General features: G+C 47.3%; 4 protein-coding genes, 1 long non-coding RNA gene, 2 other non-coding genes and 2 pseudogenes across 21 annotated transcripts in view; 5 read left to right on the top strand and 4 right to left on the bottom strand.

The window, feature by feature from the left end:
• The window catches only part of GARIN1B (golgi associated RAB2 interactor 1B), a 16,761-nt gene extending 11,693 nt beyond the window's left edge, over window positions 1–5,068 (bottom strand). For all 3 annotated transcript variants that reach the window (XR_013415511.1, XM_015134864.3, XM_001090914.5), the window contains exons 1-3: window positions 4,772–5,068; window positions 3,470–3,654; window positions 1,356–1,608 (exon numbers count right to left, since the gene is read on the bottom strand). Coding sequence is in view for 2 of the 3 variants with exons in the window: in XM_015134864.3 (XP_014990350.1) it covers window positions 1,356–1,608; window positions 3,470–3,654; window positions 4,772–5,017 (684 nt within the window). In the remaining variant the exon portion in view is untranslated. The remainder of the gene's footprint in view (window positions 1–1,355; window positions 1,609–3,469; window positions 3,655–4,771) is intronic.
• Window positions 5,069–10,355: 5,287 nt separating this feature from the next.
• Window positions 10,356–10,415, top strand: LOC114677218 (U7 small nuclear RNA). The gene has a single exon (XR_013415960.1). It is a non-coding gene; the product is annotated as a U7 small nuclear RNA (small nuclear RNA).
• Window positions 10,416–10,862: 447 nt separating this feature from the next.
• Window positions 10,863–10,906, top strand: LOC114677217 (U7 small nuclear RNA; annotated as a pseudogene).
• Window positions 10,907–27,890: 16,984 nt separating this feature from the next.
• Window positions 27,891–43,371, bottom strand: GARIN1A (golgi associated RAB2 interactor 1A). Of its 2 annotated transcripts, XM_028846259.2 has the most exons (6): window positions 43,113–43,371; window positions 42,236–42,294; window positions 39,510–39,694; window positions 37,852–38,101; window positions 35,642–35,760; window positions 27,891–32,843 (listed from the first exon to the last, which is right to left on the bottom strand). In XM_028846259.2, the coding sequence occupies exons 3-6, from the start codon at window positions 39,587–39,589 to the stop codon at window positions 32,648–32,650; spliced, it is 645 nt and encodes a 214-aa protein (XP_028702092.2). In that variant the 5' UTR covers window positions 39,590–39,694; window positions 42,236–42,294; window positions 43,113–43,371; the 3' UTR covers window positions 27,891–32,647. The 2 variants fall into 2 exon arrangements, with proteins under 2 accessions (XP_028702092.2, XP_014990348.2); XM_015134862.3 differs by lacking the exon at window positions 42,236–42,294.
• A 13,702-nt stretch (window positions 43,372–57,073) lies between these two features.
• On the bottom strand, window positions 57,074–59,948 carry HILPDA (hypoxia inducible lipid droplet associated). Of its 2 annotated transcripts, none has more exons than XM_077994790.1 (2): window positions 59,874–59,948; window positions 57,074–58,309 (listed from the first exon to the last, which is right to left on the bottom strand). In XM_077994790.1, the coding sequence occupies exon 2, from the start codon at window positions 58,239–58,241 to the stop codon at window positions 58,050–58,052; it is 192 nt and encodes a 63-aa protein (XP_077850916.1). In that variant the 5' UTR covers window positions 58,242–58,309; window positions 59,874–59,948; the 3' UTR covers window positions 57,074–58,049.
• A 90-nt stretch (window positions 59,949–60,038) lies between these two features.
• Window positions 60,039–126,317, top strand: IMPDH1 (inosine monophosphate dehydrogenase 1). Of its 10 annotated transcripts, none has more exons than XM_077997265.1 (18): window positions 60,039–60,143; window positions 65,568–65,711; window positions 107,831–108,542; window positions 108,819–109,010; window positions 112,391–112,489; window positions 114,483–114,531; window positions 117,438–117,539; window positions 117,661–117,735; window positions 118,014–118,220; window positions 118,371–118,458; window positions 119,988–120,187; window positions 121,566–121,656; window positions 121,892–121,987; window positions 123,308–123,451; window positions 123,547–123,691; window positions 123,983–124,126; window positions 124,220–124,303; window positions 125,571–126,317. In XM_077997265.1, the coding sequence occupies exons 3-18, from the start codon at window positions 108,397–108,399 to the stop codon at window positions 125,590–125,592; spliced, it is 1,884 nt and encodes a 627-aa protein (XP_077853391.1). In that variant the 5' UTR covers window positions 60,039–60,143; window positions 65,568–65,711; window positions 107,831–108,396; the 3' UTR covers window positions 125,593–126,317. The 10 variants fall into 10 exon arrangements, with proteins under 10 accessions (XP_077853391.1, XP_077853390.1, XP_077853393.1 ...); XM_077997264.1 differs by lacking the exon at window positions 60,039–60,143 and adding an exon at window positions 113,921–114,085 and having other exon boundaries at window positions 65,571–65,711; XM_077997267.1 differs by lacking the exons at window positions 60,039–60,143; window positions 65,568–65,711 and having other exon boundaries at window positions 107,924–108,542; window positions 108,819–108,862; window positions 108,947–109,010.
• On the top strand, window positions 73,128–73,189 carry LOC114677211 (U7 small nuclear RNA). Its single transcript, XR_003728507.1, has one exon. It is a non-coding gene; the product is annotated as a U7 small nuclear RNA (small nuclear RNA).
• On the top strand, window positions 82,988–83,372 carry LOC114677025 (large ribosomal subunit protein eL37-like; annotated as a pseudogene).
• Window positions 125,858–131,871, bottom strand: LOC114677024 (uncharacterized). 2 transcript variants are annotated; one of them, XR_013415516.1, is made up of 3 exons: window positions 131,746–131,871; window positions 131,025–131,406; window positions 125,858–126,711 (listed from the first exon to the last, which is right to left on the bottom strand). It is a non-coding gene; the product is annotated as an uncharacterized LOC114677024 (long non-coding RNA). The 2 variants fall into 2 exon arrangements; XR_013415517.1 differs by lacking the exon at window positions 131,025–131,406.
• Window positions 131,872–141,091: the final 9,220 nt, after the last annotated feature.

Below are 141,091 nucleotides of genomic sequence, written 5' to 3'. Positions count from 1 at the left end.
GGATCACTTGAGGTCAGGAGTTTGAGACCAGCCTGGCCAACATGGTGAAACCCTGTCTCTACCAAAAAATACAAAAATTAGTTGAGTGTGGTAGCGCATGCCTGTAATCCCAGCTACTTGGGAGGCTGAGGTGGGAGAATCACTTGAACCCAGGAGGTGGAGGTTGCAATGAGTCGAGATTGTGCCATTTCACTCCAGCCTGGGCAACAGAGCGAGACTGTCTCAAAAAAAGAAGAAAAAAGTTGACAATTGCACTTTATCAAAATTAAAAACTTTTGCTCCTCAAAAACATCATTAAGAAAATGAAAGGCAATTCATAGACTGAGAGAAAATATTTTCATATATCTGATGAACAACTTGTATCCAGAATATAAAAAGAATTCTTACAATGCAACAAGAAGAAAAAACCCAATTGAAAAATGGTCAACGCTGGGCACAGTGCCTCATGCCTGTAATCCCAGCACTTCGGTGGGCCAAGGTGGGTGGATCACCTGAGGTCAGGAGTTCCAGACCAGCCTGGCTAACATGGCAAAACCCCGTCTCTACTAAAAATACAAAAATTGGCTGGGCACGGTGGTGCGCGCCTGTAATGCCAGCTAGTTGGGAGGCTGAGGCAGGAGAATCACTTGAGCCTGGGAGGCAGAGGTTGCAGTGAGCCAAGATCGCGCCACTGCACTTCAGCCAGGGCGACAGAGTGAGACTCCATCTCAAAAAAAAAAAAGAAAAGAAAAAGAAAAAGCAGAATAAAACAAAAAGAAACTACAAATACTCTGTGACTCTGCCCTGGAGTTGGCCCCATGCTACAATATGGATGAACCTGAAAAATGTTATGCTAAGTGAAAGAAGCCAGACACAAAAGACTATATGTTGTAAGACTCCATTTATATGAAATGCCAAAGATGAATGTGTAGAGACTAAAAACAGATAATGGTTGCCTAGAGCTGGGAGTAGGAAGAGGGAATGACTGCAAATGGGCGAGGGGGAATTTTTTAGGGTAATGGAAATGTTCTGGAACTGGATTGTGGTGATGGTTACATGACTCTATACATCTACTGAAAGTGTTGAAACTGTGGTTTCAACATAATCCACAATAAAATCCGCAATGGTAGATTTTAGAAAACAATAAACAATTTACATAAAATTGTTTATATAAAATATATATAAAAACAAAAAACAATTATAAAATAAGAAAATCCCCCATAGTGGATTTTATGGTTCTAAATGCTATTCAATAAAGCTGTTTAGAAAAGGCCTCGAGCTGAGATCACCTTCATAGGGTGCTCACATACCAGCTGGATTAAGCTCTACCTCCCTGCTCTGGCCTTGGCTGGAGGTTGGCAATGGTGATTACTTACCTTTGAATCTCCTGAGGGGCTGCAGCAGTTCTTGGGTACCAGGCAGTGAGTGACAAGAATCCTAGGATCTTTGGTGGTGATGGACAGCCCCTTTTGCAGAATTTGAACCAGTCGGATCCAGAAGTGGAAGACAGTCTCAGGATGGTCAGGGTGGAGCTTTAGGTAATAAATCTTCTCGGTGACTGTTCTCAACTGCAGGATGCGTTGATGGTGGTCACATACCTGGAGCTCCACAAACTTCAATGGGAGAATCCTGAAGCCACCAGGGAAGACACACATTGACAACCCTATTGCATCCAATCTGACCCTGTCTTCATTAAAATGAGGAAGGTCTTCTTTAGAACTAAGGCTTTTGGAGGTAGGAAAGAGGGTGCTTTAGCACAGTGCTGTTCAAATGTTGGGGAGACCAAATACACCGGCTGAGTTTGTTTAAAATGCAGACACCTGAAGACACCACTAAAGATTCAGATTCAGTAGGAATTGGGTGTGGCCCTGGAACTTGCATTGTAACTTCCACCCACCCTGCCATGATTCTTGTGTGCCCTAGACCCTATTTGAGAGAGACAGCCTAGGAGGTAAGGTGGCTGGAGTCATAAGATTTTGCAATTTCTTTCTTTCTTTTTTCTTTTTTTTTTTTCAGACAGAGTTTTGCTCTTATTGCCCAGGCTGGAGTGCAATGGCACGATCTTGACTCACTGCAACCTCCGCCTCCCGGGTTCAAGTGATTCTCCTGTCTCAGCCTTCTGAGTAGCTGGGATTACAGTCATGTGCCACCAGGCCCGTCTGATTTTTTATTTTTAGTAGAGATGGAGTTTCATCATGTTGGTCAGGCTGGTCTTGAACTCCTGACCTTAGGTGATCCACCCGTCTCTGCCTCCCAAAGTGCTGGGATTACAGGCGTGAGCCACCGCACCCAGCTGAAATTTCTTTCTTGAAAGCACCAAAGGAGCTTGCCCCACTGTCTGGCTTGTTCATTTATTGAGTTTAATGCCACAGTTAGTCTTCCCAAGGGAGTTAAAGTTCAAGGATCTGGCTTTGGATCTAATATTAGTCAGCTGGGACTGGGCAGTACTTGCTACAGGTACACCAAGAACATCATGAAGAGGTGTATCACCGAGGTAACATGGAGAAATGAAGGGCTTTCCTGGACTTTTGGGAATTTCTAGAGATTCTTGAGATATCCTACAGATTATCTAAAGAGGCCCAAAGATTTAAAAAGACTACTTCATCCTGGACAAGCATGATGTCACTATATGCTACAGCTCTAAGTGAGACTTAGTCCCCTTTATTTTACTGATTAAAAAAAAAAAAAAAACTGGCAGGGCATGGTGGCTCACACCTGTAATCCCAGCACTTTGGGACGCTGAGGCAGGTGGGTCATCTGAGGTCAGGAGTTCAAGACCAGCCTGGCCAACATGGTGAAACCCTGTCTGTATTAAAAATACAAAAATTATCCCGACGTGGTGGTAGGCGCCTATAATCCCAGCTATTTGGTAGGCTGAGGCAGGAGAACCACTTGAACCTCGGAGGCAGAGGTTGCGGTGAGCCAAGGTCCCACCATTGCACTCCAGCCTGGGTGACAGTCTTTTTTGAGATTCACTTTCAAAAGAAAGAAAGAAAGAGAGAGAGAGAGAGAGGGAGGGAGGGAGGGAGGGAGGGAGGGAGGGAGGAAGGAAGGAAGGAAGGGAGGAAAAAGAAAACTGAGGAGCAGCAAATAACTTGTGATTTTAAAAATTGAGTCCAGTTAGTTGCATACCAAGAACTAAAAATAATCTCCTTTCCCCAACCAGTGCTCCATCTGCCCTACCTCACTGCCTCCTTGCCTTGGGCCCAATGCTGAGAGATTTCCTATGAATTCAGTGGCGTCCGTGCAGTGAGAAAGAAAGTGGGCAGGTAGACTGGCCCCTCACTCCTGTCCACATGACATCTCCCTTTGTCCCACTTGGCCTCTGTCCTTCCAGTGTACCACCTGTCTTAGGATACTGTTGTCTAAAAAAATCAGTGTTACTGCTGATGACATCTCTATCTTCTCCTTGAGTTTAGTAGTCAAGCAACCTCCACTTTGCATCCACCCCTCACCCCTCTTGTCCTCCATTCTCATCTGCGTTGCTCACCTCTTCAGGAAGATGTTGGGGGCTGTGGATGGTCTGTTCCATGTCTGGCTCTGCCCCTGGTGCCATTTGACACTGGCCATGAGTAGGATGTTGGGGAGGGGCAGGCAGGGCACTGAGGAGGTCACCCCCAGGGCCATAGTGTAGGAGGCTTTGTAGATGTCTCTCCAATTCCTGCCCCTTTTGACCTGCAACACAGCCCCCAGGCACAACCTGAGCATTTGGCAAAAGCCGCCATCTGTTTCAGCCCAGGGTTTCTCAACCTCGACACTATTAATGTTTTGGGTTGGATATTCTTTGTTGAGGGCAGGATACTGCCCTGCACACTAGAGAATACTTAGTAGCATCCTTGACCTCTACCTACTAGTTCTAGTAGCACTACCAGCCAAATGGGGACAACAAAAAATGTCTCCAGACATTGTCAAGTGTTCCGTGGCAGTTGGGGCCAAATATCAATTCTTATTGATAACCACTGTATTGATTAAACAACTACTAGTATTTAAACAATATTTCTATCACCCTTTGTTAACAATTACCCACAAGAATTACAGCTCAGGAGTTCCCTGCCATCTGTCATTTCTGCCAATCCTCCCTGGACTGTTTCCTGGCCTTCTCTGAAAAATTTATCCTCTTGGTCCTTCCTGAGGGGCCCTGTTATCTCCTGCACCTTAACTGAACAGGAAGGTCCTCTCTAACTCCAAAGTGATGTTTATTCTTGCTTCCATCCAACCAGAGGAGAGCCCAGGCAAGGAGACAAACATGCACCGAGTGCCTGTTAGACCAGGTGCTTTGCTTGCTGTATTAGCATTTCATCCTCAGGTCAGTTCAAACCTTTTACAATAAAGGGGCCAGATTCAGGCTGCACAGGTTACTTGCACAGTCACCTCCCAAGGAGAAGGCAGAAGACTGGAATCTGAGCCCAGCTGTCTCTGGGTCCCCAGGTGCTGTTCTTTCTCCAATCCGCATTTTTGTTCTCAAGAAGTGTCTCTTTTCACTGCCTCTTTTTTCATCTACTTCAGGTGACAGCCTGGGGGCTGAAGTAAACTGGGAGATTAGAATACCGAATTCTCCTCTCAGAGCAGAGGACCCCTGACCTTTCTCCCCGGGTGACAGCTATCTGTAGGAGAAGCCCTGTCTGAGGCTCAGCAAAGCCCAGGTCAGTGGGGATGGCCTTGTATTCCAGGTCACTAGCTTCTTGCCTCAATTCTCACTCCGCCCCAGTTCCAGGGATGGACTCTCTCAGTCATATCTTGGTAACAGGTTTAGAAGAATCAAAAAGTGCTATTCTGTGCCACCCAAGAGTACCTGGACGAAGTTGCTTTCAAACACCACGGAGTTAGGAAACAGGTTGAATTCTGGAGAATGAACCACCTGGCAGAGCAGTCCCTCCTCCACACCTAGGCCCACTCCAGGGTTCGGCTCTTGATCCACAGGAAAGAGGCCCCTGAATTCTTCCCAGGCATTCAGGGAAGGGAAGGTTGGATAGGATCTTGTGACTTTTACTGTCTTCTTTGATTTCCTCCAAGTCTTTCCATGTGGAACTGATGACATTTCTACACATGCTCAGGGGCCTGCTGCACATTTGTCCTGGGATCTCTCTCTCCCCTCCTGGCCTTGGGCAGCTGGCCAAGCCCTGGGACCGCCAGTCAGCTCACAATGATGAATGGATGACATCACGAAAAATCAGCACGGACCTGCAGGAAGGGGAAGTGCAGAGGAGCCTCCCTTTTCCTCCAGAGAGCCTGTGTGCCTTATCGGTGCCTTGATAACCCCCAGCCCTTTTCAGGACCCCAGGACATAGTCCTCCCAGAACTTGCAGAGAAAGCGGTGAGCCAGGCAGAAAGCAAGCAAGGAGGGCTGTCAGGAAGCTCCTTCCACTGCTAAGAGGAAAATGCCCTTCCTGCCTTTCAACCCTTCCTTACTCTGAATGCAACCTATCTCACACAACTTTAAAAGTTGCGTGTCCATTGAAAACCCCGTCTTCCTAAGCTTTGCATCATGTGGGTCCCCGACACCCTGGTGGATCTGCAGGTTATGGAAGCAGTTGCAGGGCAGTTGGTGCCTGCTCTGCATTCTGCCGCGCCAGGCTGCTTACTTCTGCAGGACTTATTTCCCTTAAGAGGTCAAACTGAAGAAGCAGGGGAAGGAATTAGTTTCTTATCCAGAGGCTGGCTTTGTTAGGGCACTGACTGGGAGGAATAGAACCTCTGCTAGGTCCACAAGCTGTTCCCCCTCTCGGAGAGTGACAGCGTCCCTCAACCCTGAACCAGAGGAGGAAAGAGCCCAAATCATGGGCTGCTAGGTCAGGGGGAGAGAACCAAGCAGGCTGACCACTATGCAAGGCCATTCCTGGGAGAAACTGTTTTCTAATTTGGAGCAAATTCTAAATTTTTATTTTTATTTTTGAGATGGAGTCTCGCTCTTATTGCTCAGGCTGGAGTGCAATGGCGTGGTCTCGGCTCACCACAACCTCCGCCTCCTGGGTTCAAGCGATTCTCCTGCCCCAGCCTCCCAAGTAGCTGGGATTATAGGCATATGCCATCACGCCCAGCTAATTTTTTCTATTTTTAGTAGAGACAGGGTTTCTCCATGTTGGTCAGGCTGGTCTCAAACTTCCGATCTCAGGTGATCCGCCCACCTTGGCCTCCCAAAGTGCTGGGATTAGCCACTGTGTCTGGCCCAAATTCTGAATTTATTACATAATGAACTAACCATCAAGGTCAAATGTGACACATACAGAAAAAGAGTTTGACAATCATTACACACAAAGGACAAGCATGGAGGCTGACTTTTGCATTTCATTATAAAGTCAGAGAGAAGCCTAAAGGGCCTGGAGGCTCTCCCCATCCAATTTCATCAGTCCTTCCCTCTGGTCCTTCAGATCACACCCCTGCTCCAGCACCTGTTATAGCTCCTGACTCAGTAAAGCAACTTCCGACCTCACTTTTCTCATTATCTTTTGTTTACCAGGTAGGAAAAGTGATTTCATGGTCACATTCTCTAAGGATTGGATTAGAGACCACATCCTTTGGTTTGCATTTCCCTAGAAATAACCTAGAAAGGGAACACACAGCACAAAAGCGTAGTAATTAATAAAATGATATGTTGCTGTTCACAGTTAAAGCTTAACCACAATAAAGCTCATTGGTTTAGACATACGGTTTGAGTATACTTGGCCATTGAGACACCCAAGAGTCAGTTGGGGAGATGACTTCTCTTTTCCGTACAAGTCTGTTAAGCCCACTTCTATGGTGTTCAACCCTCAGAGGAAGAAGGCTTGGGTGCCCAGTCTAGAAAGCTGATTGTGAGCAAATGATTTTTTAGCTCTAAACAAGATGCTAAACAGTTGTGTAAATGGTGCTTTAAGGTGGCTCACACCTGTAATTCTAGTGCTTTGGAAAGCCTAGGTTCCTGGGAGGATCACTCTAGGACAGGAGTTCAAGGCTACAGTGAGCTGTGATCTTGCCACTGCACTCCAGCCTGCACAACAGAATGAGACCCTGTCTGTATTTAAACAAAAACAAAAACAAACAAACAAACACAAAGATACGCACCCCTTCCTACTTCCCCCACCAAACCTCAAAAACAAGCATATTGAATCTTTATAGAAACCATGTGACAGATACTTAGTTGTCTGTTAGTTGTCTGTCCCAACACCCATTCTGTTTCTTTCTTTCTTTCTTTCTTTTTTTTTTTTGAGACAAGGTCTCACTCTGTGGCCCAGGCTGCTGGAGTGCAGTGGCACAATCTTGACTCACTGCAATATCCACCTCCCAAGTTCAAGCAATTCTTCTGACTCAGCCTCCTGAGTAGCTGGGACTACAAACGTGCACCACTATGCCTGGCTAACTTCTGTATTTTTAGTAGAGATGGGGTTTCTGCCTCAGCCTCCTGAGTAGCTGGGACTACAAATGTGCACCACTATGCCTGGCTAACTTTTGTATTTTTAGTAGAGATGGGGTTTTGCCATCTCTGCTAAAGGCTGGTCTCAAACTTCTGGCCTTAAGTAATCCGCCTGCCTTGGCCTCCCAAAATGCTGGGATTACAGGCCTCAGCCACCATGCCCGGCCCATTCTGATTTTTTAGTAATAGAATACTTGATCATTAGTTGGGCACAGGTCTCCTGTAAGAAAGATTACATTTCCTGGCTTCTCTTGCAGCTAGGTAAGGCCACGTGACTACCTTCTGGAAAAGGAGATGTAAAATTATTTACCAATAACTTTAAACAATGAAGAAAATAGGGTTAATTTACAGGAAATTAGGACTGTAGAAACTACAAACTTGTAGCTTCTGGGGAAAGTTATATAGATGTGGGTTCCAATAACTTGAGAAAACATTGCTTTTTCCTCCTTGTGTATTCAGTAATAATGATGCTGCCACAATTACTGCTGTTTGCACATTTAGTGATGAAAACTTTGGTGACAGCCTCAACTATGCTGACTGTCCTTTGATTTGAGGCCAAAGCCACTTTGGCAGTGCAAGGTATCATTTCATAGCTTGCACAGGAATTACTAGGACATTCAATTGTCAGCTGGGGCTTGACCCAGGTTTTGTGAAGCTAAGAGTTTATACAATTTTGGAAACTCTTAAAAATAAAAAGACTGGATGGAGGAAGTCATAGGGAGTTATTGTTTAATGGGTGCAGAGTTTCAGTTACAGAAGATGAAAAAGTTCTGGAGATGGATGGCAGTGATGGTTGCAAAACAGTGAGAATGTACTTCATACCACTGAACTGCATACCTAAAATGGTTAAAATGGTACATTTTATGTTGTATATATTTCACCACAGTGAAAAGATGCTAGAACTTAACAAATAAAATTAAAACACCCACGAAAGTATGATACAAAATTGCTAGAGGTCCTCCTAGGGCCTCATAAGGCCCATATGAATTAGAGGCCCCGAAGCTTTAAGTTTTATTATCTTTGTGGTAAGTCTGTCCCATTTAAATCTATGTCACTATTTAAAACACTTTATTATTACATAAGCAGTGCAAAGCTTTGTAGAATATTGGAAAATACAGCAAGGTTTCTGTTGTTGTTGTTTTGAGATGGAGTCTTGCTCCGTCATCCAGGCTGGAGTGCAATGGAGCGATCTTGGCTCATTGCAACCTCCGCCTCCCAGGTTCAAGTGATTCTCCTGCTTCAACCTCCAGAGTAGCTGGGCTTGCAGGCACCCACCAACATGCCTGGCTAATTTTTGTATTTTTAGTAGAGACGGGGTTTCACCATGTTGGTCAGGCTGGTCTTGAACTCCTGACCTCAAGAAATCCATGCACGTTGTCCTTCCAAAGTGCTGGGATTACAGGCGTGAGCCACCATGGCCAGCAATACAGCAAGTTTTTAATAAAACTCAGCATAGTCCTGCCTCCTGGAGAACATCACTATAACTGTGTGTGTGTGTGTGTGTGTGTGTGTGTGTGTGTGTGTGTATAAAACCAAAATGAGATCATACTTTAAATATTGTTTTATAACTTTTTAATAACCTGGTTCATTTAGTTGACACTCTCTTTAACAACCTGATTCATTTAGTTGACACTCTCTGCCTTTGTTTTTCCCTATATTTTCATCTTACCTAATTTTCAGGCCACATTATACTTTTTCCAATTAACCAAAATTATTACTACAGTTGGCTTATCCAAATCAGTACCCAATCCAGGACCAAGCATGTTCCCTTAGCTTATTTAATTTAGTATATTCCCCTTTTTAGGACACTTATTAGTGAGAGCAGTTGGGTGAGTTGTCCCACACCATGTCCTACCTTCTAGGTTTGTCTGGTTGCTTCCATGGGGTGATGTTTAGTTTGATTCTCTAGCTACTTATTTCCTGTGAAATAGAAGCTCTATCTAAAGGGTTAGTGGATTCAAGGTAAACACTTTTTAAAAAAATTAAAATAGTCACTATTTCTTAGTAAAGCTCTATCACAGGATCTCTGTAAGATGCTACCCTCCTCTCCCAAAGCATGCCAGGAGGAAAGTACACATGACAACTGCATATCAAAAGAATAATGATCCCAGGAAGTAGAAGAAAATATTTGACAAGACTCTTCTCTGTACTCTCAAGGAAATTAAATATAATATGGACCCTCTGAACAAAAATGTAGAGATACCAAAATAAGATGAAATTAAGACCAAAAGAGGTAAGTGAAGAAACAAGAAAAACCAGGCCGGGTGCTGTGGCTCATGCCTGTAATCCCGGCACTTTGGGAGGCCGAGGTGGGTGGATCACCTGAGGTTGGGAGTTCAAGACCAGCCTGACCAACATGGAGAAACCCCGTCTCTACTAAAAATACAAAATTAGCTGGGAGTGGTGGCACATAGGTGTAATCCCAGCTACTCGGGAGGCTGAGGCAGGAGAATCACTTGAACCCAGGAGGCGGAGGTTGCGGTGAGCCAAGATCACGCCATTGCGCTCCAGCCTGGGCAACAAGACCAAAACTCCATCTCAAAAAATATAAATAAATAAATAAAACTAAAAAAAAAAAAGAAAAGAAAAGAAAAAAGAAACAAGAAAAACTCACTAAAGATCTGGAAGTCATATTAGAAGCCATAAGAAGTAGAGCTGGCATGACAGAAAACTGAGTCAGCGACATGGATGACAGGTTTGAGAATATGACACAGTAAAGCTGGGGAGAGAGATGAACTGACTAGGGAGAAATGAGAGACATAGAAAATAGTTATGTTGATCCAACATGCAGATTGAGTCCTAGGGAATAAATGAAATTCAAAAAAGTAAGAAAAAACATAAAAAGAAACAGTCATTTCTGAAATAAACAAACAAAAGTCCTGATTTAGCAAAAGAACTGAATTTACTATATTGCAGGTAAAGTGAGCAAAGAAGCCACTGGCTCTTATGAAGTTCCTAAATCTTAGGGATAAAGAATGCATTAACTAAGTGTTACCGCTCTTTTAGAATTTGTCTAGCAGGGCTGGTTATGGTGGCTTACACCTGTAATCTGAGCACCTTGGGAGACTGAGGCGGGCAGATCACTTGAGACCAGTTTGAGAGCAGCCTGGCCGGCCAACATGACAAAACCCTATCTCTACAAACAATACAAAAATTAGCCAGGTGTGGTGGCAGTCACCTGCAGTCCCAGCTACTCAGGAGATTGAGGCAGGAGAATTGCTTGAACCCGGGAAATGGAGGCGGGAGGATCATGAGGTTAGAAGTTCGAGACCAGCCTGGCCAACATGGTGAAACCCCGTCTCTACTAAATATACTGAAAATTAGCTGGGCGTGGTGGCGCACGCCTGTAATCCCAGCTACTCGGGAGGCTGAGGCAAGAGAATCACTTGAACGTGGGAGGTGGAGGTTGCAGTGAGCCGAGATCACGCCATTGCACTCCAGCTTGGGTGACAGGGCAAGACTCTGTCTCAAAAAAAAAAAAAAAAAAAAAAAGAGAATTTCTCTAGCAGGTTTTCTGGTTTCCACCGGAAAACCCCATATTAAAAACAAACAAACAAACAAACAAAAAAATTATGCTTCAAACATCCAGAAAGAAGACGCAGACAGTCTACCCAGGGGATAAAAGGAGACTGGCCTCAGACCTCTTTCCAGCAATTTTAGATGGCATAGGACAATGAAACAATGGAGAAAGAATGTTGAGAAGAAAAGTATGTGACCCCATGATTCTATAAATGGCTTAAAATTCATTCAAATATAGCAAAAATAATCTCAAAACAGTAAGCACACCAAAATAAATCCATAAGCTGGTTCTTTGAAAAAAATTAGTTGGACTACTAAACATTTTACTTTGTAAAAACATGGACATAAAACATGAACTAAGAAAACATTAGGGGAGATATACCTAATGTAAATGATGAGTTAATGGGTACAGCACACCAACATGGCTCATGTATACATATGTAACAAACCTGCACGTTGTGCACATGTACCCTAGAACTTAAAGTATAATTAAAAAAAAAAAGAAAACATAAGTACGTGCAAATGAAGGGGAGGTACAGGCTTCTGGGTGAAGGTAGTGGCATGAAGCTATACTACTTAAGATGTAGTCCAGGTAATCAAATACCCCAAACTATTGTGACTTAAAATAGAATTTTGATTTTCTCTTACATAATAGTTCAAAGGTCAGCAATCCAGAGTGGATACAGTATCTCTGCCCTTCTCAACATGTGGCTTTCAGCTCTGGGTCCTAAGGTGGCTGCTCCAGCTCCTGCCATTATGTCTGCATCCTGGCCAGTGAGAAGTGGGAAAAGAAAGGGGAGTTTACACTCATTCCTTTTAAGGCTATGACCTGAAAATGGCATAATCACTTTTGCTCACATCCCATTGGTCGGAATTCAGACACAGGGCCACACCCAGATACAAGGGAAGCTGGGAAATGTAGCTTTTCACTGGGTGGCCGTGAGCCCACCTAGAACTGGAGAATTATTTATTATTTAAGGATGCGGGATATTGATGGACAATTAGCAACCCATGCGAAGAAGCTATGTCACAGAATGACTACCCTGGCCATAGACATTAAGTATATAGTTTATTTAAAAAACAAAAGATTAACTATTGATAACCTAACAAAGAAAGAGATTAAGTCGGGTGGCCAAAGAGTAGAAAAGATGTAAAATCTGGAGCTAGCCTGATAGTAGAGTAAGAATGCTAGTTAATAAAATTGTCCGTGTTCTCACAAATTACTCCCTCCTCCTCCCCAAATTGGAGAAGAGCGGTCTGAGGGAGTCAGTAATCAGCTCAGGAAAACAATTCAAGAAAACCCTTCAAGAGTAGAAGAAAACAATTCAAGAAAAACCTTCAGAAATCCCCTATCAGTCACAGCACTGTCTCATTAGAGACAGAAGAGCCCAGCTGGGTTCACCATTGTTCAGTTCTTCAGGCCGATTTGATGGAAGGATTACCTCATGAGAATAGGATACACCTCCAAATAGAAAAGAGGGCTTTTTAAAATTTTTCAGGAGACAATTCAGCCTTAAAAAAGAAAGAAATGGGCCCGGTGCAATGGCTCACACCTGTAATCCCAATACCTTCAGAGGCCGAGGTGGGAGAACTGTTTGAGCCCAGGAGTTTGAGATCAGCAACGTAGTGAGACCTCGTCTCTACTAAAAATTAAATAAATAAATAAATAAATAAATAAATAAATAGATAAAATTGGCCAGGTGCAGTGGCATGCGCCTATAGCCCCAGCTAACTGACAGGCTGAGGCAAAAGGATCGCTTGAGCTGGGAGAGCAAGGCTGCAGTGAGCCATGACATGATCATACCATCGCACTCCCGCCTAGGCCACAGAGATCCTGGAAAGAGAGAAAGAAAAGAAAAGAGAAAAGAAAAGGAGAGAAAGGAAGGAAGGAGAAAGAGAAAGAGAGAGAAAGCAAGGAGGAAGGAAGGAGGGAAGGAAGGAAGGAAGAAGGGAAGGGAAGGGAAGGAAGGAAAGGAAGGAAGGAAGAAAAAGGAAGAAAAAGCAAGAGAGGAAGGAAGGAAGAAAAAGAAAGGAAGAAAGGAAATCCTGCCATAGGCAACAGCATGCACGGACCTGGTGAAATAAACCAGACACAAAAAGACAAATACCGTATGATGTCACTTATACATGAAATCAAAAATATTTGGCTGGGCAGGGTGGCTCACATCGGTAATCCCAGTACTTTGGGAGGCCAAGGCGGGAGGATCATTTGAACCCAGGAGTTCAAGACTAGCCTGGGCAACATAGTGAGACCCCCATCTCTAAAAATAAAATATAGTAATAATAAAAATTAGCAGGGCTTGTGTTCCCAGGCTGAGGTGGGAAGATTGCTTGAAGCCAGGAGATTGAGGCTGCAGTGAGCCATGATCGTGCCACACTGTATTCCAGCCTGGGCGACAGAGAGAGACCCTGTCTCAAAGAAAAGAAATTAGTCAAACTTATAGAAGCAGAGTGTAGAACAGTGATTGCCACGGGCTGGGTGGAGAGGTGAAGATGAGGAGATGATGGTCAAAGAATACAAAGTTTCAGTTGTAGGATAGATGAATCTAGAGATTTACTATGAGGCATCATGCCTACCACTAACAATGCTGTACGATATAGTTAAAATTTCCTAAGAAGGTAGATCTTATATTTGATGTTCTACACACATACACACACACACACACACACACACACACACACACACACACATACACAATAATAATAATAATAATAATAATAATAATAATAATAGGGCAGGAGGAAAATTCAGGAGGTGATGGGTATGTCTATGGCCTTGATGGTAGTAGGGTTGGCTTCACAGGCGTATATTTATCCCCACATTCATCAAGTTGTATACATTAAATATATACAGCTTTTTACATCTCAATCATACCTCAATACAATGGTTAAAAAAGAAAACTTTTAGGGGAGAGGATACCCCATGTCCTCTGACAAAGGCTATAGACAGGCCCCTGAGTCCTCATCACCCCAGGACCTTCAGCCTATGGAAGAGTGAAGGTCAATAATACAACCTGCAGCCTTCCAACTCCGTTGTAGCCCTTTGTATTTCCCAGAGTTCCACGAGGAGCTGCCTTACTGCCTGCTGTGCGGCAGCAAGCAGCGAAGGAGACAGAGGTGAGCCCACCAGGCTCTGGGATCGCAGTATGCCCAGGGATGAAGGATGAGGCAGATCAGAGAGCTTCTCAAAGACAGAGGGCTTGCTCAGTAGGGACGGTGGCGGATGAGGGAGTCAGCCAGTATGGTTAGGAGACTGGTTACCTGAGCAAATAAGCAAACACATTGAGGATAATGGTAGCCAGGTTTCTCACTGTGGGAGAAGGTCCTTGTAAGCATGGCAAGCTTGGGAAGGCTAGAAAGAACCCTGAGGTGGTAGACTGAAATTGGAGATACCAGAATGAACTCAGCTTAAAATACATAAATAGAGAGAGAGAGAGAGAGAGAGAGAGAGAGAGAGAGAGAGAGGAAGAGATGGAGATATATAGTTACAGGTGCATGAGTATATAAAAATGTCTGTGCATATATGGCTGTGTGTGTGTGTTTTTCTAAATCTGTCCATTGAGAGGGCCTAGAAGCAGTGACACAACAGTAAGAAGAAGCACACTAAGTGTGTAGATTGGTTTCCAAATACCATCTTCCACTCTAAAGAACCAGGATTTCTTGGAGAAATGGCTGATTCCAAGATTGAGGCGGGAAAAGTACAAGATAAGAGTGGAGCCTCTTGTTTGCCAGAAAGGAAGGAATTGCTCAAAGAATGATGGTGGACAAGTCAAAAGAATGCAGAAGACAGCCTGGAGGTGCTCCCACAAGCCAAATTTGGGACTGTTTGAATGTCAAAGCAGATAATGACCGTAATAAGTTACAAACTCTTGAATAAAATTGAAACCTATGAGTCATACTGATGAGAGAGAGAGAAAGAGAGAGAAAGAGAGAGAGGAACCTCTTCAAAGAACCAATGTGTCAGTATGTTTAGCTCCCCGTTCTTTGTTCTCCATTTTAAAGTTTAACTTCCTCATTCTTTATGTCTCCTTGCCCTAGTTTCAGTAAACAACCCCCTCCTAGCCTCTATCACCTGCTCTGTTCTTAGTCACCTGCTCTGTTCCTAGTCACCTGCTTTGTCCTTAATCATAATTAGTCACCTACTCTGCAACCATCCCTCCTGCCAAAACTACTAACCTTGCCACTCCAGCTTATACCCTTGCTCTCTTTAAAATAGCCAATCAGAATTAGCTTAGACTGTGCCATCCAACCCCAGTCAATAGGGAAAAGACAATAGGGAAAAGCAGTAGTGACTAGCTGTGTTAAGAATAAGACCCCCTACCCCTCCCTCATCCAGTGTGCTCTCACCATTGCTCCATCCGTGAGATGTACCCTTCTATAGAAGTAAATTGCCTTGCTGAGAAAACTTTTGCCTCAGTGCTATTTTTACTTGGTGGCAGCGAGCATTTACTTCCAACATTTGTTTCTCTGTATGGAATACAGTTGGCCCTTGAACAACATGGGTCTGAACTTTGAGGGTCCACTTACACCCGGATTTTAAAAATATGCACAGTTTACCCTCTGTATGGGTGGGCTCCACATCCAGAACCAAACACATTGTGTGAAACATGGTATTGGCTGGATGTGAAGCATGGTATTGGCTGGATGTGAAGCCCACCTAGATGGAGGGCTCACATTTCCTATCAGTTGGTTCCACTGGGACTTAGGAATGTGTGGATTTGGTATCTGGGGGGGAACCAAGCCCCATGTGAATACCGAGGGACAACTGTGTTTCTTTCTTCTCTTGCTCCTTCAAGATGTCCTCTTTTTGCTTTGTTTTCAGCAGTATGAACTTAAAATGTGTAGGTAGTGTATCGTGTGTGTGTGTGTGCACTCATGTTAGTATATCCTGCTTTCTGCTCTCTGAGCCTCTTGGATCTGAGATTTGATGGCTGTCATTAATTCTGAGAAATTCTTGGCCATTATTTCCTCAAATATTTCTTCTATCCCATTTCTTCCCTTCTCCTGGGATTCCAGCTATGTATGTATGTTTCAAGCTCATGTTTTAATATTGATTTAACATCTAAATAAAATGGTAGCAAATGGAATCTATCTTGTAGTAAAAGAATAATAAAACTTTACTAAGGCCGGGCATGGTGGCTCACTCCTGTAATCCCAGCACTTGGGGAGGCTGAGGTGAACAGATCACCTGAGGTCAGGTGTTTGAGACCAGCCTGGCCAACATGGTGAAACCCCGTCTCTACTAAAAATACAAAATTGCCGAGTGTGGTGGTGCATGCCTGTAATCCCAGCTACTTGGGAGGCTGAGGCAGGAGAATGGTTTGAACCCTGGTGGCAGAGGTTGCAGTGAGCTGAGATCATGCCACTGCACTGCAGCCTGGGTGACAGAGAAAAACTCCATCTCAAAAAAGAAAAAAAAAAATCAAAAAAAAAAATACAAAATAAAACAAACAAAAAAAGCCTTACTAAATGTGAGTATTAAAGAAAGCAAGAATAATTGAAGATTGCAAACTATATAACTACAATTCACATGGTAATTAGTCAAGAGGAAAATATCCTATGATGTACCACTGTACTCCAGCCTGGGCAACAGAGAGAGACCCCATCTCAAAAAGAAAAAGGAAAACAAAAGTATAAAGAAAGCTTGAAAGTAAAAGAATGAAAGAGAAGTATACTATATAAGTACTAACAAAAGAAAGCTGGTGACCTATATTAATGTTAGTCAAATGGACTTTAAACCAAAAACCACTGCTAAAAAGAAAAAGAACCACTGTGGAATGATAAAAAGTTCAATTCACCAGGAACATTAAAAAAAAAAAACAACCTCAAACGTATGATAGTCTCAATCTATATAAAGCAAAATTGACAGAACTGCATATGAACAAAGTAATAATCACAGAAGGTGATTTTAATGCCTTTCTGTAATTGATACAGTATGCAGACCAGATCAGTAAGGATATAGAATATTTAAACATGATTAACAAACTTGATTTAATAGACCACAGGCAGAGAACACTACACCCAACAATTGCAGAATATGCTTTAATTTTAAGTACATAGGGAAATTTACAAGTAAAAAATGGCCAGATTATGAGCAATAAAGCAAGTTTCAGCAAATTTCCATCACTGAATTGCATGTAGCAATATTCAAATCTAGATCGCAATGCACTTAAGCTATAAATCAAACAAAAAATCACTAGGCTGTGGGATTCAGTGAGATTCAGACATCAAAGTGATTGTAAATCAGGAGGGTGCAAGCATTCCTGAAAATCTTCAGGAATGACAAGAGTAGCCTAGGGGCTTGAGTCACTTTATTTAGATAATAAAAGAAACAGTGACCTTAGAAGGTTACTGAACTTGACACCCTCAGATTACACAAGAACAAATGAATCGTTAAATAAAAAGCAGTTGAAGTGCTTGTTTCAATGAGGTGGGTTGTTTTTGGTGGGGGCAGTGGCAGGGATGGACAGACAGGCCCCAAAATTACTTAGTTCTGTGTTATTGGAAGCTTTATGAACAGTATTTTTGTAATACCTATTTAAAAATTTTTATTAAAATTCATTTAAATGTTCATTGAGTTTAATTCAGTTGGTGCCTTGTTAAATGTAAGAGACAAAGAGTTAGAGATGACTATGAGGACTTGAACCAATATTCCAGGCTGCCCTGGAATATTGTGGTGATAAGGACAGAAACCAGGACTTCAGGAGCCCTCAGGAGCCCTCAGGAGAAGACAATAAGTTAGCTGATACAGGATGTTCCCCTGTTCTCTGACATGACCATGGTAGGGAACCCCCAGGGCTCAGCCGGCTGGAGGAGGGGCTGTATAATGAGGGGCATTGGCCAGGCATGGTGGCTCACACCTGTAATCCCAACACTTTGGGAGGCTGAGGCGGGTGGATCACTTGAGGTCAGGAGTTCGAGACCAGCCTACCCAACACAGCAAAACCCCATCTCTACCAAAACCACAAAAATTAGCCAAGCGTGGTGGCGCACTCCTGTGGTCGCGCACTCCTGTGGTCCCAGCTACTTGGGAGGCTGAGGCAGAAGAATTGCTTGACCTCAGGAGGAAGAAGTTGCAGTGAGCCAAGATCGGGCCACTGCACTCCAGCCTGGGCAACAGAGTGAGACTCTGTCTCTAAATAAATAAAATAAAACAAATAAAAATGAGGGAGCTTTGGAACCTGATTCTATGGACAGAACAGGAATCTAGGCAGGAACCCTCCCCCTGACAGACAGCCCAGAAGAGATTGAAGATTATAGGACCTAGTTAGAGTCAGGGTGGCATGGGCTAAGGAGGGGCAGGAGAGACTCTGAGGCGTGGGTGATGGCATGGCTGGGATTGAACCAGGGAGCAGGAGAGGCTGCCCAGGACTCTCTGCCCTGAGAACTGAGAAGAAGATGTGGGAGGAGCAGAGCAGAGGAGCCTAGAGAAGCAGCCCCAGTGTGGGGTAGGGGTAAGAGGAGGCAGAGATGATGCAGGAGCTGTCTAAGTGCCACCAAAGGCAACAGAGAAGTACTGGGGTGGTCAACACTCCTCCAGCGTTGTGGTTCTCAACCCTTTCAGACCCAAGTCCTCTTTTTATGAGAAGTATTTTGTCACACTCTTTCACCAGCCTGAAATAAAATTCATAATGATTGTAACCTATCTATACAAATAAATTTTTAAAATTTATATCCTGTCCCAACTGTAATATACAAGGAAAATATAAAACAATGCATGTCAATATGTAAATGCTTCCGCACGACTTCATTCGAAGCCATGAAATAGAATCAGAAACTTGTACCCAGAATGCATTAGTTACAAAAATAGACCCATAAAGGTGTGTTGAATGTACTACTCCAAAACAGTAAAGATCCACTACAGATTGGTAAGTGGGGCTCAAAATAGTCCAGGTGGGGCGGCGTTATTGTGAATCAATGAAATGATGGGGTTAGTCCGCTCCTCCAGGGGCCTGGGAGAGGCAGAGCCAAACAGGTGGGGCGGTAACTGTGGCCACATCTTAGCTTCTGAGATCAGACCAGGTCGGGCGTGTTCAGGGTGGTATGGCTGTAGACACCGGCAGTGGCGCCTGGTGCTACAGGGGCAGACCCCCACCCTCCTGGGCTGTAGCAGGGGCGCAGGCGGGCGGAAAAGAGTGAGCAGAATCAGGGGGCTGTTGGAAAGCACGGCGACAAAAGGGGGACAGAGGGAGGAGCGGGAAGCCAAAAGCCTACAGGACCCGGTATTCCCAGGCGGTCTCCTATCCACGTGTTAACCAGGCCGGACCCTTCTTAGCTTTTGATATCAGACCAGATCGGGCACGTTCAGGGTGGTATGGCAGTGGCGCCTGGTGCTGCAGTGACGGACCCCCACCAGGAGGTCCCGGGCTGCGGCGAGAGAAAAGGGGGAGCAGAGTCAGGGGGCGGTTGAAAAGCGCGGTGACAAAAGGGGGAAAGAGGGAGGGAATGGGAAGCCTAAGGCCTGCAGCACCCGGTGTTCCCAGGTCATCTCCCATCCAAGTACTAACCAGGCCCGAACCTGCTTAGCTTCCGAGATCAGATCAGATCAGGCGCGTTCAGGGTGCCTAGATACTGGCGATGGCGCCCGGCTGCCCCAAGAACCCGGCCCAGCCACGCCCGCCGGGTTGTCCCCTCTGCTTACATGGCCAGGTGAAGAAATTGAGGTCTTGAGGCTGGCTGGGATTGACGGGACCAGGGGCAATGATTCCAGAAGTCTCCGGTTACTTAGCACCCATTTCCTTGGCTTGATCTGGGGAGACCTGAAGGGAGAATTCTGGGCCCAGGGCAGCGGCCCTGCAGGAGTGGCCTGTGTTTTCCTGCTGGCTTTGCCCTTCCCTCCAAGCCCCACTCAGAGTGAATCCCAACTAAAACCAGGGTTGTGTAGGGGATCTGAACCCCACTTATTAAATTGGTTTTACTGTCCTAGGAGCAACTTTGTAATGATTTTCCAAACTGTGAACAACTTTTGGTTAAACACCAAACAAACAAACAAAACACACACACACACAAACCCCAAAGTACCATCTTCCCTTGATTTACATGATGGTTACATTCCTGGACAATTCCGTGTATATTAAAATTGGGCGAGTGGGTTGGGGAGTTAGGGTCTAGACTCAAGTAGTTGTAAACAGGTTCTTCACCTGCCAGAAGGGTCAGAGTGGCATAAGAAAATCATTATTTATTCTCTGCAGGGCTTGCCCTCAACTGCTAGAATGCTGTTAACGCCCTCCAGCCATGGTGACTCCCCAAACACCCCATCATTTAAGAAATTCCAAACACCTCCTATAGTGAGGTTCTGCCCACTGAGACTCATTGGCCTAGAATCCTTTTTCTTTTTTTGAGACAGGGTCTTGTTCTATTGCCCAGGAGGCTGGTTTTAAACTCCTGACCTCGAGTGATCTCCTGCCTCAGCCTCTCAGAGTGCTAGGATTATAGGCGTGAGCCACTGCACCCGGCCTGACTTAGAATATTAGACCTGACAAAAGTTAATAATCTTGTTACACATCTCAGTCCAGACAAAAAAACTGTGTTGACAGAGATACTAGATAACTAGAGAAAGTTGATACAAAAACATCCAAAAGGACATAGAGATTATGTGACAGATTAGAAAAATGAGACACGGAAGGGTGGTGGGCAGTTTCAAAACACAATGGACAAAAAGGTGTATAGAAGTTCCACAGAAGCAGCTGGGCACAGTGGCTCATGCTTGTAATTCCAGCGTCTTGGGAGGCTGAGGCAGGAGGATCACCTTGAGCCCAGGAGTTCGAGACCAGCTTGTGCAACATAGGGAGACCTCACCTCTACAAATAATAATATTTGAAAACGTTATCCAGGCATGGCGGCGCACCTGCAGTCCCAGCTACACAGGAGGGTGAGGTGGGAGAAAAGTTTCAACCCAGGCGTTCACGGCTGTGGTGAGCCATGATTGTGCCACTGTACTCCACCCTGGGTGATAGAGTGAGACTTCGTCAAAAAAAAAAAGAAAAAGAAAAGAAAAGAAAAGAAAAAGAAAAGGAAGGAAAGGAGGGAGGGAGGTAGGGAGGGAAATTCCACACAAGCATTTGCACTTCCTTGGGAATATATCTTAAAACCTGAAAAATATTATTTTGCACAATGTGTAGTATAGGTATGGAATTTATTCTACTGGAGGAAAAGGAAATAAACAAAATAAGACATGGCTGGGCACGGTGGCTCACACCTGTAATGTCAACACTTTGGGAGGCCGAGGCGGACAGATCACTTGAGGCCAGGTGTTCAAGACCAGCTTGGCCAACATGATGAAACCCTGTCTCTGCAAAAAAAAATTCAAAAATTAGCCAGGCATGGTGGCCCACACCTGTAATCGCAGCACTGGGATGGCTGAGGCATAAGAATCACTTGAACCTGGGAGGGGGAGGCTGCAGTGAGGCGAGATCACATCACTGCACTCCAGCCTGGGCAACAGAGCAAGACTCTGTCTCAAAGAAAAAAAATTAAAATTAAAATTAAAAATGTTCAGGTGGACTTAGGCAGTGGTGTAATCTATACTTCTCTTTGTGGTGACCATGAAGATGCTATATTCAGACCTCCGGCTGCAGGGAGGCCCCATTCTGAGGAGATGCAGATTCCTCTAATGTGCACTGGATTTAAGGGTTCCCTGCCAGTCTGCTGAAACTTTCTTGGAACTGTGCTGCAGCCTGAGACTCTCCTACCCAGTCCTCCTTGATTTCCCATTGGTCAAATCCAACCAAAGCTGGACAGCATGGCCCTCCCTTGACACAGTCTATAGAGGTTCCCAGCCTCTGGGGCAGAGAGCAGGATGGTGGAGGGTGGAGAGTGGCTTGACCTGGCCTGGAGTGGGATGGGGGCAGGAGCTTAGAGAGGACACCCAGCATATTACCAAAGACTTGGTTTGGCCTGCAAGGACAGTAACATCTTTTTCTTTAAAGGTTAGACATAGTGAATAGAGTTACTTAAGCCCTTGTTGATTGGGTTCTCATTGTTTGCAGCTAAACATGAGACTGGTATAGACCTTAAAGCAAGAAGCCAACTTGCTATGAAGATAATGTGAGTACACAAAGATCAAGGGACCTAGGAAGAAAGGAGTCCAGAAAAGATCTGAGCAAAGCAAATTTCAGTCTTTAGTGAAGAAGGCTGGAAGTTCAGCCTTCAGAACTCCATGCGTGATATTCACAATTGAGTGACTATATTTATGCCTAAATTAACTGCCTTGCAAAATATATTTAGTCTTTATTTCAGTTTGTGAGTTTAGTCACTCTCCACAAACCCTTTTCCTGTGCTTATAACCTCCCAAATATTGTTATATATAGATGCATGGACTGGGTGGACTGAATTCTTATGCTCAGAGAGGAAAAATACTTGTGATCAGTACCCCTTATAGAATTGTCCTATCAAAGTTTACTTACATTATCTTGGGTTATATGTTACACGTGGACTAAAGTCCATGTGCCGGGTTTTTTCTTTCTTTCTTTCTTTCTTTCCTTCTTTTTCTTTCTTTCTTTCTTTCCTTTCCTTCCTTCCTTCCTTCCTTCCTTCCTTCCTTCCTTCCTTCCTTTCTTTCTTTCTTTCTTTCTTTCTTTCTTTCTTTCTTCCTTTCTTCCTTTCTTCCTTTCTTCCTTTCTTCCTTTCTTCCTTTCTTCCTTTCTTTCTTTTTTTTGAGACAGAGTCTCACTCTCTCTCCCAGGCTGGAGTCTAGTGGCACAATCTCAACTCACTGCAACCTCCGCCTCCCGGGTTCAAGCAATTGTCCCTGCCTCAGCCTCCCAAATAGCTGGGATTACAGGCGCCCACCATCATGCCCGGATAATTTTTGTATTTTTTAGTAGAGATGGGGTTTCACCATGTTGGCTAGGCTAGTCTTGAACTCCTGACCTCAAGTGATCTGCCCGCCTCGGCCTCCCAAAGTGCTGGGATTACAGGCGTGAGCCACCGTGCCCGGCCGGAGTTCTTGCTTTTACACTACAAAGTTTCCAACACCAGAAGCTGAAAATTCTGCAGTGCGGCAACCAAACCACTTTTCACTGTCTCCCAAGGCACAGTCATTTAATAATCAGTAGTCCAAGTACTAAGAATACTAAGAAAATTTCCTGGAAAACAGGGACCATGCCCTCTCCCCTCCTTGGCTCTGTGCATGGCCTGCCATTGAGGAACCTAAGAACCTACAACCAGCTGACAGTCTTCGGGGGAGCGCCCTCATAGAATCTCCAGCATTGGTTTTCCCATCTGTAAAAGACAGGCAGCTGTGGGGACTGGGAGACCAGCTAGGCTTCCAGATCGAAGTCATTGCACTCCCTGTTGTATGACAGCATGTGTTGCTGGATCTTGGATGAGCAGACGCAGGTGACAAAGTCCTCCATGCGGCACGTGACAAAGATAGGTGGAGTCGGTAACCACATCCGGGGCCCACGAGCACATGGCCTTGCTCCATGAAGGCCCTGCAGCCTGAGGAGAATGGTGGGGTGGAGGCAGCGGCAACAAGGACAAGGACAAGGCCTGGACAAAGCCCTGACGATGTCGCAGAGTTCGAGCAAGCCGTGTGTGGGCACCAGGCCCAGAGCATACAGCTTGTGCAGCAGCGCTTGGGCAGCTCTGGCATCCCAGGCTCCGCTGGCTGCAGCACGGGTCAGCTTCCCTCTGCAGCCAGGGAGGCAGCCCATGCAGGTTGTGGTCCGTGACCTCCCAGTTCAGGAAGTCCACCTGCTCCAGCAGCTTCTGCTCATGGAACTTAAGCTTCAGCTCCACGATGACTGCAGACAGAGTGGCAGGACTCCAAAACACCACATTCCTCCTGCATCCAGATATGGCCCTAGAACGGAGTGAGAGGAGGGATGGATGTCACAGACATTCCTTTCCTTCCTTGTTCAAGGCAGTGTGCTTAATTTGGAGAGTTTAGAAAGGTATAAAAGCAACTTAGAATACACCAACTGTGACTATTTCTTTGCATGTCATGGATACATGGTGTGTTTCTGGTTGCTGTTGCAATTATTAATACCACGAAACTGTTTTGTTTGGACATAATTTTAAAATTCAGTTTACTAAAAGAAAATTATCTGTATCTGCAATGGGGAAATAAATTGATTTGTTCTAAATCAGGCAGGAATCACAGACAGCAAAATCCAGAACTGCCTTCTCTTAGACTATCTGTAGATTGTGGTAATTCTGGTGGTTTCAAGTTATAGCTTCTGCAAAGGGCTTCAGCCTTAATAATTCTAAATGTTCATTTTAAATTATGAAGCTTTGCCACTCTCAGTGATTGGAACCACTTTTGAAGCCATGGTCTTGGATTTCTCGAGTTGAGCCACTTGTGTTTTATTTTTTCTAAATTGATAACCTGTATTTCTGGGAGGTCACTAATGAATCCCCCAGAGCCACGTGTTTCTTTTTCTTTTTTTTTTTTTTTTTTTTGAGATGGAGTCTCGCTCTGTCGCCCAGGCTGGAGTGCAGTGGCTGGATCTCAGCTCACTGCAAGCTCCGCCTCCCGGGTTCACGCCATTCTCCTGCCTCAGCCTCCCGAGTAGCTGGGACTACAGGCGCCCGCCACCACGCCCGGCTAGTTTTTTGTAGTTTTTAGTAGAGACGGGGTTTCACCGTGTTAGCCAGGATGGTCTCGATCTCCTGACCTTGTGATCCACCCGTATCGGCCTCCCAAAGTGCTGGGATTACAGGCTTGAGCCACCGCGCCCGGCAGAGCCACGTGTTTCTATACCATCATGCTTCCAGCTTCTCTGCTTCCCTGCCTACTGCCTCACCAACACCAGTACAGCCCTAATTAACCTGCTGCTTATTATTTTTCTCAAGACTTACAAAGGCATTTGTGAAGCTTTCCTATCATTTCCACCACATCTTTTAAGAGGGTCCATTTGGGTGTTATTCTTTGAGGACATTTTCTCTTTTCTCTGAATTCCATGTCAGAAACTTTAAGATGCAGTTTTACATTGTCTTGGGGATTGTTTTTGCAGATGTCTTGTCCTGGTAGAGTATAATTAACTCTGGATAACAATGTTTTGTTTCTTTTCTCTTTTAAATGGTATGTGTATTGGCCGTTAGAAGTTTTACCAATCCCATGTGTGGTGTTGTTTTCATCTAAGAAATAGATTCTGAGAAATCAACTTCAAGGATGAGCCCAGTCAGCATGGGCTGTTGTTTCTTCCCTCGTTTTGAGGGAGAAACAGTGTGGAGCAGCCAGAGCTGGCTATGGCAGAAACGGATTTACTTAACAAGAAATAGACACTTTAACTGGGTCAGTCTAGTAGGACCCAGGCACTGGCAGATACACAATGAATAGACACATATGGCTGGCACGTTTCCCTACGCAGCATCCACGTTTCTGGGCACAGAACCACACCAATTAGACTTCATGGTTGTACACATAGAAAACATGCAGCCAACCCAAGCAGAAGGGAATTTGTTGGAAGACTATTGGGGAGCTCTTCACACCAACTGAAGGTTAAAAGAACCAGGCATGAAGAATAGGCCAGAACCAAAAAGCAGTAAGCTGGAGGGAAGCCCAGCGACTGTCTCATGGCGGGCACTGCCTTGCCAGGATGGTGTCCCCACTAGGACGCCTGCATGGAGATGAGTGACGTTCCTGCTCACGTTACACAATTCAGGAAGGGGGCATCCAGCTAGCTAAGTCCATACCAGGGATCTGAAGGGTAAAGGGAAGGAGTGGTTACTGGACCCGGGAGAGTCTAGCAGAGGAAGCCACCACGAGAGGAGCAGTTTTGTTACAGGAAAGGGGTCCTGATCCAGACCCCAAGAGAGGGTTCTTGAACCCAAGAAGAATTCAGGGTGAGTCCATAAAGTGAAAGCAAGTTTATTAGAGAATAGTAGTCCTTTTGCATGCTAATGCATTATAATTAGCATATAATTAGCAGCGGGACGACCGGAGGTCACTTTTGTCACCATCTTAGTGTTGGGGGTTCTTAGCTGGCTTCTTTACTGTGACCCGTTTTATCAAGTGGTGTCTTTGTGACCTGTATCTTGTGCCGACCTCTTATCTCATCCTTTGACTAAGAATGCCTGACCTCCTCCATTAGAATGGAGCCCAGTAGGTCTCAGCCTTATTTTACCCAGCCCCCATTCAAGATGGAGTTGCTCTGGTTCAAATGCTTCTGACAGTTTCCCTCTGTTAACAGCCTACCTTATGTCACCACAAGGGAGGAAATAGTTGTCCTTACCCCATTCTCCTCATCCTCTCTGATCTCCTGCCCGGGCTTCCCACTGGCCAAACCCACCTGGAAACCAGAGGTGATGAGCTGCTAGATGTAGATCAGCTTGGAGAACATGCAGGAACCAAGGGAATTCTGGGGCACAGAACTTCCAGCCATAGAAGAGGAGAGTTTAATCTTCACCTTTTTCCCTTCCCCTTTCCCCCATACCACGAATTGCCTTTCAGTCATCCTTTTGATTCAATCTATAGTCAATGTGTACAATATTATGAATAGTCAAAGATACAGTACATGCTTGAGTTACATTTCTCTTTTTTTGTACAACTTCTTCCTCTTGGAGTTAATATATTTTTGTTTGCTTGGTTTAATAGTCCTATTCCTAACACAACCCTAAACTTTGCCATAAGTGTAAATCTCTCAGTGCATTCAAACACATCAGGTATTCCATCAATTTGATCTCTGTGGAGATGCATTTTGCAGAGTCCTCTCCCCTGCTCCAGTAAGAGCTGACTGCTTTCTGGCGCTGCTGTTCTTCTGTCATTCTGGACTCTCTCTTCATCTCTCTTCACCTGATACTGCCTTCACTTTTTTCCTACATTGAACCCACCCCTTTCCTGGAGCCGTGTTTTTCTGAGTTGGCTTCATTTTAATGGAGTATATCCTCTAGGAGTTTCTTAAGAAAGAGTTGTATGAAAAACTGCATAGAACACATAGGAAAAGATTTTTTAAAAAGAAAAAATAATTTTTAATTGTGTATATGAAGTTTGGAGATTTTAATACCTAAGGGTGAAAGTGATTTCACCAGGGGCACAAAAATCATTCCACTAACTGAAAACTGAGCTGTGGCTGCCGTTTTTGGCTCCTCCTGCCATTAGGAGAGCATGGTGTTATGTGTAGAAGGGAGTTTTGGAGTTGTTGAAGCAGATTGACCGTTATCATGAAAAGCAAAAAGACGGCTCTACAGAATGGGGGCAGAGGGAAGTAGGAGTGGTACTCAGAGGAAACTGAGATGCCTCTTTACAGCTCCTGCTGAGTCAAAAGAAGATCACACAGCTCTACATGTGTAAAACCATCAAGGGCTTGGGCTTTTCAGGAGTGAAAGTTTGTGGACTCCCTACGAGGGAACAAACCCGGTCAAAACAAGAGGTACCTGGAATGGTAGTATATGAGGGAAGTCATAAATAACAACTACTACTGACTTGTAACCAAGAAGCAGAAAGAACTAAAACTTTCACCTGTATTTCTTTCTCTGCAGTGATGTATGTTATTTAAATTAATCCTTCTCTCATTTTTGTGCATAGGGTATGCTTGTGACATTTGTATTTACTGTTTGGTCTAGAAGTTTTAGAATACAAAGGTAAGAAAGAAACCAAGGGGGGCGGGTGTGGTGGCTCATGCCTGTAATCCCAGCACTTTGGGAGGCCAAGGTGGGCAGATCATGAGGTAGGGAGATTGAGACCATCCTGGCCAACACAGTGAAACCCTATCTCTACTAAAAATACAAAAATTAGCTGGATGTGGTGGCACGTGCCTGTAAACCCAGCTACTCAGGAGGCTGAGGCGGGAGAATTGCTTGAACCTGGGAGGCGGAGGTTGCAGTGAACCGAGATTGCACTGCTGCACTCCAGCCTGGGTGACAGAGCAAGACTTAATCTCCAAAAAAAAAGAAAAAAGAAAAAAAAAAAAGAGATTGTACGTGGGTTTGGACAGTGTCAGAGAAGAATCTAGGTTTCATAGAGGATGTCAAGGAGTAACAATATTCTAAAAAAATGACTAAGCAAGCATGCAGGTTGACTTACCATGATCACTTAGGTGCGCAAAGTAGGCAGAGATTCAATGAACAAAAACAGTATAGTTTATTGCCAACAGCAAACAGCAGAAGCACCAGCATGGCTGAACCAGTTGCCCTATCCCCCAGCAACACAAGGGGTTTTGCATACAGCTGAGGCATCCATGGCGAAAGGCTCAGTAATTTTTACAACAAACAGTAACCAAACCTGTCCCCTCCCCCAGAGACAGAGGACAATTAGGACTTGAAATTTGACACGCTTAGCAAGAATGTGTAGAGATGCTCAAGGACCATGGTGGAGTACCTCTTCCAACAGAGAACAGAGACTGCCGTGGAAATTTGTTATTATCAGCCACCAGATACCTGTTCCCCTATTGGTCTTCTTGTAACACACCTCAATTTCCTTTAGGGAAACCACCCAGCCTGCTGCAGCATTTGATGAAATGGTCAATTCACTACCCTTATCTGAATTCGCAGAGCTGTTCTGGTGTCAGAGCGTTCCAAGACCGGCTCCGCAGTTGTCCTCTTGATTCTGTGAGCCAACCTACAACCATCCAATGAATCCCTTTTGGTTTAGATTAGAGTCAGCTTCTCTTACTGGCAACCAAAGAAGTCTGACATAAAATGGCATCTGTTATCAAAGAGTTCATAGCTCCACCAGGGAGACAGACATGTAAACAAATAGCCACAATTGGGTGAGAAATGCTATAAAAATGCTATAATACAAGGCACATGTAAGGCACAATAGTAGCATTGAAGAAATCCATCAATAAAGATAAGTGTCATGAGGGCAACAGGTGGAGAAAGTAAGCAAAGGTATCTCAGGTAGAACAAAAGTGTATACAATGTCCTCGAAGTATCTTAAAACATGGTGCATTTAGGGAACCACAAGAAATTTGGCATGGTGGGAGCATAAGATTCTACAGCAGCAGTGGCCAGTGGAGAGGCTGGAGAGAGAGGCAGGAGCCTGGACATTTCATGTCAGAGGGTTTGGTTTTATTAAGGGCAAGCTCGGTCAGATTTTTTTTTTTTTTGAGACAGAGTCTCACTCTGTTGTCCAGGCTAGAGCGCAGCGGAGTGATCTCGGCTCACTTCAACCTCTGCCTCCCCAGTTCAAGAGATTCTCCTGCCTCAGCCTCTGAGTAGCTGGGACTACAGACACGCACCACCATGCCCAGCTAATTTTGACATATTTAGTGGAGACGGTTTCACCACGTTGGCCAGGCTGGTCTCAAACTTCTGACTTCAAGTGATCTGCCCACCTCAGCCTTCCAAAGTGCTGGGATTACAGGTATGAGCCACCATGCCTGGTCCTTCCTGTCAGATTTATGTGTCAAAAAGGTTGCTCTGTTAGAGGTATGAAAAGGGAATGAGTTGGGAAGACATTGGAGAGCCATCAAGAGTAATTTGGACTTTGAAGTTAGACAGACTGGCTTCAAGTCCTGGCTCTGCTACTTCCTACCTGTGTGACCTTAAGCAAGTTCTTGAACCTCTCTGTGGCTCCGGTTTATCATTTATAAAATGTAATAATAAGATCTGCTTCTCAATGGCTTGTGCTGTGGTTTAGTGATCTTTGTAAAGTCAGTATAGTGCTTGGAAGATAGCAAATTTCTAAAGATGTTAGCTACTATTATGATAAAGTCTGGGAGACCAATTGGGGTTACTATTTTATTTTATTTTATTGTTTTTTGAGATGGAGTCTGGCTTTGTCGCCCAGGCTGGAGTGCGGTGGCACCATCTCTGCTCACTGTAACCTCCGCCTCCCGGGTTCAAGTGATTCTTCTGCCTCAGCCTCCCGAGTAGCTGGGACTACAGGTGTGTGCCACCACACCCAGCTAATTTTTGTATTTTTAGTAGAGATGGGGTTTCACCATATTGGACAGGCTGGTCTTGAACTCCTGACCTTGTGATCCACCCACCTCGGCCTCCCAAAGTGCTGGGATTACAGGTGTGAGCTACCGTGCCTAGTCTGGGGTTGCTATTAACATAATAGTCTAGGTGAGGGCTAATGAAGGCTTAAACCAAGACAAAGAAGTGGGGATGACAAGCCTTTTAAACATTTGTAAGCATGCCATATAGATAGGGTGGCCACATGATTTGTGATTCACTGAGGGACACTTCTCAGGGTGAAATGGGTATGTATTAATAATGATACCAGGACAACAGGCATGCACTGGGAAGTACAATCATGCCGCACAGTAGTCTCTTCTAAGTTCAGCTTCTAGATGTCCCACACCAGCACCAACAATGCTCAGCTTATTCGATTGTAACATGCTGAAAGGAAACTTGTTTTTAATTTTACTGGAGGCAAGACAAAACCAACAAGCATCAGGCATCCTCTTAGCTCAGATGTCTTTTCTGACTCAATTCAGCCAGATTTGACTACTCAGCACAACCGAGCACGCACAAGAGAGAGGGCAACCATGTTCTTTCTCTCTGCACCACACAGGATGTGAACCACATATGCTGGAAAGCAGGGCCTCCAGCCTTCATTTGCAGGCTGGGTGGCTCAGACATCAGGTCAACATTAATGGCTTCCCTATGTCTCCAACATAGGGCTTGGCATCTCTCCCAGACCCTCCCTAAAGGCAGGTAACTTGTCCATCTGTCTTGTTCTCTCCAGTATACTTAGCATCAAACGCAGTGTCTAGCCCCTCGCAGGAGCTTGACGAATACTTATTAAATATTGGAATGGGCATGGTGGGGCTGGGCGTGGTGGCTCATGCCTGTAATCCCAGCACTTTGGGAGGCCGAGGAGGGTGGATAACCTGAGGTCAGGAGTTCGAGACCAGCCTGGCCAACGTGGAGAAACCCTGTCTCTACTAAAAATACAAAAATTAGCCCGGCTGGTGGTGCATATCTGTAACCCCAGCTACTTGGGAGGCTGAGGCACAAGAATCACTCGAACCTGAGAGGCGGAGGTTGCAGTGAGCCAAGATCACACCACTGCACTCCAGCCTGGGCAACAGAACAAGACTCTATCTCAAAAAAAAAAAGGAGTGGTGGTATTTTCCTTGTAGATACTCCCTACGTGTACAAAGGTTGGCCAAAGCTCCTGCCCCATTCCCAATACTCAAAGATGCCATGTCTTCCAGTTCACTTTCATTAGGTTCTGGGTAGAAATAGTCAAATCAATCAGGATTTCTGGTGATGGACAGTCAATATCTTCCTTACCATGTTTTCATTAGCAACAAAATGTTGTATGGGTCGGGGGAGCCTTCATAGCTTTATACTAACACAGGGAGTGGGGCGAGGAAGACCTAATTTATTTTATTTTATTTTTTTTTGAGATGGAGTCTGGCTCTGTCACCCAGGCTGGAGCACAGTGGCATGATCCTGGCTCACTGCAAGCTCTGCCTCCTGGTTCAAGTAATTCTCCTGCCTCAGCCTCCTGAGTAGCTGGGACTACAGGCGTGTACCACCACGTCAAGTTAATTTTTGTATTTTGGGTAGAGACAGGGTTTTGCCATGTTGGTCAGGCTGGTCTCGAACTCCTGACCTCAAGTGATCCACCCACCTCAGCCTTCCAAAGTGCTAGGATTACAGGCATGAGCCACTGTGCCCAGCCAAAGACTCAATTTCTTGCTTGAGATAATGGAGCAACACAAAAGAATCTTCCAGCTGGTTGCCATCCTTCTCAGGATTTATTTTATTTTGGGCTTGTAGTAGCTCGGGCCTCTATTTCCCCCTGCCCCTTTGAAAATTGATTTCTCCTCAGTGGCCCTTTCCTCTCCTCAGAGGCCCTTTCCAAGCCAGTCTTGGACTGGCTTTCTTGGCTTTACTTGGCTATTGTGTGGTTTCAATTGAGCAGACTACTATATGATTTGGATCTGTCTCCCTGCCCAAATTTCATGTGGAATTTAATCCCCAGTGTTGGAGGAGGTGGCCGGTGGGAGATGATTGGATCATGGGGGTGGATTTCCTCCTTGCTATTCTCATGATAATGAGTTCTCATGAGATCTGGTTGTTTAGAAGTGTGTAGCACCTCCTCCTTGTTTCTTTCTCCTGCTCCAGCCATGTAGGACAGGTCTGCTTCTCTTTTGTCTTCTGCCTTCATTGTAAGTTTCCTGAGGCCTCCCCAGCCATGCTTCCTGTACAGCCTAGGGAACCATGAGCCAATTAGCCTCTTTTCTTTATAAATTACCCAGTCTTGAGGCTGGGCCTGGTGGCTCACGCCTGTAATCCTAGCCCTTTGAGAGGCCAAGGTGAGTGGATGGCCTGAGCTCAGGAGTTGGAGACCAGCCTGGGCAACATGGTGAAACCCCATCTCTACTAAAACACAAAAAATTAGCCAGGTATATTGGGTGCCTGTAGTCCCAGCTACTTGGGAGGCTGACGCACAAGAATTGCTTGAACCCAGGAGGTGGAGGTTGCAGTGAGCCATGATCACGCCACTGTATTCCAGCCTGGTGACAGAGTAAGACTCTATCTCCAAAATAAATAAATAAATAAATAAATAAATAAATAAATAAATAAATAAAATTACCCAGTCTTAAGTAGTTCTTTATAACAATACAAGAATGGAATAATACACAGATAGTAACTTTTCCCACCTATTTTTCCAAAAACTGCTCCTGTTCTCAGTCAGTCCTTTCCCAAACTGGAGCCTCCCTATAGCACAACCTGTAACAATTAGGGACTCACTTGGAAGTTTATTGGTGGAAGCACAGAAGCACCTTGTTGGAAACACCATCTTACCTCTCCCATGGTCACTCGGCTCACAGTGGGAAAGGAGCATTATAAGAGGTGGTAGCAAGTACAAGTACACGCATGCCAGGAAGAGCATGTTTTGCCTAGGTGTCAGGGTCCCAAGAAGTGCTCTCCTAGGGAACTGGCTACAGGAACTTGTAGAAGGTGCTCATCCGGATCCTCTTGTTCCCAGAGGCTGTGGCTCAAGACAGCTCTCATGGGTATATTCAAATTGATTGGAGATGCCACTGGTGAGGGTATCTTGTAGCAGCTGCGGTTGTCTATTTCAATGGCAGTGTCATTGTTCCTGTTGGAGCCCAGGGAATTTTGGGGTTATTGAAAGCAATAGAAGAAAACGAAAACATTGTTAAAATTTAACTTAAAAACCACCTTTGGGTGGGTGCAGTGGCTCACGCCTATAATCCTAGCACTTTTGGAGGCCGAGGTGGGCGGATCACTTGAGGTCAGGAGTTCAAGACCAGCCTGGCCAATATGGTGAAACCCCGTCTGTACTAAAAATACAAAAATTAGCTGGGCATGGTGGCACATGCCTGTAATCCCAGCTACTCAGGAGGCTGAGGCATGGGAATCGCTTGAACCCAGGAGGTGGAGCTTGCAGTGAGCCGAGATGGCACCACTGCACTCCAGTCTGCATGACAGAGTGAGACTCCTTCTCAAACAAAACAAAACAAAAAAACTCTCTTTCTAGTTATGGCTTTTTCCAGCGCCAGTGCTTTAAGCACATGTATGGAAATGCGGGGCACAATATGCATATATGGAATAATGTTAAAGGCAACCCAAGGAGAGAAAGCCACACGGGAGGAGGAGGAGGGAGCCTGGAGCTAAGGCCTGCTCTGCTGGAGGAACAAACAACTTTTCAGACCTTAAGTACTACTTTGATGTGTTGAGAATATAACGTATTATGACTCAAAGACAAAATCCCAGGGACCAAAAATTTAAGATCAGAGAAGTGAGAGTGAGCTGGGGGGCCTGAGGGATTACCAGTCTTGGTAACCAAGGGCTTGGGTTGTCACATGGGGAGAGAGTCCTTTGTAAAGAACTGCTGCCTCCTTCTCCTCAAGCTGAAAGAGAGAGCCTTCCTGGGTCAACCCAGGGAGCTTGAGCTGTGGCTCCTGGGCTCTGGGAGAAGAGTTGCTTCTGTGCCTAGGAAGCAAGGTCCTCCTCTCCAGTGGCTGGTCAAAATATGAGAGGATGTTTCCTGAAGGTCAGATGTGGGCTGTGAGAGAGAGAGAGAGAGAGAGAGAGAGAGAGAGAGAGCACGAGCACGTGCACACCAGCCTGGAGCCACTGTAAGCCCTACCCAAGAGGACTCCTTAAAGGGGTGAGGGGATAGCTAGTGCCTGGGGGGCATGGCCCCTGCAGAGCCATGGCTGGGAGGGTGGGGGTGAGGGTGGGGGGGCACAGTGTGGCCAGATGAAAGGGAGGTGTTGCAGTTGAGGGGCCAGAAAGGAGATTTCAAAGAACCCAAGAAAGCTCCTTGCCAGTTGTAATGGCTCATGACTATAATCCCAGCACTTTAGGAGGCCAAGGTGGGAGGATCACTTCGGTTCAGGAGTTTGAGACCAGCCTGGGCAACATAGCAAGACCTTGTCTCTACTAAAAATTTAAAAAATTAACCAGGCATGGTGGTGCATGCCTGTAGTCCCAGTTACTTGGGAGGCTGAGGTGGGAGGACTGCTTGACCCCAGGAGATTGAGGCTGTAGTGAGCCAAGATCATGGCACTGTACTCCAGCTTGGGCAACAGAGTGAGACACTGTTGGAATGCAAAGGAGAGGAGAGGAGAGGGGAGGGGAGGGGAGGGGGAAAGGAAAGAGAAAGAAAAGAAAGAAAGGAGGAAAAAGAAAAAAGAAAGAAAGCTCCTAAGAGAAAAAAGTTAGCTTTAAATATTAGGAAACAGAAAGAGAAGAAGAGTGACAACCCAGTTCCCCGCTAGGAAAGGTCACCTTGATAGGGAGCCAGACTGAGGGTAAGGAGAAGATGTGATAAGTTCAGGGTTTTATTAATTTTCAGACATTAGATATTTTAATTTCAGAATTGAGGCTGCTTTTGCAATTTAAATGGACCAAAGGAGCTTTTATATTCTCAGAGAGAGCCCATATGCTATGTAGCCTGCCCAGAAATCCAGCTTTTATCCAGGGGCAAGAGGAAAACTTCTGCCACTGAAAAAGTTATGAAGGGCAGACAAAATAAATTTGCATTCTGATGATACCCTACAAGTTGCATTTGTGCAGCATATTGGTTGCACTATCTTACTTTGAGTTTCTATCACTTTTTACAGAAAGAATCTAATACAATTATTAGTAAATTAATGAGACTTTGGAGCTACCAGTAGTTTCCCTTATTCTGTCCGTTTTGCAGAAGAGGCTGGTGAGGGCCAGGCACAGTGACTCACGCCTGTAATTCCAGCACTTTGGGAGGCCAAGGTGGGTGGATCACCTGAGGTCAGGAGTTCGAGACCAGCCTGGCCAACATGGTGAAACCCTGTCTCTACTAAAAATACAAAAAATTAGCTGAGTGTGGTGGCAGGTGCCTGTAATCCCAGCTACTTGGGAGGCTGAGTCGAGAGAATCGCTTGAACCCAGAAGGTGGAGGTTGCAGTGAGCCGACATCACACCATTGCACTCCAGCCTGGGCAGCAAGAGTGAAACTCTGTCTTCCAAAAAAAAAAAAGAAAAGAAGCAAAAAGAAAACAATAAAAGAAGAGGCAGATGAGGCAAAGAGAACTAGGGTTTTACCCCAGGGATCCTTGTGAGCTTGGATTGGAAATAGTCAATAGCTAACTCCACCATGAGCCTGCTTTGTTAGCTTCACTTCTTTGAATTGATTTTCTCATCCCTCATTCCTTTTATTGAACACCTGTCGTTAGAAAACACTGGATTTTGCCTAAGGAGTGAATATTCAGATCAAAGAGCCAAAGACCTTATTTTCAAAGGCAGGCTTACAATAAAATTGACAGAAAAAGCCATGTGCATGACTATCTAAAATACAAAGAAGGAACTGAGATAGATTGGTAGAGGGTGTCATTGATCCCATGACTTCACGCTGGAGGAAGGGATCTGGAGCTGACCCCACAGAGGACCCACCTGTCTGCTGTGAGCTGGAGCTTTCCTGAGAGCTGTGAGAAACTGCCACTGGTCTGCTCAGCCGCCAGCAGCACGAGGGACTCGCTAGGCTGGGGGGATGACAGGAGGCTGTTTTCAGGCTGGATGGAGAAATTTAGCGTCAGATGGATAGGTCTGCTCAGAGAGTTCTTGGCCTCCTTGGGGTAGAACTTTGAAGGGGTTTGTGATATTACAGTTGAGTTTCACACCCTAGCCCTGGGAACCTGTTCCTTCAGCATTAAGCCCCGAGAATCATCCAACAAAAAATGGGACCCCTGGCAGGGTCACACCCACTCCCTGGTCAACTATGGTGGCTACTCTGTCCAGAGTACAGATCTGAATGTTCAGAAGCAGAGCTGTCAGGCTATAAAACTGCTGACCTTCAAAGTCAATAACATACCTGAAGCACAGAACTTAAGTGGGAGGAGGAAAGCATTCAGATTCTGAAATCTGAAGGTTTTGGACAGTCCAATCTATTGACCTTCCTTCCTGTGCTTCTATACCAAGCAGGACCTGGAAAGGTCTTATGTGTATCAAAGACGTACCCTAAATAAACCAAAGAGGAAGGGCAAATATTTGAGGAAATATTTGCAAAAACTTGTAAGGGTCAAAAATCCTGATGTATAAAAAGTTTTACTATAGGCCGGGCACAGTGGCTCACGCCTGTAATCCCAGCACTTTGGGAGGCCGAGGCGGTTGGATCACGAGGTCAAGAGATCGAGACCATACTGGCCAACATGATGAAACACCATCTCTACTAAAAATACAAAAGTTAGCTGGGTGTGGTGGTGCACGCCTGTAGTCCCAGCTACTCGGAAGGCTGAGGCAGGAGAATCACTTGAACCCGGGAGGCAGAGGTTGCAGTGAGCCAAGATTGCACCACTGCACTCTAGCCTGGCAACAGAGTGAGATTCCATCTCAAAAAAAAAAAAAAAGTTTTCTTTTACAAATCAATTTAGAGAAACACAAGATTGCCAATAGAAAAATGGCCAAAGAACACAATAGACAGTGCCATATATATGGCATTAATATATATATAAAATATATTAAAATAATATTGTATTATATATATGACTATAAATACATAACAATGTAACAATGCTGAAACTCATTGAAAATCAGAGAATGCCACTTTTTTACCTATTATACTAGGAAATTTATTAAAACGTTTACTGCTCAATTGTAATAGGATATGCAGTAAAATACTATTTTTTTTTTTTTTTTTTTTTGAGATGGAGTTTCACTCTTTCACCCAGGCTGGAGTAACGTGGCACGATTTCCGCTCACTGCAACCTTCACTTCCCGGGTTTAAGTGACTCCTGCCTCAGCTTCCCAAGTAGCATTATAGGGGCCTGCCACTATGCCGGGCTAAGTTTTGTATTTTTAGTAAAGACAGGGTTTCGCCATGTTGGGCAGGCTGATCTTGAAGTCCTGACCTCAGGTGATCCACCTGTCTTGGCCTCCCAAAGTGTTAGGATTACAGGCGTGAGCCACCACACCCGGCCCACAGACACTCATATTATTGGTGAGAGTATAATTTGGTATGATATTTATGGAAATAATCTAGCAATGTGTGTTAAGAGCCTTGAAAACGTTCATGCTCTTTGAATTCTACTTCTAAAAACCTATCTGAGAACATAATCAGAAATGTAGATCATACATATAAATGCTTGTTTTAGCATTATTTACAATAATAAATACAGGCCAGGCACAGAGGTTCACACCTGTAATCCCAGCACTTTGGGAGGCCAAGGCAGGTGGATCACTTGAGGACAGGAGTTCAGGACCAGCTTGGCCAACATGGTGAAACCCCATCTCTACTAAAAATACAAAAATGAGCCAGGCGTAGTGGCATACACCTGTAATCCCAGCTACTCTGGAGGCTGAGGCATGAGAATCGCTTGAACTCGGGAGGTGGAAGTTGCAGTGAGCCGAGATGGCGCAATTGCACTCCAGCCGGGTGACAGGGCATGGCTCTGTCTCAAAAAAACAGAAACATTTCTAAATGTCTCAATATTAGGGACAGGTCAAATAAATTTTAATTCATTCATACTACTGAATAGAAATTATCAAAATGATACTTACAAAGAGCTTTTAAAAGACATGGAAACGTCTATATATATACACACACACTTACATATATACATATATATACTTATCTCTCAACAGGTCCTGGAGGGAGGTCCACTTACTGTTGTTTCTATGGAGCTGGTGGGCATCTTGGGCACCAGGCAGTGAGTGAATTCGATTCTCGGGTCTTTGGTGGTGATGGACAGGCCTTTCTGCAGAATTTTCACCAAGCGGACCCAGAATTGAAACACAATCTCTGGGTGTTTTTCGTGGAGCTTCAGATAGTAGATCTTTTCGGTCACTGTCCTAACCCTCAGGATGCGCTGGAGCCGGTCGTAGATTCGCAGCTCCACGTACTTCAGGGGGAGAAGCCTGGGCATAATCAGGACATTCCCATGAGAGAGCCTGTGGTTTCAATCAACCATGTGGGTGCCCACTTAGAGGTGGCTCAGCGTCATTGGCCTCCTACCTCTCTGCCTGGGGGATGCTGAAGGGAGAAAGCTCATGTAATGAAAGTGGAGGTGATTACTAAGACTGACTCCTCTCCAATTTCCAGGACTTTAGTAGGAATACAGGTGTGTGCCAGTACACCCACCTAATTATTTTGGTATTTTTTTGGTAGAAACAGGATCTCCCTATGTTGCCCAGACTGGTCTTGAACTCCTGGCTTCAAGCGATCCTCCCACCTCAGACTCCCAAAGAGCTAGGATTACAGATGTGAGCCACTATGCCCTGCCAAGATAAGTATGATTAATTCCACTTTACAGATTTTGAGGCTGACGCTTAGAGAGGCTAAGTGATTTGCCTAAGTTTAGATCTTATTAAGTGTGACGTGGAACTAAGATATCCTGACTCAGTTTCTAGGACTCTTTCTCCCTATATCCTGACTTACTGTGTTGAAAGGGCAAGGAAAAGGATAGATGTCTCCTGAATATCTAGTATTTTTTTTTTCAATCTCAGGATTTCATAGTCGTGTTTGACTTTCGTATCCCCACTTTTTCCTTGGAAACCCCCTCTATCTATATTGACAAAAAGAAACATTTCTAAATGTCTAATATTAGGGACTTGTCAAGTAAATTTTAATTCATTCATATTACTAAATAGAAATTATTGAAATTATATTTACAAAAAGATTTTAAAAGACATGGAAATGTGTCTGCATGTACACACATGTACACACACACACACACGTATACACACACACACACACATTTACAGAAAAGGAAGCTAAGATTCTCAAAAACCAGGTTCGAGACAAGGACTGTGTACTGCCCTATCCCAGCACGAAGAACAGTGCTTGGTAAATATAGATGCTAAACAAATACAGCTGGGCGTGGTGGCTCACACCTGTAATCCCAGCACTTTGGGAGGCCAAGGCAAGCAGATCACGAGGTCAGGAGATTGAGACCATCCTAGCTAACACAGTGAAACCCTGTCTCTACTAAAAAACACAAAAAATTAGCCAGGTGTGGTGGCGGGCACCTATAGTCCCAGCTACTCGGGAGGCTGAGGCAGGAGAATGGTGTGAACCCAGGAGGTGGAGCTTGCAGTGAGCCGAGATCACGCCACTGCACTCCAGCCTGGGCAACAGAGCGAGACTCTATCTCAAAAAAAAAAAAAAAAAGATATTAAATACTTGCTAAACAAATGAATGAATGAGTTCTACAGGGTTTATGCACTAAAGAACACTGTCTTTTCTTTTGATCTAAAATCCAGCTACAAAGCAATGCATATCCCAGTCAATCATTCCATCCCTTCCGGCCCTCCCTCAAGCCTTTACCTGCTGAGGGTGATGACTGGGGCATCACCAGGTGTGCTCCAGGTGGAAAACGGACCCCGGGGCCAGGTAACATTGGCCATCAGGAGGACATTGGGGAGCGGCAGGGAGGGCACCGAGGAGGTCACCCCAAGGATCACGGTGGCAGACCCTTCACAGACATCTCTCCAGTTCCCGGGCTTAGTGACCTGGAAATCAGCCTCAGGTGCGTGGGTCAGAAAGGAGCAGAAAACAAGGGGTGGAAGGATACAGATGCTGGAAAGCAGCACTTCATCTTAGGGGCAGGTGTGCAGCACACTGAGCTGGGCCCTGACCTGCTATTGACCATTTTTGTTGGTCTCCCCAAATATACTTTAAGGTCCTTGGCTGCAGGAACCCTATATTATCTTTCTCTGGGTCCTCTGGGTTTTTTTTTGTTTTTTTTTTGTTTTTTTTTTTTTGAGACGGAGTCTTGCTCTGTCACCCAGGCTGGAGTGCAGTGGCCGGATCTCAGCTCACTGCAAGCTCCGCCTCCCAGGTTTACACCATTCTCCTGCCTCAGCCTCCCGAGTAGCTGGGACTACAGGCGCCCGCCACCTCGCCCGGCTATTTTTTTGTATTTTTTAGTAGAGACGGGGTTTCACCGTGTTAGCCGGGATCATCTCTCGATCTCCTGACCTCGTGATCCGCCCGTCTCGGCCTCCCAAAGTGCTGGGATTACAGGCTTGAGCCACCGCGCCCGGCCCCTCTGTTTTATCTAACTGTAAAAAGATGCACTAGCAAGAAAAAGCTGAGTGGCATTGAAGTTTTCATTCCCCCATCTTTGGGTAGGAGAAGCCAGCACTGGTTTCTAATGGCCCAAAAGGGAGATTGTGTGAAGAAAGTCCCAGAAGGGGAGGAAAGTGAGGAAAAAGCTGTTGAATAGGGAAGACCCAGACAGCTTGAGTTGAGGGAGGTTTGGAGCACTTCTCCCAGGATGATGGAGGGGCTATCTTGTTGCTGGGTCTTGAATGGAATGAGGATCTATTCTCTTGAAGCAGAAGGGGGCCATCACAGGACAGAGATACTGGATGCCCACCACTGGGCACAATGTCTCAGCTAAGACACCCCCACTTCACTATGCACGGCTGGCAGAAAAGCACAAGAACTGGGGCCACTAAGGAGCCACGGGGACCCAGGTAAGGAACATATGAGGAGGGACCCCTGTGTTCCCAAGGCCAGAGGGCCTTCTCCCAATGCTCTACACCTTTTTTAGAAAATAGAGATGGGGTCTCACTATGTTGCCCAGACTGGTGTCAAACTCCTGGGCTCAAGTGATCTTCCCCTCTCAGCCTCCCAAAGTGCTGAGATTACAGGCATGAGCCACTAAGTCCAGTCAATGTTCTAGACTTTGTAAAACCATCAACACCACTGCCCAGTCCTTGGTGGAACTGGGGACAAGGGAAAGCCCCAGGAATGACTGAAATGTAATTTCCCACCAGCCTGACCAGATGGTGTTCCCAGAAAAGTGAATTTTGATTTTGAAAAAAAAAAGTGACACTTCCTGGAGCCCATGTTGAGGAATACAATTCATGTCCTCTGCAAAACACAGAGGGTTGTACGTATTGAGAGTAAGTGCTCAATAAATATTTGTGGGTGATGCTGCTTTGAGAGGATAGTGATGGCGATGTGCAGGAAAGGGGAGAGAGGAAGCAGTGTAACTCCACTACAACAACTAAAACTATAACTAATACGTGGATTGCATCACTTCAAGTAAACTTTGGACTGTGTGCGGTCATTCACGCCTATAATCCCAGCACTTTGGAAGTCCAAAGCGGGAGTATCACTTGAAGCCAGGAGTTCAAGACGAGCCTGGGCTACATGGTGAGACCCTGTCTCTATCAAAAAAAATTTTTTTAAATCAAACTTTGAACTTTTCTCTGGGGGTCAGTCTCTCCCTAGCACATTCTGAGTTTGTTGCTACCTGGGTCACTTAGTGTCCATTCAGAGAATCTAAACAGTTTTAATATTAGGCCAAAAAAATAGCACTTTGGGAGGCCACATCGGGCGGATCATGAGGTCAAGAGATTGAGACCATCTTGGCCAACATGGTGAAACCCTGTCTCTACTAAAACACAAAAAAAATAGCTGGGCAAGGTGGTGTACGCCTGTAGTCCTAGCTACTCGGGAGGCTGAGATAGGAGAATTGCTTGAACCCGGGAGGCAGAGGTTGCAGTGAGCCTAGATCGCACCAGGGCAACGGAGTGAGACTCCATCTCAAAAAAAAAAAAAAAAAAAAAAAAAAAAAAAAATTAAGAGAACAAATTTGCAGCCGAATCATGAATCATTACACCCAAATAGAAATGACTAGAAATTGGACCCTGAGACTGGACTTCCCATGCTACTGCTCTGTCTCCACCAAGAGTATGTTAGGAATGAGCTCGCCCCAGGTTTGCCAGTTGATCACCCAACTACACATCTCCCGGGGGGCAGCAAAGGGACCGTGGAGCGGCAGGAGCCATGAACACAGCTCTCCAGAATCTGGGGACTCCATTAGGGAGTAGCTCACTGCTCTGTGAAGAGTCTCCAAATTAAGCCCAAGACCCACCTCAAACTGTTTCCGCCTTCTCTCCTATAACCCCTGGCTGCTTTCCCACTCCATTTGAATGGGTCTGTGTCTTGCAGACCTTGCATTCCAGCCTCCCTGCCTTTCCTTAGGTACTTTGAAGCCCCTCTGTCTGAGATATCCTCCCCGCTGTTCTTCCACTTACCAGAATCTCAGCAGTCTCTCAAAGAATGGCTTAAGACCCTTCTGGAAAGCCTTCTTCAACTGCCAAAGTCCAGAGAGAATGCCCTGAATGCCCCCAGCACATGCCTGGGGCATCAGCTGGACCAAACTCTCTGACATAGAGCTTGCTTAGACAGTTACCAAATAACGGGTAAACCAAACTCATAGACTTCCTGGCCAGGGACACTGATCTTTCTCTGCACCTCCTGCCCTGCACTCAGTGATGTTTAGTGTGTGCTTACTGGCTGACCAACTGGTTATGCTCTCCCACGCAGGAGCACGGGTTCAGGCTAGACCGCTAGAGGGAGGCAGGCAGCACCCGCCTAAGACTTGATACTTATGAAAACGATCACCTTCCACTCCCAGTGGTCCCATCCCAGGCTCACTTCCATTGGTCACCACCATCCTTTTAGGGAATGGTAGGATCTGGGCAAGACCTTTTTACCCAGTGTCTTCGCTTTCAAACAAGGCTGTTTCTAAACCATCCCAGAGTGAGGAGGTTGGATTTCAGAGCAGGGTTTCTAGCAGCAACCTTCATTCCCTGTAACTACCCAGTTTGGACAAGTGGCCCAGAAAGGGCCTATGAACCCTGCCTGGAGACTGAGCTCTGATCTCTCCTTTTGTAAGGCATAAATCAATTTCCTTAAAGCAGACGACCTGCAGGTAGCTCTATCATATGGTAGGCACAAATGGAGGTGAACTTGGGACCCAGACCTTCTGGTTTTCTCTAGCTTTGGTGGCTTCTTTGTCCCTCCTCCCCCACCTCCAGGGCTTTAAAAAGCCACAGCATCTCCTAACCAACCCCTAGGAACAGGTTTTGGAAACAGAAAGACAGCTGGCCCTGAGCTGCATGAGGGTACCTGGATAAAGTTGCTTTCAAACACCACCGAGTTGGAGAACAAGTTGAATTCTGGAGAATGAATCAGTTGACAAAGAAGGCCATTTTCCACCCCAAGTTCCACTCCAGGGCCTGGTTCCCTGACCTCAGGTGGGAGGCCCCTGATTTTACTCATTGGTTCTTGGGAAGAATGGGCTGGGGAACATTTCTGAGGCTCCACGCAGACCCAGCCCAACGCCGAGATGTTGATGTGATCTGCCCCCACCTTCCCAGCTCTTCCTCCCCATTTACTTATGGTCTGTCCACCAGGGCTGGGAGGGCCTGTCAGCTCACAATGGCAGGAATGACATCAAGGAATGTGATGGTGACAACAGAAAAGGGAAAAAAAAGAAGAGGAGAGGAAGGACGAGGATGTGCCGGGCTCTTTTCTCCCTCTTTCCACCAACTACAAACCAGCAGTAATTCAGCCTATCCCATTTTGTAAACATTCACCCTTACCCCAAACGGGGTAATTGACCCTCCCAAAGTTATGCCAAGGAAGCAGTTAGTTGGCCAGATGCAAGGAAGGCTCTTGGGAACACACAGGCTTTAATCCTCTTGCCTCCCAGTGAAGCCTCTCACCAAACTTCCATGTGACTTGTTCACCCACCCCAGGGAAGTCTAAGGATAGGAGAAAGGGAGTTCATCTTCCCTACCCCATCTCATGGGAGAAAAGGAGATTTTTTAAAAAAAGAAATGGACACCTGTTAACTAAACAAAGAAGCTTATTTGGAAACAGCAGGCAAAGGAGAAGGCAGTGGCACAGTTGTATGCTGGAGCCAGACCACAACAGGTCACGAGAGCTAGTTGTTGCATTTTCAGGCATGTTACAAGCCAGTTGTTAAACACAGCAATTATTAAAACTTGGCTTTTTGTTTTTTGTTTTTTGTTTCTTTTTTGTTTTTTGAGACGGAGTTTCGCTCTTGTTGCCCAGGCTGGAGTGCAGTAGTGTAACCTCGGCTCACCACAACCTCCGCCTCCCGAGTTCAAGCGATTCCCTACCTCAGCCTCCTGAGTAGATGGGATTACAGGCATGTGCCACCACACCCGGCTAATTTTATATTTTTAGTAGAGACAGGGTTTCTCCATGTTGGTCAGGCTGGTCTGGAACTCCTGACCTCAGGTGATCTGCCTACCTCGGCCTCCCAAAGTGCTGGGATTACAGGCGAAATATGGTGAAACCTGTCTCTACTAAAAAATACAAAAATCAGCCAGGTGCGGTGGTGCATGCCTGTAGCCCCAGCCACTTGGGAGCCTGAAGCAGGAGAATCGCTTGAACTCAGGAGGCAGAGGTTGCAGTGAGCTGAGATCATGCCACTGCACTGCAGCCTGGGTGACAGAGTGAGACTCCATCTCCAAAAAATGAAAATAAAATAAAAAAAATTAAAATAAATAAAGATGAAGTAAGCTGGGTGCCATGGTGAATCCCTATAGTTCCAGCTATTTGGGAAGTTGAGGTGGAAGGATGGCTTGAGTCCAAGAGTTCAAGTCCCACCTGGCCTGGGCACCACATTGAGATTCCTATCTCTAAAAAAAAAAAAAAATTTTTGAGGTGAACTAAAGAATTTTTCAGCCAGGTATGGTGGCTCACGCCTGTAATCCTAGCACTTTGGGAGGCCAAGGTAGGTGGATCACAAGGTCAGGGGTTCGAGACCAGCCTGACCAACATGGTGAAACCCCATCTCTACTAAAAATACAAAAATTAGCTGGCTGTGGTGGCATGTGCCTGTAATTCCAGCTACTCAGGAGGCTGAGGCAGGAGAATCGCTTGAACCCGGGAGGCAGAGGTTGTGGTGAGCTGAACTTGTGCCACAGCACTCCAGCCTGGGCGACAGAATGAGACTCCATCTCAAAAAAAAAAAAAAAAAAAAAAGAATTTTTCAGACAAACAAAAGCTGAGAAAAATTGTTTCCAGTAGACCTGAACTACGAGAAACAGTAAGAGTTCTTCAGGAGGAAGAAAAACACCACCAGATGGCAGCTTAGATCTACACTGACATAACGACTAATGGCACTATTTTTTTTTTCACCTTGCTCTTTTCTTTTTAACATATTTTTTGATACTTTTTTAAGGATAGTCTTTCTATGGCACTAGTGAGACATTTTTAAAAGCCCTTTGTAATTTTAAGCCATTGATGTTTTGAGATTATTACCTCAACTTAACCTAGCTAATCCTGACTGGTAACAAGAAAAAATTCTTGGAAGTAGAATTGCTATATGAAAGGATGTATATGAGTTGGGTGTCATGGCTTACGCCTGTAGTCCCAGCACTTTGGGAGGCTGAGGCGAGATAATGATTGAGTCCAGAAGTTTGAGACCAGCCTGGGCAACACAGTGAAACTCCATCTCTACAAAAAATACAAAAAATTAGTCAGGCATGGTGGCACACGCCTTTGGTCCCAGCTTCTCAAGAGGTTGAGGTGGGAGGATCACTTGAGCCTGGGAGGCAGAGGTTGCAGTGAGCCAAGATCATGTCACTCCACTCCAACCTCGGCAACAGAGTGAGACCCTGTCTCAAAACAAATAAATAATTTTTTCCAAAAAAGAGTGTATATGCTGATGGGTACTACTGTGATGCACTTCATAACAAGTATACAAATTTAAATTTCCACCAACAATGGTTGAGAGTTTGTGCTTCTCATAAATCCACCATCTCAGTATGTCATCAAGCTTTTGAACTTATCAGGCTGAAAGTTTTTTAAATGGTATCTCAACGTAATTTTAATTGGGTATCTTTTCATTTCTTTCATTGGTTTTTATTCCATGAATTTTTAATTCATAACATTTGTCCATTTTTCTATTAGGCTATTGGTCTTTTTCTTATCTATCTTATAGGCAATCTTTTTATGTTGGAAAGACCGAGTTGTGATTTTTTTCCTAGTTTTTTACTTGTCTTTGAATATGTTTACTGTGTTTTTGCCTTGTGGAATTTCTTTCGGTAGTTAAATTTATCAATATTTTCATTTATGGCTTTTGGATTTTTATATGATATTTTGACAAAGTTTCCCCATTCCAAAAGGTATACAATCATTTCCCCATGGTTTCCTGAACTACTTTTACGGTTGTTATCTTTCTGTTTAAGCCTTTAATCCATCTAGATTTTTTCCTGGTGTGTGATGTAAAGTCTAGAACCAATGTATTTATATTTCCTCAGATGGCTATCAATTGTCCAGTGTCACTTATTGTAGAGAATGTTACATCTTTCACCACTGATTTGAGATTCATTCATTTAACAAATATTTATCAAGTGTCTACTATATATGGTAGGCACTTTCCTAGGTGCTTGGGATAGAGCAGTGAACAAAATAAAAAGGCTACATTATGCGAGGGGATTCCAACAATTAAAAAAATACAATAAATAATTATATAGTGTGTTAGGAGGTGGTAAGTGCTGTAGAAAGAAAAGAAGAACAGGATAAGGGGGACCAGGAATGTTGGGGATGAATGTGGTGGAAGGTTGTGCTATTAAATAGGGTGGTCTGTTTAAGCCTCATTGAGATTAATGAGGACAATGCCACCTTTCTAATAATCAAAAGTCTTAACTATAATGGGCCAATTTCAGAATTTATTTTACATTGCTTTGATCTGTCTATCCACATGCTAGTACTACACTATTTTAAATATTGAGGATTTTTAGTATTTCCAAACTTTATCAAGTTAGTTTGAAGGAAATAATGTTTTCTTTTTTCTTTTCTTTCCACAGGTGTTGATCTCATGAAGGAGATAATTTTTAAGGTATGAAATTTGAATTTTTTTTCTTTTGGGGCACGGTGGCTCACTACTGTCATCCCAGCACTTTGGGAGGCCAAGGTGGGTGGATCACTTGAGGTCAGGGGTTCAAAACCAGCCTGGCCAACATGGTGAAACCCTGTCTCTACTAAAAATACAAAAATTAGCTGGGTGTGGTGGCACAGGCTTGTAATCCCACCTACGCTTAGGATAATTGCTTGAAGCCGGGAGGCGGAGGTTGCAGTGAGCCGAGATGGTGCCACTGTACTCCAGCCTGGGCAACAGAGTAAGACTCTGTCTCAAAAAAACATGTTTGCAGCAATAGAAGTAATTGTTTACAATTGGTTCCTATTTCTGAATGGATAAAACTCATAGTAGCAAAAAGACTTTCACAATAACAGCTCCTGAAAAGTTGGTCATAAAATAAATTACTAATTTTAAATTCATAAAAGAAATACCTGACTATAATTGCCAAACATGAAGGTATCAACAGTACTAATGTACTAATGTCCTTGTACAACTGACCTGTATCAGACTGCCTCATTTTATAAATTAGGATTCTCTCATATTCTACAATTTCCAAATACATTATCAATTTTTTCATTGTTTTTGAAATCAGAAGAATTTTTAACATGATTTAAAAGTATTTAAGGCATTTATATCTTCAAATGTTACAGAATTATTATTATTAAAAACAAACATAAAGTAAAAAGGAAATGAATAACATTAATATCCACATCTAATCACTGGGATTATAAATTCACAGTGCAGGCCAGGTGCGACAGCTCATGCCTGTAATCCCAGCACTTTGGGAGGCCAAGGCGGGTGGATCACTTGAGGTCAGAAGTTCAAGACCAGCTTGGCCAACATGGTGAAACCCTGTTTCTACTAAAAATACAAAAATTAGCCAGGTGTGGTGGTCCACACCTATAGTCCCAGCTACTTGGGAGGCGAAGGCATGAGAATTGCTTGAACCCGGAGGCAAAGTGCATTAGTCTGTTTTCACACTGCTGATAAAGACATACCCAAGACTGGATAATTTACAAAGGAAAGAAGTTTAATTGGACTTACAGTTCCACGTGGCTGGGGAAGCCTCACAATCATGGCAGATGGCAAGGAGGAGCAAGTCACATCTTATATGGATGGCAGCAGGCAAAGAGAGAGAGTTTGTGCGGGGAAACTCCTCTCTTTAAAACCATCAGATCTCATGAGACTTATTCACTATCATGAGAACAGTACAGAAAAGACTTGCCCCCATCATTCAATGACCTCCCACCAGGTCCCTCCCACAATGCATGGGAATTCAGGATGAGATCTGGATGGGGACATGGCCAAAGCATATCATTCCACCCCCGGCCCCTCCCAAATCTCATGATCTCGCATTTCAAAACCAATCATGCCTTCCCAAAAGTCCCCCAAAGTCTTAACTTATTTCAGCATTAACTCAAAAGTCCTCAGTCCAAAGTCTCATCTGAGACAAGGCAAGTCCCTTCCACCTATGAGCCTGTAAAATCAAAAGCAGGTTAGTTACTTCCTGGATACAATGGGGGTACAGGCATTGGATAAATAAATCCATTCCAAATGGGAGAAATTGGCCAAAACAAATGGGCTACAGGTCCCATGCAAGTCCAAAATCAGGCAGAGCAGTCAAATCTTAGAGCTCCAAAATGATCTCCTTTGACGCCATGTCTCACATCCAGGTCATGCTGATGCAAGAGGTAGGTTCCCATGGTCTTGGGCAGCTCTGTCCCTGTGACTTTGCAGGGTACAGTCTCCCTCCTGGCTATTTTCACAGGCTGGCATTGAGTGTCTGTGACTTTTCCAGGCGCATGGTACAAGCTGTCAGTGGATCTACCATTCTGGGATCTGGAGGACAGTGACCCAGTAGGCACTCTGTGGGGGGGGGGATCTGACCCCACATTTCCCTTCTGCACTGCTCTAGCAGAGGTTCTCCATGAGAGCCCTGCCCCTGCAGCAAATTTCTGCCTGGGCATCCAGGCATTTCCATACATCTTCTGAAATCTAGGTGGAGGTTCCCAAACCTCAATTCTTGACTTCTGTGCACCTGCAGGCTTAACACCACATGGAAGCTCAACACCACAAGGCTTGGGGCTTGCACTATCTAAAGCTGGGGCCCAAGCTCTACATTGGCCCCTTTCAGCCACAGCTAGGGCAGCTGGGATGCAGTGAACCAAACGCCAGGCTGCACATAGCTTGGGGACCCTAGGCCCAGCCCTTGAAACCACTTTTTCCTCCTAGGCTTCTGGGCCTGTGATGGGAGGGACTGCTGTGAAGACCTCTGACATAGCCTGGAGACATTTTCCCCATTGTCTTGGGGATTAACATTTGGCTGCTCCTTCCTTATGCAAATTTCTGCAGCTGGCTTGAATTTCTCTTCAGAAAATGGAATTTTCTTTTCTATCACATTGCCAGGCTGCAAATTTTTCAAACTTTTATGCTCTTTTTCCCTTTTAAAAGTGAATGCTTTCAACAGCACCCAAGTCACCTCTTGAATGCTTTGCTGCTTAGAAATTTCTTCTGCCAGATACCCTAAATCACCTCTCTCAAGTTCAAAGTTCCACAAATCTCTAGGGCAGGGGCAAAATGCCTCCAGTTGCTTTGCTAAAACATAACAAGAGTTACCTTTGCTCCAGTTCCCAATAAGTTCCTCATCTCCATCTGAGACCACCTCAGCCTGCATCTTATTGTCCATATCACTATTAGCATTTTTGGCAAAGCCATTCAGCAAGTCTCTAGAAAGTTCCAAGTTTTTCCACATTTTCCTGTCTTCTTCTGAGCCCTCGAAACTGTCCCAACCTCTGCCTATTACCCGGTTCCAAAGTCGTTTCCACATTTTCGGGTATCTTTTCAGCAACACCCCACTCCTGGTACCAATTTACTGTATTAGTCCATTTTCATGCTGCTGATAAAGAGATACCTGAGATTGGGCAATTTACAAAGAAAAGAAGTTTAATTAAACTTACAGTTCCATGTGGCTGGGGAAGCCTCACAGTCATGACGGAAGGCAAGAAGGAGCGAGTCACATCTTACATGAATGGTAGCAGGCAAAAACAGAGATCTCATGCAGGGGAACTCCTCTTTTTAAAACCATCAGATCTCAGCTGGGTGCAGTGGCTCACGCCTGTAATCCCAGCACTTTGGGAGGCTGAGACAGGCAGATTATCTGAAGTCAGCACTTCAAGGCCAGCCTGGCCAACATGGTGAAACCCCCTCTCCACTAAAAATACAAAAATTAGCCAGGCATGGTGGCAGGCAACTGTAATCCCAACTATTTGGGAGGCTGAGACAGGAGAATTGTTTGAACCCGGGAGGCAGAGGCTGTAGTGAGCTGAGATTGTGCCACTTCACTCCAGCCCAGGTAACAGAGTGAGACTCTGTCTTGAAAAAAAAAAAAAACAAAAACATCAGATCTTGTGAGACTTATTTACTATCACGGGAACAGCACAGGAAAGAATTGATTGCCCCTATGATTCAATTACCTTCCACCACATCCCTCCCACAACACATAGGAATTCAAGGTGAGATTTGGGTGGGGACACAGCCAAACCATATCACAGAGGTTGCAGTGAGCTGAGATTGTACCACTGCACTCCAGCCTGGGTGACAGAGCAAGACTCCATCTCAAAATAAATGGATAAATAAATTCACAGTGCATTAATACTATATCAATGTCATAAACATACCCTGTTTGATATAAAAATATAATTGCTGATTCATCATTTGCAGATTTGTACTCTATTACTGTACTCATTTTTAAAAATCTTTGGTATTTCCATTTTTATAGTAACGAAAACCCAAATGGGAATATAATTGGCCCCAAATCTATCCTTCCTCTGTTCCTTTTTAACATTGTAATTAGTTCTCTTGTTTTGTTCTAAACTTTTAAAAATTAAAAATAAATAAAATTATAATTGGTACTCTGAGATGAATATGCAAAACTAAATAATTTTTAGACTCCTATATATTTGCCTTCTTGATTTGGTAAAGTTCTTGAAACTATTAAGGCCCCAGGAACATTTTATCTTCAGTAAATCTTGTTAGCCACGATTAAACCTCTCAAACTTTCTAGACAATATTACTTTAGGAAGATTTTCGAGTCACCCTTTTACTTCTCCCTAATGCATATTCATACATGTGCACAGGCAGACTTTAAGTGTTCTATCACATGAAATTCTGATTCCTCCCTTTCCACTCCAATTTAACACTGTATAACTGTGTTGGCCGTGATGTGTTATTCATTGTTTTATTGCAGAGGTTTGTATAATAAAGGCCTGTAAAACAGGTATCCTTTGATTATGCCCACATCCACCTCCATAGCAACAAAGACCCTTGTAAGTGACCTGAAAAGGAAAAGGCAACTGTGGTGGCCAGTCTCCAAGAGGACCCCAGTGATCATCACCTCCTGGTCTTTGGAGTAGTCTCCAAGTCCCTATCCATAACATATCAGGGTTGGTCTGTGTGACTGAAAGGATAAGGCACAAGTAGTGATATGTCCCTTCCAATATTAGGCTATAAAAGTCACTGCAGTTTTCATCTTGGTAGTTTTTTCTCTCTCCGTACCACCCCCACCCTGGCCCTCACCCCCACTATCATTCCACCCAAAGGGAAGCCATCTGCCATGTCATGAGCAGCCTTGTGGAGAGGTCCACATGGTGAAGAACTTAGGCCTCCAGCCAATAGCCATCCAGGAATGAAGGCCTGCCAACAGCCATGTGAGCTAACTTGGAAATGAATCCTCTAGCTGCTGATGAGACTTCAGATGACTGCAGTCCCAGGCCAACAGCTTGACTGCAACCTCATGAGAGGTTCTGGCTCAGAGCCGGAACCATGCAGCTAAGCCACTCCCAGATTCCTGACCATCAGCAACTGTATGAGACAATAATTGCTTGAAACTGCTAAGTTAAGGTATATTTGTTACACAACAATTGACAACTAATATACTAACCCCAACAAATATAGCCCACCACCACCACCAAGAAGAAATATCCAAAAAAGAAGGGAAAGTTTTACATAAAAAGGGAGAGGAAAGCAGGTTTCTTTTTGGTTACTGGGTAATAGTTTCCCTTTGAAGCACTTTTAGCACATTTCCAGCATGAATTATCTTGCCTTCTCTGTATTCTTCCATCCAATTATTAATTTCTATCACCTCTGGGCACCTAAGACCTATTAAATCCTGAGAACTTTATATAGTATTTCTTTATTTAACATTATATTTTGCTTATAAGTCTTATATGAATATAATGTTCTCCAAATTAGAATTCCTCAAATTACATTGGACTCCCTATTTTTATTAGTTATTTAATTCTGCAGGTTATAATGGTAAGTAAAAGAAAAAACAAAAAAAGGCCAAATTGCATTTATACTATTAAAACAATATAGAAATTCCTGGCTGGACGTGGTGGCTCATGTCTGCAATCCCAGCACTTTGGGAGGCTGAAGTGGGTGGATCACTTGAGGTCAGGAGTTCAAGACCAGCCTGGCCAACATGGTGAAACCCTGTCTCTACTAAAAATGCAAAAATTAGCCGGGCGTGGTGGCAGGTGCCTGTCGTCCCAGCTATTCAGGAGGCTGAGGCAGGAAAATCGCTTGAACCGGAAGGGTGGAGGTTGCAGTGAGCTGAAATGGCACCACTGCATTCTAGCCTGGGCAACAGAGCGAGGCACTGCCAAATAAATAAATAAATAAATAAATAAATAAATAAATAAATAAATAAATATCCCCATGCGTATGGACATGATCTAAAAGGAAATAGTAATAAAAACAATGTTCAAGTGATTATGAGTGATTAATTCGACATATTTTTGCCATATAAAGCAAATCAAGGGTGTAGGCATTGTCGGTGGTCTATGGGCAAGGCAGCATGCAAATATTCTAAGTAATACCCATTTTGAATTTTACATTGGGTTTCCTTTAGTTAAAAAAAAATAATAAAGGAAAGAAATCAAATTCCATGTTCCACCTAAGAATGTCCTGAGAGTGACAAAGCTCATTATTGACATGCTTTGTTGTACTACATTTCAGAGTCTTAGAAAAAGAAGAAAAAAAAGCATAAAGGAGGGAATGGGGCTGCATTCTGGGAATTGACTACTCATTAGCTCAGTAATACTTTCTAAGGTACCTATCATCTTGTGCCAATTTCCTCAGCAGTAAAAAGACTGGGCTAGACCAGCACTGTCTATTGCAGCAGCCACTAACCTACCACATGTGACTGGTGAGCATTTAAAATGTGACAAATCCAGGCCGGGTGTGGTGGCTCATGCCTGTAACCCCAGCACTTTGGAAGGCTGAGGCAGGCAGATCACATGAGGCCAAGAGTTCAAAACCAGCCTGGCAAACATGGTGAATCCCCATCTTTATCAAAAATAAAAAAATTAGCCCAGGGTGGTGGCGGGCACCAGTAATCCCAGCTACTCAGGAGGGTGATGCACAAGAATTGCTTGAACCCAGAGGCGGAGGGTGCAGTGAGCCAAGATTGCACCACTGCACTCCAGCATGGGCAACAGAGCAAGACTCTCAAAAAACAAACAAACAAACAAACAAACAAACAAACAAAAAACAGCACCACCAACAAAAACTAAAGAAAATGTGGCAAATCCAAGTAGAGACATATTGTAAATATAAAATGCCCACTAGTATACAAACTTAGTACTCCGAAAAAGTATTTAAAATATCTCATTAATAACACTTTGTTATATTTTGGAATGATATCTTGAATACATTGCATTAAATATGTTAAAAATGTCTGGTTTCTTTTTACTCTTTAATGTGGACACTAGAACATTTTAAATTATATATGTGGCTTGTATTATGTTTTTATTGGACAGTGCTGGGATAGATCTTATCTTCCAGCCCTTAACATTCTTATAGTTATCTTAAGCTTCAGAGGCACAGTCATTCAAGTTCAGAAAGCATTACACAGCATATAGTATATAAAATAGTTCCTTCTTTAGAGTCCACTAGGTGGCATTAGAGTTCAGGCCACAAGCTAGTAAGAGATTTAAAATTTGTACTTGCACTTTGAAAAATTATTTATTAATTATTATTTATTTATTTTGAGATGGAGTCTCACTCTGTCACCCAGGCTGGAGTGCAGTGGCACGATTTCGGCTCACTGCAACCTCTGCCTCCCAGGTTCAAGCAATTCTCCTGTCTCAGCCTCCCCAGTAGCTGGGACTACAGATGCCCACCACCATGCCCAGCTAATTTTTGTATTTTTAGTGGAGACGGGGTTTCACCATATTGGTCAGGCTGGTCTTGAAATCCTGATCTCAAATGATCTACCTGCCTCGGCCTCCCAAAGTGCTGGGATTACAGGTGTGAGCCACCATGCCCAGCCTTAATTTTTTAAGAGACAGGGTCTAGTTCTGTCACCTAGGCTGGAGCACAGTGGCATGATCATGGCTCACTGCAGCCTCAAACTCCTGGGCTCAAATGATCCTCCACTTCAGCCTCGTTGGTAGCTAGGACTACAGGCATGTGCCACTATGCACAGCTAACGTTTAAAAAAATGTTGGCGGGGGTGCTGGCAGGGTGCGGTGGCTCACACTTGTAATCCCAGCACTTTGGGAGGCCAAGGCGGGTGGATCACTTGAGTCCAGGGGTTTGAGGACAGTCTGGGCAACATGGTGAAACTCCATCTCTACAAAAAATACAAAAATTAGCTGGGCATGGTGGCGTGCACCTGTAGTTCCAGCTACTGGGGAGGCTGAGGCAGGAGACTTGCTTGAGCCCGGGAGATGGAGGTTGCAGTGAACCAAGATCCCACCACTGCACTCCAGCCTGGGCAACAGAAAGAGACCCTGAATGGAAAAAAAATTTTTTTAATTATTATTTTTTTAATAGAGACGGGGTCTTGCTCTGTTCCCCCAGGCTGGTCTTAAACTCCTGGGCTCAAGCAATCCTCCTGCCTCAGCCTCCCAAAGTGCTGGGGTTACAGGTATGAGCCACTGTGCCTGGCCTGTACTTGCAGTTTTGAGATGGAGTTTTGCTCTTGTTGCACAGGCTGGAGTGCAATGGCGCATCTCGGCTCACTGCAACCTCTGACCCCCAAATTTAAGTGATTCTCTTGCCTCAGCCCCCTGAGTAGCTGGGATTTCAGGCACCTGCCACCACGCCTGGCTAATTTTTTGTATTTTTAATAGAGATGGAGTTTCACCATGTTGACCAGGCTGGTCACAAACTCCTGACCTCAGGTGATCCGCCCGCCTAGGCCTCCCAAAGTGCTGGGATTACAGGTGTGAGCCACTGGGCCTGGCCTGTACTTGCAGTTTTCTAAATGAGCTGTGCATAGGCTCATCTCCATGCCTTTGCTCCCATTGTTCCCTCCACTGAGACACCTTTTCCTAAGTTGGCCAGCAGGCCTACAACCTACGCATTTTAAAAAATTGAGATCCTCTAAGAAGCTTTTCCTGAACATCCCTCTCCTGCCTACAAATAACTTTATGTACCCACTAGCCTGCATACATATTCCTATCACAAAACCATGACATGTTATTTGTTCACATGCTTTCCCCCCACTACCTCGTGTACATTTTGAGGCAGGTAGTGGTTGAGATCCTCTAAGAAGCCCTTCCTGAACACCCCCCTCCAGCCTACAAATAACTTTATGTACCCACTATCCTGTATACATATTTCTATCATAAAACCATGACACATTATTTGTTCACATGCTTTCCTCCCACGACCTTGTGTTCATGATGAGGGAGGTAGTGATGAGATATTAGCTGATGCCTGGCATCCAATTGGTGCTGTACACAATGTACCAGTCAGGATAGGTTAAGTTATACTTCAGTTAACAAAACCCCCAGATATCAGTAGCACAATTCCTGTGCTACGGTGCAGGTATCAGTCACCTTCCTGAAACAGGCCCAGTCCTTTTACTGGGCCTGTCAGATTGGACAGATTAAGGGCCCTGCGCCATGGCATCCTCATTCCAGGACCTACACTAATGAACAGTTCCATAGGAGGCATTGCTGGTCACTGCACAGAGGGAAAAAGAGGGCCCCGCAGATTTCTCCAGCACTGAAATGCTCTCACGTAGAAATAACGCAAGCCACTACCACTCACAGCTCATTGGCCAGAACTAATGACATGGCCCCATCCAACCACAAGGGGGTGGTGGCACACAGATCACTTCAATTAAACTAAACCACTTGGAGGAGAGACTTAAGGTATAGGCTCTTCAATTGAAGGTTCAAAAATACCCCAAATTAGAGGCATGAGAATAAGAAAACATATCAAATATAAGAAATACGACTAGAAGAGGGTAACTACTGGCGTATGAAACTCTGAAACCAGAGAGAAAAAGCCAAATATATTTTTGAGAGTAGTACTATGCTAACAAAGTAATAGTCATATAAACCCCGCGAGCCACAAGGGAACCAACTTACCATGTACCCAGAAGGTGGGAAACTGGAAATACTTGATAAATAACACTAGTGACAACCACAGTGCAATAAATGAAAATGATGCTTAGCCCACAGGCTTCTAGGATAGTGACACTTTAAGAACACTCAGGAAGCAAAACTGGCTTAACAGAAGACACTATACTCCATTGTTTCGTTTTAGCAAAAGTAAATCAAATTAATACAATGATGCACATGCCCAGATGGGAGTGTAACTATATTGTCACAGGCAGAGGAGTGAATACAACTGTACATGGGACAGGGAGTACAAGTGTGGTGGATATAAGAAAAAAACAAAACAAAACAAAAAATCCCTCCAACTTTGAGTAAAGGCCAAGTTGCTTAGATCTGGGAGGGCAGAAATAATCATCTGTGTGGTGTAGACACTTCACCAACTGACTTTGAGAACAATCCGAATTAAGCATACTTTTTGGTGGGTGAAACATGCTGAAGAGTACAGAAGAAAAAGCTCATAGCCTCCTGGACTGACAGTCCTCTTCGTCCCAGAGACTCAAGGAGAGGGACTGGAAGTGGTGATCACTTTTCTTCTTTACAGATCTAGTCATGACAGGCCTGCAATAGTCGTGGCCTAGGCTCACACAGCTGGTTGATACAGGGCAGACCCAACTGCCTCTGCCCCAACTTCAGAGGTCTATTGATAATTATGTTTTAAACAAAGTGATTTAAGCACTTTCCTGCTCCAAAGTATTGAGATGTTAAACCTCAGGTCTAGAAATTAAGATCCTCCCTACCACAAATTTCAAGAGCAGAAGTCAACATGACACACAGTAGAAATACATATTCCACTTTATTAATTAGAAAAAATCATTTAAGCCACATGGTGGCCACAATGTCCATAACTTGAGTAGGCTTTGGTATCCCACCTCCCACTTCAGACCAATACACACTATGTTGGAGGAAGGACTTTAAAATGTAAAACAATGAGAAATGGGCACTAAACACTCCATCCTCTCCCTCCCAAGACCCCACCCACACACCTCTTTAACTGCTATCCAAACATGGAGGAGCTCTTGTGGAAGAGAGGCTGAACACCAAATAATTGAGCATAAGACATTCAAGACTAAAGGAATCCCTGGCAGATGTTTAGGAAGCAGGGTTGAAAACATCACCATCTCCCAACAGTTGAAGTTGGGACATCTAAGAGATGTCAGAGCCATACTGCTGAGAAAAGCACAGCATACACCAGACCCTGGGGTAAGCTTCTGCGAGGTAAGGGCGAGATCAACCTATCTCACAGCCATAAGCAATCCATTCCCAGCAGTGCATTAAACAGTCCTTTTCTTTCTTTTTTTTTTTTTTTGAGATGGAGTCTTTTGCTCTGTGGCCCAGGCTGGGTATAGCAGTGCGATCTCAACTCACTGTAACCTCTGGCCCTGGGTTCAAGCAATTCTCCTGCCTCAGCCTCCCAAATAGCTGGGATTACAGGCCTCTGCCACCACACCCAGCTAACTTTTGTATTTTTAGTAGAGACGGGGTTTTGCCACGTTGGCGAGGCTGGTCTCGAACTCCTGACCTCAGGTGATCCACCCACCTCAGCCTCCCAAAGTGCTAGGATTACAGGCACGAGTGACCGGCCTAAACAGGCCTTGTCCAGGCAATGAGCATCCAGTTAGGCAGGTCCTTCAAGGCCTAGTAATAGTTAGTTCTCTGGTTACACTGGTGCTCCGCCTGCCTGCTAGGAATGGGATTCCCTTTTGGACATGTGTAGGTCAGTGTTCCAAAATATGGCCAGCACAGAAGGTCTTATCACATGCTTCTGGATGGATGGTCTGGAAGGCCCTTGGTGGGTTCTGTGTTGGCTAGTTGGCTTCTGGTGGTCCACGAGGTCCCAGGCGATGGGTTCTCTAGTAAGCCCTCTAGGGACTCCATCACTCTAACGAAGATGGAGAGTAGTGTCAGCACCACACCTAAGAGGTAAAGGTTCAACATATGCTTCATGGCTGAAAGGACCCTACTCTTCTGCAGAGAAGCACAGCTGCCTTCTCCTTCTGAAAGGCCTCTGAACCCTGAGGAAAAAGAGGAAAGGATTAATCTATAGCCTTTTGGGGGTATGCATGCATCCAGCCCTGACTCTTCTGTCCTCTCACGGGGCACAGGGACCAGGGGATGTTCTTGCACAGCAACTCTCCAAGAATATTTTACATTGCAAACTTCATGGCTACGGAGCCAGTCTTGCTTCTTGGACTAATTCAAGAACACTTCTTAAAACACTGACTTTCGGCCGGGCGCGGTGGCTCACGCCTGTAATCCCAGCACTTTGGAAGGCCGAGGCGGGCGGATCACAAGGTCAGGAGATCCAGACCATGGTGAAACCCCGTCTCTACTAAAAATAGAAAAAATTAGCCGGGCGCAGTGGCGGGCGCCTGTAGTCCCAGCTACTCGGGAGGCTGAGGCCGGAGAATGGCGTGAACCCGGGAGGCGGAGCTTGCAGTGAGCCGAGATTGCGCCACTGCACTCCAGCCTGGGCGACAGAGCGAGACTCCGTCTCAAAACAAACAAACAAACAAACAAACAAACAACACTGACTTTCTTAGGCCAGGAGCGGTGGCTCACGTCTGTAATCCCAGCACTTTGGGTGGATCACCTGAGGTCAGGAGTTCGAGACCAGCCTGACCAACATGGTGAAACCCTGTCTCTACTACAAATACAAAAATCAGCCGGGCGTGGTGGCACATGCCTGTAATCCCAGCTACTCGGGAGGCTGAGGCAGAATCGCTTGAACCCGGGAGGCAGAGGTTGCAGTGAGCCAAGATCGCGCCATTGCACTCCAGCCTGGGCGACAAAAGCGAAACTCCGTCTCAAAAACAAACTTTTACTTTCTTGAAAACTTTGTTCCTGCAAGGCACAACAATGCACAACCCCTGTGCTACAGTGCAGGTATCAGTCACTTTCCTGAAATAGGCCCAGTCCTTTTGCAGGGGGTGGTGGATAATGGGAAATATAAGAACATGCCCTAGAGAAAGCAATCTGCCTAGAGGTCTCTCCCACATCACAGATTGGAGTTAACTAAACTTTCTGCAAGTCCAAATAACTCTTCGAGGGTCCAATCTATCAAATTCATTTATTTAACAAACATACCATGAATATCTTCAATGTGTTAGGTACCCTGGAATATACTAGGGCCACATGGAAAACCTTATAGACAAAGGGTAGTTACCACGCGACACGCTAAGTGTTGGGACAGGAAGGAGATGGTGAAGGTGCTTTGGGAAGGCATGGCAGGGATGGCCTAACTCAGCACCGGTGGGCATGGGATGGGCCACGTGGATCCTAGTTAGCGCCACCTCAGGACAAAACAGGGCTGACGGCTGACTGGGGACCCCGGATGGCGGGGGGTGGGGGGCGAGGAGAGAGGCTCCCGGCGGCGCACCCCCAGCCCTGGAACGCGAGGCTGCTAGCCCAGTCAGCACTCTGGCGATGGGGGTGGGGAGCCGGGGAAGCCCGCGGGCCGCTCACCTCCGGAGGAAGAGCAGGGAGTGGGTCGCCGGCTGTAGCAGAAGGTCGTGCAAGAGTCGGGAGGAAAGTCGGTTACTAAGCAGCAGCGCAGAAGCTTCCCGCCACAAAACTCACTGGAGACAAAAGCGCGGTCACCCGCAGAGCGCCGAGCAAAGCCACCAAGCCTCCGCCCCTTATAGCCGTGGGCCCGCCCCCGGAGGGCACGCGCAAGCGCACTGGAGGCCGCACGCACGCGCCGGGACGCACACGCCGGGACGCACGTCCGCGGCCCCGCCCCGCGGGCGAAGGGGTTTCGGGACTGTCCAAGGTGCTCTCCCGCGGAGCTGTTTCCAAAAGTACACGTCGTGCGGTTTTGAGTCATTGTGTTCTGGAGTGAGACGAGGCGTATGTATTAATCTCGACTAGCATCTCTGCTGTAGAAAACATTTGAAGGAGTCAGAGAGCACATATCCCTCGTCCCCAGTAGGTGAAAATCACCGACGGCCTTCGTGTAGGTGAAGCCCTGCAGTGGAGGGTGGGTTCTTCCCCAGAGATTTCGGCAAGCGCTAAATTGTCAGAGGGCACCAGACCCCTACCCACTCGTTATTTTCTTCAAAGACTGAAGAGCGGGTTTTGTTTCACTTCATAGACGTACCAAGATTCCAAATCCCGAGTTTCGGTTGCCATCGGTATCGCTGGAATGATGAGGCCCTTGTGCACCACATTAAGCTCTGCAAGCTCTACTTCCTATGAGAGTTTGTCGTGTCGTTTAAGAAAACGTGAAATACTCCTGGCCCTGGTGTGGGATCCTAACTGCATATGGGCAAGTCACTTGATATTTAAATGGGCCTCAGTTTTCTCATCTATAATGAAGACATTGGCCACTTTTTTCTTCTTTGTTTTTCTCCTTTTTTTTTTTTTTTCCTTGTTGTGTTGCCCAGGCTGGTCTCGAACTCCTGATCTCAAGCCATCCTCCAACCTCGGCCTCCCAAAGTGCTGGGGCTACAGGCGTGAGTCACTGCGCCCGACCGCTAGATGATTTTTAAGGGTGCTTTCGGCTTGAACTAAAGAACCAGGAGGTCACAGACCAGGCTTATGCCCAGATTTGGGGGCTGGGCTGCCTTACTAAGCACCCCCCACCCACTCAGCCAAGACTGTGCGGTCTGTCTTGAGAGCACGCAACCGGGGATCTCCGAGAGTCCCGGAGAGACACTGGGAATGGGGAGGACCCCCGGGAAGGGATGTACAGGCCGCGGAAAGGAAGGCCACTGGTGGCTTTACAACTGGCGGTTCCGTGTACCCGGGTCAAGTTCCCGTGCCGGATGGGAAAGAACCCTGTGACTTTCCACATCTCAGCGAGCTCGGCAGGCTCTGCTGAACAAGAGCTGTTGGACGGGAAGGGAGGAGCCAATCCCCACTGCGACCTTTCCCCTCCTTTCCTGGCTGGCTGGCTGTGGTCTCTCGGGAATGAGGGGGTGGGGAAGCCGGGAAAGCAGAAGGTTGGGGCTGGAGGCCTGCTGGCGGGCAGGCAGACATTTGGAACCAACTTTCCTGCTCAGTCCGCAGAACTTTTGGTCCTTCGCTATACCAGAGTTTCGTCTGTTTTTTTGCTTGACTCTGTGACCCTTCTCTCACACTGTTATTAAATAGGTCTCAAGCTGCGAAATCAGTGCCAGATCCAAACGCCACTACTTTGCCAGGTGAAGGCCTTGGGCGAACCCTTTAACCTTCTTGTAATTTGGTTTCCTCAGCTGTTATGTGAGATCATAACAGTCTTAGCCTGGATATTAAATGAATTAATCCATATAAAGCACTTAGAACAATGCCTGGCACATAGAAAACATTCCATGAGTGTTAGCATTATCTGTATCATCAACTACAAAATTCCCAGTGAGGGGTTTTGCTCATTCATTAGCAGCGTAGGCTTGGTGAATGAATGTGAGAATTCTACAATGACCCTTTGGCTTCTACTTAGTTTGAATTCTAAATTTATACTTCACACAGCTGGAAGAAGGGATGGGCACCTCTCCAACAATTCTTTCTCCCCATATTCACTGCCACTGTCTAAAGGTCATGCCAGTTGGAAATAAGAAGAGTTTGGGTGAGGGCAGCTCTATGCTTTTCCATCTGTCAGCTACAAATATAGCTAACTGCATCAGGATTTAGTCCTGCTTTCAACACCTTGGCCAGGCTAACTGACCCCTTTGAATTTTAGTTTCTTAATCTGTAAAATGAGGAAAATAATTGTGAAACAGGGTTGTTGTGAGGCTTGGAAATAATGCACATAAAGAGTATGTCATGTATGCTCAATAAATAGTAGCTATTATTTTGCTAAAAAGTGTAAAGCCAGATTCTTGTTGTAAATAAGCTTGTCACCTGGTTGAGTAAACAAGACCTGAATAAGAGAAGATAACTAACAACCCAAGGCAGTGTGGGGTAGAGCTTAGAAGTAAGTACCTAACTAGGGTAGTAATGTTTTGCTTGGGGAACTGGGATTTTAACATTCACTATGGTTATTTAAAAAAAAAAAAAAAAAAGAGCCGAGCATGGTGGCTCACGCCTGTAATCCCAGCACTTTGAGAGGCTGAGGCAGGCAGATCGCCTGATGTCGTGAGTTCGAGACCAGGCTGACCAACATGGAGAAACCTCATCTCCACTAAAAATATAAAATTAGCCAGGCATGGTGGGACATGCCTGTAATCCCAGCTACTCGGGAGGCCAAGGCAGGAGAATCACCTGAACCTGGGAGGCAGAGGTTGCACTGAGCCGTGATCAAGCCATTGCACTCCAGCCTGGGCAACAAGAGCAAAACTCCGTCTCAAAAAAAAAAAAAAAAAAGACAGTGGAAACAAAATAATCATTCTTCAAGTAACTGATATGTGCTGAACATTTTGCTAAATGCTTTACATGTATTATTTAATTTTTCTTTTTCTTTTTTTTTTTTTTTTTTGAGTCTCGCTCTGCCGCCCAGGCTGGAGCGCAGTGGCACGATCTTGGCTCAATGCAATCTCTGCCTCCCAGGTTCATGCCATTCTCCTGCCTCAGCCTCCCGAGTAGCTGGGACTATAGGCGCTCGCCACCATACCCGGCTAATTTTTTGTATTCTTTAGTAGAGACGGGTGTCACTGTGTTAGCCAGGATGGTCTCGATCTCCTGACCTCGTAATCCATCCGCCTCGGCTTCCCAAAGTGCTAGGATTACAGGCGTGAGCCACCACTCCCGGCCTATTTAATTTTTCTAATGATGCTATGAGGTAGGTATTATTGCCTCTCTTCTTTATTTGTTGTTGTTATTGTTGTTGAGAAAGGGTCTTACTCTGTTTTCCAGACTGGAGTATAGTGGCATGATCACTGCTCACTGCAGCCTTGACTTACTGGGCTCAAGCTATCCTCCCATCTCAGCCTCCTGAGTAGCTGGGACTACAGGCAAACATCACCACACCCAGCTATTTTATTTATTTATTTATTTAGTTAGTTAGTTATTTATTTCGCTCGTTCTTTCTTTCTCTCTCTCTCTTTTCCTTTCTTTTCTTTCCTTTTTTTCTTTCTTTTTTTTTGTAGAGATGGGGTCTCTCCATGCTGCCCTGACTGGCCTCAAACTCATGAGCTCTAGCAGTCCTCCCACCTCAGCCTCCCAAAGTGCTGGGATTACAGGTGTGAGCCACCGTACCCAACCTTCTTTATTTGTTAACTATGCTTTTTCCTCCAGAGGAAGAAAAGACTTTCTTCACCTAGTCTTTTACTCATCTTTCACATCTCAATTCAAACATTGAATTGCTGACCCTCAGGCCCTGTTCCAGGCTCCAGTGGCATGATAGACATTTCTCTCCCAATGTGTTACTTTGGCCTTAGTTGTATTAATGTCTGCATCCCTTCAAAAGCCTGAAAAGTCAGTGAAAGGAGTGTTTGGTCTGATTTTGTTTCCATTCCATCTCCAGCAGCTAGCATGAAATAGTAGGCTTTTGATAAATATTTATTGATTGAAGGAATAAATGAATGAATATTTTACCCAGTATCTTCAGTGAGTACCCATTGTTTCACCAAGGAAAGGTAGATAAGGGCCCCAAGACAAGCCATTTTCAGGCTCTACCTCCTCCTTGGAACTGCAACCAAGGAAAGCTTTTTATAAGCTGCCCTTTCCCCAAAGCCCCTAAAAAGAAGTGATTCTGAAGTCAACCCACACAAGAGTACCATACTAAGAACACAAGTATTTTCACAAATTTGATCTTATCATCCAGTGGTCATTTAAAGAACATGTACTTACATTTCTGGTAAGTATAAACTGGTACATTCTGTATGGAAATCAATTTGTCAGTAATTGTAATTCCCTGACCCCCGCTTTTTTTTAAAAAACACCTCAAGACCATTGAGGTGTTAAAAAAGACCACTGAGTACCATTTGGCAATATCTGTAAAAATAAAAGCATACACATGCCCTTTAGCCCAGAATTCCATTTTTAGGATTTATCCTTACAGACAGACTTCCACATGTAGAGAATGGAGTATGTAAAGGTAGTTGTTACAGCACAGTTTGTGATAGTAAAAGAATGGAAAAAACAGCCCATCGATAGAGAACTGGTTAAATAAAAGATGGTGCATTCAGACAGCGAATTACCATAAAGCCAGAAAAAAGAGAGTAAGTTCTGTACTTATTGACAAGATCTCTACAATATATTGTTAAATGAAAAGGGTATATAGTATGTGTACGGTATGCTACAGTTTATGTTAAAATGAACATAAAAAATAGAATACAATGAGACACCACCTCACACTCACTAGGATGGCTATAACACAAACAAGCAAAAAAACCCAGAAAAGAACAAATGTTGATGAAAATGTAGAGAAAATAGAACCCTCATGTGTTGCTGTTAGAATGTAAAATAGTGCAGCTGCTTTAGAATAGTTCCTCAAAAAGTTAAACATAGAATTACCATATGATCCAGCAATTTCGCTCCTAAATATATATCCAAGTGAACTGAAGATGTATGTTCACACACAAATGCTTATACACAAATGTTCATAGCAGCATTATTCATAATAACCAAAAAAGTAGAAACAACCCAAATATCCATCAACTGACTAAAGGATAAACAAAATGTGATACAATGGAATATTATTCAGCCATAAAAAATGAAGTATTGACACATGCTATAATATGGATGCACCTGAACACATTATGCTAAGTGAAAGAAACCAGAAACAAAAGGGCACATATTGTATGATTCCACTTATGTGAAATGTCAGAATAGGCAAATCCAGGGCCGGGCATAGTGGCTCCCACCTGTAATCCCAGCACTTTGAGGATCCCAGCACAGAGACCGAGGTGAGCAGATCACTGGAGGTGAGGAGTTTGAGACCAGCCTGCCAACATGGTGAAACCCTGCCTCTACAAAAAAAAACAAAAATTAGCTGGGTATGATGGTGCTGACCTGTAGTCCCACCTACTCGGGAAGCTGAGACAGGAAAATTGCTTGAACCCAGGAGGCAGAGGTTGCAGTGAGCTGAGATCACACCACTGTACTCCAGCCTGGACAACAGAGTGAGACTGTCTCAAAAAAAAAAAAAAAAAAAAAGGCAAATCCACAGAGACAGAAAGTAGGTAAGTGGTTGCCAGGGGCTGGTGGAGAGGGGACTGGGGAATGACTGCTAGTAGGTACAGGGTGGTTTTTTTTGGTGTGTGGGCTGTTGATGAAATGTTCTAAAATTAGACAGTGCTGACAGTTATACAGTTATACAAGTCTGTGAATATACTTAACCATTAACTTGCATACTTTAAAATGGTGGATTCTGATATGTGAACTTTATCTAAATAAAGTCATTTTTTTTTAAAGGAGGGCAAGTTGAAGACATCTTCAGATGACAAACAAAAGCAGAGTTAGCTGCCATAGGCCCTTACCATGGAAACTACTGAAGAATGAACCTAAGACACAAGAAAACTGAACCCAAAAGGAAATAGGGAAATGCAAGAAAAAATGGTAAGGAAATATTTACAAAACATATGGATGTATCTAAACAAATTATGACTATGCAAAACTATTTTTAGTAATAATGGTTGATTTGGAAAAGTAACAATAACAAGATAAACTTAAAAATTGGTAAACATTTCAGATGGGAACAGTGAGCAAAGATAAAATTTAGTATGTTTTTATTTGGAAGGAAAGTAAATATTGATTAATTTTAGACTTTTTTTTTTTTTTTTTTGAGACAGAGTCTTGCTCTATTGCCCAGGCTGTAGTATAGTGGTATGATCTTAGCTCACTGCAACCTCCACCTCCTAGGTTCAAGCAATCCTCCTGCCTCAGTCCCCCTAGTAGCTGGGATTACAGGCATGTGCCACCATGCTCAGCTAACTTTTATATATATATTTTTAGTAGAAACAGGGTTTCACCACGTTGGCCAGGCTAGTCTTAAACTCCCGGCCTCAGGTGATCCATCCGCCTCAGCCTCCCAAAGTGCTGGGATTACAGGTGTGAGCCACCACGCCTGGCCTTTTTTTTTTTTGAGACAGAGTCTTGGTCTTGTCACCCAGGCTGGAATGCAGTGGTGCAATCTCGGCTCACTGCAACCTCTGCCTCCCAGGTTCAAGTGATTCTCCTGCCTCAGCCGCCCGAGTAGCTGGGATTACAGGCGCCTACCACCACGCCCAGCTAAATTTTGTATTCTTAGTAGAGTTGAGGTTTCACCATGTTGGCCAGGCTGCTCCCAAACTCCTGACCTCAAGTGATCTACTTGAAGTGATCCACTGCCTCAGCCTCACAAAGTGCTGGGATTACAGGTGTAAGCCACCATGCCCAGCCAATTTTAGACTTTTAAGTCCGTATATTAAAATGTTAAGAGTTGGTTGGGCGCAGTGGCTCACACCTATAATCCCAGAACTTTGGTAGGCCAAGGCGGGTGGATTAGTTGAGGTCAGGAGTTCAAGACCAACCTTATTAAATAAATAAATAAATAAATACATTTATATTTATTATTATTATTATTTTTTTTGAGGCAGAGTCTCACTCTGTCACCCAGGCTGGAGTGCAGTGGTGTGATCTCAGCTCATTGCAACTTCCGCCTCCCGGGTTCAAGCGATTCTCCTGCCTCAACCTCCTGAGTAGCTGATTTACAGGTGCCAGCCACCACACCCAGCTAATTTTTGTATTTTTTTTTAGTAGAGATGGGGTTTTACCATGTTGGCCAGGCTGGTCTCAAACTCCTGACCTCAGGTGATCCACCTGCCTCAGCCTCCCAAAGTGCTGAGATTACAGGCATGAGCCACCGCGCCTGGCCAAAAAAAATTAAAATGTTAAGGGTAGCTCTTCCTCTTCCTTCCCTTCCTGTACAATTCAGTCTTCAAGCCATTAGGTAAAATAGTACGAAGTGTCTACAATGAAGAGGAGAACCGGTGGCCCAGAGCAGAATGTCACTTTTATTCACTATTATGTCCTCAGTGTCTGAAACATGTTCACTCAATATTTGGCTTGCTTTGTCACTTCCTTCTGGACTCTGATCAAATGTCGTTTCTCAGGGAGGCTTTCCTAATCATTTCATGTACAGCAACACTCAACACCTACTCTTCTCCTTTACCCTGTTTTATTTTTTCTTCATAGTACTCAACACTATTTTATATTTATTTGTTGATTATCTGTCTTCCTCTGCTAGAATGTAGCTCCTTGAGAACAAGGACTCAGACTATTGTGTCAATTACTGTGTTCCTAAACCCAGAACAGTGCCTTCCATGTAGTACATGCTCAACAAATATTGTTGAATGAATGAATCATGTTTGTGTATCTGAGATATTTTATAACTGAAAGGAACATGCCAAGCATGGTGGCTGATGCCTGTAATCTCAGCACTTCGGGACGCTGATGTGGGAGCATTGCTTGAGCCCAAGAGTTCAAGACCAGCCTAGGCAACATGACAAAACCCCGTCTCAAAAAAAATTAATAATAATAATGGAGCAGCTGATCAATTTCTAATTCTATTTATTGATGTTTGTTGCACAGCATTTTTACAATGATCATCTCTGGGTGATATGATAATGAACTCCTTTTTCCCTCCTATTTTCTCCCATGTGCATCTGTTACTTTTACCATCAGAGAAAAAAATTAAAATTTACTAACATTTTGTAAATTTACAGCTTGAGCAACATGGTGACAATGAAGGGAAAACAAACCCAGGAGTTTGGATGGGGAAATTGGGTCAAGAGCTTGGAGCAGCTAGTGGGAAGTGGGAGTGGAGTGGGAGGGCCTGGCAGTATGGCACCAGAGGAAGGTGCCCACAGAGAGTTGGCCCTGGAAAATGGGCAGAGGGCAAACAAGGCAAGCAGTGACTTCTTCACCTCCCACCTGAGCCAGCAACCTAAATTCTGAGTCTGGTTGTGGCACTGACTAACAACTCACCTGGGGCCAGTCACTTCTTCAGGCCTCAGTTTCCTCATCTGTGAAGCACAGGGCTGAGGGAGACAAGCTGTCTCTCTCAGAGCCTTTCTACCTAAGAGGTGGGTGGTCCTAGAACCTGCACTGAGAAGCTGTGGTATGGGTGGCGGACTCCCACCAACACAGCAGGCCTCTGCTCTCAAGCTCTGTTTGGGAAATACTGGATGAACAATGTGGAATAGGAGAAAAACAGTATTCAAAACTATATGGGCCCTTTAAGTTAACCATGATAAATACATAGAGAGAGAGAGAGAGAGAGACTGACAGTATATCTACTCTTAAATAGTAACATTTTTTACCGGGCAGGGTCCTCTTATTCTTTAGTCACAATAAGCACAGTTCCTGGGGCCTATAGACTTTTCAAGGACTCTCAAACATATTTGAGATATAGAAAACAAAATATATTGACTTCCAAAAAATTTAAATGACAAAACTAAAATTCACAAACATTTAATCAAAGGTCTGCAAAATATATGTTAACTAGACAGTTTCTTTTTTTTTTTTTTTTGAGACTGAGTTTCGCCTAGGGTCACCCAGGCTGGAGTGCAGTGGCACGATCGCGACTCACTGCAACCTCCACCTCCCAGGTTAAAGCAATTCTCCTGCCTCAGCCTCTTGAGTAGCTGGGATTACAGCTGCCTATCACCACGTCTGGCTAATTTTTTTGTATTTTTAGTAGAGATGGGATTTCACCATGTTGGCCAGGCTGGTTTTGAACTCTTGGCCTCAAGTGATCCACCCGCCTCAGCCTCCCAAAGTGCAAGGATTACAGGCATGAGCCACCGCGCCTGGCTAACTAGACAGTTTCAACTAGCATAGTAACTTCAGATGTGAGATGTGGGCTCATCTTAACATGATGGAGTATCCTATAGAAGGCATATCTGGGGCCTGTGGAAGTAAAGTGAGAATGGGGTGGATTATGGAGGTTTGATAGTTTCCTGAGTTTCAGTTTTTCTGCTATGAGCATGTATTATGAGAAGAATAAAAAGTATTCAATGAATGTTTTGAAAAAGTATGTAAATAAAAAAACCTTAGGAAAGATTTGGGGTGAAGAAGTCCCTATTTTCTCATCTCAATAAAGGCTTGGGGACAGTCCTCTGTCTTATGGAGTTAATTAGAATCAAAAAGGAAACTCACTGGAGACATGTATTTAAGAGTTTACTCATTCTGTGCTGTTCTCCAAGTTATTTCCATTTAGCAGTTTAGGATAAATCTGTGTATTGACACGTTGCTCTCTTTTTCCTTCATGGAACCATAAAATCATTGAATGTTAGAACATAGAGGGAGCTTTCCTCCTTGCTGTCACCTTCTCTTGGCGGTCACAGTGGGCTCTCTGAGCATAGGAGAGCCCAGGTTAGCCTCAAAAGGGCCAGGCTCAAATGAGCTCCATTGCTGCCTGGTAGATGGCGGAGGTGCTACCAGAGGAGACAGGTGTCTTGCTCCTGGCAGGGAGGCAGAGTCCGAGTCTATGGGTTGGGAGACAATGGGGTTCTCCTGGTGTCTATGCTGTTGTCATTCACAATTACAACAGCTGCTCTTCCCTCTGCTGCATGTGTTCACTGACACATGCCCTACCTTTACACACATGTGTGTGCACATGGGCACATTTTCTCTCCGCCTAGACAGCTGGCACCTCTCCCCCAGACACAGATGCCCAGACATTTCTGCCGCCAGCCAACTCACTCCGTGGCTCTGCTCCAACTCGGCTAGAGCAGGGCAGGGGGCTGTTCCTGCTGCCTCTTATCTTAGCCAAGAAGGACAGTGGCTGTTGTCGGGAGAGGGGGTAATGAGCGGTAGAGGACAACTGGTCTTTGAGGAGACTCCCACCCTTTTTTCCTTCTCCCAGTGACCCCTCCTCCTTTGGCTAAAGGACTGGAGAAAAAGCTGTCCAGGGCCAGGCGCAGTGGCTCAAGCCTGTAATCCCAGCACTTTGGGAGGCCGAGATGGGCGGATCACAAGGTCAGGAGATCGAGACCATCCTGACTAACCTGGTGAAACCCCGTCTCTACTAAAAAATACAAAAAACTAGTCGGGTGAGGTGGCGGGTGCCTATAGTCCCAGCTACTCGGGAGGCTGAGGCAGGAGAATGGCGTAAAGCCGAAAGGCGGAGCTTGCAGTGAGCTGAGATCCGGCCACTGCACTCCAGTTTGGGTGAGAGAGCGAGACTCCGTCTCAAAAGAAAAAAAAAAAAGAAAAAGCTGTCCAGTCAGAATCCCTCCTGTCAACGATGAAGGCCCAAAGCCCTACCCACACCAAACCCCTCAGCCCCTCGCCTAACAGATCCTGAAAGTCAGCTATAACTGTTGGTGTCTCAGGCTCCCAGCTTTCCCATTTGACCCTGAAAACCTCCCCAGTCCCCCATCCTGGATTCTTTTGCATGTTGGAGAATCACATGCTGATACGGCGTTCAATGTTTATACCTCTCAGTTTATAAGCATGTTCCGTCTAGAGAATGTCTTGTGTATTTTCTTAAAAGTTCTTACCAGGGACTCCAGAGGGGGTCCCTTTTGAAAAACTACTCACTGAGTGCAGTGTTCACTGTTTGGGTGATGGGTTCACTAGAAACCCGTTATGCAATATACTCGTGTAACAAATCTGCACATGTGCCCACTGAATCCAAAATAATTTTTTATTTTTTTTCGAAACGGAGTCTTGCTCTGTCACCCAGGCTGCAGTGCAGTGGTGTGATCTTGGCTCACTACAACCTGTGCCTCCTGGGTTCAAGTGATTCTTCTGCCTCAGCCTCCTGAGTAGCTGTGGTTACAGGAACCTGCCACCATGCCTGGCTGATTTTTATATTTTTAGTAGAGACAGGGTTTTGCCATGTTGGCCAGGCTGATCTCAAACTCCTGAATTCAAGTGATCCACCCGCCTTGGCCTCCCAAAGTGTTGGGATTACAGGTGTGAGCCACCGCACTCGGCCAAAATAAAATTTTAAAAATGTATTGTAAGCATCATCCTTATTCATTGATCGTCTCTGTTAATTAATTATTTCCTTTAACTTTGAGAGGGTTGTTTTAAGATTTAAATATATATTTGCTTCTCAGTCTGTGCCTTGTGCAAACTAGATGCTCAGTTGTTATCAGTGGACCAATCTATTACTCACATGCACTAAAGATCAGTAAACCAGGCTGGGTGCAGTGGCTCACGCCTGTAATCCCAGCACTTTGGGAGGCCAAGGCAGTTGGATTACCTGAGGTCAGGAGCTTGAGACCAGCGTGGCCAACATAGTGAAACCCCATCTCTAGTAAAAATACAAAAATTAGCTGGGTGTGGTGGCACACGCTTGTAGTCCCAGCTACTCGGGAGGCTGAGGCAGGAGAATCACTTGAACCTGGGAGACAGAGGTTGCAGTGAGCTGAGGTTGCGCCACTGCACTCCAGCCTGGGTGACAGAGCGAGACTCTGTCTCAAAAAAATAAAAAAAAAAATCAGTAAGCCAACCCCACCCCTGAGCTAACTAAATTCTCCAGCTAGACTGAACCTGCCTATCCCACCTATATCATCAAATTCAGCCTCAGCCACTGCCCAGCCTGGGGCATTGGGCAAACTTCTTCGCTTCTCCAGCCTTAGGATCCTTGTGAAAACAGACTGAGCTTGATAATGGCTCCAAGCATTCCTTATAGCTGATTAGATTCTATAACTAAGTGCTTCTATAGAGTCTTTGTAGCCTCGGTTCCTCAGCCTTCTGGAATTAAATCACCATTGTCCCTTGCCACTTCTCTATCTGTACAACAGGGAGAAATCAGGGAGAAGGAGGAATAGAGGGATGTGGAGAATCTTCCTTCATAGCAAGGAAAATGAGCAGCTTGGGTACTAGCTCTAAAAGGGAGTTCTACCCAAAATAAGGAGCTCAGTGCATCATGGGATATATACTGCCCGAGGGGCTCTGAGTATGTAAATCAGGACAGGTATGTGTATATTAGGGCAAATGTGTGTACCCTAGGAACCTTTGCACCTGTCAGTGACCTCAGGCCTGTTGATGTTCTCATTGTTCATGTGACTCCTAGTACCCCCAGGGCCTGGGCCTGGTTGTCCGCTGCTTTCACAGCCTCCTGGGGTAGGTCTGTGAGTCAGGAGGCATGTGACTCTTGGTGGTTTTGTGTACCTGAGACTGTGTGTTGGCCTCATCACTGCAGGAAGTTCAGGTTCTTTGGTTGGCTTAGTGAATTACCCAGGAAACAGTAGACATGGTCTGGCTGAGCTCCCCTATGTTTTCCAAGCCAAGGAAGGAGGGAAATGCCCTTCCTGCCCTCCTAAAAGTCAGCATACTCTTCCCACAAAGGGGGCACACTATGAAAAGCCACCCTTGTCTCCTGAGGATGAGGCTTCACTTATGAGGCCCCTAGGGGGAAGTGTGTAAAGCCAAAGTCATTCCAAGATCTGGAGACAGGGCAAAGGCCGGTAACCAAGCATAGTAACCAGGCCTGCAGTTGGCTAAGCCCCAGAGTCACATCACCTGGAAAAGCTATTTTTATGTGCCAGACAAGACTGAGAAGTTGCCGCTGTCATCAGAGCCCAGGTTTCCCCTAACTTTGTCCCAGAGGCTGGGCGACTGTGACCCACCCATCAGGGAAGAACAGAGAGCTGGCCTTGCTCCAGGTAGGCCCTTTCCCTTCTCCTCCTCCTCTGGCTCTCTCCCCAACTCTGCTGTTGGGAGACTGCTGTCTACCTGTAGAGTTGGATATCCTCCTCAAAGGGTAGCTTCCCAGCAAAGCCACATTCCTACTTCCAAAGCAGGGAACTCACCAGTGTATACTTCCGGATTTTCCTGTCTACTTTCCCTAACTTGGGACATCTGATCGTTCTGCCAGGCCATGCAGCAGCTCCTTTCCTGTCCTCCTGTGCATCTGAAAAAGGCTTAAGCCAGCTCTGCAGCTGAGCCCTTTGCATTTTCTAAGTCCCCCTTCACATACCTGAGGTCTGCTTGTCTTCATATGGTCCCCAATGTACTCTTGGAAAATTAATATGTTAGTGTTACAGCTCTTTGAGAATTTGTCTAGCAGGTCTTTGGGTCTTCACTGGAAAGCCCCTTAAAAAAATTAACATGTTAAATTCCAGGAAAGGCATCTCTCTATTAGCCCCCAATTATTCTTTCATTTATTCATTCTGCATTTATTTAGCATTATCATTTTTCTATTGAAGATTTCATGCTTTTCTTATCTATTTCCCAAGTTCCTAATATATTAAGAAATTGAGGCCGGGCGCGGTGGCTCACGCCTGTAATCCCAGCACTTTGGGAGGCCGAGGTGAGTGGATCACGAGGTCAGGAGTTCAAGACCAGCCTGGCCAAGATGGTGAAACCCTGTCTCTACTAAAAATACAAAAAAATTAGCCAGGCGTGGTGGCACACGCCTGTAATGCCAGCTACTCCAGAGGCTGAGGCAGAGAATTGCTTAAAACTTGGAGGGGCAGAGGTTGCCGTGAGCCAAGATCGCACCACTGCACTCCAGCCTGGGCAACACAGCAAGACTCCATCTCAAAAAAAAAAAAAAAAAGAAAGAAATTGAGACCTTGTTATTGTACTTACGAAAATATTTCCCTGCCTATTTGCTTTTAGTTTTTTTGTTTTGTTTTGTTTTGTTTTGTTTTTCTTTGAGACAGAGTCTCACTTTGTCGCCCAGGCTAGAGTGCAGTGGCATGATCTCAGCTCACTGCAACCTCTGCCTCCTGGGTTCAAGCAATTCTCCTGTCTCAGCCTCCTGAGTAGCTGGGAGTGCAGGTGAGTGCCATGATGCCAGCCAATTTTTGTATTTTTAGTAGAGATGGGGTTTCACCATGCCAGGCTGGTCTCAAACTCCTGACCTCAAGTGATCCATCTGCCTTGGCCTCCCAAAGTGTTGGGATTACAGGCGTGAGCCACCATGCCCGGCTGCTTTTAGTTTTTTGTAAATAATTTTTACTATTTAGTAGTAGAGATTGGGTCTTGCTATGTTACCCAGACTGGTCTTGAATTCCTGGGTTCAAGCAGTCCTCCTGCCTCAGCCTCCCAAAGTGCTGGGATTACAGGCACGAGCCACAACACCTGGCCTATTTGCTTTCAATTTTGTTTATGACTATTTTCTTCTTTTTCACAGTCATTTATTCAACAACTATTGATTAAATGTCAACTATGAAAAACCCACTGGGCAAGGCATTTTGGAAACTGAACTTCTTGCCTTTAGGACACTTATTCCCTCCTACCTCTTAATTATTTAACTGATAGATCTGAAAGCTTGATAGTATCATCACACCCTTAGATGACAAGGCTTTGGGCCTTATCACTCAAATCACTTAAGTTTATATATGACTCGCGTATAATAAAAGTTAAAAATTAATAAAAACGGCCAGGCGCAGTGGCTCACGTCTGTAATCTCAGCAGTTCGGGAGGCCAAGGTGGGCGGATCACCTGAGGTCAGGAGCTCAAGAGCAGCCTGACCAACATGGTGAAACCCCGTCTTTACTAAAAATACAAAAATTAGCTGGGCATGGTGGCAGATGCCTGTAATCCCAGCTACTCAGGAGGCTGAGGCAGGAGAATTGCTTGAACCCAGGAGGTGGAGGTTGTAGTGAGCTGAGATCATACCACTGCACTCCAGCCTGGGCAACAAGAGTGAAACTCCGTCTCCAAAAAAATAAAATTAATACAAATACACTATATAATATATACAGTTACAATAACTCAAATTAAAAAATCACACAAAATTGACATATGAACACTTATTAATTAATGTCAATTTATTAAATTACAGAGAGAAATAAACCTGCCAGGCCTTGTGCTTATTGGTTAGTGAGTGTTTTCTTTTCTCTGTACAAAAGTCTGTTTGAGGACCCAAAAGACAACAGGAAGTAGCCTGAAGGTGTAGAATCTGAGCTGGGGGAGCTGCCTAGGGAATTGCAGAGGCAAGTGTCACCAAGCTCCAATATCCTGCTGTCCTCACTGTCCCTGCAAGAAGAGACACACTAAGAGAACCAGATTTCTCACGTTGGCATTTCAGGGCATCTTGATTAAAAAAGTAGTGACTTCCAGGACAAACAGACGTGAGTTCAAAGCCAGCCCCACACTCTCTGACTGGATGACCTTGCGTGAGTAACTTAATCTTCCTGAGGCTCAGTATTCACATCAGTTTTCTCTCAATGTGATGTTGAGACACTCCCCGTAGGAGTGTTTTGAAGATGAAATGAAATTATTCAGGCAAAGCAGTTGCACATTGTTTGGCACTGAAGCTCAACAAATGTTAGTTCTATTTTATTATTATTATCACCACTATTATTATTATCCTATGTAGTGTGCCAGAGGCTGTGCTGGGTGCTGGAAATGCAGCAATGAATAGGACACATGGTCCCTGCCCCATCCCACCTCCAGGGATCTGATTGATCAAAGGAAGCTGAGTTTTTCAGCACCAAACTCAGCCTCATTACACACATGGTCTTATTATATCCCTTCCTGAATTGTCTTTTTGAGAAAAGTCACTTTAAATCAAGGAAAATTTTAGACTATGAATTATTTGAAGCCAAAAATTTAACTTAATTCTTTCTCCACTAAAGAGTACAATAATACATATTTAGAACACTAATGAGTCCTAATAATCTCTTCTATATGTAGAAGGCTGTCAGTCCCCCAAGTACTTTCATACTCATTTCATCCTGGAAAACAATTAAGTTAGAGAAACAGACATTTTAGAAAAATTACATAATGGAGAAGTGTTAATAGAGCCGCCTATGAAGCTGTCATACCTAGAAGATTCTACAAAAGCAGAATTCAACTAGATATATACTTTGTTTAACTTTTTATTATGGAGAATTTAGATCATACACAAAAGTAGACAGATGAGCAGAATAGCTTACAGGTATCCAATCTTCAGCCACCAGCAACCCTATGACCAATTCTGCCCCATTCACATACACATGTGCTTTCCCCGCGCCTGTGTTATTTGAAGAACATCCTATACAGCCTGTCAATTCAGCTGCGAATATCTGGTATGCATCTGTAAAAGCTGAAGATTTGAGGCCGGGTGCTGTCGCTCATGCCTGTAATCCCAGCACTTTGGGAGGCCAAGACGGGAGGCTCGCTTGGACCCAGGAGCTCAAGACCAACCCAGGCAACATTGGAAGACCTCATCTCTACAAACAAATTAAAAAATGAACTGGGCCTGGTGGCAGGTACCTGTAGTCCCAGCTACTCAGGAGGCTGAGGCAGGAGGATAGCTTGAGCCAGGGAGGTTGAGGCTGCAGTGAGCTATAATTGTACCACGGCACTCCAGCCTGAGTGACACAAAAAGAACTTATCTCAGAAAAAAAAAAAAATCAAAAAATAAATAAAGTTTACACATTTTTAACAAAGCTAAAACACTGTTACACAGCTAAAATATCAATAGCGATTCCTAATACCATCAAACAATATTCAAGTTTCTAATTGTTTCATAAAAGGACACCATTTTAATATCTGCAAGTGGGTTGTGGTTCTAAGAGAAGGAAACATAGGTAAAAGTAAAGAATTCAGTTGAATTGCAACCTCTTTAAGAGCAAATAAATTCTCCTTTGTATTCATTTAGAATGTTTGTGCTTCTTTTTACTGTTTTAAACAAAGCTGCAATGAATATCTTTATACTTACATTTTTGTACACTTGCCCAATTATTTCCTTAAGAGTAACACCTATGAGTAAAAGCCAGAAGGCATGCCTTTGTTTTTTTATTTTGTTTTATTTTTGAGACAGGATCTCACTCTGTCACCCAGGCTGGAGTGCAATGATGCTATCATGGCTTGTTGCAGTCTCGACCCCCTGAGCTCAAGCGATCTTCCCATCTTAGCCTCCCAAATAGCTGGTACCACAAGCACACCACCACTCCTGATACTTTTGTTCTTTTATTTTTATTTTTTGTAGAGACGGGTCTCATCATGTTGCCCAGGCTGGTCTTGAACTCCTGGGCCCAAGCCATCTTCTCGCCTCGGCCTCCCAAAGTGTTGAGATTACAGGTGTGAGCCACTACACACAGCCAGCACACCTTTTAAGGCTCTTGTTCCATACTGTGAAATAGCCTTCCTAGGCACACTGTGTGAAAGTGCCCATTTTCTTTTGTTCCATGCACACACAGTCCTAATAGTATTCTCTTTATTTGCAAATGAGGATATGGAGTAGGGGGCACTGGATTAGGGTGGGCCCTAATCCAATGTGACTGGTGTCCTTATAAGAAGAGGAAAATTTGAACAGGCTAGAGGGAAGATGGCCATGTGATGCCAGAGGCAGAGAATTAGAGTTAGGGTGCCATGAGCCAAGGAGTGTGTGGGGACACCAGAAGCTGGAAAAAACAAGGAAGGATCCTCCCCTAGTTGGCAGCATGGCCCTGCCAATGCCCTGATTTCAAACTTCCAGCCTCCAGAACAGTGAGAGAATAAATTTATATTGTTATAAATCACCTAATTTGTGATACTTTATTACCACTGCCCTCGGAAACTAATACAGATGGAGCGGAGTGGTTTGTAAAATAGGGAGGGGAAAAGATTTCTTGACACCATCTACACATTTGCTGGGGATATGTCAGACTAACTCCTTTTAGGACACCAGAAAGCTGTGTTGGATCATGGGGAAGGGATGGGAAGAAGGCAGGCAGATAGTGCTATAGGACACTAGCTACCACAAGGGTGGTAAGAATGGGTGTCCTCTGGACTTCTAGGGGTACAGGATATCTGGGAGCAGACCAGGCTGAGCTGGGAGCAGAGGTGCAAGGGACCAGAAGAAACAAGGCTTCAGAAGAGCAGCTCCCTCATCAGTATTACCCAGGGAGTGATTTTGGGTACAGGCCACACTCCTGGGTTCCCCTAAGGCACAAATTTCTACTCTTCTCACACCAACAACTCCTTTTTGAGATGGGGTCTTGCCTTGTCACCTAGGCCGGAGTGCAGTGGTGCCATCATAGCTCACTGCAGCCTTGAACTCCACAACTCAAGGGATCCTCCCACCTCAGCCTCTTGAGTAGTTGGGACTACAAGCATGCGCTACCACGCCCAGCTAATTTTTTTATTTTTTATTTTTGTAGAGACTGGGTCTCTCTATGTTGTCCAGGCTGGTCTCAAACCCCTGAGCTCAAGTGGTCTTTCTACCTTGGCCTCCCAAAGTGTTGGGACTACAGGCGTGAGCCATGCAATGGGCCTATACTTTTTAGATTCCATACAAAGGAATACTATTCTGGACATTTCATATAAATGAATAATTTAATATATGACCTTTTGTGTCTGGTTTTGTTAATGGATGGTACCGTGTAGTTCCTGGCTCTTGGTGTACCAAACAAAGAACTGGACGTGACACAGATAGCATAGCAAAGCAGCAAAAATGTGTTATGCTTAGTAACACTCCCAGAGAGGAGAGAGCAGGCTGACCAGCGAGTGGTATCAGTCCCAGTTTGTTACATTTCATGGCCTTTTATATGTTTTTTTTTTCTTCCACTTGCTCAACCTTACTGTATCTCGACCAAATTGCTTATCTTTACTTTTATTTTTTTGTGACCAAATTGCTACTGCAAGTCCTTATTTTTCTTATCTTGCATGTTTCAACTCATTGCTTACTCCCTTATGTACATACTGCTTATTCCCTTATTTTGTGTATTCTACTTCTGCTATTTTGCATGTTTTGCTTTTGCTACTGATTAAGCTAGCTTACGTCCAAGGATCCGCTTCACCCCCAGCTTACTCTGCTATTCTCCTGCCTCAGTTTCTTCCAACTTGCACAATGTTTTCAAGTTTCATCTATGTTGTAGCTTGTATCAGAATTTCATTTGTGTCCAAGTAATATTCTGTTGTATGGATATACCATATTTTATTATCCATTCATCAATTGATGGACATTTGGGTTAGTTTTCACCCTATTATGAATAAAGCTGATATGAATATTTGTGTACATGTTTTTGTGTAGATACATGTTTTCAGTTCTCTTGGGTCTACAACTAGGAGTAGAACTGCTGGGTTATATGGTATCTCTGTGTTTAATATTTTGAGGAATTGCCAAACTGTTTTCCAGAGTGGCTGCATCATTCTGTAATTCTACCAGCAATATAGAAAGGTTCCAATTTCCACACGTCCTGTCAACACTTGTTATTGTCTTTACTTTTTTTAATTTTAGCCAGCCTGGTGGTTGTTAAGTAGTATCTCATTGTGGATTTCATTTGTATTTCCCTAATGACTAATGATGTTGAACATCTTTTTATCAGTATATTGGCTATTTGTAAGCCTCCTTTGGAGAAATGTCTATTCAAATCCTTCACCCAGTTGTAGCCGGGCATGGTCGCGGGCACCTGTAATCCCAGCTACTTGAGAGACTGAGGCAGGAGAATTGCTTGAACCTGGGAGGCAGAAGCTGCAGTGAGCCGAGATCACCCCACTGCACTCCAGCCTGGGTGATGAAGAAAAAAAAAAAAGTGGCTGGGCACAATGGCTCACGCCTGTAATCCCAGCACTTTGGGAGGCCGAAGTGAGTGGATCGCCAGAGGTCAGGAGTTCAAGACCACCCTGGCCAACATAGTGAAACCCTGTCTCTACTAAATATACAAAAAATTAGCTGGGCATGGTGGCGGGCACCTGTAATCCCAGCTGCAAGGGAGGCTGAGGCAGGAGAACTGCTTGAACCTGGGAGGTGGAGGTTGCAGTGAGCCGAGATTGTGCCATTGCACTCCAGCCTGGGCAACAAGAGCAAAACTCCATCTCAAAAAAAATAAAAAAAAATTAAAAAAAATTTAAAAAAATAAAAAAAATTCTGTGCTTATTTTCAAATCAGGTTACATGTCTTTTTATTTTTCAGTTGTAGAAGTTCTTTATATATTCTGGATACAACTCCCTTATCAGATACATGATTTGCAAATACTTCTCCCATTCGATAGGTCCCCTTGCTTTTAAATGTTATCTTGACTAAGTATAAAATTCTAGTTTGCTAGTTATTTACTTTTTTTTTTTTTTGAAACAGGGTTTTTGCCCTGTTGCCCAGGCTGAATTGTAGTTGTGTGATCTCAGCTCACTGCAACCTCTGCCTCCCAGGTTCAAGCAATCCTCCCACCTCAGCCTCCCAGGTAGCTGGGACTATAGGCATGCTCCACCATGCCTGGCTAATTTTTTTTTTTTTTTTGGTAGAGAAGGGGTTTCATCATGTTGCCCAGGCTGTTCTCAAACTCCTGGGCTCAAACAAGCTGCCTGCTTCAGCCTCCCAAAGTGCTGGGATTACAGGTGTGAGCTCCCATGCCTGACCTGTTATTTACTCTTATACATTGAAAAATATTATTCCTTTGTCATCTAGCTTCCTTGATGATAGAAGTTGAGGGTTTCATGTCATTCATTGCTTCTGGACAATTCTCAGCCACTATCTCTTAGAATATTGCCTCTCCCTATTCTATTTTCTCCTTTCAGTACTTCAATTGGATGCATGTTCATCTTACTCAGTCTGGTCTTCATGTCTCTTAATATTTCCTTCATATTTTCCAAGTTGTTGTCCCTCTCTGCTTCATTCTGTGTAACTTTTTAGATCTTGTGGGGGAGGCGGTTTGGCTTGTTTTCATTTTTGTATTTTTTTTAGTTCACTAATTCTGTCTTCCATCCTATCTAATCTGCTGTTTAACTTACCCATTGAGTTTTTAATTTTGATTATCATGGCTTTCAGTTTTAGATATTCTATTGATTTATTTTTTCAAATGTCTCTCATCTGTTTTGATAGTATATGGCCCCTTTGTCATGTTTTCAGTTTATTTTTATTTTTCTGTAAATATTTTTTAAATTCTTATTTTTTACTTTATACCTAATAATTTTGTTATAGAAAAATAGAAAGGATATTATGCAGCTGTTGCTTGGGTATGCTGGCATTTGCTCATGTAGGCTTGTTGCTGCGTGATTTATTTTTTGCGTTTGAGCTTTACTTGTCCAAACTTTTTGTGTGGGAATCATACGTAGCCTGGGTTAACTGTAGCTCCTCTAGAGAAGCTTTGTGCAAAGCTTCTTCAAGGAACTAACAATCCACCGCTAATGTTTGTTCATGTTTGATCTTGTGTTTGCCCAGACCAGGCACAGTATGCATTCTGTTTGCAAATACACCTGAAGCCCAGGATTGCAAATTCTCAGTGGAAATGTTTTTTCAGGTCCAGAATTATGACTGAAGCAGATACATTTTCCCTTTCTCCTCCTCCTTTTGCTGATGGCCAGATTTTTCCTGGTCCACTCCTCCTTGAGAGCAAAGCACTTGAGGGCCCCAGCTTTATGCCAGGCTTTGGTTATCAACGTTACTCAACAGCCGCTCCCTCTCCCCCAACCCGCAGCCACAGCTTCAGGGTTCTCATTTCTTTGCTTTGTTTGTTTGTTTGTTGTCCCTGTAGCTTTCCCTTCCTCCTCCGCCCTCAAGCTCTGCTATGCATTTAAAGGAATGTTTGTCATGCTTTAGGTGTTTGGTATTGGGAATACTGTCTGATTATCTAGTTCCTATACTGCCTGAAATTGAATCCAGGGGGAAATAGTACAGATACACAAGCAGATAATTTCTAGTGTTCTCAGCCCCACTGGAGCCCGTTATGGATCCATGTGCTTCAGAAGATAAGTTAACCAGACAAGATCAGGCGTTCAGGGTGGTATGGCTGTAGACAGAAGATGAGTTAATCAGATAATGGAATTCCTATGCTATTAGATAATTGATGTATGACCTTTCTGGGTAAATTAGAACCTTGACCCAATCAGAATGCATTAGTTGTATTTTTTTTTATGTTTTTAAATTTTTATTTATTGAGACAGGGTCTTAGTGTTGCCCGGTCAGGTCTTGAACTTCTGAGCTCAAGTGATCCTCCAGCCTTGGCCTCCCAAAGTGTTGGGATTACAGGTGTGCGTCACCACACCCAGCTGTACTTATTTATTTATTTATTTATTTATTTATTTATTTATTTAATGTACTTACTTACTTTTAGAGACAGGGTAGGTATCTCTCTTTTGCCCAGGCTGGAGTGCAGTGGTGCAATCATAACTTGCTGCACCCTCAACCTCCTGGGCTCAAGTGATCCTCCTGAGTCAGTGCCCTGCCCCACTCCCAGTAGCTGGAACTACAGGTACGTACCACTGTGCCCAGCTAATTAAATTTTTTGTTTGTAGAGACAGGGTCTCGCTTGGTTGCACAAGCTGGTCTCAAACTCCTAGCCTCAAGTGTTCCTCCCACTTCAGCCTCCCAAAGCACTGGGATTACAGGTGTGAACCGCTACAGCAGCCTAGATAGAATGCATGATTTTTAAGAGGGATTATATAGGTTGGCTGTGTCCCCACCCAAGTCTTATCTTGAATTGTAGTTCCCATAATCCCCATGTGTCCTGGGATGGACCTGGTGGGAGGTAACTGAATCATGGGGCAGTTACCCCCATGCTGCTGTTCTCGAGATAGTGAGTGAGTTCTCATGAGATCTGATGGTTTTCTTACGGGCTTCTCCCGCCCTTTGCTCTGCACTTCTTGCTGCCACCATGTGAAGAAGGATGTATTTGCTTCCCCTTCCACCATGATTGTAAATTTCCTGAGGCATCCGCAGCCATGAAGAACTGTGAGTCAATTAAACCTCTTTATAAATTACCCAGTCTCCAGCCATTCTTTACAGCTCTTTATAGCGGTGTGAGAATGACTAACAAGGGGTTTGAAGATGGGTAATCAGTGCCAAATCTTGCAAATGGCCAGGAGGAGGGATGTTAGTGACAAAGGTTTGTTTTTCTGAGACCCTTCAATCAATAACCCTCATGCTTAATTTTCCTACATGGAGCTTTAGGGGAAGCCATGAGGAATATGGTTTCTGACACATAGTAAGTGTTCAGTAAATATTTGCTGACCAGATATAGTGGAAGTGCCTTATCTTCTAGTCTGTTTGGTCTCAGCTGCAGAAGCGAGATGATGAAGGGAATGTCATCGTTTGGGAAGCATCACAATAAGATACACAAGTTGTGCCACCACTATGGCTCTAAGGCCTACCACCTCCAGAAGACAACCTGTGGCAAATGTGGCTACCCTGCCAAACACAAGAGGAAGTATAACTGGGTGCCAAGGCTAAACAGTGAAATACCACCAGGACTGGTTGAATGAGACACCTAAAAATTGTTTGCTGCAGATTGAGGCCAGATTCTGAAAAGGAACAACACCTAAACCCAAGAGGGCAGCTGTTGCAGCATCCAGTTCATCTTAAGAATTTCAATGATTAGTCATGTGATAAATGTTCTAGTTTAAAAAATAAATAAATAAATAGTTGCTGACCGAATGTTGAATGCATAACTGAGTCATTGTGTCACAAGACAACTCCCTAATTTTCTGCAGTAAGCTTCCCTCTCTGTTAATGTGACAGTCCCCAACCCACAGTTAGAGAATAAGTTTGTGAAAACATTAATATTATGCCTTTGGGAGGCTGAGGTGGGCAGATTGCTTGAGCCTGGGAGTTTGAGACCAGCCTGGGCAACATGGCAAAGGCGAAACCCTGTCGCTATAAAAAAAAATACAAAAATTAGCCAGGCATGGTGGTGTGTGCCTATAGTCCCAGCCACTCAGGAGGCTGAGGTGGGAAAATAACCTGAGCCCAGGAAGTCCAGGCTGCAGTGAGCCATGATTGCGCCACTGTCCTCCAGCCTGGGTGACAGGAGTGAGACCCTGACACACACACACACACACACACACACACACACACACACACACCCCAAAAGCCAAAACAAAATATTGATACAAATGAGAGTGCGTATGTTGGGGTGACGTATGACAGCCATTTCAGATTAATTGAAGAAAGCTTCCTGTGCAAAGCGGACTTGGAGTTGAATGGTGAAGGGTGGGCTGCTCCAACACTTACATACGAATTGGGAACAGTAATATCTATGGGGTACTTACTATGCCCCAGCACTATACTAAGTTCTCTCGGTCTGTCAGAGCATTTAATCCGCCCAACAACCCTTAGAGGTGGGCACTATTATGATCCTATTTTGCAGATGAAGGATCCAGACACACGGAAATTAAGTAACTTGCTACTAAGTGATGGAGCTGGAATTCAAACCCAGGCAGTGTAGCTGCGTGTTTGTGTGCCCCGCTATCATGCCATATGGTTCCGCTTGGGCCTCTGTTCCTATATACAGAGCTACATTTTGTTCCACGGAGCATCATGTCATGGGAAGCCTCTGAGCCTTGCTTGTACTGTTCTCAGAACTTGAAATGACCCCTTCTTTGTCTGTTGAGCTCTTATTCATCTTTTCTGCCTCCACTGAGATTTTTGGTGCCTCCAGAGTTTGACTCTAGTTTGGGCAAGGGCAACAAGGACAAAGAGGAAGGAAAGAATCTATAATTAGAAAAGATCAGTAGACTCTGATTTTTATTATATAAAGGGAAAAAAGAGACATCCAGGTTGGCTGCTGGCCTGTAGCTCCAGGGGACCAAGATGTAACCTCTTGTGTGTGGACAGAGACGGGGATTGATTACGGCATGGTTAGGAGTTTTAGGAAATGCTATTTGCATCCTAGTTCCCAGCTTGTGTCTAATTAGGACTGTTTTATCCAGAAAAGAAACAGAAATGGTGGCAGGAAGCATGCTCTAGTCTATTCAATATAGTGCGTGCAGCAGTACAAAACCTGCCCGCCCAAACATACTTTGTGTGAAATCCCCACCCATTGGGATTAAGTGTTGTCCTATAAGGCACATTTTAAAGCCATGTACTGAGCTCCTATTCTGTGCCAGGCACCATCTAAGAGCGTTCCATGTTTTGTCTCATTTAATTTTTGCAGTAATCCTAAAAAAAGTTCCATCATAGTTATTAGCCATTTTACAAATGAGGAAACTGGCCTCTGAGAAAAAGAACTCACCTAGAATAACAGAGCCCCCCAAAATGGTAGAATCAGGACAAGTCCAAGTTAGGATGCTAGAATCTGTGCTTTTAACTATTTCTCACACTCCCTCTCATTGTTACGCCTCCTGTGTGTGTATATACCCTTGCCCCCTGCCTCTTGAGAGTGGAAGAGAGCCCTCATGGGGAAAAGTCCTTCCTCTTAGCAGTAAGTAATTGCTTTACTAGTAAAGTCTAGAGCCAGGGAATTAATGCAAATGCTGGGATAATACTGTTTGTCCCAGGAGGAGGGGAATATCTCAGCAGGCACCTTGACCTGCAAGGGTTGAGCAGCAGTTTAGGGCAGCCTCCAGGGTAGCCAGACCTCCCAACTCGGGGAGGAAGTGAGCGGGCCAGTTCTACCACTGGCCAGAGCAGTGCTCTCCCCGTGGGGCTGACTCAGCCGGAAACCACCCTGGGCCGCCCATAACGGGAAGGAGGGGTCTGTCCTCACCTTTAGCCTGCAACTGAGACATCGAGGCAGGGAGAGGCTGGGTGGACACAGGAACTAGAATCCCTGCTTGTGGGGTGGGGGCGGGAGCTGGGGCGGGTGGGCTCCTGTGCCAGGGATTGTGATTTGGGGCTACCAAGTATGCCCTGTCCCATAGCCAGGAACAGTCTCCCGGTCATCTCAGAAGCTACCCTCAGGTCCTAGCTGGAGGGTCTGTGGGTGGCCTCTGGGGTCTTGTAGATTGTTCTCCGAGTGGAGGGACCTCCAAAAGGGGTGGTCCCAGAACTCAGGGAGGCAACCACTCCCTCTTCCTGAAGGTGGCCACATCACGACCTGTGGCTGCTGCTGGTGGGACCCAGGGCTCCCTGAGGAGGAGCGCCAAGTACCCCCAACACTGGACGGAATTGTAAACCCCCTTAGGATGGTAGAGCCCAGTTCAGTTCCCCCGGGGCCTGAGAGGCGTCTTTGTGCAGTCTGACTGCCATATGCAGGTGCCTTCCTGTTCCCTGTAGGGACCTATAGGTGCAACAGGGAAATAGGTGAAAGGTGCCTCTCCAGGTAGGTCTCCACCCTCACCCATGAGATCAGCAACCTGGGCTAAGCAGGGCAGGCCAAAGTGACTGAGTCTTCCCAAAAGCTGGGAAAGGAATAAGTCTTGCTCTGGTCACAAGCAGGTCAAGGACTGAATGGTGAGCTGAAAGGCTTATTGGAAGCAGTGTCTCTTTGGGACAAGTGGAGTTTCTATTCTGATGAATTTTGCTTATAATAACTTGTAAAGATGGTGTTGAGGTTGGTGTTTTATATTAGGTCACTCAAGGTGGGGACGGGGTGGGCATCAGTCCTGGTCTGGGCCATCATACCTGGATGTCATGCCACCACGTGGACATTAGATGACAAGCATGTTGAGAATGGATTTCTAGCCCCATCCACCCCAACCTCCTGTCTTGCACAATCTGTGGGCTCCAAAGGGCTCCAAAGCTCAGTAAATAGTTTTTAAGTGAAAAGTTTTGGCTAAATTTTGGACTTAAAAAAAGTGGTCCTGGCCAGGTGTTGTGGCTCACGCCTATAATCCCAACCACTTTCTGAGGCTGAGACAGGTGGATCACTTGAGGTCAGGAGTTCGAGACCAGCCTGGCCAACGTGGTGAAACCCCATCTCTCCTAAAAATACAAAAATTAGTTGGGTGTGGTGGCGGATGCCGGTAATCCCAGCTACTTGGGAGGCTGAGGCAGGACAATCATTCGAACCCAAGAGGCAGAGGTTGCAGTGAGCCGAGATCATGCCACTGTACTCCAGCCTGTGACAGAGCAAGACTCTGTCTCAAAAAAAAAGTGGTCCTAACCATGCCCCCCACTTGTGTCGAGGTGTACCCAAGTCCCACACACCATGCTTCTTCATCCCTGGACTTTTTTTCCTGTGCTATTCTGTTTTCTCTACTTGGAATGGTTGCACCTCCTTCGTGGTCCTAACTCCTCCTCATCCTTTAAGTTTTGGTCTAGACACATGGCACTTGACACTTTGCCAATGCTCTGAGTCTTAGTTCAGTGTCCCTCCTCTGTGCTCCCATAATTCCTTCCTGGATTAGCATATATTACATGGGATTTGTAATCACCTGTTTCCTAGCGTTGGTCCTTCATTAGATTAAAAGCCTTGAGGGCAGTGACTGGGTCTCGTTCATGCCCATGCCCCTGTGCCTAACACATAGTGGATGCTCACTAGATATTTATGGGATGAATGTGTTAGGGACACTGCTTCTTCTATTTCCTCCTCAGTAGCTGACCTAGAGTTCAACCATCTGGTGAGTGAGACATAAGGTTTACCTCTTGTAGAGAGAGGTGTATTTTATAAAAGCCTTCAAGCCCAAAGAAATAATATCTGAAGATGAAAGCCAGCTGGGTACAGTAGCTCACACCTTATTTAATCAGACAAGGTGTTGTGATTGTATGTATATATGTATGTATGCATGTAAGTCTATCTGTATTAACAGTGTGCTTGAGGCTGAGGACGGCATATAGGCAGTCTGGTGGTTGCATGTGTGTGTGTGTTTCACACCTACATGCACACTTGTGTCCCCTCACGTCTTCAGGTCTGTCATGGAAGTGAGGAGGGGAGAAAGGGAGAGAATAAACTCTTAACAGAGTACCTGTTCTAAATCAGACACTTGATGATTTTTAGCTTGTTTAATCTTCACAACAACCCTGTAGTGTAATTTTGCCATCCCAGTTTTACAGATGAAGAAACTGAGATTCGGGGATGTTATGTAATTTGCCAAAGGACATTGTGTTCACTTGTGGTCCTGACAGTAGTGTTTAATTTATGTCTGCTCCGTCATTTCCTGATTGACCCCTAACTCAATGCTGAGGGTTTGGCATCCAGGACAGGACACAGAAGAAAATCACTGATTAAGCCCAGTTCAAAGAAATGGTTAAACATTCGGACTGATCAAATCCTACTTCTGCCCCTTTGTCATGTGGCCTTGGCATTAGGAAGGTGCCCTTTGTGTGTCAGTGCCTTTAAAAAAAAATACCACAAATTTACCTTCCAGTAAATTGTTAGGTCCAAACAACTGAATAAGTATTTATGTCCAAACAACTGAATAAGTATTTATGTCCTTGGCTATTTAAAAAGATAATGCACATAAGGCCGGGCGCAGTGGCTCAAGCCTGTAATCCCAGCACTTTGGGAGGCCGAAACGGGTGGATCACGAAGTCAGGAGATCGAGACCATCCTGGCTAACACGGTGAAACCCCGTCTCTACTAAAAAATACAAAAAACTAGCCGGGCGAGGTGGTGGGCGCCTGTAGTCCCAGCTACTTGGGAGGCTGAGGCAGGAGAATGGTGTGAACCCGGGAGGCGGAGCTTGCAGTGAGCTGAGATCTGGCCACTGCACTCCAGCCTGGGCGACAGAGCAAGACTCCGTCTCAAAAAAAAAAAAAAGGATAATGCACATAATTAGAAAAAAAAAATTGTTTCTTGCTTAAATTACCAGTTACTTACTAATGGGATAGCTATGCCTATTGGGCACTGTACTACTTCCCCAATGTTGGAATCAGATTGACCACCACCACACTGATACCCTATTCCATGCCAATTTTCAGGCTGAAAAGTCCAGTTTGCAAAGATATTATGTCATTAGAAGGAATGTAGCGCCATCTACTGTAGAAATGGTGAACTACCATAAGCTAGCACAATAGTTCCCTTGGTGCCCTGTCTCGGCTCCCTGCAACCTCCGCCTCCCAGGTTCAAGCGATTCTCCTGCTTCACCCTCCCGAGTAGCTGGGATTACAGGCACCTGCCACCATACCTGACTAATTTCTTTTCTGTATTTTTAGTAGAGACAGGGTTTCACCATGTTGGCCAGGCTGGTCTCGAACTCTTGACCTCAAGTGATCCACCCGCTTTGGCCTCCCAAACTGCTGGGATTACAGGCGTGAGCCCCCACACCTGGACTTTCCCTGATATTTTTCAGATATCATGTGGAATCTCTGTGAATCCATTGTGGAGACTTGGAACGCCTTCGTGAACAGTTTGGGAAATGTGGTATTAGGCGCTAAGGTCAGTTGGGCAATTTACCTATCCTATCAGCACGTGGCTGGTATACCTAGCTGATGAGATTTGTGAGGAGGTTTAAATGAGAAGGTTTTTATAAAGCCCCCACACATGGCACTTGGTGCTGTACATTAGAAACATCTGGAGGAGCTAATAAACCCACAGATGTCTGGAACTCCACCCACGGATTCAATGTAATTAGTTGAGGAGAGGCCCAGATAGGAGAGTTAGTTAAGAACCCCAGGAGATTTTAGTGTGCAGCAAGGTTGAGAATCACTGACCTACCACAAAGTAAATAGGATATTGCGAAAATAAAAGTAATATTTTTATTATGGTTAGGCAGAAAGAATGCAAACCCCATATCCAAAGGCCTGGGTTCTAGAACTTCTTTCCCATTTACTGGCTGTGCACTCTTGGGCAAGCCACTTACTGTCTCTTAACCTTTATTCTTCCATGTACAAGGAGGATAATCATTTGTGTCTCATCTTAAGGTACAGGATTATGATGACATGTGAAATTAGTGTAAAACTGTTTCCCCCTGCCGAGACGGATTCTTGCTCTGTCCGCCCAGGCTGGAGTGCAGTGGCCCGATCTCGGCTCACTGCAACCTCCACCTCCCGAGTTCAAGCAATTCTTCTGCCTCAGCCTCCTGAGTAGCTGGGGTTACAGACACCCGCCACCAAGTCAGGTTAATTTTTATATTTTTAGTAGAGACGGGGTTTCACCATGGTAGCCGGGCTGGTCTCGAACTCCTGACCTCATGATCTGCCTGTTTTGACCTCCCAAAGTGCTGAGATTACAGGCGTGAGCCACCAAGCCCAGGTGAAACTGTTCTTTAAAATGGTTAGCACTATACCAATGTAAGGCAATGTTGAGGAGCAGATGAGGCCTCTTTCCTCAGAGATCCACAAAGGCTTCTGAAAACCCAAGACACTTGAAGACCATTGTCCTCTAGCAGTCTGAGCGCCATGGAGAGACCCACAGCCGTGAAGACAGAAAGGGGTGGCACGGTTCTGCCAGTGCCCCATTCCAGTGAAAGAAGGCAAAGAGCCTGCCTGTGCAAGGAGTCACTGCAGTACTGGAGAGTCCCAGAAGGGGGCAGTCTTGTCTCAGCACCCCCGACATGGATTCAAGTGCAGCCATCCAAGCCAATTTGCTTTGAAAAAGTTTACATGACTGTTTACAGATTTAACTTATTTTTATTAGCCACTGTATCATGGTACACAAAGTAATTACAAACTCAAGATTAAAATTAGGGCCGTGTTGTAAAAACTAAAAAAATTAAAGCTTTTTTTTTTTTTTTTTTTTTGAGATGGAGTCTTGCTCTGTCGCCCAGGCTGGAGTGCAATGGCACAATCTCGGCTCACTGCAACCTCCGCCTCCCGGGTTCAAGCAATTCTCCTGCCCCAGCCTCCTGAGTAGCTGGGATTACAGCCGCGCCTGTCACCACACCCGGCTAATGTTTTTTTGTTTTTTGTTTTTTGTTTTAGAGGGAGTCTCGCTCTGTCGCCCAGGCTGGAGTGCAGTGGCGTCATCTCGGCTCACTGCAAGCTCCGCCTCCCGGGTTCACGCCATTCTCCTGGCTCAGCCTCCCGAGTAGCTGGGACTACAGGCACCCGCCACCATGCCCAGCTAATTGTATTTTTTAGTAGAGACGGGGTTTCACCGTGTTAGCCAGGATGGTCTGGATCTCCTGACCTCGTGATCCGCCTGCCTCGGCCTCCCAAAGTGCTGGGATTACAGGCGTGAGCCACCACGCCCAGCCTAATTTTTGTATTTTTTTTTTAGTAGAGACAGGGTTTCACCATATTGGTCAGGCTGGTCTAGAACTCCTGACCTCAGTTGATCCGCCCGCCTCGGCCTCCCAAAGTGCTGGGATTACAGGCGTGAGCCACTGCGCCTTAGCCTAAAGCTAAGTTTTAATTTGCTGAAGGTTCTTTGGTAAGAGAGTTTAGCAAAAAAATTTCTCTACTTCTTTTTAATCACCATTTTGACTTTGATTATGACATCTGTATTCATACTAGGTTTATATTTCATCCATGCAAGTTAGGTGTGCACATGTAATGAAAACAATAACAATGAAATCATTCCAATAGTTAGGAGATAAAATACTAGTTTTAGTGAATTAACAATAATACTTCATCCTTTCACTCTGAACACAGCCCGAGGTCAAGTGAAAGCAAGTCGCAGGCTGCCAGAGCTCATCTTTGCAGAATGCGTATGAAAATGCTCAGGGTGGCTGTTTGGCTTCAACTCTCATAGTAATAATAGCTTTATGAAGCAACTGCCATGTGCCAGATGTTTACTTAATATTAATAAACTGCTGTTCCTCATAGCATGTTAACAGAAGTCACTATCATCCTCGTTTTCCAGAGGAAGAAACAACCCAGAATGCCTGTCCATGGTCACATAGCTAATATGGAAGGAACTAAGGGTTTCAGCCAGGCTTCTGTCTGCCAAGCTCATGGACATTCACCACATCACTCAGCTAGTCCCAATAACTTTCGCCAAGGGACTCTCTGGGGTCTACTCCAAAGCCTCAGGCGGGACTATGGAGGAATATCTTTTCCCACAGCTCCCTGCTCCATCCCACATGATCTGCCCTACAGCATGATGAACCTGAGGTCCGGGGGGTATCTGCCACCTACTCTCAGAAGTGGAATTAGGGCATGGCTGGAATTAGAATATGAATCCAAGGAATGGAGTAAGGGGCATTAGAGTTGGATTTCCAGCCTGTTTGTTGCTGGACTTAATGGGAACTATGTTTATAAACCATGTGGGCTCTTCCTGAATCTAGAAGAAAGGACAGCTGATGGGCCTGTGTAGTTGCTGGGCCTCTGCACTCAACCAAGGCTTTCTGTGGCACCTGTGAAGAGGTTGTTGAAGATCCTGGATGGGATTAATCTTTGTAATAATGCAACTCTTTATGGTTGGGCACTGTGGCTCAGGCCTGTAATCCCAGCACTTTGAATCACTTGAACCTGGGAGGTGGAGGTTGCAGTGAGCCGAGATTGTGCCACTGCACTCCAGCCTGGGTGACAGAGCAAGACTCTGTCTCAAAATAATAATAATAATAATAATGCAACCCTTTATAAGCACCATTTTCACTTAGTGTTGCCCTGCATCTTCTAAATCATCAACAGCAATTATTAGTAATACACATGGTACAAATTAAAGCTGTTCACCAAATTTTTCCTCCTCTCTGCCTTCTGGCCATTTGATAGGATTGTATTCCTTGGTCCATGTGATTGTATTCCCTGGTCACTTGTGATTGGGTGTGGCCATGGACTACAGTAGTTGTGGCCAATGGGATTAAGTGGAAGTGATGGTATTACTGCTGGCCGGGAGCATTTTATTGACTTTGTGAGACCTTCAGAGCTCTCGTCCCCTCTGCCACAGCTAAAGGCACGGTTCCAGATAGTGATTGCTCCATCAGCCTGGGTTTTAGAGTAGCCCCATCTGACCCACAATGGACATGCAGAGTAAATGAGAAATAAATTTTTGTTATTTATGCCAGTGAGAGTTAGGTTTTTGCTGTTCTTACTGCAACATAACCTAGGTTATCCAACTGGTAGAGTGGATTTACTAGCTACCTGGCACTGTGCTCTGAGTTAAGGTGGAGTAAATGAATCATTTAAGGAGCAGTAGGTGTGGTAGAAAGAGAATGGATTGGCCGAGCTCAGTGGCTCATGCCTGTAATCCCAGCACTTTGGGAGGCCGAGGTGGGTAGATCACCTGAGGTCAGGAGTTCCAGACCAGACTGGCCAACATGGTGAAACCCCATCTCTACTAAAAATACGAAAATTAGCTGGGTGTGGTGGTAGGTGCCTGTAATCCCAGCTACTCAGGAGGCTGAGGCAGGAGAATCACTTCAACCTGGGAGGCAGAGGTTGCAGTGAGCCGAGATGGCGCCATCGCACTCCAGTCTAGGCAACAAGAGTGAAACTTCGTCTCAAAAAAGAAAGAAAGAAAGAAAGAGAATGGATTTTGGAGACAAAAATTAAAAATTAAATAGCAGCTCTACCACTGGCTATATATGTATGATTTTAAGCAAATTTTATAACCACATCTATCAGAATGGTGAAAAGAAAAAAAAAAACTGACCATACCAAATGCTGAGAAGGGCACAGAGAACTGGAACTGGGGATGCAAAATAGTACGGCTAATTTGCAAAAACAATTTAGCACTTCCTTATAAAATTAAAGATACAACATAGCATATGCCCTATCAATTCTACTCTGATTTAACCAAGAGAAGTGAAAACCAAGAGAACATGAAAACCTGTATGTGAATGTCTTGGTGGTTTTATTTATAATTGCCCAAAACTGAAAACACCCCAAGTGTCCTTGAACTGGCAAGTGGGTAAACAGCCTGTGGTACGTCCATGTAATGAACCACCACTCAGCAATCAAAAGGAAGGCACTGTGGATAGAGAAAACCGTATGGGTGAACTGCAAGTGCATTATGCTAAGTGAAAGCAGTCAGGCACAAAGAGCTCCATATTGTATGATTCCATTTATAGGACAATCTGGAAAAGAACAAATTATAGGAGCTCAGGGGTGCCAAGGATTGGGGTATTGGGTTGGGGGAAGGATGGCAGAACAGTTGATGACAAAGGAGGAGTGTAAAGTAATGGGAACTGTTCCATGTCTTGCTGTGTCGGTGGTTACACAACTTTATATCGTCAAAACTCAGAACCACCAAAAAGTGAATTTTACTGTTTGTAAATAAAAAATTTTAAGGGAATTAAAAGCCAGATATAAAAGGCCACATATTGTTGGATTCCATTTATATGAAAAGTCCAGAATAGACAAATCCATAGAGACAGAAAGTAGATTACTGGTTGCCAGGGGATGGGGGAAGGGAAGAATAGGGAGTGACTGTTAATTAGGTATAGGGTTTCTTTTTTTGGTGATGAGAATGTTCTGGAATTAGATAGTGGTGATAGTGAATAAACTAAAATCCACTGAATTGTACACTTTAAATGGTGAATTTTATGGCATGTGAATTATAGCTCAGTTTTTGTAAATGTATTTTATTATTATTATTATTGAGATGGAGCCTCCCCATGTTACCCAGGCTGGTCTTGACCTCCTGGGCTCAAGTGACCCTCCCACCTTCAGCCTCCCAAAGTGCTGGGATTATAGGGGTGAGCCACCATGCCCAGCTGTATGTGAATTTTTAAAAACCGGCTGGGCATAGTGGCTGTAATCTCAGCACTTTGGGAGGCCAAGACCATTATTTGAGGTCAGGAGTTTGAGACTGGCCTGGCCAACATGGCGAAACCCCATCTCTACTAAAAATACAAAAATTAGCTGGGCATAGTGGTGTGTACCTGTAGTCCTAGCTACTTGGGAGGCTGAGGCATGAGAATCACTTGAACCTGCGAGATGGAGGTTGCAATGAGCCGAGATCACACCACTGTACTCCAGCCTGGGTGACACAGAGAGACTTTTGTCTCAAACAAACAAAAAACAGACCAGGCACAGTGGCTTATGCCTGTAATCCCAGCATTTTGGGAGGCTGAGGCAGGTGGATCACTTGAGGTCAGGAGTTCGAGACCAGCCTGACCAACATGGGTGAAACTCCATCTCTACAAAAAATACAAAAAATTAGCCAGGCATGGTGGCATACACCTGTAATCCCAGCTACTTGGGAGGCAAAGTCAGGAGAATCACTTGAACCTGGGAGGCAGAGGTTGCAGTGAGCTAGTATTATGCCGCTGCATTGCATATGCATATGCCACTGCATTATAGGGGTGAGCCACCACACCCAGCTGTATGTGACACAGCCTGGGTGACAGAGCCAGACTCCATCTAAAAAAAAAAAAAAAAAAAAAAAAAAAAATTAAATAAATGAAAAAATAAAAAACCTTTCTTGGCCAATTTCCTCAGCTGTAAAATTAATATTCCTATTCCATAGGATCGTAGTTTGGGGTGGATGTAATGTGGTAAATTGTATAACACAGTGTTCATTGTGGATACATAGTGAATGGCTAGCTATGTCCCAGGATTCCAGTGCTGGCTTAGTTGCTCTGTGTGGCCTTGGAAAACCATTTCACTTCACTGAGCCTCACGTTTCTGACTTGTAAAATGAAAGAGTTGGAATAGGTAAACTCTCACATCCCTCCCAATCTGGCAAGGACCTCTGTAGTACTCCTTGATGATGAAAACACTAAACATTATGACTTGGCTGGTTGCAGTACCTAAAATCCCAGCACTTTGGGAGGCCGACGCAGGTGGATCATGAGGTCAGGAGTTCGAGACCAGCCTGGCCAACATGGTGAAACCCTGTCTCCCCTAAAAATACAAAAATTAGCTGGGCCTGGTGGGGGGCACCTGTAATCCCAGCTACTCAGGAGTCTAAGGCAGGAGAATCATATGAACCCGGGAGGCAGAGTTGCAGTGAGCCGAGATCGTGCCATTGCACTCCAGCCTGAGTGACAGAGCAAGACTGTGTCTCAAAAAAAAAAAAAAAAAAAAAAAAGAATGACTTGTGTTTGTGCAGGTGTTGACATGTTTCAAAGCACTTTTAGGTAACTTACTTCACTGATTACCTCACCTAGCATTTAATATATTCTACTGCAATGACAATCTTTGGGAAAAGAGGTATAAATCACTAGGAAACTGAGGCTGAGATGTGACAGGGTCAGGGCCAGGGCAGGGGAAGCTGACACACTTGTGCAGAGGGGCCCTGCAGAGAGAGCTGCTGCAGAATCCTCCATCTGCTCATGAGGCCTCCTTCCTCCCACCCGCCAATGCCAGGATAGGTGCCAGGCCTGGCTCCCATGCCAGCACTTAGGGACACAGTGGCATAGTAGCTATGCATGCAGTGGGCTTGTCACACATATCCCAACCCAGACCCTCCCCTGCTGGCTCAGGATGCTAGGGGCCACACACACCTGCTCTGTTGCAGGTCAGTGGTGACAGAAGCTTTCTAAACCTCTTCCTAAATCTGCTCTCAGCCTGAGGAGAATTCTTTTTGATATTGTTGGCTGGAAATTAAACAGGACAGTATCTCACAGCATGTCAAGACTACAGGCCAGGTGCAGTGGCTCACGCCTGTAATCCCAGCACTTTGGGAGGCCAAGGTAGGCAGATTGCTTGACCCCAGGAGTTCAAGACCAGCCTGGGCAACATAGTGGGACTGTGTCTCTCCAAAAAAAAAAAAAAAAGTTTTTTAAATTGCTGGGAATGGTGGTGTGTCCCTGTAGCCCCAGCTACTTGTGAGACTGAGGTAGGAGGATCACTTGAGCCCAGGAGGTTGAGGCTGCAGTGAGCTGTGTTCATGCCATTGCATGCCAGCCTGGGCAATAGAGGGAGATTCTGTCTCAAAATAAAACAAAAAAGACTGTAGATATGAAGTCTTTTTCTCTTTTTTCAGTGTATGCAGGGAGAGGAAGCCCTAGGGCATCCATTCTACCTCTCTGTCTCTCTCACACACACACCCCACACACCACACACACACACACCACACACACACACACACACACTTTCAGCCCTGCTTGGAAGGTAGGGCAGGATTATGTCAAGGGTTCCACAGCCCTGATGTGGGATAAAGTGAAAAACCACATGGGACTTGTAATGGAAGGGTGACAAGGAGCAGTGAAGAGTGCTTCTTGTGCTCCCAGCGAGATCTCACATGGCCTGGGGTCATCAGGCCCACCTCTGTACCTTCAAGGGGATAGAGGTGTTGCCTGCCCTCCCCGCTTCACAGGTGGCTCTGGGCTGAGCTGCAGAGGCACCTGAGTGGGGCGGGAGGTGGGGGAAGGCAGTGCTGTGGATACAGCTCCTGGCTGCAGGTAATTAATTAGATGGGGCTGGAGGCTTAGGGCGGGAGGGCCTGGGGATCAGCCAAGAGACCCAGGTGTCCAGGCAGGAAACCCTGGGCACCCACTCACACTCACAGCCACCCTGAGGACTGAGGGGTGGAAACAGGAGCACAGGGAATTCCTCTCCAGGCATTGGCTCCTGGGAGTGAGTAGGTCAGGCAGGAGGGAGATAGAACCAATAAGGTCTCAAGGCCTGGAAGTAGGGTGGGGAGGTGTCACTTCCAGATGTGCCCTTGGACGGATCAGGCAAGTGGGAGGCTATTACTGGGGATAGAGGGAGGCTTGGGGGAGTGAGGTAGGCCTGTGACTACCTGCCATGTGGCTGAGACCCTACCCTTCTCCTCCCTCCCTCCCACATTGAGAAGGAAGCCCCGGTCCACCTCCCTGGCCCCTGCCCTCTGTTCTAAAACACAGCAGCCTGCTTGCACCCTATGACCTGCCAAGAGGCAGGGACTTAGGCTACAGGGAGGGAGGGTGGGGCTCTTTTTGAACTTGGGGCCCAATTGCCCTCCTGAACATGGACCAGAACAACTTCTGACCCATTTGCACCCTTCAGACTGAAAATCACCCACAGCAGCACCTCCAGGCCAGGCAATGCAGGGACCAGGATGGGGGCCTGCCCTGGTGCCACGCATGAGCACCAGCACCCTGCATCCCTCTGCTTTCAAGCCCTGGGCTGCAGGCAGGAGTGGGCTGGGGTGAAGGCCAGGGTTTGTTGTGGTTCTGATAATGTCAGGGCCTCTCAGGCAAGAGAAATGTGCAGTCTGCACATTGCTTACATTTTTCTTATGAGGCCAGGCTAGGAAATGGTTGAAAATGAAAGCGAGGGAGGGTGAGCACACTATCCTTAAAGACACACTCTTGGTGCCCCCTGTTTCCCTGGGGGTGAGGGAAAGGGCGTCTTGGTGGGGATCCAGTGCATTCTTGGTGGGGATCCAGTGCAGAAGCAGCTGTGGGCATGGGTAGGAGGAATTGCCATGGTCTCGGCCTAGATGTTTCCTGGACCAGACACCTCCACCACTGCACTGGCTCTTTATGACCTCAACTTCATCCTCACTGGAGATTGAAAAGCATGCATAGCTGGATGAAACACAGCCAGGCTTTCGGATTACAGTGGTCCTCCTTATCCTCAGAGAATACATTGCAAGACCTCCAGTGGATGCCTGAAACCTCAGATAGTATTGAACCCTACATATACTGTGTTATTTCCATCTAATATCCGGGACGGCTTCTAAGTGACTAAAGCAGATAGCAATAGCATGGATACGCTGAGCAAAGGGATAATTACACCTCCCTGGCAGGTGCAGTGGGATGGCATGAGATTTCATCCTACTACTCAGAATGGCATACAATTTAATTTTTAAAACTTAAATTAAATTTTCTTTTTAGAGATAATGTCTCACTATGTTGCCCAGGCTGGTGTCGAACTCCTGGACTCGAGTGGTCCTCCTTCCTCAGCCTCCCAAAGTGCTGGGATTACCAGAGTGAACCACCATGCCCAGTAATGGCTTGCAACATAAAGCTTATGACTTTTCTTTTTTTCCTGAAATTTTCCATTTAATATTTTTGAATCTCAGTTGACCGTGGGTAACTGAACCTCAGAAAGTGAAACTGAGGATAAGTGAGGACTTCTGTATTTCAGCCCTAGAGGCAGGGGCTGCTGGGATGAGGAGGGGTGAGGGAGAAGAGTCATAGCACTGGTGCCTGGGTCCCTCCTTGCTCCCATGAACCCCCATCCCCCTGACATGGGTGGCTGGCAGGGGTGGGAAGACAGACCCAGGTTTGGGGCTCTACCTCCTGCAGGGCTCTTCCCAGCTGCACCTTCTCCACTGACTTCACCCAGCTCCTCAATGTCCGTCCGGCCAGGAGTCGGGACAGCCGTTGGCAATCCACTTCTTTCATTCCCCAAATCCTATCCTCTTCTGGCCTAAAACACCTCCAGTCACTTGTTCTTTCCTTCTGCCCTTCATTCTCTTTTCCACCCTTTTCTTTACCCCAGGGTCTCTAAGTGTTACCTTGGGGTCCCTAAATGTAGAATGGAGAGGAGGGACCCCTGGAAGTCAAAACAGACTCTCAGGAACTGAGGTTGTATAAGAGTTCCCTAGGGACCTTGACTGCTCCCTCCTTCTCAGATACACACGGGCCTTTGCTCTTCTGTCTCCTCTGAATGTCTGAATGGGAAGTTCCCAGTTACCCCTTCACTCCACCCAGTGAGGTTTCTCCCCACTGCTCCTGCTCTGGCAATGCTGAACACCCATCTGCTTCCTCTCCTCCTTCCCCCCACTCTCCCACGCTTGCTGGCGTCTCCATTCACAGTGACTGTGCCTCACCGGCCAGAAGCTGTTCTGTGGCTTCTGCACCAGCAGATTCTCTTCTTAACCGGTATTCCATACTGTGTGTCTGTGCTCTTCGGAACATGATTCCATTTTCTACCTGCCTCTATTTTTTGCTTGAGAGTGTGTGTGTGTATGTGTGTGTGTTTGTGTGCTGGAGTTTCTACAGGGTGTCCTTTCAAATAAACAGACACTGAGGTTCCAGAGTAGGACTGCTGGATTTGGGGTAGAAGAAAGCCTTTGTTTGGGCAATGCCCCTGAAGGTTTCATTTGGCTCCTGGTAGCTGGTATCAGCACAGGGTGGGCTCAAAGCTCAGGTGAAGTAGATTACACTGGCGAAAGGTCTGGGCCTGGGCAACAGGTGGACTGGCCTCTAGCTCTAGCTCAGAGACAATCACAGGATCCTCTCTCAAGCTTTCTGTGACTTGGTTTCCTCATCTGTCATGTGGAGATAATGTCACCTGCTGACCCATCCCCTAGGCTGTGCACTGGAGAGAATGCTCCATCCAGGACGGCCTGCTCACTGCTCCCAGAAACCTCCCAGCTCACTCCCCTCCAGCACTCTGCCCATATTCCCTCCTTGGACTGTTCTCTCTAGGCCCTCTCCCTTCCTAAATCCTAGCTCTTCTTCAAACACAGTCCAATCCTTTCTCCTCTATAAAACCTTCCCTGACTACTCCAGTTGGTAGTGTTGTGTTTCTTCTTTCAACTTCTATAACACTCAGAGTTGGCACTACTCAATGAGCATGTAATTCTTATGTGAGGATTTCTCAACCTCAGCACTATTGGCATTTTGACCTAGATCATTCTTTGTTGTAGGGTGTCACCCAGTGCATTGTAGGATGTTCAGCAGCACCATTAGATGCCGGTAGCACCCCTCCAGTTGTGACAACCAAAAATGTCTTCAGACATGGCCAAATAAATCCTGGGGGAAAAATGACCCCAGCTGAGAATCATTACTTTATATTGTTACTTAGTTATTTAGCTTTTTGTTTGTTTTTGAGATGGCGTCTCACTCTGTCACCCAGGCTGAAGTGCAATGGTGCAATCTTGGCTCACTGCAGCCTCCACCTCCCGGGTTCAAGTGATTCTCCTGCCTCAGCCTCCTGAGTAGCTGGGACTACAGGCACCTGCCACAATGCCCAGCTAATTTTTTTTTTTTTTAATTTATAGTAGAGACAGGGTTTCACTATGTTGGCCAGGCTGGTCTCGAACTGCTAACCTCAAGTGATCTTCCCTCTTTGGCTTCCAAAAGTGTTGGAATTATAGGTGTGAGCCACCACACCCAGCCTGTTATTTAGCTTTTAATGTTTCATTTGCCTGGCCAGATTTCTTTGTATGCCCTCATGTGTCTAGCACACTATACATGTCATGCCCCAAGATTATCTGTTAAACAAATCAATATACTCTTTTCAAGCATTAAAAGTGCAAGTAGAAAATTAGCTGGGCATGGTGGTGCACGCCTGTAGTCCTAGCAACTCAGGAGGCTGAGGCAGAGGCGACTGGTTGAGCCCAGGAGTTTGAGGCTGCAGTGAGCTATGATCGTGCCTCTGAACTCCATCCAGCCTCAGTGACAGAGCGAGGTCATATCTGAAAAGAGAGAAAAAAAAAGGCCAGGCGTGGTGGCTCACACTTGTAATCCCAGCACTTTGGGAGGTCAAGCCAGGTGGATCACCTGAGGTAGGAAGTTTGAGACCAGCCTGACCAATGTAGAGAAACCCTGTCTCTACTAAAAATAAAAAATTAGCCAGGTATGGTGGCTTATGCCTGTAATCCCAGCTACTCACGAGGCTGAAGCGGGAGAATCACTTGAACCCAGGAAGCAGAGGTTGCAGTAAGCCAAGATGGTGCCATTGCACTCCAGCCTGGGCAACAAGAGCAAAGCTCTATTAAAAAAAAAAATGCAAGTAGAAGTTATCACAGCTACCTTAGGCCTAAGTTACACTATATGAGATGGAGACATTCATATTTGTTTCTAAAACATTAGCTCACTGTCTTCCCACAATCAGATTGTGGGGAACAATTGTTAGCAAGGAATTTTGCTATGTCTACTGCAGAAATTCTGTTACAATAAGTGTAACATACAACAAAAATATTTCCAAGCTAAAACCCACTTATTTCAAGTGATATTTACTCAGATTGAACTCTGAATCACAAAATAATTGGAACCATCCTTGGAAGTCCACTGCAATGGGCTATGATTTGTTTTAGATTCTCTGCTGATGTGTTAGGTTCAGTACACTGGAAGAGGAGAGTTAGTAAGAAAGTATTTAAAAAAATGATTAGTGTGTCTACCTGCCCAGGAAATCTCTCTTGTTTTCTCTCCGGGTTGGGCTATCTCCCTCCTTTTGACCGTAAGAGCCCTTTGTGCCCTCTTTTGGCACTGCCTAGGCAGTAGAAGTTGTTAGAAAAGACTCAAGAGTTGGAGTAAACAGGCCGGGGGTCTTACCCGGCCTCCACCAATCATCGTTGTCTGACTGTGGAAAAGCTCCTTAAGCTTCCTGAGCTTCAGTTTCCGTGCCTGAGAAATAGACACAAATAATGAAATACAGTGAGGATTAATGAGGAAAGTATGCCAAGTGCCTCTCCTCGTGTCTGACACATACCTACTCAATTGACATTGGTCTTCTTTCTACCATTAGTGTTGGTCTCATAGCTATCCTTGCTTTTTCCATCCCCCTCATTCTTTACACTCCTCTAACACCTAGCACAGTGCCTTGCCCATAGTGGGAGCTCCATACAGGAGCATTTTTGATAAAAGGACTCAGCTCTTGACTCCAGGAAGTCTGGAAGGTGAGGGAATGTAGACAGACTAGCACTTGGACTGATCTGACCGTCACCCCCTCAATCTTGTAGCCCATGTTAATTGATTTTTTTTTTTGACAGACAGGGTCTCACTCTGTCGCCCAGGCTGGAGTGCAGTGGTACAGTCTCAGCTCACTACAGCCTCAACCTCCTGGCCTCAAGTGATCCTGCCGCCTCAGGCTCCTGAGTAGCTGGGACCACAGGGTGTGCCACCATGCCCAGCAAATTTTTGTATTTTTTGTAGAGATGGAGTTTTGCTGTGTTGCCCAGGCTGGTCTTGAACTCTTGAGCTCAAGTGATTCTCCCACCTTGGCCTCACACAGTGCTGGGATTACAGGCTTGAGCCACCATGCCCGGCCAGGATTCTAACCCTATAAGTATATTTGACTTGTATATATTTTTTCCAGCCAGAAAGAACTTTCTACATTATTTAATCCAATAATCTTGTTTCTCAGATTAGGAAACTGAGACCCAGTAAGGATACATAGCTCCTTCATGTACAAAAGATTAAAACAGTCTATTGTCCTCATGCCTTTAGAAGATTAAATAGTTTGCTTTAGTTCCAATTTTTTGTTTTTGTTTTTGTTTTTGTTTTAGACAGAGTCTCGTTCTGTCACCCAGGCTGGAGTGCAGTGTGCCATCTTGGCTCACTGCTGCCTCCACTTCCCATGTTCAAGCAATCCTCCACCTTAGCCTCCTGAGTAGCTGGGATTACAGGTGTGCGCCACTATGCCTGGCTAATTTTTGTATTTTTAGTAGAGATGGGGTTTAACCATGTTGGCCAGGCTGGTTTCGAACTCCTGACCTCATGTGATTCGCTTGCCTTGGCCTCCCAAAGAACTGGGATTACAGGCGTGCGCCACTGCACTGGTCTAGTTCTAGTTTTGTCTAGTAGTTCCTTTAGACCAGAACCTCTCAGTCTCAGCACTATTGATATTTGGGGTCAAATAATTATTTATTGTGAAGAGTCATTGTAGGATATTTAGCAGCATCCCTCGCCTCTACCCACTAGATGCCATGAATACACCCTTTCTCCCCTTAGTCATAACAATAAACAATGCCTGTAAACATTGCCAAATGTCCCACAGAGAACTACTGGCTTAGACATTACTGTAGGTAAAATCCCTTCATATGAAATGCTGAGGCCCTCAGGTTATTCCATCACAACATGATTGCTTTAATGAATAGATTGCTAGCAAATCTCATTTGTAGCCAACGAGCTCTGGAGATAAGGCAGAGCTGTTCTGTATTGAGTGCCGGGTCTCAGCTACTACTTGAGTACTCTCATTACGTATGTGTGTTCATTTATGTGTTATATTCTGCCTACCTCCAGGAGCTTTTAAAGTGGTCCCAAAGCATTTCTTTCTCAGAACATCTGGCCCTGTCTGTGTGTTGCCTGGGTGTCTGGGCTGTATGGAGGGGTGTCCTTCTCTGCCAGAGCCCTTCCCACATTGTCTTCTAGTTGCCTGCTTGTCTCCCAGCCTCCTGGACTTAAAGGCCCATGACAGTAAAAACAATGACCATCTTGCTCAGCATTATACTCCCAGCATCTAGATGGCACATGAGAGGTACCCAATAAACATTTGTTGAATGGCTATATAATAGAAATCATATATTGTATTTAGCCAGGGGTCAAAAGTATACAAGTTAGCTACAGCTTACTTAGCTTACAATAATCGTTGCTTGTGTTTATTAAGAGCCTACTATGTACCAAGAACTTTTCATGTGTTATCTTGTTAATCACGAAACAACCTTATAGACAGTATTAGCCCCATTTGAAAGATGGGAAACTGTGGCTCAGAGAGAGTTCATGACTTGGGTAATTACATAGTAACCCAGATTTGGACCAAGGCCCACCTAACTGCAGAATCTAGCCCTAGTCTGCTTTGATATATGAGGGGTCTTCAAAAAGTTCATGGAAAATGCATATTATGAAAAAATCTATGCCTGGACTTCAATTTTTTTTGCACCAAAATACACTCATACTAACTTTTTATAATGTGTCTGAACAGGATCTAGTTTGAGGCACTAAAAAGGGTAAGACATCAGTTTGAAAAGCGCTCCTATCAAAGCAAAGGAATTCTGCTAAAATTGAAGCAAGAACAAACATTAAATATATGATGAAGTTTAGGTGGAAGAATGATGAAATTACTGATGCTTTATACAAAGTTTATGGGGACAATGTCCCAGCGAAATCAGCAGTTTACAAATGGATAACTTGTTTTAAGAAGGGTTAAGATGTTGAAGATGAAACCCAAAGCAGCAAACCATCTACATCAATTTGCAAAGAAAAAATTAATCTTGTTTGTGCCACAACTGAAGAGGCTGATGATTAATAGCAAAAACAGTAGCCAACATCATAGATATCTCAATTGATTCAGTTTACACAATTCTGACTGAAAAAAAAATTAAAATTGAGCAAACTTTCCACTCAATGGGTGCCAAAACTGTTCCCCAATGAGGTAAGGGATGTGGAAAATCTATTTTTCTCCCACCTAAGTTGAAGTCTGTTGACTAGGCAAAGGGAGATGGATAGTATCTTCCACCTATCTTGCCCTAGCTTGGGAGGTCTGTGCCCAAAGCAGTCACAGAGAAGAGCAGAGCTTTTAATGGAAATTTTAAAACCATGGGCTCAAGATGCTGAAGTATTTCTTTGAAGACTTGTAACAACAGATGAAACATAGCTTTCGCATTACAATCCTGAAGACAAAGCACAATCAAAGCAATGGCTACTAAGAGGTGGAAGTGGGTCCGGTCACAGCAAAAGTGGACTGGTCAAGAGCAAAGATCGTGGCAACAGTTAATTGAGATGCACAAGGCATTTTTCTTGCTGACTTTCTGAAGGGCCAAAGAATGATAACATCTGCTTATTGTGAGAGTGTTTTGAGAAAGTCAGCCAAACCTTTAGCAGAAAAATGCCTGGGAGAAAGCTTCAACAGAGAGGGCCCTTCTCCATCACAGTGCTCTTGCTCACTCCTCTCGTCAAACAAGGGAAATTTTTTGAGTGTTAATGGGAAATCATTAGGCATCCACCTTACAGTCCTAATTTGGCTCCTTCTGACTTGGTTTTGTTTCCTAATCTCAACAAAAATCTTGGCTGGGCGCAGTGGCTCACGCCTTTAATCCTAGCACTTTGGGAGGCTGAGGCGGGTGGATTGCCTGAGGTCAGGAGTTCTCGACTAGCCTGGCCAACATGGCAAAACCCTGTCTCTACTAAAAGTACAAAACTAGCTGGGCATTGTGGCCCACACCCGTAATCCCAGCTACTCGGAAGGCTGAGGCACGAAAATCTCTTGAACCCGGGAGGTGGGGGTTGCAGTGAGCCAAAATCGCACCATTGCTCTCCAGCCTGCCTGGGTGACAGAGTGACATTTTTTTCAATTTTTTACATTTTTTTCAATTAATAATGTAAAAAAGACTGCAATGCCATGCTTAAATTCCAAAGACTTTAAGTTCTTTAGAGGATGGACTAAATGGCTGGTATTATGGCTTACAAATGTCTCTTGAATTTGATGGATCTTATGTTGAAAAATAGTTTATTTTTCCTTCTTATCTTTTAATTCCATTTTTCCATGAATTTTTGTTTGTTTGAGACAGTCTTGCTCTGTCGCCCCTTTTTTTTTCAGTACACTGCCTTCGTGTGACATTGTTCATTGTGTTATAATGCATTTAATTATGTTACAGTTATTGTTCATGTCATTCTTACTGTCCCGGTAACTTTATTTGGATTTGGGTTTTCTCCGCAGTTTAACATGTTTACTGACAATCCTTTAAAGTTTAGGCTATAGCTAGTTCTAAGTTTCATGTGTTGAGTAATTGATCAGTTTTGACTAGTTTCTCCTTCAGAGTCTTTTTAAACACATATGGCTACCTTATCTACGTATTTCCAAACAGAAACCTTTGGCTTTAGGGTAGTCTTTTTAAAATGGCGAGTCCAAAATCAATTTATTGGGCCCCTCACCAAAAAAGGAGACAGAATACAAAGTACCAGAGGACACTGAATAGAATCAACGAATTAATTCTAGTTTTTTGGTGTTGTTGAGACAATCTCACTCTGTCATCCAGGCTGGAGTGCAGTGACCCGATCTCACTTCACTGCAAACCTCAGCCTCCTGGGTTCAAGCTATTCTCATGCCTCAGCCTCCTGAGTAGCTGGGACTACGGGCATGCACCAACATGCCTGACTTTTTTTTTTTTTTTTTTTTTTTTTGAGACGGAGTCTCTGTCACCAGGCTGGAGTGCAGTGTGCAATCTCGGCTCACTGCAACCTCCGCCTCCCGGCTTCAAGTGATTCTCCTGCCTCAGCCTCCCGAGTAGCTGGGAGTACAGGTGCGCACCACCACACCCAGCTAATTTTTGTGTTTTTAGTAGGAACAAGGTTTCACCATGTTAGCCAGGATGGTCTCTGTTAAGTGATGGTCACGAGGTCTCTTGATCTCATGATCCATCCGCCTCAGCCTCCCAAAGTGCTGGGATTACAGGCCTGAGCCACCGCGCCCAGCCTAATTTTGTATTTTGTATTTTTTATTTATTTTTTTTTTTTGAGACGGAGTCTCGCTCTGTCGCCCAGGCTGGAGTGCAGTGGCGCGATCTCGGCTCACTGCAAGCTCCGCCTCCCGGGTTCACGCCATTCTCCTGCCTCAGCCTCCCGAGTAGCTGGGACTACAGGCGCCCACAACCGCGCCCGGCTAATTTTTTGTTTTTTTAGTAGAGACGGGGTTTCACCGTGGTCTCGATCTCCTGACCTTGTGATCCGCCCGCCTCGGCCTCCCAAAGTGCTGGGATTACAGGCGTGAGCCACCGCGCCCGGCAATTTTGTATTTTTTAATAGAGATGGAGTTTCGCCATGTTGGCCAGGCTGGTCTGGAACTCCTGACCTCAGGTGATCTGACCGCCTCAGCCTCCCAAAGTGTTAGGATTACAGGCGTGAGCCACTGCGCCCAACCTAAATTTTAAAAAACTTAAAAAAAAAAAAAAAGGCCGGGCGCGGTGGCTCAAGCCTGTAATCCCAGCACTTTGGGAGGCCGAGGCGGGCGAATCACAAGGTCAGGAGATCGAGACCACAGTGAAACCCCGTCTCTACTAAAAAAAAAAATACAAAAAATTAGCCGGGCGCGGTGGCGGGCGCCTGTAGTCCCAGCTACTCAGGAGGCTGAGGCAGGAGAATGGCGGGAACCCGGGAGGCGGAGCTTGCAGTGAGCCGAGATCGCGCCACTGCACTCCAGCCTGGGCAACAGCGTGAGACTCCGTCTCAAAAAAAAAAAAAAAAAAAAAAAAAAATCCTGATTCTGGGGAGTGGGTGTGTATGTGCATAGGAAGAGGCACGATGAAGGATAAAGTCCAAGATCTTACAGTTGCATAAATTCAGCTTCCTTTGTGAAATAGTTGCTGAAAGTCTGACCCCAATACATCTTAGCACGCCTCAATCACGCAGTGTTTACCATTTGTTCCCTCAGACTTGTCAGACTTTTTTAAAAGTCCAGATGCTTCCCGACTTAAAGGTGGGGCTACTTCTGGATAAATCCATCTGTAATGTTGAAAAATCATAAGTCGACCATTGTAAGTCAAGGACCATCTATATATGGCATGAGAATTACCAGCTGTATATTTTCATCTACTTTGTCTCCTGAAGTAAATTGCCTGAGGGCAAGGACTCTTACATTTCTTTGTCATTTTTGCTAGGTGCTCAATCACTGTTCACAATGATAACAGTAGGAAAAAGTGCGCCTTCTAGTAAGTGGATAAACAAGTTTGAGTACACTGCTCTGCCCCACTTCCTTGTTATAAGGTAACATAACAAGGCAAAGTACCTCCACAACGAGGTAAGACTAGGTCCTGTTCCTGAAGGATCCCGCAGCCTTGTCTGTTCTGTTCGTTCCCTGGCAGATTACAGGCTGTGGAAATCCCTCTCCCCGCTCTCTAACGTGGAGTCGGCTGAGCACGACTCTGTCGCCCCAGCGCGGGAGGCCTGCGGCCGGCGGGTAGGAGGCGCTCCAGGGGACCTGGCATCGTCGGTGTGCAGCAAAGGAGCGGACCCGCGACGCAAGGAGAAGCCCTGCCTCCAGAGCCCCGCTCCTTTCCTCTTCTGGTTTTCCTCGGAAAGGGCCAGGAGACACTGGAAGGTCCGGACAGCAGCGAAGGGACGGGTCCTTTCCAGTCCCACCCATGTACGGACACCTCTCCCCCTCATCCCCCGATATACCCTCGCTGAATCCGGGATGGGAGAGACGAACCGAGTCTAGGCATCTGCGTAGCAGCGCCGGGGAGAGCGGGGAGCCCAGGGCGGAGCCCAGACGACTCCCGGATTCCCCTGCCCCGCCCCCGGCACGAGGCCCCGCCCCGGCGGGCCCGCCCCTCCTCGGGACCCGACCGGGCTGCGCTCACTGCCCAGCCGGGGCCCCGGGAGCCTCCAGGCGGAGAGGCTCCCGCCCGCCCTGAGCTGCGGCCTCCGCATGGAGGGGCCACTCACTCCGCCACCGCTGCAGGGAGGCGGAGCCGCCGCTGTTCCGGAGCCCGGAGCCCGGCAACACCCGGGACACGAGACGGCGGCGCAGCGGTACAGCGCCCGACTGCTGCAGGCCGGCTACGAGCCTGAGAGGTGACGCCCAGGGCAGAGCGCATGGGGCGCATCCGGGGCGGGCGGCCGAGGAGGGCGCGGCGGCTCCGGGAACCCGGCGACGCTGCGGGGGAGGGGAGGGGCAAGCCCCACAAACCTTTCTCCTCTTACCGCCTCAGCCTCTAACTTCCCGAAACGCCACGCTCCTGGCTTTGGTTGGGGTATGCAGACGGGCACTGTGCGAAGGATTAGGTGCTTCGTTGCACAGGGGAGCAGAGGAGAGGGAACAGGTCGTAAAAACCTTCCCTAAAATCTTAGCCTTAGATTGGACCTCGCTACACACCCGACGACACCCCTTTCAGGTGGCTTCAACTCTTGGGGTTCAAACAGTGCTGGTTGGAGTCCTGTCCGACTTGGCTTACCCCTCCTTAGCTGCTTCATCCTAGAACTATCTTCAGTGGTCTTACTGGCAGGTGTTAGTGTCCAGATGGATCGCCTTCGCGGGGCTAGGTGAGGACACTCTCCCCTCCTTCACCATACACTGAGATCTGATGAGGCTGCCAGTGCAGCTCACCTCAAGGTCTCTCCGAAGACTCAGGCCCCCATGCTGGGGTCTGTAGGGGAATGAGGGACACTGGAGGAAGAGTAGGGTAGTGAGCTGGGCCCCAGGGGGACTGGCTGAAAAGGAGACAGCAGCTAATCTCTGGATTGTATCGCAGCTTGAAATGCAATCCCACTGTCCTTCCGGTCCAGAGGATTTGGACTTCTTTCTCTGCCCATCTGCTGGTGTTCAGCAGCTTGGGGAGGTGACCTGGCAGCTGGGTTTGGCGGGGGTGGTCTGGGGGAATTAGCCTGGCAGCTCTGCCCAGGGGCTGGTCGCTTATGTAAGAACTTTTAACGGCTTAAGGGGCTCCTAGTCAGTGGGGCTGCTGAGTTAGGCCCCTCCTGTGCCGGCAGTCTGCCTCTCTAGAATTGACTCAGGCTTAGGCAACCCCCAGTCTTTCTCCTATCCTAGAAATCCAGCTCCTGGAGTTCAGGGCACAGGGTGATGGGGAGGGGCCACAGGGACTGAAGGAACCAGTTGGGGCTTGACAGAGGCAGTGCTTGGTTAGAGCAGGGGTTGCAAACATATTGTTTCAGAGCTCAGGCTGGAGCCATGTGAGTGCATCCTTTCTCCAGATTGCACTTTTGCATCAAGGGGCCATCCCTACTCCCACCCCCAACCTGACCCGCACCCCGCACTTGGGCTCAGAGAGCCTGTGTAAACCTGAACCCCAGCCAGGTGGTGTAGTGAGATTCAAAACCTGCTGGCCAGACCTCCACCTGCCTTCGCCAACCTGGAGTTGTGGGAAGAGGACAGGATTCCGTGAGCAGTCCTGGGTTTGAATCCAGTGTTATTGCTCTCTGGCTTGAACTTGGACAGGCTATGCCGCCGTCCCAGCTCAACAGTGCTAATGTTATTACCTTTTCTCCCCTTCCCCCATCTTCCCCTCAAGAGTGTTTTGAAATCTTGTTCCTTCAAACAGCCCCAGGCCTGATAGAGTCCTCGGGGCTCCCTGCCTGGACCTTAGTACCCAGCTGGGCACTGTTGCCCTGCTACCCTGAGGAAGGGACTTGGGCCTGCCTTCCTATCCCCACAGCTGCTAGGTGGGGGTCTCAGGGGACAACAGCCCTTCCTCGGCTTTGGAGGCCCACTGGTTGCCTCGGTGTCTCCTCCCCATGGAGGAAGCAGCTGGGGAAGATCAGGAAGAGGGTGGAGGATAGCGGGGGTTGAGGGTGGATTAGCGGAGTCTCTGGAAAAGCACAGCCTAACCCAGGGCTGAGCCCCAGCAGCTTAGAGTGATGAGGAGCCCAACACAGGTCAAAGCAGGAGGCACATAGGGGAGCAGGAGAGGGGAGTGGGGCCATGAAGTCTGTAATCACTGGGAAGGTGACCCTCCCCATGCCTCAGCCAGGCAGCCTCCTCCCTTGGGTCCCAGAGTTCTAAGAACGCTGGGGCAGATGTCACAATCAGGTCACCTGAGATGGTCAAATCCAGCTGCTCTCCTGGGCCCAAGCTCTGGTTGAATCCTGAATAGTACTCTAGCCATTCCTGACCCGTACTGTAGGGGACAGTGACCCAGAGCAGGTCCCTTAGTGACCCAGTGACCCAGAGAGACCACTGGGCCGGTCTCTGCTCTGTGCCGGTCTCTGCTCTGTGCTGTAGTTGACATGATAGCTCTGTTCTTCTGTGGCCAGAAAGGCACCCCAGAGCAGCTCTGAATGGTCAGGCACTTTCTCTGGCTGTTCTCACTGCTCTCCTCAGGACTCTCCCCTGGTCCCCCATGTGGCCTGGGCTCCCCGCATGAGCCCGTGAATGCTGAAGGTTCAGAGGTGCTTCCCAGGCATCGCTGGCAAGCTGGCCCCAGCCTCCGCTCTGCACACAGATGGAAGTCTGTGTTTTCCTGGCAGGGTCCCGGGGGCATCAGTGGGGGAGGTTGGGCATCCCAGGGAACCTTGTGGCTTGGAGGCCAAGCCTCCCCTGGGCTTAGTTTCCATCACACTGCTGAGAGGTAAACAAACCCAGCCTCCCAGGGCCACAGCCAGCCACCATGCCAGGGAGGGGATTGTGTCCCACACCACCTTATTCTCTTCTCCCCAAGTGAGCTGTGGGAGCCATAGGAGGACACAGGGAGGAGGCTGTGGAGTGTGGGTGGGGGACCCACTCTTGGTCAGCACTGGCAGTTCTGGTCCCATAAGAGGGAAGGATCTACCTCCTGCCACCCCACCTTTCCCCATGTGAATCAATCTGCTACCCAGTCACTGCCCACATGTAGAAATCCGGATCTTGCTGGGCACCCAGGCCCACCAACTTCTGCTTTGGGGATTTTTCAGAAGTTCCCTAGCCCCTGTCCTTATTTGTATGTGTAAGCCAGGCTTATGATCCTCCCCCATCTTCCCACCGCAGGACCCTCCCAAGTAACAAACTGCTCTCTGAGGTTAAAAGCCCTGGTACCAACACCATTTTCTCAGCTGGAGATAGGGCGGTGAGCCTTCGAAGCACTGGGTCATGAATCAGAAGCAGTACCCCTCCCTCCCTTTCCGAACTATAGATTTTGCCTCTGTCAAGGGAATGGGTACCCAACACTTGGCAATTAATAGATTGTGGAGTTAATGTGATCATTTATGAAAAGTGCTTTGTAAACTGCAGAGGGCCCCAAGGCCACCCAAAGGTCAAGGAGTGTCATTGTGAAGAATGCCCGCTCCCTAGGAAGGATGTCGGGATGGGGCATAGCGGTCCAACCTCAAAGTCCTTAGTGCTGGGGAGCTGGGAGCCCAGACCAGTTTCTCAGGGCTCCGGGCCTTGATCAGGGTCCGGGGAAGAGTATGGGGGATTGGGGGACGGCAGAACCGTGTTAGAGGTACCCTGAGGAGAAGGGCAAGGTGGGTGGCCCAGGCTGGGGGAGCACTCAGGGGTGGGGGGGGATGGGGCCTCTGCTGGGGGTCCTGGGAGGATGGACGTGTAGAGGCGGAGGGGGCGTGTCCCGGCCTGACCTGGTCCTCTTCCCGGCGGCCCCCACACCTCCTCCCCGGTCCGGGCTGGCGGGGTCGCGGGGCCACTGCAGGCGGCTGGGGGCGTGCGCGCGGCGGCGGCGGGGCCCTTTGTGCGGCGCGGGCGGAGGCGGCCTTCTCCGCGGGAGGGGCGAGAAGGGCGGGAGGGGCGGGAGGAGAGGGCGGTGCCCTGGCCCGCCCCGCCGCTGCCGCAGCCCCCGCCCCCGGCCAGCCCGGCCCGCGGCAGCAGCGTGGCCGCGGTGCGGCGTCAGCAGTAGCAGCAGCAGCAGCGGCGGCGGCGGCAGCGGCGGCGGGTGGCCGCGCGGGTGTTTATGTCGGGTCGCGGGGTCTCGCGGCAGCATGGCGGACTACCTGATCAGCGGCGGCACCGGCTACGTGCCCGAGGACGGGCTCACCGCGCAGCAGCTCTTCGCCAGCGCCGACGGCCTCACCTACAAGTAAGCGCGGGGGCTCGTACCCCTAGGTGCGCGCACCCACGCGACGCGACCCCCGGGCCGGCCCTGCACGTGCGCGGCTCCCCCGGCGTTTCCGGCCCGTTGCGAGTGCCTGCTGTGGGCGCTGGGGGCTGGGCACGGGAAGGAAGGAGGCCCGCGCCGGAGCAGACGGACGTGGCACGGCGACACCGCGGCCCTCAGAGCCCTGACCCGTTTCTGGCCAAATCCGGGCTCGGCCTGCCCCCTTCCTCCTCTCAGGGGCATGGAGGGGCCCTGGGGCGTGTGGGAACTGGAGATGTGGGCGTTATGGGGAGACTTTTCCTGGCCGCTGGTCCAGGACTCCCCCTCCCAGCCTCACCACGAGGGCAGAGGGTCCCTGGCACCAAGCTTAAGCAGCTGCTTCCGCGTGGCCCCAGGAGAGGCACAGCCAGGTGATTGGGGTGGCTTATTTTCCAACTGTCCAGTCCAGCGCTTTTTCCAGTTGTGTCCCTTCCTTGCCACAGGTTGGTACTGGTGCCCCTCCCAAGGCGCGAATTATTCTGTGACTGCCACCCCTAAGCCCACCCTGCAGGGGGTTTTGGAGGAGGACACAGACCTACCCATCTGCCTCTGGCTTCCTTTGCCGTGGGCCCTAGGCCAGTTGTCCTGCCTGCTGCAGGCCTGGCACTACCTCTGCCTCCTGGCTGCAGGACTATGCCCCTGGCAGGAAGAGGCATCAGAAGGGGCAGAGTGGGGATGCTGGCCAGTCAAGAGCATCCCTGCCTTGTCTCCTGCCAGCCCTGCCCTGGCTTGTAAGCACTCTTGCTTGGCCAGCAGTTTCCCTAAACACCAGGATACCCAGTCACTCCTGAGGAGTGTCTCCTCCTGCCTGCCCATAGGCGACGGGTATATAGAATACCTAGAAAATACTAAGAGGCCCAGACTCCAGCATTTCTTCTGTGGCCTCCTTGCTATACAGAAGAAGGGCTGCCAAAGTCTGGGAGCAGCCAAAATTCTTTGTTTCTTTGGTGGTCTTTGGTGATGAGATTGAGAGCCTACCTTTGATACAGTTGTCACTGAAGTCTTCTAGGAGAACTCCCTAGGGGAATGCCTAGGAGTTTCTCTAGGCCTCAGGGCAGATTAATGACCCACTCCCCCTCCACCCTGTGGCTTTTCCTTCCTGCCCTAGGATGCCTGCTGCTTTGCTTAGCTCGGTTCAGAGTGTTCCTGAAGTGTGGGATATTTGCTTTTGGGCGTGTCTCTCAAGACCTGCTGTGATTTTAGCAGGTTGGGGCCCCTGAGCTGTGGCCCTGCACCTAGATGTACCCATGCAGGCCTACACTCACCTTCTGGGGTTTGCTGTGACTGTGGCCCACCCTAGTGCCTTGCTTTGGCTGGGGCCCCAGTGTCCTGGTCCCACCTCTAAGGCCTCTTTCCTCCCCTTTCCCATCCCAGCCATTTCTGTTCTGCTCTGTCAGAACATGCCCTGCACTCAGCCCCCTGGGGTCTCTCCATGCTGTTCCGAGCCCTGTGTGACTCAGCAGCCCAGGCACCGGGGCGTGCAGCGTGTCCTGTGCTGGGTCATGTTCATGCTGTGTTGCACCACAAAATTGTTCTCAGGTTTGTTCCCTGTGTTTACTTATTTTCTCTCCCCATCAAGATTGAGAAGTTTTCAAAGTCAGGCACTGTCTGCTGTGTGTGGCGATATGGGAACTTCTGTGTTGCTTGACAAACTCTGAGACCTAAAGGCAATGGATATTTTGGGCCTATTGCCTTGATGGCACCCCAGCAGACCTTCCACTATCTTTGGCTCTAGCTCTTGGGGCTGGAGTCTGCCAGACTCTAGTGGGGGGCACGAGGTGGGAACTGCCCTGATAGGGCAGTAGGGATGGGGGGGCTCTAGCCTCTGCTCCCCTAGGCTTTTCTATACACCCCTGCTGCCTCCTCTGGCATGGCAGGCTCCGCCCCTTTGGGGCTGCCCTCCCCACTAGTCATACTTACTTCTCTGTCTTCACAGCGACTTCCTGATTCTCCCAGGATTCATTGACTTCATAGCTGATGAGGTGGTGAGTACCTCTTCCTTTGACAAGGGGAGGGGGCTGTGTGTGTGGTGGAAGAGGCTGACTTCTTGCTCAGGAGCAGGGCATGGAGAGACTTTTCTTGGGAATGGGTGGATAGGATATAGCGCCCCCCCCCCGCTTTTTTTTTTTTTTTTTTTGAGACAGAGTCTTGCTCTGTCACCCAGGCTGGAGTGCAGTGGTGTGATCTCATCTCACTACAGCCTCCACCTCCCAGATTTAAGTGATTCTCCTGCCTCAGCCTCCTGAGTAGCTGGGATTACAGGCACGTGCCAAAATCCCCCGATAATTTTTGTATTTTTAGTGGAGATGGGGTTTTGCCATGTTGGCCAGGCTGGTCTCAAACTCCTGAGCTCAAGTGATCCACCCGCCTCAGCCTCCCAAAATGCTGCGATTACAGGGGTGATTCCACCCAGCTGGAATGGGTGTATATAGCCTTTATTGTTGCCAGAGAAACTGGCAGAGATCAAAGGGTTATACCTGATGGGGCAGAGGCAGCTATGGGGACACAGGAGTGTCCTGAGTGAGGCCCGGCCCGGGGCTGGGTGGCTCTCTGTCAGTGACAGAACCTATGGGCAGGTTCAGAAGAGGCCTGGGAAGGGGCTAGCTTGGGAGCGGGAAGGGGTGGGTTTGGGAGTGGCTTCCTTATTGTAGAGACCATAAGGATTGGATTTTGTCTGGAATGCTGAACAAGGACATGATAGAAGCCGGTAAAATTATAGAGATTTGAAAACGATAGACTTGTTCACTGATCCACAAAGTACAAGAACTGGCAAGAGGGTTTGAAAGAGTTGCATGTTGGATAAATACAAGGAAACACAGTGTCATGCTTTCCCAGAGGGGCTCATCAATGAGCCAAATCAATGAACAATTAACATATGATAAACTCAGAGAAGCCAAGGTGGGTAGTGATGATGGTATAAGTCATTTCAAGAAAAAGTACTGTGACTCTGTGATGAATTCATATACATTAAAAAACCCATTTCTTTTCTGTTGCTATTATTATTGCTATTTATTCTGGTCTGATTCTCATGAAAGGCCAGAGGGCCTGAGTGTGCCTAGATCAATTAACATGTGAGGGAAGTTCATGTCCAGCCTGTGTGTAGCCAGAGCTGAACCAGACAGATTTTCAGGGGGAAATTCAAATGATTCTGGTTGTTTCCCTTATGACAACAACCAGGAAGCCTTCTTGGTGCAGCTGTTCAGTTTAACAGAGTTTACTGAGCACTGTGGCTTTGTGTCAGAGCCTGGGCTGGCTGCTAGGAAGAGAGGGATTGAAAAGACCCCTACTCCAGCTGGGTGCGGTGGCTCACACCTATAATCCCAGCACTTTGAGAGGCTGAGGCAGGAGGATCTCCTGAGATCAGGAGTTTGAGACCAGCCTGGCCAACATGGTGAAACCCTATCTCTGCTAAAAATGCAAAAATTAGCTGGGTGTTGTGGCAGGCATGTGTAATCCCAGCTACCTAGGAGGCTGAGGCAGGAAAATCACTTGAACCTGGGAGGAGGAGGTTGCAGTGAGTCGAGATTGCACCACTGTACTCCAGCCTGGGTGACAGAGTGAGACTCCGTCTCAGAAAAGAAAGAAAGAAAGAAAAGACATCTGCCTGGCTGGCAAGGGTCTCCCTGTCCTGTGGCTTCTGTCAGGAAGGCTGTGGCCCTTCTGTGGCATAATGAAAGAGGAGAAGATGGTGTTTTCTAGATCATGGGGCCAGAGGTCTGAACCAGGGTTAGTGATGGGTTTCAGGGACTTTGAATCTAAAAAAATTACATAGCGGGGCCGGGCGCGGTGGCTCAAGCCTGTAATCCCAGCACTTTGGAAGGCCAAGACGGGCGGATCACGTGATCAGGAGATCGAGACCATCCTGGCTAACACGGTGAAACCCCGTCTCTGCTAAAAAATACAAAAAACAAAAACTAGCTGGGCGAGGTGGCAGGCGCCTGTAGTCCCAGCTACTCCGGGAGGCTGAGGCAGGAGAATGGTGTAAACCCGGGAGGCGGAGCTTGCAGTGAGCCAAGATCGCGCCACTGCACTCCAGCCTGGGCGACAGAGCGAGACTCCGTCTCAAAAAAAAAAAAAAAAAAAAATTACATAGCAAAGTCTGCTCAAATGTCCTGGGGGCTGGGATCCACTACTGTTGGCCTGACCCTCAGAGGGGTATATGCTCTGGCCTTTCCTCCATGGGCAGGTGGCTTTTAAATGGACACTTGCAATCCTGACCGCTCTCCTGAGCTCCAGACCGTTAGTTGCTTGCTTTCCTGGATGCCTAAAAGACTCTTTTCCATGCCTCCCCTGACCTCAGCCCTTGTCACCCAGAATCCATTCTCCACCTCAGAGCCTGAGTGACCTTTTTGAAACATAAATCAGATCATTTCTCTGTCGAGACCAGGGGCTTCTGTCCGAATCGAATTTGAGCTTCTCTCCATGGTCTTCATGGCCATACATGCTGCCCCTGCCTTCTTCCCGCCTCTTCCTTCCCTCCACTCCCCTGGCCGCCTTTTTCTTTCTTAAATGTGCCTCCAAAAGAATTGGATTCTGAGGCGGGTTTGCACCCAGCCCTCTCAGCCGAGTGACAGCCCTTCTGACTTCTACTTGATCGGCTCCCACCCGTCACCTCCCAGGAAAGAGGCTTTCCCCAGTCACCTTGTTGCTGGTGGTCGCTTGCCTTCTTGTTTTTCTCTACAGCCTTCATCGTGACGGAAGTCATCTTGAGCATGTGTCCTGTGTCTGTCATCTTTCTTTCCAAGTAGAACATAAGCTCTGTTAGATGAGCAGGGAACCTTGTTCACTGCCATGTCCCCAGGGACTGTCCTGGTGCTGGTGCATGTAGGAGCTCAGTGAGTGTTTGTCCAGTGGGTGATAAACTTCACATGGGCTGTGCTTCCATCCTCAGGACCTGACCTCAGCCCTGACCCGGAAGATCACGCTGAAGACGCCGCTGATCTCCTCCCCCATGGACACTGTGACAGAGGCTGACATGGCCATTGCGATGGCTGTGAGTTACGCACCTGCATGGGGACTCCCGGGCACAGGAACTGAGCATGGTGGGCTGTGCTGAGGGGCAGGGCCGGGGAGGGATGGGCCCTCACTCTGACCACACTTCCCTTCCATGTCAGCTGATGGGAGGTATTGGTTTCATTCACCACAACTGCACCCCAGAGTTCCAGGCCAACGAGGTGCGGAAGGTCAAGGCAAGTACCAGGCCTGTCCCCAGCAAGATGCCACCTGGCAGTCCCCCCCTCAGAGGCCCTCCCAGCCTCCCCTGCCAGCCCTGTACTGCTGCACTCCCTGGGTGTCCTTCCTCTCAGTGGAGCTGTGGGGCCGAGCCCTCATTTTCCTACTGGCTCCTCATCCCACTGAGGGTCCTGGCTTCTCTGTGGCACAGCCGCATCCTCTGTTCCCTGTGGCCAGCTCAGACATCATCCCTGGCTTTCTTCCAGCCTTTTCCTCCCCCTATCTCTGCCTGCAGAAGTTTGAACAGGGCTTCATCACGGACCCCGTGGTGCTGAGCCCCTCGCATACTGTGGGCGATGTGCTGGAGGCCAAGATGCGGCATGGCTTCTCTGGCATCCCCATCACCGAGACAGGCACCATGGGCAGCAAGCTGGTGGGCATCGTCACCTCCCGAGACATCGACTTTCTTGCTGAGAAGGACCACACCACCCTCCTCAGTGAGGTACCTGCAGGGCAGGGGAAGCAGGGCTGGCTGCAGAGAGGACCCTCACGCTGGGGCCTCAGACTGGTGCCTGTGACCAGGGACCAGAGGGAGGCCTGGCTCCTTCTCTCTCACCTGCCAACCTGCAGGCAAATGTTCCTGGCCCCACAGGTGATGACGCCAAGGATTGAGCTGGTGGTGGCTCCAGCAGGTGTGACGTTGAAAGAGGCAAATGAGATCCTGCAGCGTAGCAAGAAAGGTACCAGGGAGCTACTTGAAAACTCAACCCCCAGCCTGACTCCCTGTCCACAGTCCCATTGTTCTTTCACAGCCTCGCAGGTTATCCCAGCAACGAGACTGGACCCTGGGGAAGGTTTGAATAACCTCAGGCAGACCAGACCACAATTCCTGCCATCCTTCTCTTAGCTTAGGGAAGCAGCATCTTCACAGTATGTTTCCCAAAACTAGTCCTATGAGATGCTCATCCCACAAAAAGCCTCTGTGGTCTTAAAAGCTTGAGCAGTAACTCCTTTCTCTATCCCCTATCTTACATAAAGAATTGCACATTCACTTATTAAAGGCTCTCAGAAGTCCTGCAGTTAAATTTATTTGACACTGGAGCTGTTTCTATATTTGCTAGCTAGAAACAACTTTAGCTTTTTTTTTTTTTTTTTTTTTTTTTTTTTTTTTTTTTTTTTGAGACAGAGTCTCACTTTGTCACCCAGGCTGGAGTGCAGTGGCACCATCTCAGCTCACTGCAACCCTTGCCTCCTGGGTTCAAGCGATTCTCATGCCTCAGCCTTCTGAGTAGCTAGGATTACAGATGTGTGCTACTACATTAGCTTATTTATTTATTTATTTGTTTGCTTGTATTTTTAGTAGAGATGGGGTTTCATCATGTTGGCCAGGCTGGTCTTGAACTCCTGGCCTCAAGCGATCTGCTCTCCTTGGCCTCCCAAAGTGCTGGGATTACAGGCATGAGCCACTGTGCCTGGCTACAACTTTGGCTAGCTATTTATTTATTTATTTGTTTTTGAGATGGAGTCTTGCTCTCTCATCCAGGCTAGAGTGTAGTGGTGTGATCTCGGCTCACTGTAATCTCCACCTCCTGGGTTCAAGCAATTCTTCTGCCTCAGCCTCCTGAGTAGTTGGGACAACAGGCGCACACCAACACACCCAGCTAATTTTTTTGTATTTTTAGTAGAGATGGTGTTTCACCATATTGGCCAGGCTGTTCTTGAACTCCTGGCCTCAAGTGATCCACCTGCTTCAGCCTCCCAAAGTGAGGAAGCTGTGAGCCACCACGCCCGGCCAACCTTGGCTCCTTAGAAAAAAAAAAGGAAAAATTAAATATTCACCAGGTCCCTGTTGGCTATACTGGGAAATGCTTCCCTGGTCCATAGTGGAGGGTTCTTTGGTGTTTGTATTGAACAGGGCACATACTTCTCCCTGCAGGACAGCATCACTCCTGGCTAGGAGATTTCGGCCACTGTGGCCCAGCAGGTGAAAGGCTGCCAGCGCTCAGGGGCTGCGCATCCCAGTCCACGGGGATGCCCATCCACAGACCCTCAGGAACCTGCTGGGCTGAGAGGTTTCTTTGCTCCCTGTTCCTTGGGAAGCGGTCTAGGTCCCTAAGAACACTTCCTGGGGGGTGCTGTCACCTAGTGGCTGGCTGGGGTACTTCAGTGGAATCTCTGGCATTGCCCACTTTCATCTTCACCCTCCTGAACATCTCTCAAACTTCTCCCCAGCAAGCCTGCTTCGTTTCACCCCTGCATTCCTTGTCAGGGAAGCTGCCTATCGTCAATGATCGTGATGAGCTGGTGGCCATCATCGCCCGCACTGACCTGAAGAAGAACCGAGACTACCCTCTGGCCTCCAAGGATTCCCACAAGCAGCTGCTCTGCGGGGCAGCTGTGGGCACCCGTGAGGATGACAAATACCGCCTGGACTTGCTCACCCAGGCAGGCGTCGACGTCATAGTCTTGGTGAGGCCCCTGCCTAGGTTGTGGGGGAGGTGTTTGGGTGGTTCAGCAGAGTGGAGGTCTGTGAGGACCCAGGTTCACCTCTGATTAAACCTGTGCCCCTCCCTTGCTACTCTTCCTCTCTGCTTCCGAGTGCTCCCTGGTATCAGAATTAGGAGGGTGGCAGCAGGATCGCCTGAGCTCAGGGGTTCAAGGTCATAGTGTGCTAGGATCGTGCCACTGCACTCCAGCCCTGGGGACAGAACAAGACCCTATCTCAAAAAGCAAACAATGGTTTGTGTCATCTGAGATACAAAGAAAGAAAACAAACAAGTTAAAATTCTCCAATGGCACAGCCATAAGAAAGAATGAAATCCTGTCCTTTGCAGCAGCATGGACAGAGCTAGAAACCATTATCCTTAGTGAACTAACTCCAAAGCAGAAAACCAAATACTGCAGGCCCTCGCTTATAAGTAGGAGCTAAACAGTGGGTACACGTGTTCATAAAGATGGAAATAATAGATGCTGGGGACTCCAACATGGGAGAGGATGGGAGGGGAACGAAAAATTGCCTATCAGACACAGTTTTCGATATGTGGGTATTAGGTATACTTGAAGCCCAATTCTCACCAGTATGCAGTATGCCCATTTAAGCAACAAACACGTATACCCACTGAATCTTTAAAAAAAAAATAAAATAGACAAATTGCTGCAAGCAACAATTGCAAATCAAGACCCCCCACCCCCAATAAAGGGAGGTAGAATAAGGATAAAGGCTTATTGATTCCTTGTGAGTGATCTGGACCATACATCTAGATTTATCTGTATTCTATGACTAGGAGGAAGAGAAATTAGGAGGGTCACTGGCACCCTCTCAACAGCTCACAACAGACTGCAAACAAAGGCCCTCTGAGGGCCTTCTTGGCTGATAAGTTGACCCTAGTAATGTAGCTCATGTTCACTGAGAACTGCCTGTTTGCCAGCCACTGCGTCAAGACCTTTATGTATATCAGCCCCTTGAGGGACAATTGCCATTCCATCTTCAGATGAAGAACAGGCTTAAATAAGTTAAGTCATTTCATTTGGTTAGCGAGTTGGTGGGAACAGGATACAGCTCCAGGCAGTGTCTCCTTGCTTTAAGGCTCAGTCTGTACAACGGATAGGAAAGGCCTTATCTACTCTAAGACTGCATTAGTGGTGGTTAACCTTTCAGGGAAGCAGTCCCCTTTGAGAATTGACTGAGAGTTGTCAAGTGAATTTCCAGAAAAACAAAAACAAAATCAGAAGGAAAGAGCATTCTCATAACAGTTTTCACAGGATTTGAGGGGTTCATCTGCTCAGGCTCTCCCTCCTGCCTTGAGAGTCCTCAGCTGTCTAAGCACAAGCTCTTCCTTTCTCACAGGACTCGTCCCAAGGGAATTCGGTGTATCAGATCGCCATGGTGCATTACATCAAACAGAAGTACCCCCACCTCCAGGTGATTGGGGGGAACGGTGAGTGCGGGGTTGCCTCTCAGCCCCCTGCTCCTGCCCCTCCACTGAGAAACCTTTTTCTGTCCTTCAGCAACCCTAGGTGATGGTATGGCTCCTGGCATGGGTGGCACGAAGCATGATGGGCTTTGGTCACCATAGGGAGGTTGGGGGTGCTAGACTGGGGTCCCAAGAAGCCGTTGGGCAGGCAAGGGCATCCCATCCTCACATTGTTCCTCTGCCCCATTCCCACCCCCAGTGGTGACAGCAGCCCAGGCCAAGAACCTGATTGATGCTGGTGTGGACGGGCTGCGCGTGGGCATGGGCTGCGGCTCCATCTGCATCACCCAGGAAGGTGGGTGTCAGGAGGTGAGCGAGTGCCCGCTGGCCGGGGGCCTCGCCTTTGTTCCCCAGATGCATATCAAGTACTCTCTCTGCCAGGCCCTGTTCTGCCATGGTGGGCTCCGGGATGACCCAGGCGTGGGCCGCACCCCATCGGGCCCACTGACTTAAGGGAAGGCAGATGTAAGCAGGGCGCAAGAGCTCCAGCCTGCTTCTCAGAGTGCGGTCAAGGGGGCTCCGCTTGGGGCTTGGGGCCTGGGGTTGGTGTGACTGTCCAAGGGGCTTGTTGGAACCTCAGGGTTTGGATTTGATTTGTGACAAGGCACATATTTAAGACACAGAGACGACGTGTCCCTGAATATATAAGGATATATTATACACCCACTTCACCATGTGGTTGGGGAGAGGGGAGTTCCACCCAATTACAAAGCCCTTCTGCAGGGTGGGTTTCTGAACATGAAGTGGGAAAGGGGGACCCTGACATGTGTCCCCCATGTGGTTATTGAGGAAGTACTCCCTGGAGGCTGGTGTCTGACTTGTGGGGTGGCTGCCTGGAAGACTGGGGTCCTAGCTTGGCCTGAGGAGATGTACCCGGCCCCTCCTGTGAGGGCCATTTCTCCACAACACTGAGTGACGCATTTGGCCTTTCCTGGCCCAAACAGCTCTCCCTTTTGGTCTTCAGAGCCTCTGCTATTTAGGTTTGTGCCCTTCGCCTTAGCTGGCTACCATGGTGAAATGAGGGCCCTCTCTCACCCACTTAACAAATATTCATTAGGCACCTACTTGTCTCAGGTACTGTTCAAAGCCTTGAGGTAGAGTAGGGAGAAAACAAATGAGAGGCGCCATCTCTGGTTTATCCAGCTTTGCGTCCGTCCCGAGATAGGTGCTGTTCCTTACAGTCCCCATCTAAAACCTAACACTGAAGGACCGTGGACACTTAGACTTGAAGAAATGCAAACCAGTATCCCAAAGGGGACCATAGTACCTAACCCTGGTAACAGTTTTTGCAAACGAAAGCCTTGAGGGGGAACTTGTACCTTGAGAGCAGGTAAGGCTGTGGCCACCCGTCTGGGGACATTGGGCTCTGAAGGCCACTTCCGATGCCCCATCAGAATCCCCTGTCATGCTCTTAGGGGTGGGGTGGCCAAGATCCCTGGAGTGACACTCATCCTGGTGGTATTTGCCAGCACCTGTGTTATGCCTCAGAAACACCATCCAGCTCCGTTTTCCTGACTAGAGGTAGTGCACAGGAGGAAGAGCTGACCTGGCCCCGTGCCTGGCCCCAGAGTTGCTGTTGACTCTTCTCTGCCTTGTGCACCCCACCCTCCCCCAGTGATGGCCTGTGGTCGGCCCCAGGGCACTGCTGTGTACAAGGTGGCTGAGTATGCCCGGCGCTTTGGTGTGCCCATCATAGCCGATGGCGGCATCCAGACCGTGGGGCACGTGGTCAAGGCCCTGGCCCTTGGAGCCTCCACAGGTGAGGGGAAAATGTGCTGGGGATTGGGCAGGCGAGGGCTGGAAGCCAGGTGGGGCACTCGTGGGCTAGAGGCACTAATCCCTTGCCCACTGTAGTGATGATGGGCTCCCTGCTGGCTGCCACCACGGAGGCCCCTGGCGAGTACTTCTTCTCAGACGGGGTGCGGCTCAAGAAGTACCGGGGCATGGGCTCACTGGATGCCATGGAGAAGAGCAGCAGCAGCCAGAAACGATACTTCAGGTTCCCTGACCCTGGGCCCCACCCGGGCAGATCAGCCCACAACCCTTCAGGGCCCGCTCATGCCACTGACTTCCCCAGATGGCAGCCAGTCCTCCTATGGTGGTTCTGGAAACTGAGGCACAGGGCATAAGTAGCAGACACAGGATCTGTCCCTGGGCCACCTGACTCAGAGCCCAGCGAGGGGTGGCTTGGGGGACCTTCCCAGGCGGTATCCCCTTTGTGCCCTTAAGAGGTGGGGTGGGGTCCTTTGAGCTTCAAGCTGCTTGGCTCAGTCTTTCACCTTCCACGTAGCGAGGGGGATAAGGTGAAGATCGCACAGGGTGTCTCGGGCTCCATCCAGGACAAAGGGTCCATTCAGAAATTCGTGCCCTACCTCATAGCGGGCATCCAACACGGCTGCCAGGATATCGGGGCCCGCAGCCTGTCTGTCCTTCGGTGAGTGCTGAGACTGGGGCGGCTCCTGCTTCCTTTCTCTCGCTCTTCTCCACCCGTGGTGGCCCTGACCCGCTCCACCTACCTGCTTCCTAGGTCCATGATGTACTCAGGAGAGCTCAAGTTTGAGAAGCGGACCATGTCGGCGCAGATCGAGGGTGGCGTCCATGGCCTGCACTCGTAAGTGTGGTGGCCTCCTCGCTGTCACCTGCAGGCAGTGGGTTGGGCAGGTGGGGCCAGGGTTGTGAGGCCAAGCTGAGGTCAAGGGACCCCATGGACCACCTGCAGCAGGGACAGATGCTGCTGCAGGATGGCCCCGCACCCTCTCCTCCAGGGCCCAGCCACCCTGTTCCTCATCCTTTAGCCCCCATGCAAGCAGGCCCTCCCCTTCCCTCGGGCCTCTTCCGAGCAGGGCACAGGAGGTGTGGCCACTCACTGTACCTGGACTCCCAGCCCTTGCTTGCTCAGGAAGCTTGGTGGCTGGTGGCAGGGGCTGGTGGTGGCACCAGGCAGCCAGGCAGAAGATGCGGGTGTGACCCGTCTGGCAGGGACAAGGGCAGAGAGACAGATGCCAGGGCCAGCGCTGGGGCAACCGTGGGCGGGGGCAGTGCTCGTTGGCAGCAGTTCCGTTGGCAGCAGTAGTTGCAGGCATGCGCCCCACCCTGGTCAGAAGCCCTGTCCCCAGGCATCAGCGGGCGTCTAACCTGTGTCTCTTTCCGCCCCACCCTTCCGTAGCTATACCTTTCTGCCGTGTAAGTAAACGCGCTGCCCGGGCCAAGCGTAGAGTAGAGCAGGGGCAGTCTGGGTGGGACCTGGGCTGGAGGTGGGGGTGGGTATTGGGTGGGAGTGGGAGGGTGCTGGGGTGTAGCCATGAGATGTGGACCCTGGGTTTGGGCCCCCCGGCCCCCTAACTCCAACACCATCGTGGAGGAAACCAGCAATGTCCCCTCATCCAACTGAAACATAGATCCCTTTCTGGCTGCAGAGAGACGCCTGTGACCTCAGGCCTAAGGCTGCCCCATCTTAGACTGGACCCAGTGACCACAAGCAGCCTAGGCCACTGTGCCTGCCGGCCCGGGGCTAGGTGTGGACACAGGCAGCAGAGGTTTGGCCCCAGGTTGGAGCTTGCTCCATGAGGATGGGCCGTGCCTGCCTGAGCTGTCCCTCCACCCTGGGCACTGAGGACAGTCCACTCAGATATGGCAATGGCCCAAAGGAGCATGGCCATCTCTGGACCCAGCATGGTTCTTCAGGGAACGCTGGCCTGGGGGAGGACAAAGAGGCCCAAGGCCTGCTCCAGGCCCTCCTCCTGCCCGCTACGGCTGAGATCCCAGGGCTCCTCGGCTCTCTGCTCTCTCCCGCATCTGGGGGCCCTGGGGAAATGGTTTTGGGAGGGAGCAGGGTCCACACACCCACTCTTGTTCCCCCTCTTGCCTTGTCCCCACAGTTACGAGAAGCGGCTGTACTGAGGACAGCGGTGGAGGCCGAGGTGGTGGAGGGGGCGCACCCCAATGTCCACTTTTGGGCACAGCCTCCCTCCATAACTGAGTGATCCACAGATTTGCACTACGGGTTCCCCAGCTCCTTTCCAGGGAGAGAGGAGGGGAGGTCCTGAGGGGGCTGCTGCCCCTCACTCGGCATCCCCTGCGGTGAGGACTGCTCCCTGGGCCAGGCTGCCCTAGGAGCCCCCCTGAGCCCAGCCAGCCGGGCTCTCAGGCCCTGCGCCTGCCTCAGGTCTTTCTTGCTGCAGCCTGCTCCAGCCCGGCCCCTACCCCAGGGGCAGGTGGCCCCTCCTGGCTTCTCCTGTAGGGCACCTCCCTGCCCCCAGCCCCCCAGGAAATGGTGCTCTCCTGGCCCTGCCTCTGGCCCTTCCTGGGCCGCTGCCCCCTCAGCCATGTGGCACTTCTGAGCTCCTGACCCAGGCCAAGGGGAGGTCTCTGCCCCCTTCCCCGGGCCTGGGCTACCCTTGGGTCCTGCTCCTCAGGCCAATCCCCTGTCCCTGGCCCTGGGGAGGCAGCTGCCCTGGTCATGGCCGCCTGCCTGTCATTCCTGACTCACCACCGTCCCCAGGTGAACCATTCCTCCCCTCTCCTCAGCTGCAGTTGAAGGCTTTAACTTTGCACACTTTGGGATCACAGTTGCGTCATTGTGTGTTAACTACTCGGAATAAATCAAGCAGGTCTCAACGCCTCCACCATCTTGTCTGTATCCCCTGTCCATTGGGTGACTGGAGCCCCATCAGAGTTGGGCTGGGGGGTGTGGCACCAGGCCCTGCTTCCCCAGGAAGGTATGAGGGCATTGTGGTACTGGGGGTGGGGTGGGGGCGTGTTGGCGCAGGTGGGCCCCATGTCAGGAGGTCTCACAGGCTTGTGCCACACTGGCAAGTTCACCTGCTGCAAACTGCTCAGCAACTCCTGCAGCCAGGCAGCATTGTGGAGGGTCATCACGGCTGTAGAATTCCAGCATCGGGGCCTTACCCGGCTGCCGAAAAACGCCCACCGCAGCCTCATCATGCCACATGGTGCAGCCAGGGCACAGGTGGCAGTACAGCATGGCCAGGGCCTGTGGTCTCATCTGCCGAAACATACCTATAGGTACAAAGCAGAGTAGGTCGGCTCCCACTGTTCATATGTGCCTCAGGAGCTGCCTCCCAGCCTCAGTTCCCACTAGTGCAGACAGTACTGTCACATGGGCTGCTGAATACCCCTAGAGTTGAGAGGTTTTGGAACATTCGTATTGCCTTCCTGTGCCTCTGTTTTTGGGCAGTGGGCACAAAGCTGTCCATCGAAGGTACAGACACCACTCCATACAGCCATCACTCAAGTGGGCAGAGGCAGGGAAGATGGCCAGGGGTCCTTGGGTGGCGGGAATGAGCAGACCAAGGAGAAGATCTGGATACACTCCTATGGCTAAGGGAGGGGCCCCTCAGCTCCCTGCTGCCATGCTGTACCAATACCTGCCCTCTCCCAGACCCCTTCTGCCAGAGAGCTATTTGCTCAAGGGCCAGCCTTTCACTGCATCATTCTTTAGCTGTGTGCTTCTAGGGACAAGAAAGAGCTAGACAGCAGGACTATCAGATGGGCTCAGAGCTGGTTCAGCATCTGCTCCAGGAGTTCTTGCAAAGTGAATGGGTCATTGACAGTCCTGGGAGGCCTTGTGCCCTGGAGTCTGGCTTTGATGAGCACCTGAGTCAGAGGTGACCTAGCAGGGAGGGAGGACAATGCCCAGGTCCCAGGGGATGGTTGAAGATGAGAGGGGATGGACCAAAACAGGGCCAAGTTTCGTGGTTTGTCTTGTGCATTGGTTTACAAAAATCATGCAGGAAGCAGCTTGACCAGCCATTGAGATTGGAAGGATCTAAGCGTTCTCAGATAAATGCCAAGTCACTCTGAATCAAGAGCGTGAGTGGTTCAAAGGGAGAGGTTCCGTTTTGAACTAAACCTAGTTGGTTAATAGAGCTGACCAATAGGATGAATTACCTTGTAAGTCAGTGATCTCCCCCTTAAGGTATGGTAGCATTAGTATGGCCCTTTGAGAGGAGGTTTTAGCACGGTGGCCCTGGAAGTTTGGTGCATGTCAGAATCACCTGGAGAGCTAATAACAAACAAGTCCTAGGCTTGCCGTAGTAGGATGAGGTCTGGGCTTCTGGGTTGCTACTCAGCCCCTCAATTGTGATACATTCTAAAGTTAGAAGATTACTGTTGTAGAGGAATTCCATGCATCTAGTTATATGGTCTGAGACTTGTCACAGCACGCATCCTAAGAAAAGCAGATGACACAGCACCCACCCCCAGGCTTCATTGCAAGGATTATGTGAGAACAAATGAGGAAGGTTACAGGTGCTCAGTAAATGAGTCTTTTTTTTTTTTTTTTTTTTTGAGACAAAATCTCTCTCTGTCACCCAGGCTGGAGTGCAGTGGCATAATCTAGGTGCCCACCACCACGCCCAGCTAATTTTTGTATTTTTAGTGGAGATAGGGTTTCACCATGTTGGCCAGGCTGGTCTTGAACTCCTGACCTCAGGTGATCCGCCTGCCTCGGCTTCCCAAAGTGCTGGGATTACAGGCGTGAGTAAATGAGTCTTATTGTGTCCTATGGGCTCTCCCTTTGCCTGGGTGATAAACGCATGTAAGTCTGGACCCAGGCGACACACTTACTCTGGGTTGCAAATTCAGCCACAGTGCAGGAGGCTCAAGTGGGACAAAGGGAGAGAGACTCTGGGTAGGAAGGCCACAGCAGGTGGATATTCAGAGGCAGCTCAGAGCCACATTTGGGAGAAATGCAGATCAGAGATGCCTTGGTCAGCAGTACTACTTGCCCCCCTGAGGTCCAACCAGGTCTGCGCAGCGCACGTGCCCCCTCATCCCTCCTTGACACACACCCAGCACCATGTGGTCCAGGCTGCTCACCACCAGGTTGTCGAAGATGTGGCCCCACAGGCGCTGAAGCATGCTGCTGTGGTGCCCCAGGTCCCAGCTCGTGGGCAGTGGCATCTGCGCAAAGGTGTACCCACCCAGGGAGAGGGCACACTGCCAGCGTGCAGCCAGCCAGTGCCCCAGGATCCCTGCAGCAACATCAGCATTCAGGCAGCCCGCACCAGGCCACCACAAAAGAAATGGCTCAGTGCAGTCTCCCAGCCAGCGCATCAAAGCTGCAGGCCAGGTGGAGCTGCAGGGACTTAGCCTAGGCAGCCAGCCTCGCCCCCAGCCAGGGCAGGAACAAGAGCAACAGGTAGAGCCAGGGGACCAGGAGGCCCAGGCTTCAGTGCAGGTGTGTGGAGCAGGAGAGTCAAGTTACCCTCACGGGGGGTTAGCAGTGGGGCCATCTCTGGTGTACCCTGGGGGACCAAGAGGAGGAGGAGTGGGTGGCCCTAGCCGTCTCCCAGGCTCCAAGGACTGAGAACAGGGCCCTCAGATGGCATGGCCCCATCATTCAGGGGGGACTGGACTAGCCCTCTGAGGCTCCTTTCAGCTTCTGTGGTTCCAGTGCCAGTCAGGAAGTGGGCAGTCAGCCGGAGGCGAGGCAGGGGCAGTGCCCCAGCTGTGAGCCACTCAGCTCCCCTCAGTCTTTCCCTCCACCCCTCTCCTCACATCCAGAGTCAGGGCTGGAGAGGAAGAGAGGACCCAACCATTGGGGTGTGGTGGGTTGGCGGAGGTAGCTCCTCCCTCTCCCCTTCATTAGAGCTTTTTACTCTTTCAGGATCCCTTCTGGCTTGTAAGGGTCAAATTCCACCCTCAGCCTCTCTGACCCCACTATAGCCTGACACTCAGACTCAGCTAACCAGGAGGTTGCAGGGCCAACCCTGCCCACCTCACCTTACCCCTGAAGCCTTCCTGCCTCCTGCTGAGGAGAGTTGGGAGGCAGGGAACCTGGGCAGAGGGCAGCTGGCCAGGTGGGAGCCTCCAGCCGCATGCAGCCTCTTCTAGGCCAGAGTACCCAGCCCCACCTCTCACACCTATTGTCCTCAGAGCAGGGCTTCTCACCTGCAGGGTTCAGGCATCACCGTCGCCAGCCTCCTCCTTGCTAACCCTTCTGGCTTAGCTCAGGAGGGAAAACAGGTGGGATCAGGGACCCAGGAGACCTGGTCCCCAGCCTCCGGCTCCACCTGCTCTTAAGCCCATTGACAACATCAGCTTCTGGGCTGAGAGCCAGGGTGTCGGCTCCCAAGTCAGCTTCACCCCCCACCCCCACCCCAGCCCAGCTAGAGTTGGAGAGGGGACATCTGGATAGCAAGATGTGGTATTAGCCTGGAACAGGTAAAGAGCAGCCTTTCGCTCACCCTGTGCCTCAGTTCTCTACTTATGATCCTAAAAGGGAAAGAGGTACACCCTCACCCCCAGGCATCCCAACTTCAGATATTTCACTTCCCCCTTCACTTTTCAGGGCAGGCTGATCTCACGGTGGCCAAGCCCAGGGACTGCCTTGGGTGGGTATTGAACTCAGGAGTCCTGGTCTCATAGCAGGCACCTTTCTGCTTCTCCCTCTTCTGCCAGTGGGCAGGACGATCTGAGGCTCCAAGGGGTTCACCTGGCAACTGTCAGGTGGGTAGGAAGGTTCTCCCAGAGAAGAAAAGGGGACTCGGGTCTAGAAGCAGTGGGAGCTGAGCGGTTCCCCAGGAGGGGATGTTGCACCAGGACCTTGCGATGACCCACATGTCACTCTCCTACCTCAACTTTAACCTCTTCATTTCCATGGCTCCCTCCCTGTGGAAAGGCAGATAGTGGGAAACAGTTTCCAAGAGGACTGCAAGCCTCGGGAAAACAACTAGGGGAGAGACTTTCTTGGACCTCAGGCTACCAGGAGTCTTGCTTTCCTGTCCTCCTTCTTTATGTGTAGAGAAGGACATTGCTCCCACCCTCCACAGTGCTTCCAACTCCTTCCCATGCCTCTAATCTCTGGGAAAGTCTGGGGGCAAAAGGAGCAAAGAGCTTTTATGTGATGCTGTGGGGGAGAATGGGCAGGGGAAGAGGAGTGTTCCCTGTTCCAGGCTGTGGGACTCCGGGTCTGGGAGCTTCAGAAGCAGTGTGGCACTGTGTCCGGCAGATGGCGCCGAGACCCATCGACCAGTGGGACCCCAGGGAACCCGGAGTGGGGCAGTTTCCTAGGCAACAAGCAGCCCTTCTTTTCAAAGCCCGGCCTTTGGCAACCATTCCCTGGTTACCTGCATCCGTAGTAAAATTTGGCTTCCGAAGGACAGGCGGGGTTTGGGGGTAAACTAATTTCATCTCCCAGAAAGAAAAGAGGCTGGCTAGGTGGGGAGAGGAAACTAAAAGACCTGTTTTCTGCCGCCATTCATTACTATGCTGTAAAGGTGCATCTTATCCTCGGCAACCTATAGCAGTAATGCCTGTTCCTTTATGATGGATGGGACGACGAGGCTAGGAGAGAGAAAGTGACTTGCCCAAGTTGCCAGCAGGTAGGGCCTGGGCCTGCCTGGATGTCCCTGGGTCCATTCCATTCTTTCTCCCAGCAGCTGTGAAGTGTCCAAGCCCTGTGAGGGCGCTGGTGGAGAGGCTTGCCAGGAAGCCAGGAGCTGCAAGAGTGGCTGGAGAGAGGCAAGAATAAATCCAGCCCCTTCCAGCTGAGCTCTTTCCTTGCTTGACCTGGTGTGGGGAGACCTCTCTGCTCAGGGTCTCCCCTGACCTCATGGTGGGGCCTTCTCCTGGCAAAGGACCACAGAGGGACAGGGAATAGCAGTTCAGACTGGAGGTCATATGGCCCCTCTGCGGTTTCAGGACAGGAGAGCTTGCCAAGGAGGACACAAAGCTGGAAACCAGGACTACCTGGGGAGAGGAGATGCAGGAAAGGATTCTGTTCCAGGGACTGTTCAGAGGAGAAAACTGACTTCAAGTAGGTCAAGGGACATATCTGGAGGATTCAAATCCAGTTCAATTACCTGCTCTCCATTCCCTCGAGCTCTCATCTCCCTGCCTACTCCACATCTCACACTGACCGTAACCAATGCTGAATTTCTGACTCCCTGTAGTAGTCTGGGTTCTCCAGACTACTGGGTTCTCCAGAGAAACAGAACCAATCATACAATATTTTTCTAAAAAGAAAAATGTGTGTGTTTGTGGAGAGACAGAGAGAGAGAGACAGACTATTATAAAGAATTGGCTCACATCATTGTGGAGGCTGACAAGTCCCAAGACCTGCAGTTGCCAAGCTGGAGACCCAGGAGAGCCAATGGTGTAGTGCCAGTTCGAGTCCAAAGGCCTGAGAACCAGGAGAGCTGATGGTGTAAGTCCAGAGTCCAAAGGCAGGAGAAGACTGACGTCCCGGCTCGAAGACAGGCAGAGAGAGGAGATTTTCTCTTACTCAGCCTTTTTTGTTCTATTCAAGCCTTCAATGGATTGGATGAGGGCCACCCACATTGGGGAGGGCTGTCTGCTTTATTCAATCAGCTGATTCAAATGTAAATCTCATCCAGAAACACCCTCCCAGACACACTCAGAAATATATTTAAACAAATACCTGGGCACTCTGTGGTCCAGTCAAGTTGACACATATAATTAACATCACACACCCTGCCACCCTCCCAGACCTGGTCCTCCTTACATTTACCCTATCTTAAAAACTAACAAATTCATTCCTCTGGTTGCTCAGATAAACAAAACAAAACAAAAACCCTTGGAGTCATTCTTGACTACACTTTCTCTCACTATTTATTTATTTATTTATTTATTTATTTATTTATTTATTTATGAGACAGGGTCTTGCTCTGTCTCCCAGGCTGGAGGGTAGTGGCACAATCATAGTTCACTGCAGCCTCAACCTCCTAGGATTAAGCAATCCTCCTACCTCTGCCTCCTGAGTAGCTGGGACTACAGACACACACTGCCACTCCTAGCTAATTTTTTATTTTTTATTTTTGTAGAGATGAAATCTCACTTTGTTGCCCAGGCTAGTCTTGAACTCCTGACCTCAAGTTATCCTCCCATCTTGGCCTCCCAAAGTGCTGGGATTACAGGCATGAGCCATCATGCTTGGCACACACTTCATATTTAATCCATCGGCAAATCCCATTAGCACTACCTTCAGTTTAACCACTTCCTCCAGTCTCTTCTGCAACAATGCTGCTCAAACCATCACCATCTTCCATCTGGGTTACTGCAAAGGGCTCCAATTTTCCTAGCCCCCACTGTTGCCTCCTTCCAGAATTTTCTCAATACACAGCAGCCAAGGTGATTATTCTAAAATGTAAATGAGAGCAGGTAGTTCCTCTGCTTAAAACACTCCACTGGTTTCTCTAGGGTCAAAGAGGAAGTCAGTCTTTGCTGGGGCCCACAGGTCCTTCATGATCAGGCCTCCACTGTCTCAGGCTTTCTCTTGCTTGTCCCCTACCCATACTGTCCTGGTCATGCTGGCCTCCTTACTGTCTTCCAGTGCCAGTGCCCTCCTCTTCACCCCAGGCCCCGTGGCTCACTCCCTCACTTTCTTTGGGTCTGTGCTCAAGAGCATCGTGTTAGACCTTCCCTGAACCCCCTTGCCACCCCCGACACACTGTCACTCTCTGACCCCATCCCTGCCCGTCCTGCTTCATTGTTCTAAATAACACATCACAAACATACTCTCTCTTTGTATGCATAGCGCCTGGGCTGTGTGGTGTGTGGCTCCTGCCTGTAATCCCAGCAATTTAAGAAGCCTAAAGCAGGAGGATGGCTTGAGCCCAGGAGTTCGAGACCAGCCTGGGCAACACAGTGAGACTCGGTCTCTACAAAAAATAAATAAATAAAATAGGCAGGTATGGTGATGCCAGCCACTCAGAAGGCTGAGGCAGGGGAATCCCTTGAGCTCAGGGGTTCAAGACTGCAGTGAGCTGTGATTATGCCTCTGCAGCCTGGGCAATAGAGCCAGACCCGGACTCTAAAACATAAATAAATATATGCAGAGTGTTTGTTTTCCCTGATATGTTTTTATCCCCTAAAGCACTGTCACCCATAAATACTTGCTAAATGCTGAATGAATGCATAAAACATATATTCATCATCCATTCTGCATCAGGAAATATACAGCAAGGTTGAGGATACAAAGATATCGAGAGGAAACGTGCTCCCTTGAGGAACCAGGCAGCTGGCAGGGGAGACCAACCTTCTTTTGTATTTGTGGGTAATACAGTGTATACAGGATAACACAAAGATGGCACTTGGAGGGATGACTGTATGCTGGACACTGTGTTAACATGCGTGGTGCCATTTAATACAGCCCTGGGAAGTGGGGACTACAATCATCCTCATTTCCAGGGGAGAAAACAGGCTCAGAGGGGCATAGTAATTTGCCTAAGGTCACCCAGCTTCTCAGCCACTGAGCTGAGGTTGTGACCCAGCCTCACTCTTTCTATTTCTATTTTTATTTTTTTGAGAGAGGGTCTCACTCTATCACCCAGGCTGGAGTGTGGTAGCATAATTACGGCTCACTGCAGCCTTGACCTCCCAGGCTCAAGCGATCCTCTCACCTCAGTCTCTTGATTAGCTGGGACTACAGGTGCATGCCACTACATCTACTAATTTTTTCTTTGTATTTTGTATAGAGATGGGGTTTCACCATGTTGCCCAGGCTGGTCTCGAACTCCTGGCCTCAATGATCCTCCTGCCTCAGCCTTCCAAAATGCTGGGACTATAGGCATGAGCCATCACCCAGCCCACAGCCTCAATCTCTAGCCCCAAAGTCCCTGCTCCTCCCACTCTCCCGGGGGAGGGCAGAATAGGCTGGGGATGGAGAAAGGAAAGAGAAGAGTGGGGTGGAGGTTCTTCCTATCAGTAGGAGAGAGGTAGAGAAGGACTGAGCTGGCAGGGGGCCCTGGGCGACAGGGCACTGTGCCAGCCCCACCAGCCTCCTCCCTCCCTTCATGTGTGCTCTGCAGCCCCGGGGCTGAGTGGGCTCCCTCTCTGGCATCGAACTTCTTTGTCACACCCCCACCCTTGCCTCAGGACTGGCTACACAGGCATCCCTTTCTGGTCCAGTCAGGCATATAACCCCAGGCTGACAGGCATCCGGGTGCCAGGGCAGCTTCAGCTGGCCAAGGGTGAGGTCATAGGCTGAGCACTCAGGGCCTGGCCCCTCCTCCCTCTCATTGCAGGCTCAGCCCTTGCCCTGCCCTTCTGCAAAATTCCCCTCTGACCTCCCTTCTGCCCCACAGCTTTCCCGCAGCAGGCTCTGGCTTCTACCTGGCAAGGCCTAGCGTATTAGTTTCCTTTGGCTGCTGTAACAAATCACTACACACTTAGCAGCTGAAAGCAACAGAAATGTACAATCTTACTGTTTTGGAGGCCAGAAGTCTGCAGTGGGTCCTCAGGGCTGCGTTCCTCCTGGAGGCTCTAGGGGAGAACCCATTCCCTTGCTTTTGCTGACTTCTAGCGGCTGCCCCTTCCTCCATCTTCAGAATCAGCTATGTAATATCTTTAAATGTCCCTGTCTTTCTACCCTGCTTCCATTTTCACACCTGCGCTGACTCTGACACCCTTGTCTCCCTTATAAAGACCCTTGTGGTTATATTGGGCCCATCTGATAAACTCTGATAATCTCCTCATCTCAAAACTTTCCATTTAATCACATCTGCAGAGTTCCTTTTGGCATGTAAGGTAACACATTCACAGGTCCTGGATTATGGACATCTTTGTGGGGGGCCACACCTAGCTAGGATGGTGACCTCCTCCCTAACCAGAGGGAGTAGTTCTCAACACGTTACCATGATCTCATGCTGTCCTTGTGGGGCAGCATGGATCCCCACAGTACAGACGGCAAGCCTCGCTGACTCCAAAGCCTGTGGCCTTGTTGCAATCTCAAGGTTGCCTCCAAGATTGGAAATAAACCCCTCCCTCCTGGAGCTCCCCCATGGCCCCTCTGCTTTGGCTGGCGTCCCGTTGGGTTTGCATCTTGGTCTGGCCTACAAGCTCCCTGAGGCAGAGGGGCCCTGGCATGGGGATTGGAGGAGGAGGCACTCAGACACCGTCAGAGTGGAAGGAGGGAGGATTTTGCCGGCTGCGGGACGAGTGGGCTCTGGAGGATCTATTCTTCCCCTGCCATATTTGCAACATTGTGTGTCTGTCCATTTTTCTGGCAGAGGGAGCAGAACTTCCACCAGATTTTCAGTGGAAGCTCCACCTCCAAGGATCAAGAAACCCTGTTCTGGGCTGCCCCTGATCCCCCCTTTCCTGGGCTGCCTTCTCTGAGCCTGCCTGTCACCAGGGCTCACTCAGCACCAGGGGACGATGCTGGGGACAGTGGAGAGGGAGTGGGATGAGAGACTGCTCCACGCTGCCCCCACTCCGCACCTGCTGTGAATTCCAGAAGGCCACTCAGACCTGTCTGGCCAGAAGGCAGGGGAGCTTTCTGGGTCACCATAAGCCAAGGCAGCCGAACGTGTGCAGGGACATGGGTGGGGATGGCAGTGCAACCCTGCTGCCTCCTCTAGATTGCTCACATCTGTCTGTGAGGCAGGCGGCCCCGTGCTGAAATGCAGATTTCAGAGGTAGGGGGCAAAAGTCTACTTTTCTTTCTTTCTTTTTCTTTTTTTGAGACGGAGTCTTGCTCTGTCATCCAGGCTGGAGTGCAGTGGCACGATCTTAGCTCACTGTAACTTCGCCTCCCAGGTGCAAGTGATTCTCCTGCCTCCGCCTCTCAAGTAGCTGGAATTACAGGCACTTGCCACCACACCTGGCTAATTTTTGTATTTTTGGTAGAGACGGGGGTTTCACCATGTGGGCCAGGCTGGTCTTGAACTCTTGACCTCAAGTGATCCACCCACCATGGCCTCCCATAGTGCTGGGATTACAGGCGTGAGCCACCGTGCCCAGCCAAGAGTCTGCTTTTCTAACAAGCATCCGGTGCTGCTGGTCCATGGCCACACTTTGAATACGAAGACCCAGAGGACCTGGGCCTACTTCTGTCCCTTTCTCCTCTGCATTCGTTCAATGATTCGAATCTTTGGAGCTCCCACAATATGTTATTCTCCACCCTCCCCCCACCAGCTTCACACCCTGGCACTGACTGTGAGGGCCTGGCGGGGGGGCAGGGGGAGCTGCTGCCCACTCTCCTTTCCCTGGTGGGGTCTGGTCCCTCGGGGACCGGGCATGACCTTGCTCAGGGTGCCAGGATGAAGCAAGCGCTCCTCCACTGGGCTTCCCCGTCACCTCCCATGCTTCTGCCAGCCCTGCGTCTCTGTGATCTCCACACTCCCAGCTTTTCCTGCTCTTGGCCCTCATAGACATGACTTCACTCTCCTATCAACCAGCAGTGACCCCGCCTGGAAGAAGGAGGGTGGAGCGGCCTTCGCAGCTTTGCCAAAGCAGAACTGGAACACAGCTCTCTCCATTCCCAGGGAAGGTTGATCCAGGCACTTTATTCGGATTTCAGAATTTGGGATGGAGTTCGATGAATGGCTTACTACACCTTGTAAAACAGGAAGTGCGTTTTGAGCAATTTGCTCCGATAGCCAGAGGCACTAGTATTTCAGGTATGTCCCCTTCACCCAAGCCCTCATTCCTAGGCAGGTCTTACAAAGGGTTCCGCCAGCGCCCTCTACAGGCCACACAATCAGGGCTCCACTTGTGGTGGGGTGGGGAGCGCAGAAACGTGCAGACCACAAGATGTTTGCACGCACAGCCTGAACTCCAGAGATCCAGCCGCCCACCCACTGCCCAGGAGAGGGCCGGGGGGCCAGGGGAGAGAGAAAAGGAATGGAGGGCATCGGAAGGGCTCCTCTCTTCTCCCCCAGCAGCCCCAGGCACAGAGCATGTCCCCACCAGCCCCTGCCCCCAGCCTCCCTGCCCAGACAGGCCCTCTCACAGATCAGGGAGAGAAGTGGCCCCAGCACCAACATTGCCATTTAGCAATACTGCCACTTACATCACGAAGACCTCAGATCTCAGAGGAGACAGGGAGGAGAGCTGAGGTGAGGAGCCAGAGACTGCCATGAGGTGCCTCTCCAACTCTTGGCTGCAGGGAATGGAGAGGCCTGCAGAGGTGAGCTGGGGGCCTGTATTGGGGCTCCAGAGGGAGCATAAGGTGTCTTCCTTCATGCATGAAAACCCTGACTAGGCCTCATGTGGGTGCTGACCTGGTGGCTTTGTTGTGGTCCTTCCCCCGCCACAGGCCCCTCAGCCGCTCTTCTGTTCTCTGAGGACCTGAGGGATCATGACCTGGGAGGGGAGGGGGTTACAGGCAGGAGGTCTCCACTCCCCTGATGCAAGAAACAGCTGAGTTCGCCCGGCACCTGTGGAAAGCCTTCAGGTTGTCAAAAACCAAAGCCTCACTGAGGTTTGTTCCTACTTTGGTGTTGGTGCAGGAGAAGGGGCTTGGATCCGAGCCCCCAGTGCTGACATCGACCTACCACCCCATCCCCCTTACCCTGTGCCTGGGTGGTCCAAGGGTCTTCGGCAGGGTGGGAGGGGCAGGAGTGGGGGACTGTGCTCTAAGTGGGCAAGTTGTGTGCCTTTTCACAGTGACAGGAGAACCAGGACAGTCTGCCCTGGGGCCTACTTTGCCCTACAAAACAGATCAGTCCTGCAGATGGTGCATAGCTCCTCCCAGCTGCCAGCCTCCTCACCTCTTTACCTGCTAGTGAGAGTGCACCTGCACCTGTGGTCCAGCCCCTGGCAAGACTCCTCTTCTGGCGGCTTGCATCTCTTCCTTGCCCCCCGGCCCTGTCCTGGTGTCCCCCACTACCAATCTCTCCTGTTCACTGACCCAGACTTCTCCACCTCCCCCACTGCACCCAGTGGCTTCATCTTTCACTCCTTGGAACCCTAGTGCTGTAGTAAGAATAGTAGCAAACACTCACAAAGTATATCTATGTGCCGGTCACTGTTTAAAGCCCTCTGTGTATACTGACTTATTTAATGGTGGCAGTAACTCTAGGACAGAGAGACAATTATTATCCCAATTTTGCAAACGAGAAATCTGTTATGTTGGGAAACAGTAAGATTGAGTTAAGCCTAAGGACTGAAGAAAGAAGGAGATAGAGACCAGCAAAGCAGGCCTTTGGGAGCAGTCATCCTTGTCCAAAGATGAAAAGACTTGTTTTTTGTAATTACAAAGTAATGTGTGCAGCAGACTTCCCTGGCCCTTGCCCTACCTACTACTGATCCCCAAGAGCTAAAGGCACAAAGGGATGAAAAACAGGCACCCAGGGCTGGGCACAGTGGCTCACGCCTATAATCCCAGCACTTGGGGAGGCTGAGGCAGGCCAATCACTTGAGGTCAGGAGTTCGAGAGCAGCCTGGCCAACATGGTGAAACCCCGTCTCTACTAAAAACACAAAAATTATCTGGGCCTGGTGGCATGTGCCTGTTGTCCCAGCTACTCACAAGGCTGAGGCACGAGAACCGCTTGAACTCGGGAGGCAGAGGTTGCAGTAATCAGAGATCCTATCACTGCACTCTAGCCTGGGCGACAGAGGGAGACTCTGTCTCAAAAAAAAAAAAAAAAAGAAAGAAAAAAAAAAGAAAAAAATCAGGCACCCACTGGAGGGCCCTTCTGCTGGCCTGTTCCTACTCTCTAGTCCTAGGATCCAGGGCAGGAGGGGAGAAGGCCAGGGACCAGAGCCAGGAGGGCTCCTGGGTTCCAGGCTCTATTCCTCAAGCCGCCCCCCTCACCATTCTGCTTCTTGTTCACCTCCAGTTTTCTTCATTTCTCTTGGGAGAGAGCTGGGCCTGGCCCTGTGGGTGCTAGGAAAGGTGTTCTGGCCTGCCTGGGAGGAGACAGCCCCGCAGAGTTGGGCTGAGGTGCCCTCATTCCAGGCCTGTCTTTTCTTGACATCCCTGTCATGGTCCTTCCCCTCTGCTTTCCCTTTGCTCTGACTCCCAGACCCAAAACAAACTCTACTTTCCGGTGCTTGGTGCCTCAGTACCATGCTGTTCCTGGTCCACTGTCCTCTCCCAGAAGGAATTCAGCCCTAGGAGTATCCCTAGAATGTGGCCTCACTCTCTGCCCCTGGAGAAGGAGAGAAAACCTCAGAGTATGGTTGAAAAAGGGAGAGAGAGCAAACGGCTGAGCTCAGAGAGGCCAGACTAGGAAGTGGCTGTTGGAAAGATGTTAGCCATGGCCACTGGGAGCGGGTGAGGGAGATCAGAGTCTGGGACCCAGAAAGATGACAGGGCCCTTAGATGACAGAGGCATTCTGGGTGTTGAGATATACACCTGGGTGATTTGTTTTGTATTGATTCTAAATATCACTCTTTAAATTGTGATTGCAATATAATCTATGGGCCAGATACAGTGGCTCATGCCTGTAATCCCAGTACTTTGGGAGACCAAGGTGGGAGGATTGCTTGAGGCCAGTTTAAAACCAGCCTGGGTAACATAGGGCTAACTTTAAAAAAAAGTAGCCAGGTGTGGTGGCACACACTTGTAGTTATAGCTACTCATGAGGCTGAGGCAGGAGAATCCCTTGAGCCCAGGAGTTCCAGGTTGCAGTGAGCTATGATCATGCAACTATACTCCAGCCTGGGCAATTGAGTGAGACCCTGTCTCTTAAAAAAAAAAAAAAAAAAAAAAAAAAAAAAAAAAAGTGGTCTATGGACAAGCCATGACTAGGAGAAAATATTTGCAAAGGATATAGCTGATAAAGGACTGTATTGAAAATATTTTTTCTTTCTTTCCTTCCTTACCTTCTCTTCTCTTGTCTTCTCTTCTGTCTTTCTTTCTTTCTTTTTTTTTTTTGAGACAGAGTCTTGCTTTGTTGCCCAGGCTAGAGTGCAGCGGTGCAACTTGGGCTCACTGCAACCTCTGCCTCCCAGGTTCAAGCGATTCTTCTGCCTCACCCTCCTGAGTAGCTGGGATTACAGGCACCTGTGACCATGCCCGGCTAATGTTTGTATTTTTAGTAGAGATGGGATTTCACCATGTTGGCCATGCTGGTCTCGAACTCCTGACCTCAAGTGATCTGCCCGCCTTGGCCTCCCCAAGTGCTGGTATTACAGGCATGAGCCACTGTGCCTGGCCAAGAACCCTTAACACTCAATAATAAGAAAAAGAACAATGTGATTTAAACATGGGCAAAAGAGCTGGAAGGATAGCCCAGCAAAGAAGATATACAGACAGAAAATAAGCATATGAAAGATTCTAAACATCATATGTTGTTAGGAAATGGCAAATTAAAACAACAGTGAGAAACTACTACATACCCATTGGAATGGCAAAAATCGAAAACAGCAAATGCTGGCAAGGATGTAGAGCAACAGGAACGCTTATTCATTGCTGGTGGGAACGCAACAGGGTACAGTCACTTTGGAAGAGAGTTTGGCAGCTCCTTATAAAACTAAATACACTGTTGCCACATGATGCAGTAATTGTGTTCCTCGGCATACCCCAATGAATTGAAAACTGTCCACAGAAAAACTTGCACAAGGATGTTTATAGCAGCTGTATCCATAATTGAAAACTTGGGAAGTAACCAAGATGTCCTTCTTGGTTACGGATAAATAAACTGTGGTACATCCAGGCGATGGAATATTATTCAGTGCTAAA

This window comes from Macaca mulatta, chromosome 3, assembly GCF_049350105.2.
Source record: "Macaca mulatta isolate MMU2019108-1 chromosome 3, T2T-MMU8v2.0, whole genome shotgun sequence".
In the NCBI taxonomy this organism is placed as follows: Eukaryota; Metazoa; Chordata; class Mammalia; order Primates; family Cercopithecidae; genus Macaca; species Macaca mulatta.
Note: the sequence above shows the minus strand (reverse complement) of the source record. Positions and strands in the feature narration are given on the sequence as shown.

Excerpts from the sequence above, each read along its gene's own strand:
- GARIN1A (XM_015134862.3), bottom strand. The coding sequence starts at position 43,265 with ATGAGTAAAATCAGGGGCCTCCCACCTGAGGTCAGGGAACCAGGCCCT. Across the intron at positions 39,695-43,112 it reads TTGAAAGCAACTTTATCCAG|GTCACTAAGCCCGGGAACTG; the intron begins GTACCCTCATGC and ends GCTGATTTCCAG. Across the intron at positions 35,761-37,851 it reads CCAGCTCCATAGAAACAACA|CCTGAAAACAGCCTCCTGTC; the intron begins GTAAGTGGACCT and ends TTCTCCATCCAG.
- HILPDA (XM_077994790.1), bottom strand. The coding sequence starts at position 58,241 with ATGAAGCATATGTTGAACCTTTACCTCTTAGGTGTGGTGCTGACACTA.
- IMPDH1 (XM_077997264.1), top strand. The coding sequence starts at position 108,397 with ATGGAGGGGCCACTCACTCCGCCACCGCTGCAGGGAGGCGGAGCCGCC. Across the intron at positions 118,459-119,987 it reads CCTGCAGCGTAGCAAGAAAG|GGAAGCTGCCTATCGTCAAT; the intron begins GTACCAGGGAGC and ends ATTCCTTGTCAG. Across the intron at positions 121,988-123,307 it reads CATCTGCATCACCCAGGAAG|TGATGGCCTGTGGTCGGCCC; the intron begins GTGGGTGTCAGG and ends ACCCTCCCCCAG.